Source organism: Microcaecilia unicolor, chromosome 5 (assembly GCF_901765095.1).
Source record: "Microcaecilia unicolor chromosome 5, aMicUni1.1, whole genome shotgun sequence".
Classification (NCBI taxonomy): domain Eukaryota; kingdom Metazoa; phylum Chordata; class Amphibia; order Gymnophiona; family Siphonopidae; genus Microcaecilia; species Microcaecilia unicolor.
The window spans coordinates 148,706,432-148,850,610 of NC_044035.1; the positions used below are offsets into that span (position 1 = coordinate 148,706,432).

General features: G+C 44.2%; 2 protein-coding genes across 4 annotated transcripts in view; both read left to right on the plus strand.

The window, feature by feature from the left end:
• The window catches only part of UNC5B (unc-5 netrin receptor B), a 457,404-nt gene extending 427,247 nt beyond the window's left edge, over positions 1–30,157 (plus strand). For all 3 annotated transcript variants that reach the window (XM_030203413.1, XM_030203415.1, XM_030203414.1), the window contains 4 exons: positions 4,317–4,466; positions 5,943–6,107; positions 17,897–18,075; positions 28,438–30,157. In XM_030203413.1, the coding sequence (XP_030059273.1) occupies positions 4,317–4,466; positions 5,943–6,107; positions 17,897–18,075; positions 28,438–28,603 (660 nt within the window). In that variant the 3' untranslated portion in view covers positions 28,604–30,157. The remainder of the gene's footprint in view (positions 1–4,316; positions 4,467–5,942; positions 6,108–17,896; positions 18,076–28,437) is intronic.
• A 28,376-nt stretch (positions 30,158–58,533) lies between these two features.
• Positions 58,534–116,210, plus strand: SLC29A3 (solute carrier family 29 member 3). The gene is made up of 6 exons (XM_030203416.1): positions 58,534–58,618; positions 66,075–66,371; positions 67,673–67,754; positions 75,234–75,460; positions 86,821–86,983; positions 114,315–116,210. Coding segments are annotated over exons 1-6 (1,434 nt in total). The 5' UTR covers positions 58,534–58,617; the 3' UTR covers positions 114,979–116,210.
• Positions 116,211–144,179: the final 27,969 nt, after the last annotated feature.

Genomic DNA, 144,179 nt, shown 5'->3' on the forward strand with positions numbered 1-144,179 from the left:
TTAGGAAGGGACAGGGCTAGGAAGAGAATGTGAATAGGGGCCATAAATGACTGAGGTACTTTAGCAACTGGGAAGAAGATTAGATGTAAAGAGAAAAAATGCGGCGGCACCTAGAGCGGAGGCCATGAGTGGATCGGAGTGGACCTGGGTGTCACCCCGGAGAAGGCTGTAAGGATATGCAGATGAGCTGCAAGCCTCCGCAGCACCTGAAAGGCAGCTGGTGGTAGAGCTGGGCACTCTCAGCTGAGGAAAGGCTTACCAGGGGTTAGGCCGAAGCCAGCATTCCTCCCCCTGAGGGTCGCCTGATCCTAGCCAAAAAGCACCTGGAAACTCTGTGCACTTGGAGCGAGGGCCCTGGGAAGATCGGGGTGGAACTGGAGTCACCCCGGATACAGCTGTGAGGAAATGCAGAAGGACTGCAAGTCCTCCACAGCAGCTGGTGGGAGCGCTGGGCACCTAGAGCGGAGGCCCTGAGTGGATCGGAGTGGACCTGGGTGTCACCCTGGAGAAGGCTGTAAGGATATGCAGATGAGCTGCAAGTCCTTCGCAGCACCTGAAAGGCAGCTGGTGGTAGAGCTGGGCACCTCTCAGCTTACCAGCATTCCTCCCCCTGAGGGTCACCTGATCCTAGCCAAAAAGCACCTGGAAACTCTGTGCACTTGGAGCGAGGGCCCTGGGAAGATCGGGGTGGAACTGGAGTCACCCCGGATACAGCTGTGAGGAAATGCAGAAGGGCTGCAAGTGCTCCACAGCACCTGGTGGGAGCGCTGGGCACCTAGAGCGGAGGCCCTGAGTGGATCGTAGTGGACCTGGGTGTCACCCCGGAGAAGGCTGTAAGGATATGCAGATATCACACATTCATTTTAATAACAAATTCTAACGCGTGATAATCAATTTTACATTTTACTTTCTAATTTTATGTATATTTAAAATTCAATTTAATGCACAATACAATTTTAAGTCATACAACAAATCAAAGTAACAAATGCAAACCTTTCCATGCCATTCATTCACAAAGAGATACAGCATATTAGCAACAATACAAGGTCCCACATACATTATCATGCCAAAATTCTCTTAATCCTGTTTTGTAGTAACCAGCAAATACCAAACAAAAGAAAAAAAAACACGTGAAGATAGAGGGGCATTTTTGAAACGTCCAAATTCAAAGGTGGGGAGAAGGTCATTTTCGAAAAAAGACGGACGTCCATCTTTGGTTTCGAAAATACCATGGACAACCTTGGATTTGGACGTCTTTGATTTTCGGCGCTTTTAGAAACCAAAGATGTCCAAACCTAAACTGTCCAAATGCAAGCCATTTGGACATGGGAGGAGCCAGCATTTATAGTACATTGGTCCCCGTGACATGCCAGGACAGTAATCGGGCACCCTAGGGGGCACTGCAGTGGACTTCATAAAATGCTCCCAGGTACATAGCTCACTTACCTTGTGTGTTGAGCCCCACAACCCCCCCCCCCCAAAGCCCACTACCCCAACTGTACACCACTACCATAGCCCTTACGGTGAAGGGGGGCACCTATATGTAGGTACAGAGGGTTTCTGGTGGGTTTTGGAGGGCTCACTGTTTCCTCCACAAACATCTGAGTATGACATCTGAGGCTAGCATAGAGGCTGGCAATCAATATTTTTAATCATGTTTTTTGAGGGTGGGAGGGAGTTAGTGACCACTGGGGGAGTAAGGGGAGGTCATCCCTGATTCCCTCCAGTGGTCATCTGGTCATTTGAAGCAACTTTTTGTGCCTTATTCGTAATAAAAAAAGGTCCAGATAAAAACGTCCCAAGTTTTAGTCATGGACTTCTTTGCTTTTTTCCATTATGGCTCAAAGAGGTGCAAGTCTTAGGAACGCCCAAGTCCCGCCTCCGATACGCCCCCTTGAGATTTGGATGTCCTTGTGACAGACTTCTGATAGAGACGTCCAAAATCGGGTTTCGATTTTACCGATTTGGACGTCTCTGAGAGATGGACATCCAAGTGCCGATTTATGTCAAAAGATGGACGTCCATCTCTTTAAAAAATGAGCCTGAATGTAACATAGTAGATGGCGGCAAATAAAGGCCAGTACAGTCCATCCAGTCTGCCCAACAATATAAACTCATTACATATGGTATGAAGTGATACATCATATGCATACCTGTTCTTGATTTATCCTTGCCTTTTTTAGGGCATAGACCATAGAAGTCTGCCCCAGCAAAGGCTTTGTTCTAAAATTTCTGAAGTTGCTGTCAAAGCCACTGAAAGCTCCACTCCAGCCCATCCAAATCTATTCAGCATCAATCAGGGCACAGACTGTAGAAGTCTGTCCAGCACCAGCTTTCTTATCTAATCTCCCCTAAGCTTCTTTGGTTCGATCCTTCTAAACAGGATTCCTTTGTGTTTGTCCCATGCATTTTTGAATTCCATTACAGTTTTCATCTCTACCACTTCCCATGGGAGGGCTTTTCAAGTTTCCACCACCCTCTCAGTGAAAAAATACTTCCTGATATTATTCCTGAGTCGGCCCCCTTTCCAACTTCAATTCATATCCCCTAGTTCTGCCACTTTCCCGTCTCTGGAAAAGATTTGTTTGCAGATTAATACCTTTCAAATATTTGAACATCTGTATCATATCACCCCTGTTTCCCCTTTCCTCCAGGGTATACATGTTTAGGTCAGCAAGTCTTTCCATGTACGTCATGCTACGCAAACCCCCTACCGTTTTTGTCGCTTTTCTCTGAACCACTTCAAGACTTTTACAAAGACTTTTTACTTTGAGTGAGCCAAAGAACTTCCAGCAGTCAAGTGTGGACATCCAAAATTTTATTGATAAATCACCCAAGTAGAAAAGACCTGATATGGGACCATTTTTCAGCAGATGACCGCCTGCCTCGAGGGTCAAAATGCTCTGTCAGCTGCAATTCGAAATGGGAAAAATGGTGCTGAAGCAACGTACAATTCCAATGGTCAAAACCCAAAACTGGATACTGTAAAAGGAGTGTAGCAGCTCCTAGCACTGAAAGTAAGCAGTAAAATGCAGGGAAAACAAATGCAGTGCTGACGCAAAATGCTCCTTAAAGGTCCGAATGGGACCAATTTGCATAAGTTGTGTCCAGTAGAAAAAGAGATGAACGTCGCTGCAAGCATGACCATTAAAAAATGAAATCGCCTGAAAATGATGTGTGTGTTCTGTGTATATTTCTTCCAACTCGTGTTTGAGATTGAGCATTTTGCATTGGCGCACTGTTTGTTTTTACCATTGGATTTCTACTTTGCTTCAGCACCATTTTCCCATTTCAAATTGCAGCTGACAGAGCATTTTGGCCCCTTAGGTAGGTGGTCCTTCGCCAAAACACGACCCTGTGTTTTCTTCTTGGGTGCTTTGTCAATAAAAGTTTGGATATCCACTCTTGGCTGCTGGAAGTTCTGTGGCTCACCCCTACTGTAACCAGCACCAAAGATGAAGGTATATTGCAGCCACCAAACCATACAATGCCAGAATGATGGTGATGATTGTTTGCCAGAATGATGGTGATGGACAGTCTGGGTATCTGCCCACTGGTAAGAGACTTAGGATCCTGTTTACTATGCCGCTCTAGCATTTTTAGCGAGCGCTAAACGCTAGAGTCGCCCATATGTTCCTATGGCCGACTTAGCGTTTAGCGTGTGCTAATCATTAGCACGTGCTTAGTAAACAAGGCACTTATTTATTTATTTGTTTTTAGTCATTTATATGCCGCTTAAGCTGAAGTGGATTACAATAAAAAACCTAAATAAAAATGATAAAAAACAGTCATACAATCTATACTCAGCTGTGAATAAAAACACAATATCCCAAGCTTTATACAGAAAAAGTTTGCAAACAATTGCAAAAAGTAGCGGGTTTTAAGATATTTTTAATCAGAGACTGAGCCCAGCAAATCCACACAAGTGACCTGACCAGATCTCAGCTCTTTGAATTTAAGTGTGTGATTTGTGTGTGTGTGTGTGTGTGTAGGGGGGGAGTTGTTTATTTGTTGTTGTTTTTTTTAAATTAAGTGTGTGTATAAAAGAATTTTAGGTTTCTTTTTTCCAGTAATGAAAAGACGATGTGAAGAGATTCAGTAACTGAAATGATATGACATTTTTCCAGCAGCAAACTGTACAAGATATGTCCCTGGTGAGCTGTCATGCTGCCATTCTTTACCATGGAAGAGGAGCTGGGTGGAACCTTTCAATGATAAATAGAATGCCCCTGCCACCCTGCCGCACCATAGTGTCTGCATACTGGGCATTAGCAAAGACTTTTAACCTCATGACTTGTCTCTTCTAATTTCTGCAGGAAGTGCTGGAGCTGGAGAGGACTCTGGGAGGGTACCTGCTGGAGGAGCCCAAACCTTTGCTCTTTAAAGATAGTTATCACAACTTGCGTCTCTCTATCCATGACATCCCCCATTCACTCTGGAGGAGCAAGCTGCTGGCCAAATACCAGGTTGGTAGCCTTAGAACAGAGGTTCTCAACCAGTCCTCGGGACACACCCAGCCAGTCAGGTTTTCAGGTTATCTACAATGAATATGCATCAATCTACAACACAGGGTTATCACATAAGTACAATGATTATCTTTCAAAATGCACAATACATGAATCATCAAAATAATATTAATAACATATCTGAAATCTCTTTATTATTGCATTAAACACTCTAATAAAACCACATGATAGTACAGTCCTAGCCCCCCTATATTTTGAAGTTAACCATGCTAATAAATTGTCATTGCGTAAAAAAAAACAATATTAGAATTGTAACACAGTCCAGCAAAAAATGAAAAAAAAAAAACCAGTTTATGACGCAGTTTGCAAGCCCTACATCCCAATCATCATAATCACTCGTAGATCCAAAGTTGAATAAATCTTGTGAAATGTTTTCATTTGTTAAAACTCATGTCACCACTTTATCTTCATTGTATTGTACACGCTGGTTTTGTAATCTGTGCTCCAAATGCTTACGATCTGATAAGCAGATTAGTCTCTATACAACTGCATGTTTCGCCTAAAGGCGTCCTCAGGAGACTAAACAATCAGTATAAGAAAACTATCGCTTAGACATTACCAGTCCAGGAATCCAACTCCGTAGGACTTCCAAACCTGGAAGTCAACCAGGTTTTATGCTGGATTGTGTTACAATTCTAATATTGGTTTTTACACAATGACAATTTTTTAGCTTGGTTAACTTCAAAATATAAAGAGGGTAGGACTGTGCTATCATATGGTTTTATTAGTGTTTAATGCGATAACAAAGACATTTCAGATATGTTAATACTATTTCAATGATTCATGTAGTGCCCAATGAATATGCATGAGATAAATTGGCATGCAGTATCTCTGTTGTATGCAAATCTGTCTCATGCATATTCATTGCAGGTATCTTGAAAACCTGACTGGCTGAATGAGTCCTGAGGACTGGGTTACGAACCACTGCCTCAGAATGTCCTGTACTGTAAAGTCCTGAAAAAATTCCTGCAGTGTTCAACCATTCCCAACCTGGTCCTTGGGTTTTCAGGATATCTGCAATGAATATTCATGAGTTAGATTTGCATGCAATTGAGGCAGTGCATACTAAGTCTCATTTCAACTCAAGATATTGTATGCTCCAGTCTCTGGAAACCGTGGCCTTTGTTCCCACTTTTCTTTCTCTTTGAGATACTCCATGGGATCTTTTGAGTTCTCTATTCACGTGGATTCTCTTTGTACAAATCTGTCTCATGCATATTCATTGTGGATATCCTGAAAACCTGATGGGACTAGATGTGCCCCGAGGACTGGGTTAGGAATGGATGATCCAACAGGTACAGTGGAGGACATTGTTAGAGTTTGCACACAACCCAAACTTTACTTTTGGGCCTTCTGTGAGCACTAAACCCTGCTCCGTGGCGGAGTTTCTTAGTCTGAGCTGTTTTGTTACTACAGGAAATTCCCTTTTACCATATTTGGAGTGGCAGCCAGAGGGCACTGCACTGCACATTCAGTCTGGAGAGACATAGTCTGTCCTCGGCAGAGCTGACCTGCAAAATCTGTGTGCGACAGGTGGAGGGAGAGGGACAGATCTTCCAGCTACATACTACGCTTGAAGAGGTAAGCCAGGGATACCAGGAGACAGGACACAACATTTCTTATTCTGAGAGAGTCAATTCAGCTCTTATGACAACACCTCTTCATTTCATTTTGCCACTCAATAGATTATTTGCAACTCAGTACATCATAAAAACTAACGTTTTTTACCATTTAATTTCCCCTGACATCATTTTATCTAACTGTAGTTTAATAATCATGATGTTTAAATAGTGATGTTTGTTTATTTGGATTTAGCTGACCCCTTTTTCAGTAGTAGCTCAAAGTGAGTTACATTCAGGTGCGCTAGGTATTTTCCTGTCCTCAGAAGGCTCAGAATTTAATTAGTAACCAAGGCAAGGGAGAGCTAAGTGACTTGCCTAAGATCACAAGGATTTGAACTAGGCTTTCCTGGTTGTCAGCCTGGTGCCCTAACTACTTGGCTGCACTCATCATATTGTTCCCTTTCATAAAGTCAGGACACCAGGAATGTGCTGTGAGACGTTTCACCCCAGAGGCCCAAACATGCACAGCTGTCTTCAAGATGGCTGCCCCCAAACGGAGATGCCCTCAAGCCCAAACATGGGCTTCCTTCCTGCGGCTGCCCAACACCAAGATGGCCGCCCCAACCTAAAACGCCCACCTCTGAGATGGCCGCCCTCTCCTGGATAGCCCAAATCCAAGATGGCCGCCATCTCCTCAGAATCCCATACCTTGTGCAATCAGGGAACATGACAGTCTGTTTGTACACAAAGGAGCCAGTGCGCTAAAATTCATGCTAAAAATCTTTTTAACTTGCATGTTACATTTGCATTTCATATGCTGCTCACCAAAATAATGTTCTGCAGAGCATGCAATCACTGAAAAAAGTGGGCACAATTTGTAGAATATAGGTTAAAGGTTTAACCTGCACACTAGGAAGGAATTAAGAATTGAGCAATGTTACCAGCTGTGCACTGCAGCCCTTCTTCCATTTTCTCCCTCCTCTCTAAAAATATGCTGAAAGGAGCCTGCATTTTCTCTCAAGTCAACTACAGCCAAATGCTAAGGAGTCATGTAGGGGAATGAGGTGATTGCTGAATCGTTTGGAATGCTGGGTCTTGTGCTTCCTGCTGTCTGTACCCTTCCTATTATTTGTTCCCTGTCTTCCAGTGTGCATATCAGAGTGAGTCTCTCGGTTCCAGCAGTATGTACCCAGTTTAGCTAGTCCGACTATAAGGGTTTGAAAGGGGCATAGGTAATGGAGAGCAGGAACCTTGGAAAGGGCATCGGGCAGTCTGGGTGAATGAGTATGCTAAGTGTAAGGCTGGTGAGAGTGTACTTGGGAGGAGTGAACAGGAAGAGAGAGATTGTGATGTCCAGCCAGATCAGTGGAGCACAGGATTTGCTGGAAGGGGAGGAGCTAGTGCAGCTTATGTATTTCGTTTACATTCTGCCTAATACCTATGCAGATCACAACCTACATAAATAATTAAAACATATTGACAGACATAAAACTTAAACAACTGAAACCGACTTGCAGAGTAGCTGCAATGAAATTAATCTTAACCCTGACAGCCCTTCTCAAAACCATCTGTGTAAAGATAATCCTAAATTAGGCATACTGGCTACAAAGATGTACAACTTGGCATTAATATACCCCCTCAAAACACCTTAGTCACCTTACTTATCATGCTTTTTAAGTGTTAAGTTGAACTTGGGTAATTTTTCCCTCTCCTGGAACCTAGCAAATAAACCAGGAATGCAATAGTTAATTCTTCCACCTCTGGAGGTAGAAACTAACATTAAGATTTAGGCAGAGGGAGAAGAAGAGCAGGGGAGGGGAAGGGATAGGAAGAGGCCCAGCAGCAGCAGCCTGTAATGCAAGAGCAGCATGAGGATGAGAAGGAGGCAGAACAAGCCCCAGCAGTGCAGACCCAAAGGCGCACTAGCAGCTGCTCAAGAAACAGCCAAGAGAAGAACGTCAAGATCCTGGAACACATGCTAGATGACTAATTGCAGCATCCTGTTTGGCAAAGAGACTTACATCAAAGTCCTTGGCTGTGAAGCAGTGCAGAAAGAAAACACTGGTGATATAGGCCAGCAGTTTATGAATATCACCCATCAGATTCAACATCAACATCAGGACTGTGGGTGTCCCATCCGGGAAAAGGCAGCTAGGACGCTGGCATCAGAGCGAGGTAGGGGGTGGCACTGTCTGTTTTTAATTGGTTAAGTAGACTGAGGGAAAGGTCTGTGACATCAAGCCGCAAAGGCTTGGATAATACAACAAACGAGCCTTACAAGACAGCAGGTTGGGACCTTACAATCTCAAAACAAAGTTCATTGGCTGGGGCTGCATCAATCTCTAACCGAGAAACCTAGCTTTGGATGCTCATTGTGCTTGTTGAAAAGTAGGGGAGGATTTGATACTTTGGAATGGGGCAGGTGGGTGTGGACTCACTACCTTGGACAGAGGTGACAGGCGGAATGCATGTTCTTTAACAACTATACTCAGAGCCCCCTTGCCTCTGAGGATTCCATGACCATGAGAGGCTGGCAAAATCCAACCCTTCCCATCAAATTCCTCATTCTTTGTGGAATTGCCATGGGAGAAACTGAAAACTGGCGCAATCTTGGCTTTAGTATGTCTTCAGCATGCTTTGTACCACGTGGCCTGAAATCAGGGGAGATGGAAGAAGCTTCCTGGGGTGCCCCACTGTCGATTGTCTTCTCCTCCTGTGGATAAGAGGGTGAGTGAAGGGTAGAGGGACTGGCACTTGGGGGCAGTCCAAGGGAGAGCTTGTCTTGGCTTGGTGGGTGGGGTATATGGTCCAGGGAGACCTTGTCTGGGAAGTGGGAACCAAGAGAGAGCCTGCTGGGTAGGAAAGCAAAGGAGAGCTAGGCTGGGGCACTAAGAAAGAACTTGGATGGGGCTAGAAATAAATGGCAAAATAGAAGTTTGGAGAGGCTGGAGGAGGCAAGGGAGAGCTTGGCTGATAAATCCACTTTACTGTGGGGTGGTTCATCTTCCTCTGCACCCTTTACTTAGGAATGTGCTTACGTTTCAGGGGGAAGCACTTGGGCATTCAAGAAAGAGAGAGTGAGTGAAGGTTCAGAGAAATCTCAAAGGAGGATCTAGAGATTAAAAGGATCTCTATTTGCTTTTGTTGAAGAGTGCTGTCATATAGGAAATCCACCCATTTTTTTTGTCTGAAAGGATTCAGCAGAAGCTTATCTATAACATGTTCTACAGAAGTATTTCAGTCCTTCTATTTAAAAAAGAGTCTGCATCATGTCATACAGCTACTGATGAGGGTAAGCAGGTATGGGACCCTCTACAAGGAGTGCCTTTGCTAGAGTGATTGTTGAAAAAAATCCCTAGTATATGCAGCTTTCCAGTTACTATTTGCAGACTTACAGATCCCACCATCAGCTAAATAAGATAGCAGTTCCAGGGCATTGCAGAGCTTATGATTTTAGCCAGTTTTTGATAGATTCAGGTAGTTTTCAGCCAAAAACTGGTAAATACAAGGAGTTCACAAAAGTTTTCTGCACTACTTATATATGTATCACTTACGGATGTGCACGGAAGAAAATTTGGTTTCTTTTGAGTCATTTTCAGACTTTCCCCCTGATTTATGCTGTTATTTTGGCTCATGTCAATGACTTTTATTAACAATTTTTATGTGTTAGAACTTTTTCTAACAGATGCAAATTGGCTTTATGCACATGTTAATTTGTAGGTTAATACATGCATGCTCATGAACTAAGTGCACGTTAACTAATACTCATCTATAGTGTCCATACCAAAGCAGAGTTATGAGGTTAGACGGGAGGAGCAAGTCCACCAACAGTTATTAAAGTAGACTGAGCATCAGCAGCATGGAATCTATCTACATTTTGAGGTTACCCTGCCAGGTGCTGAATTGGCCACTATTGTAAACAGGGTACTGGGTTGACCCTTTGGTCTGACCCATTATGGTGGTTCTTACATTATTAAGTTGGTTCCTTCCTGTGGTTTCAGTGCTCTTTTGCATCCTCTGGCCTCAATATCTATTTACATGGTTGCATTTGTTATAGCCGAGCGCTGAGCTGGAAGTGCCCCGAAAAGTGTTGCCGCATCTGTCAGGCTGTTAGCACTTGTTTTTATGTCTGTTAAAGGTTTTTCTCTCCTTGCCTGTCTTTCTGCAAATTGCTTTCCTGCAAAACATTTTCATTATGCATTGTATTTAAATGTTCATTTAAGTCTCGTTAATGATAGTGCTTAACAGACAGACACTATCATAGCATCTTTGGAAAAGGTGAGAATAGCGGTGAATTATTTATTCATGTTTAAGTGACTAAGACAGCTCATTCCAGCAGCCAGCTGTGAAAGTTAAGCATTGTGAACATGTATCCACTGAAAAATGTGCCTTAAAGGTGGACCCAGTTCTATGGAGAGAAGAATTTAACCTTTCTTTTATTTGCCCAGAGGGGGTATTAGAGGAACCTGCTTACTCCAGCCCTCCATACCAGGGTGATCAGGACTCCTGCTTCTCCACTAACTGAAAACAGAAGTTTCAGCTTCATGTATGTTTAATATTTTTTAGTCAGAGAGGAAAATAACAAGGAGAAGAGGTTCTACACAAACGTGAAAGGAGAAAGTAGTTGGGACAGAGAGTGTGCAGTTCTACAGGTTACACCCCAAATCAAAATATAACAAAAGAGCACACACAAAAAAACACTGGAGAGGAAAAGGAAACCTCTTTCCCTTATTGTACGAAGGCAGATACTTTGGTTCTGGCAGATGTCCAGAAACCTAAAAAGGACGAAACAAGCAAACACACTTAGATACATACAGATCAGTATTCAGCCAGGAAGGTCTGTGCTTTTTTTTAAAACTCTTGACTGCCATTGCTGAATTAAATCTAAGGGGGCCGATATTCAGCCAGTGGGAGGCAACCCGCGTAAGTGCTGCGGTCGGCACTGACTCCGGATATTCAATGCCAGGCCATTTCCGGTAACTGGCATTGAATATCTGGTTTCAGTTTTTGGCTGCCGGAGCTTAACCAGTGAGACTGATATTCATCGCTAACTGGTTAAGGGACCCTTTTACCAAGCTGTGGAAAAAGGGCCCTGTGCTGGTGGCGGGGCGTTTTTCCCGCATGTCAGGGCCTTTTTTACTGCAGCGGGTAAAAAGGCCCCCAGCACACATGGCCATGCGGTAAGAGAACTCTTACCGCATGGCCATGCAAAAGGGAGCCCTTATGCAAAAGGGAGCCCTTACCACCACCCACTGAGGTGGTGATATGGGCTTCCACACTAACCCAGCAGTAACCGGGCAGTGCGCGACGATGCCTGATGGCTTAGCCACAGGTGGGCCTGGGTGGGCCAGGGCCCACCCACTTAGGGCTCAGGCCCACCCAACAGTAGCACATATTTAGTGGTAGCTGGTGAGGATCCCAAGCTCTGCCAGCTGAAGGCTTCCCCCTGATGGTAACGAAAACACTACTCTCCACGATACCGGCACCTGCGCATGCTCAGTTTTCAGCGCATGGCTGCTGCAGACTGCCAAGGTGGAAAGAAGCATTTTCCCGTGAGCTGAGATTTATTTTTGGTGGTGGGGGTGGGGGAGAACACTTGGTGCCCACCTAGTTCTTGCCTAGGCCCGCCCAAAATCTGTTTTCTGGCTACGCCCCTGGCCTGATTACCACTGGGTTAGAGCCATGCAAGCCATTTCCACGGGTTTTCTTTTCCCCCCAGAAATGTTGCACGCTCGGGGCGGGACTACCACCGGCAGCCGTGTTGGGCCGGCTGTAGTTCCGAAAGAGCAAGCAATAAGCCCACATTGGGCTTACCACCGCTCTGTAAAAGGGCCTCTAAGTTCTTAGAGGTTAAAGATAGGACTGCTATTTAAGTGTTCCCATTTAACCCAGTGCTGAATATTGGCACACTCTTCTGGAAGGGCACGTGCAAGTGCTATAGTGTGTAAATGAAGGGAGTGTTCACATGGACAGGGCTGCCCCTTACTACAGCTAACCCCTCTGAGGACTAAGAACCATGCTATCCATTGGAACTGGGGAACTGGAAGCAGATCAAAGTTCACAAGCATAAGATCTGCCTTTCCCCTCATTGGAAGGGTCCTTACCAAATGTTGCCAACTACCCCAGGATAGCTGCCAAGTTGCAAGGCTTGAATTCTTAGATCCATTCATCTCACTTTCCACAAGTGCCAGATGTGGAAGAGAGAGCCCTGCAGCTCCTTGTGATCCTGGGCAAGTCACTTTACCCTCTGTTGCCTCGGGTACAAAAACTTAAGACTATGAGCTCACTAGGGACAAAGAAAGTACCTGTATATAATAAATGTAAACTGCTTTGGTTGTACCACAGGAAGGTGGTGTATCAGGAATCTAATAAACATACATGTTGAACTTATAGAATAGTGCAGGCGTTTAATTGTTAGGAGCACTGATGCTGGGTTATGCAAGTATTCTATAGCAGAATAGGCTCTCACCTCAGGGCACCTAAAAGAAAGCGCCTACTTATGGAATTTGCCCCTGTATAGTGTCTAAATGTTTTAAATATGTACCAACCAATGCGAGTTTTACGATATGAAATGGCAAAACAGTTATGTATTCCAGTAATTAAAACATATCGTTTTGTTGAGACTTGTATACGAGCATTTTCAATTGCTGGACCTATTATGTGGAATAAGCTTCCAGGGCATTTGAGACTTTGTGTGAATAGAGAGTAGTTTAAGAAATTTTTGAAAACTCACTGTTTTGTGAAAGCTTTCTTGGAGGGATAACATCAGGCTGAACTCAAGTAATTATTTTGAGAGGTGAATTCAAACTGGTACTAATAATTTTTACTTGAATTAGTGGGTGTGTAGCTGGAGATTGGAGAGGGGAATGATATGGTTTTATCTCTTCTTGTTTATGCATTTTAAATTATGTATGTTTGATTGTTAGCTCCTTTGGTTTAAAGAGAGCTATACATTTAGAATAATAAATAAATAAAGCCAGCTGAAAGGCTGGTGTAAATGAACATAAGAACATAAGAGTAGCCATACTGGATCAGACCAATGGTCCATCTAGCCCAGTATCCAACAGTGGCCAAGTCAGGTCACAGGTACCTGGCAGAAACTCAAATCATGGCAACATTCCATGCTTCAAATCCCAGGGCAAGCAGTTGCTTCCCTATGTCTGTCTCAATGCTTGCACACAGCTACTAGTATGCTCTAACTTGTGCATATAAGTGTTAAGCACAGCCCTGACTCACCCATGCCCTTCCAAGGTCCACAGCTCCTCGCAGTTATGCACTTTGGATTTTGCGTGCACAATTTGTAGCATACTGACTAAGGGCTGCTATGTGTGTAACTGGAAATTAGTGTCAATTAGCTCCAATTAACACAAACTATAGCCAATTATTGGTGGTTAATTTCAATTAGCAGCTAATAAAGGGCCCCTTTTACGAAGCTGCAGAAAAAAGGGGCCTGTGCTGGCGTCAGTGCATGTTTTTGACGCACGCCGAGACCCCTTTTTACTGCAGCAGGTAAAAGGCAGGGTTTTTTTTTCTCAGGAAATGGCTGTGCAGCAAGTGAAACAATTGCTGTGCGGTCATTTCGGGGGGGGGGGGGGGGGGGAGAGCACTTACCGCCACCCATTGAGATGGCAGTAAGGACTCCTACGCTAACCCAGCGGTAACCGGGCAACATGCGGCACTGCCCAGTTCCCGCCGGGTACACACCGGCGCTACAAAAATAAAAAAATTTTGTAGCGCCAGATATGACTTGTGCTGGTGGTGAGAACTAGCCTGGCGGTACTTCCCTTTTAGCAAGTGGTAAGCCCGCGTTGGGCTTACCGCCGCTTTGTAAAAGGACCCTAAGCAATTAAGTTACATGTGTAACTGACACTATTCTTTTTTTTAATTTCAACACTTTTTATTTTAAAACTAGTAAAAATGGCCCGTTTCTGGCGCCGATGAAACGGGCACTAGCGGGCACGGGACTCCCTTCCCCTCCCCTTACGGTACCTGTTCAGTCGGGGCAGGAAAGAAAGAGCTCCCTCTTTCCTGCCTGTAGCGGTGGTGGTACCTTGCATCGTGTGGGAGTCCGGCTCTCGGTGTTTCAAAATGGCTGCTGAGAGTTGAAGTCTCGCGAGGCAGCTTAAAGTCTTGGCGGCCATTTTCAAACGCCGAGAGCCGGACTCCCACACGAAGCAGCAAGGAAGCCACCGCTACGGGAGGAAAGAGGGGGCTCTTTCTTTCCTGGCCCGACCGAACAGGTACCTGTAGACCACCAGGGAGACACGCGTAAGGGGAGGGGAGGTGACAGGGGGGGAGGGAGGTTGGTGAGGTTAAGCGTGTGCTACTGTGGGCGGGGCGGTAAGTTGTAAGGGACGGGGCTATGTGGCGAAAGGGGCCGGGTTCATCTGCACGTAGGCGGCGGCTGGGATTTGTTGGAAGGGGAGGAGTCCCTACTTCTCCCCATGCGTTAATTTGTTTTGGTGTTCTGCCCTCGACTTAATTTGTTTTGGTGTTCCGCCCTCGACGTCATCACGTGTGACGCGAGGGCGGGGCATGAAGATGTTGTGTGGCTTCACCACCATGAAACCACGAACCGGTGTGTGAGTGACTTCAGTGACGTCAGTGTCCTCAGAACGTTGAGGCTGCGTTTTATTATAGTAGATTAACAAATACAAATTCAAAAAGACAATGCTAACAAACAGAATAACAGTAACACCATAGTAATAAGAGCAGTAACATAATCTTAAAACAGAGATGCGACTCTAAATATATAAAAATAATGTTTAAAAAATCCATAAGCCAAAGAAATCCCAAATTCCTTACAATTAATTTTTAAAAATTCCCTGCTATTCTGTGATTTGCACATGCAACTTTGTGCACTCTGCATAAGAATGTGCGCACAAGATTATACAATTAGGGAGATAACTGCTTTTGAATATTAGGATGTGCAGGTTTTGAGTCAGGTAAAAGGAAAGGAGATAAAGTAAAGGGAAAAATCCAGATAGAAAAGCATTAAAAAATAAATCTCAGCAGACCGGATGCTTGGCTAGTATCAATATTATTAGTGCATTTGTTGGTCATTTGTTCAGAGCTCTACATCCTGCCTATCTCAGGGAACCTAGTGGAAAGCTGAGGTGATTGCCTCAATGGGGGAGTTGTAGTAGCCTAGGAGGTGTATTTTCAAAGCATTTAGACTTACAAAGTTCTATAGTAATCTATGAAACTTTGTAAGTCTTAAGTGTTTTGAAAATAAGCCCCAACGTCTACCATCCTTGATACTTTTTATTTAATCTGGTAGTTTCACCTTGCTGCTTTGAACTTACAGATGGACTTGACTCTGCCTAATTTGGGCTTCATTTGCAACTACCTGAATTTTTCCCTTTTCCAAATCAGCTCATTAATATTCCTTACCCTCAGGAATCTGGCTAATGTGAACCATGAGCCTTGCCACTGAGGGGTAATACTATACCATTTAAGCACCTGAGGCCATGCACTGGGAGCTTATTGTGTAATGAAAACTGGGTGCCTGTATTCCTATGGAATACTAGTGTACGTGAGTATCAGTGCACCTAAATGCAGAAGCTGCTCACGTAACTTACATTAGCTGGGACTGTTCCCTCTAAGCTGAGCAGGAGTCCTCCACCTACAGTCCTACCAGTAGGTGGTGTTGTTTCAGTATCATATTTTCAACAATAAGAGACAGGTAAGCTCTGCAGGACTCCTGGGAACTTGCATGTCCTTAGTGATTGAAAACACAATATTGAAACACCACCCCCACCAGCAGCAATGCAGTTGGAGGACTCCTGCACAGCTTAGATGTAACAGTGGTAGCTGGGAGCCCCACCTATATTCTGTCCCTGTGTACACCCCTCCGCCTCTTACATTTTATGCACTATATAAGTTAGGCGTGCCATTACAAAATATCACTTAAGCAAAATATTGACACGTATGCGTGTATATGTGGGTATGCACATATATGTGGATATATACACATCTGTATCAGTATTCTGTATTTTTATGCATGTAGTATACGTGTAAATGTAAGTGTCCTGTTATGGAATTGCCCTTTTAAGTGAGAATTTAGCATCAGCTGAGAAACCCCTCCCTCTGAGCATCCTGAGCCTTTACTGGCCTGTGGGTAGCAACCCAGCTGGAGAATCAAGGTAAAAATGTTCACATGGCAGTGCCTGGCATTTGCAACCAGCCCTCCTTCTCCCCCCCCCCCCCCCCCCCCCCACCCGATAACCCTTTTAATGGCAAAAGAGGGATAGAAGCCCCAGGACAGGCAAGCTTGGTTATGAATAGCGCCAGTCAAACTTTCTGTGGCTCTGACCCCATTCATGCAGCCACAGAAAGCATGAGACCCCCCCCCCCCCCACCCTCTCCGTTGGCATGGCCTGATGATGTCTGTATACAGGGCATGCCCAAGTCGACATTCAAAATGTGGATTTCATATCCCCATCTGGATCACAATTCACAGTTTGGGAAGCCTGGGTTACAAGAGATGAATCCCAAGGAAAAAATCAGTTTTAATACATAACCCCAGTGCGTTTTTTCTAGCAAAATAGGTGCTGGTACTCAAATGCCAGGCCACCCTTCAGAGGTGGGGTGATCACTGAGGGACCCACCCCACAATAGCCAGGCTCCCTGCAACCAGTCACAGAATATAAGGCATAATTAGTGTGTAGAGCCTGAGCTCTTTCATTACAATTTGGGAACCATGGGTCAATTTTAGCAGACAATGGAAAAGGTGCCTGTACTCAGTACCCCCTCAAAAAAAGCCCTGCATAACCCACAACTGTTGTTACCAACCAACAGGAGTCCTTGTACAAAATGAGCATCCAGAGTCCACAGGAATAAATGTATAATCCCTAGTCTCTGCTTTTCTTAGGGAATCGGAGCTACAACTCGACTCCTTAAGTGGGGCTGAACCAGGACTAAAACAGCCTGTTCAGGTTGATCCATTGTAGACTGCCTTGATATATATTCATTGTGAGGTAGTATAGCAAAGGAGAATAAACGTATGTGACCATCTCTGGCCAAAGGTGACTAAAGTTAACAAAAACAAAAGATGAGGTTTTAATGAATTCTGTTAGAGGAAGCAATTTGTAATACAACAGTCCAAAAAAGAAAAAAGTAACAGAAGTGCAAACATAGAACATTTGTAGACTGCTTATGGACCCATGACATGAAAAATCAGCCATCACTTAGTAACATTTTCCCAGAGACGATCACATATCATTAAATTTCTTTTTTTTTTTAACTGCCTTTTACTCGCTGTGGTAAAAGAGAGCCTCAGCGCGCATCAAAAACACGTGTTGACACCAGCACAGGTCCCCTTTTGCCGCAGCTTTGTAAAAGGACCCCTAATTGTATTTATGCTTATTCTTGGTTATTTTACTATTGTTATGCTGTTAACAAAATTGTAAGTTTTATGTTAAACTGTACCTGCTGTACTCCGCCTTGGGTGAATCTCTTCATAAAGGTGGTTAATAAATCCCAATAAATAAATAAATAACCATATTATAGCACTAAAATCCATGATTGTGCATTCCAACATAGCAGAATTTTGGCTAGCCCTGTTAAAATTGTTTATTTTTTAAACATAACTTCAATTTTTCTTAATTGTTACTTTGGGCCCTGTTTACTAAGGTGTGCTAGTGTTTTTAGCACATGCTAAATGCTAGAGACACCCATATATTCTGTGGGTGTCTATAACATTAGCACATGCTAAAAACGCTAGCGTGCCTAAAGCACGGCTTAGTAAACAGGGCCTTTAGCCGATTGAGTATTCTAATTTTTTTGTTGTTATTTTGTTTTTAACAGAATTTCAAACCTTTTGATCCATTTTGTTCACATCCTGGAGGCAGAGTGACAACACAGCTGGGCCCCTACGCCTTTAAGATCCCTTTCTCCATTCGACAAAAGATCTGCAACAGCCTCGATGCCCCCAACTCCAGGGGGAACGACTGGAGGCTGCTCGCACAGAAACTCAGTGTGGACCGGTGAGAAATTCTGTAGCCCTCATTTTTCCCTGGAAGTGGTCTCCTCCCCTTTCTTTTCACTTCTTTATGCCACTGTTCTTCTGTTTCTTTTCTAGCATAATTCCTTTATCCTTTTTATGATAGATTTATGTACAAATGCATAGGCAGATTTAATTAACCTGAAGGATAAGGTAATGTTAAAGCCAGGCTTATCCTTCACGTTAATTCTGATATTCAAAGGATTTATGCTTTGGCCTCTTTGAAAATTACTAAGACTGAGTGCCTACATTTATACTCAAAATACCACTGCATTCCCAAATTTAGGAGGATAGCTGAATACGGGGCACAAGTTTAGGAGCCTAACAAGGGCCTAAAATTAAAAGCTCCGCTGTCTTTAAATATTGGGCTCAGGAATTCCAAATCTTGATATGCCTGGAGATAAGGTGCTCTGCAGAAAGAAGCTGTAAATCTATGTCCCGGGACCTTCTGTGACTCACACTTCAATGTTCTAAACACTCAACTGTTCCTTCTCCCATTTTATCTGTTTCTTTTTTTTTTTTTATGTAGCATATGTTTTATATTGCAAAAATTCAAAGCAATTATCAAAAAGAAAAAGTTACGCTGCACTGCTGCCAAATATAAATGCCCCCAAAACTTAGGAGCCCGTTTACAAAGCAGCAGTAAGCCCAACAAGGGCTTACCATACGCTATCCCGGAACTACCGCTGGCCCAACGTGGCTGTCGATGGTAGTTCCAGCTCCAGCTTGTGCCATTTCTGGCACTAGCCCGGTGGTAATCAGGCATTGCCGCGCACTGCCTGGTTACCACTGGGTTATTGCAGAAGCCCTTACTGCCACCTCAATGAATTGTTTTATCGCATGCCATTTTGGGGGGCGTATTTTACTCACTGTGGTAAAAAGGGCCCTGGCGCGTGGGAAAAATGGCCCCCAATGCTACTGCAGGGCCTTTTTTCCTGCAGCTTAGTAAAAGGACCCCACAATATATAACATAACCCCATAAGACCACCAATGGAAGGAAAGCCAGCTTCAAGAAAGGAAGCAAAAGGAAAATATATAGGAGAATAATCCAATCAGTAACACCCCTGAATACTTTAGTGATTCGGAAAGGAACGGGCATGCATGAAGGAAATCGCATGCAAATGAGCTGCTCGCTGTTAGCTCATTTGCACACGATTTCCTTCCTCATGAGGGGAAGCCAGTGCAGAGCAGCCAAGCATTATGCATGGCTGCTCTGCGCACGCCAAAGACGGCTTCATACATGCAGACAAGCTGCGTGTATAATAGCCGTCTACAACCTTAGAAAAACACAAGTCCAGGTGAAAACGTCCAAGTGCTCGTCAGGGACGTCTTTTTTTTTTTTTTTAGAGTATGGGTGACAGCAGAGGACGTCCAAAATGTGGATGTTTCTATGATGCAAAAAAACTTGCATCAGGCGTGGATGCTGTTTAAAAACACCATCCTGGAGGTTCAGGACAAATATATTCCACGTATTAGAAAAAAGGGAAAAAAGACTAAACGTCAGCCGGCGTGGCTAAACAGTAAGATAAAGGAAATCATTAGAGCCAAAAAACAATCCTTCAGAAAGTGGAGAAGAGAACCAACTGAAAGTAACAGGATAGATCATAAGGAATGCCAAGCCAAATGCAAAGCGGAGATAAGGAGGGCAAAAAAGGACTTTGAGAAGAAATTAGCGTTGGAAGCAAAAATACATAGTAAAAATTTTTTTAGATACATTAAAAGCAGGAAACCGGCCAAAGAGTCGGTTGGGCCGCTGGACGAAAATGGTGTTAAAGGGGCGATCAAGGAGGACAAAGCCGTAGCGGAGAAATTAAATGAATTCTTTGCTTCGGTCTTCACCGAGGAGGATTTGGGGGGGACACCGGTGCCGGAAAGAATATTTGAAGCGGGGGAGTCGGAGAAACTAAAGAAATTCTCTGTAACCTTGGAGGATGTAATGGGTCAGTTCAGCAAGCTGAAGAGTAGTAAATCACCGGGACCTGATGGTATTCATCCCAGAGTATTAATAGAACTAAAAAATGAACTTGCGGAGCTACTGTTAGAAATATGCAATCTGTCCCTAAAATCGAGTGTAGTACCGGAAGACTGGAGGGTAGCCAATGTTACTCCGATTTTTAAGAAGGGTTCCAGAGGAGATCCGGGAAATTATAGACCGGTGAGTCTGACGTCGGTGCCGGGCAAGATGGTGGAGGCTATTATTAAGAATAAAATTGCAGAGCATATACAAAAACATAGACTGATGAGACAAAGTCAGCACGGATTTAGTGAAGGGAAGTCTTGCCTCACCAATCTAATGCATTTTTTTGAGGGGGTAAGCAAACATGTGGACAATGGGGAGCCGGTTGATATTGTATATCTGGATTTTCAGAAGGCGTTTGACAAAGTGCCGCACGAAAGACTCCTGAAGAAATTGCAGAGTCATGGAATCGGAGATAGGGTATTATTATGGATTAAGAACTGGTTGAAAGATAGGAAGCAGAGAGTAGGATTGCGTGGCCAGTATTCTCAGTGGAGGAGGGTAGTTAGTGGGGTCCCGCAGGGGTCTGTGCTGGGTCCGTTGCTTTTTAATGTATTTATAAATGACCTAGAGATGGGAATAACTAGTGAGGTAATTAAATTCGCCGATGACACAAAATTATTCAGGGTCGTCAAGTCGCAGGAGGAATGTGAACGATTACAGGAGGACCTTGCGAGACTGGGAGAATGGGCGTGCAAGTGGCAGATGAAGTTCAATGTTGACAAGTGCAAAGTGATGCATGTGGGTAAGAGGAACCCGAATTATAGCTACGTCTTGCAAGGTTCCGCGTTAGGAGTTACGGATCAAGAAAGGGATCTGGGTGTCGTCGTCGATGATACGCTGAAACCTTCTGCTCAGTGTGCTGCTGCGGCTAGGAAAGCGAATAGAATGTTGGGTGTTATTAGGAAGGGTATGGAGTCCAGGTGTGCGGATGTTATAATGCCGTTGTATCGCTCCATGGTGCGACCGCACCTGGAGTATTGTGTTCAGTACTGGTCTCCGTATCTCAAAAAAGATATAGTAGAATTGGAAAAGGTACAGCGAAGGGCAACGAAAATGATAGTGGGGATGGGACGACTTTCCTATGAAGAGAGGCTGAGAAGGCTAGGGCTTTTCAGCTTGGAGAAGAGACGGCTGAGGGGAGATATGATAGAAGTGTATAAAATAATGAGTGGAATGGATCGGGTGGATGTGAAGCGACTGTTCACGCTATCCAAAAATACTAGGACTAGAGGGCATGAGTTGAAGCTACAGTGTGGTAAATTTAAAACGAATCGGAGAAAATTTTTCTCCACCCAACGTGTAATTAGACTCTGGAATTCGTTGCCGGAGAACGTGGTACGGGCGGTTAGCTTGACGGAGTTTAAAAAGGGGTTAGATAGATTCCTAAAGGACAAGTCCATAGACCGCTATTAAATGGACTTGGAAAAATTCCGCATTTTTAGGTATAACTTGTCTGGAATGTTTTTACGTTTGGGGAGCTTGCCAGGTGCCCTTGACCTGGATTGGCCACTGTCGGTGACAGGATGCTGGGCTAGATGGACCTTTGGTCTTTCCCAGTATGGCACTACTTATGTACTTATGTACAAGGATGTCCATGCCTTTGCTATGCCTTTGACATCCCCTTTATTTGTTGGATTTTGGATCACAAGTAGCAGCAGTGGGTTTTGAACTGACCACCTCTGGATTGCAAGACCAGTGCTCTAACCACTAGGCCACTCCTCCACTCCACTCCATGCCCTTGAAATTTGGCCGTCCCTGTTGGGGGGGGGGCAGTTCAGGACGTCCAAAATGTTTGAAAGAAGGACATCCATGCCTTCGCTATGCCTCTGCTGACACACACATACCCCCCCCCCCCCCCCCCCCCAGGGACCTGCATACTGCTGCAATGGACCTGAGTATGACATTTCAGGCTGGCAAAAAAAGTTTTTAAAGTTGTTTTTTTCAGGGTGGGAGAGGGTTAGTGACCACTGGGGGAGTCAGTTCAAAAGAGGTGGGATCCTCTTCCATATCCTAACTTCCTGAGAACTTAGGAAATGCTTTAGTTGTTGGTAGGCATAAAAACTATTCCCATCTAGCATAAATTGATCGCTTAATGCCCCAAAAGTAAGCAGTTTTATTGTTTATTGTTTTATAAACTTGATATGCTGCTACAGTTGTAAATCAGATCAAAGCCAGTTTACATAAAATAAAGTAGTAAAAACATAAAGACATAAAACACACAAACAAAACTCAAGACAAGTCAACTTTCAGTGTTCACTCTGGCGGTTCCTCTTCAGCTTCCATCCCGCTTTCAGTTGGTGTCCCCCAGGGTTCTGTCCTTGAACCCCTCCTTTTCTCCATCTATACCTCTTCCCTTGGTACCCTCATTTCATCTCATGGCTTTCAATGCCATCTTTATGCAGATGACTCTCAGATCTACATCTCCACCCCTGAAATCTCAATCGTAATCCAGGACAAAATTTCATCCTGCTTGTCTGACATTGCTGCTTGGATGTCTCAACGCCATCTGAAGCTAAACATGATTAAAACTGAACTTCTCATTTTTCCCCCTAAACCCACCTCCCCTCTTCCCCCTTTCTCTATCTCTGTTAATGGCTCTCACATCCTCCCTGTCTCCTCGGCTCGTAACCTTGGAGTCATCTTTGATTTCTCTCTCTTCTTCTCTGCACATATTCAACAAATTGCTAAAACCTGTCATTTCTTTATCTACAACATTAGCAAAATTCGCCCCTTCCTTTCTGAATACACTACCAGAACCCTTATCCAAACCCTTGTCACCTCTCGCTTGGATTATTGCAATTTACTTCTCACTGGTCTTTCTCTCAGCCATCTCTCTCCTCTCCAGTCTGTCCAAAATTCGGTAGCATGACTTATTTTCCGCCAAAATTGTTATACCCACACTAGTCCACTCCTCAAGTCACTTCACTGGCTCCCTGTCCACTTCCGCATACAATTCAAACTTCTCCTACTGACCTTTAAATGCATCCATTCTGCAGCCCCCCATTACCTTTCCACTCTCATCTCTCCCTACATTCCTCCCCGTGAACTCCGCTCGCTGGACAAATCTCTCTTGTCGTCCCTCTTCTCCTCTACTGCTACAGTGGTGGAAATAAGTATTTGATCCCTTGCTGATTTTGTAAGTTTGCCCACTGACAAAGACATGAGCAGCCCATAATTGAAGGGTAGGTTATTGGTAACAGTGAGAGATAGCACATCACAAATTAAATCCGGAAAATCACATTGTGGAAAGTATATGAATTTATTTGCATTCTGCAGAGGGAAATAAGTATTTGATCCCCCACCAACCAGTAAGAGATCTGGCCCCTACAGACCAGGTAGATGCTCCAAATCAACTCGTTACCTGCATGACAGACAGCTGTCGGCAATGGTCACCTGTATGAAAGACACCTGTCCACAGACTCAGTGAATCAGTCAGACTCTAACCTCTACAAAATGGCCAAGAGCAAGGAGCTGTCTAAGGATGTCAGGGACAAGATCATACACCTGCACAAGGCTGGAATGGGCTACAAAACCATCAGTAAGACGCTGGGCGAGAAGGAGACAACTGTTGGTGCCATAGTAAGAAAATGGAAGAAGTACAAAATGACTGTCAATCGACAAAGATCTGGGGCTCCACGCAAAATCTCACCTCGTGGGGTATCCTTGATCATGAGGAAGGTTAGAAATCAGCCTACAACTACTAGGGGGGAACTTGTCAATGATCTCAAGGCAGCTGGGACCACTGTCACCACGAAAACCATTGGTAACACATTACGACATAACGGATTGCAATCCTGCAGTGCCCGCAAGGTCCCCCTGCTCCGGAAGGCACATGTGACGGCCCGTCTGAAGTTTGCCAGTGAACACCTGGATGATGCCGAGAGTGATTGGGAGAAGGTGCTGTGGTCAGATGAGACAAAAATTGAGCTCTTTGGCATGAACTCAACTCGCCGTGTTTGGAGGAAGAGAAATGCTGCCTATGACCCAAAGAACACCGTCCCCACTGTCAAGCATGGAGGTGGAAATGTTATGTTTTGGGGGTGTTTCTCTGCTAAGGGCACAGGACTACTTCACTGCATCAATGGGAGAATGGATGGGGCCATGTACCGTACAATTCTGAGTGACAACCTCCTTCCCTCCGCCAGGGCCTTAAAAATGGGTCGTGGCTGGGTCTTCCAGCACGACAATGACCCAAAACATACAGCCAAGGCAACAAAGGAGTGGCTCAGGAAGGAAGCACATTAGGGTCATGGAGTGGCCTAGCCAGTCACCAGACCTTAATCCCATTGAAAACTTATGGAGGGAGCTGAAGCTGCGAGTTGCCAAGCGACAGCCCAGAACTCTTAATGATTTAGAGATGATCTGCAAAGAGGAGTGGACCAAAATTCCTCCTGACATGTGTGCAAACCTCATCATCAACTACAGAAGACGTCTGACCGCTGTGCTTGCCAACAAGGGTTTTGCCACCAAGTATTAGGTCTTGTTTGCCAGAGGGATTAATTCCCTCTGCAGAATGCAAATAAATTCATATACTTTCCACAATGTGATTTTCCGGATTTAATTTGTGATGTGCTATCTCTCACTGTTACTAATAACCTACCCTTCAATTATGGGCTGCTCATGTCTTTGTCAGTGGGCAAACTTACAAAATCAGCAAGGGATCAAATACTTATTTCCACCACTGTAACTCCAGACTTCGTTCCTTTTCCCTCGCTGCACCTTATGCCTGGAATAGACTTCCTGAGCCTGTACGTCTAGCTCCATCTCTACCTGTTTTCAAATCTATGCTAAAAACCCACCTTTTCACCACTGCTTTTGGCTCCTAGCCACTACTCAATTTGCCCTCCCCTTGTTCCTTCTCACCCAGTATGTCCCTTGTCCTTAATTGTCTTGTCTGTCTGTCTATTATTTTTAGATTGTAAGCTCTATAGAGCAGGGACTGTCTCTCTATGTTGGGTGTTCAGCGCTGCATGCATCTTGTAGCGCTATACAAATGTTAATAATAATAATAATTTATACAAGAGGGTCTTTCAAAATCCATCCATGCATCCATCCATTGCTCTCAATTGGGCCAGACTACTCATCATAATATATCTGACAGTATTCAATAATTATCAAAGGCAAGTTGAAACAAATAGGACTTTAGTAAAGTACAAAAAGTCGTATATGATTTTTCAAGCCTAATATATTGAGGCAAAGAATTCCTTAATGCTGGAACCAGGAAATAGAAGGCGCTATGTCTGTTAGATTCCCATTTTGCGCAGGAAGGGGTGGGCAGAGCGAGTTATCATTCAGAGAATGTAAAGTTTGTGTCAAGGTGTAGTGAATAATCAAAGCATTAAGATATAATGGAACTCCATGATAAAGATTAAGATATAATGGAACTCCCTGAACTTTATGTATCATGACTATGGGCCCTGTTTACCAAGACGCACTAGTGACTTTAGCGCGCGCTAACTCTAGAGACACCCATATATTCCTATAGATGTCTCTAGCATTAACACTAAAAATGCTAGCACACCTACAGCGCGGCTTAGTAAACAGGCTCCTAAGACTTTAAACCATATCCTATATTCTATTGGAAGCCAATGCAACCATTTCAAAAGTAGAGTCACGTGATCTCTGTGCTTTGCCCAACAGAGTAATCTGGCAGCCATATTCTGTAATGTTTGTAGCTTTTTTAGATTTGTTGATATTGATCAAAAAGTTGTCCCACCTATCTAAGTCCCTTGGCCTCTCATCGCACAATACTAGGTCCATCTCTCTTTCCTGGGGGGGAATCCTGAATTAAACTACACTGGAGTTAACCCAGAGCTTTTCTTTCCCTTCAGTAAAAATTGTTCTGACCCTTCCACACTCATAATGTCTGAATGTATGGGTTATTCACCCACCTCTTTCCCTTTCTCTTGCCTATCAGCTCACAGAACCCATGGTTCCACCAATAACAGCAGCTTGCTCTATAAGGACCCTAAGGGCCCACTGTTTGGGCATTTTCTTACCAAAAAGGGGTGGAAATCACTAATACCACAAGTTCACATGTTTTAAGGGCTTGCTGTTAAAATATTCCAAAATATTTATTCACCGGTAATGGATACGGACAAAACCAGACAAGGGCCAAGTCGGGTTTTGCCCGTATCCATTACTGGTGAATAAAGATTTTAGAATATTTTAACAGCAAGCCCTTGAAATTGTGAACATGTGGTATTGGTGATTTCCACCCCTTTTTGCTTTTCCTTGCTGCTTTTTAGTGGAATATATTTAATTCTTCTTTTGCTTGTTTGGGCACTTGCTTACTCCACTTTATCATCATTCCAAGCTGGACAGCCTCATATTATTACCTAAAATGATGTCCCTTATCTTTTTTTTAAATACTGTACTGTACATGACACCCGTTGAGTACAGCTTGCTCCCTTTTTATGCCATTTACCTAGATCCCTCCTGGGAGCAACTTCCAGTGCTGCACTTTGGCTGCATCACAGCCTTAGATCACCGTGCTGCCTAGGGTTGACATTTACTAAAGCTAAATTAATTATTGCATTAGAGGCTAATAGATATTCATAATACAGTTGAGTACATGAATAAAGTCCTATCTGAATGTTTTAATCTTAGGTTCTAGCAGTTTTTTAAATGAGAATTTTTTAAAAATGCAATGGGGGCACTCTTAGACGCTATAATAATAATGCATTAAAAGACTAGAACCATGGGGAAGGCAATTTTAAAACGATTTTACCCAGGTGATTCTATGTAATTCCATACTATGTAAGCCGCACTGAGCCTGCTACCGAGTGGGAAAGAGCGGGGTATAAATGCAACAAATAAATAAATAAAATACTTGGGTAAAATCATTATTGGAAAGTGCTCTGCCCCTCTGAAGGTTATAGAACTCATAGCATGGGTACTTTTACCAACAACAAAAAAAGGAGTGGGCTGGAGAGGATAGAGCCGACAAACAGTGCACTAGACACCACAGATATTCAAGGAAGTCTTGGGACAGTTAAGAGGTGGGAGAGGAAAGCCAAAGGGAGCACTATGGATTTTACAAAAGGGGGCACAGCTTGGGGGAACTATGCTTTCACTCCTTTGGCCTCTGGGGGGGAAGTGGGAGGAAGAGGACCATCACCCTTACCACCTGGAACATTTAAAACTGTGCATTGGGGGTGGGGAGGGGGAAGGAGATGCACTTTTTTATTTGTAGCCCTTTAATTCAAGCCCCAAGGAGCATCAGTTCATATGTTAGCAAACCAATAACCTCAAGAGGAATTTAACAGCACCATCAGAAGTTTTGTTAAATGTCATCAAATAGCATGCCTTACCAATATTACCGCAAGCTGTGTTATATGGTTTGCATAATAACAAGTTGCTTTGCATGCATTTGCATGGAACACACCTCATATCTGTAGCATGAGTTGGTCTGGATTTTGGTTTTTAACTTTAAAATGTTATAATACATGCTATGGCCAGTTAATTCATATTAATTGGTCAATAACTCATGCGTTGATAATGCAGTTTAGTCGATAGGGGCCTGAGTTAGTTATACCACTCTATGTTGTCTATGACTCTAGTGGGGTGTTATACAAAGGCCTATCTTTTTGATACACCTGTGAATCTGACAAAGGAGCAGAGATACAATACAGCCAGAAATAATGGGTGTGGAAGTAAAAGAGTGAAAGAAGAAAAGGCATTTCTCGAGTGGGTTGTTCATAAACTACATTCAGCGGGGGAAGTGCTAACTGATATCTGACTGATTATTCCCTGAAGGACTGCAGTAAGGCCATTTTATGCCCCACATTTTGTGTTTCCTATTAACTAGTTCAGCTAATACAGCAATATCTTTTGGCTGGGTGGGGAGGGTGCCATGATCTAGGGCTCCTTCTAGAACCCCGTAATTGTAGACCCTCAATCTGGCCTATAGTACAATAGCTCAACTTTACTCCTCTCCACTGCCTCCATTAGCATTCTAAGCCCTGTCCAACTTGAGTTGAAATCAAACCTAGGTCCCTCCACAGAGCCATCAGCCTGACCCTCCAAATCCTTTCTAAACTGGCCCACAAGTAATTTTAAGAGGAACCTATGGCATATGCTCCCCTGCTCTCTTTCATTACTTTGTTTTGTTTTCCTTCACTTTGTGCCCTTTCCCTGTGCCCTTTCCCTAAATGTTGAGAGCTTTGGGTTTCCACTGTTTTCAACCTCTGGTAGGCCACTGTACTCCCGGGATCACTTTTAATCCTGGCTACTAATTCTGAATGACTGTATTGTAGAATTCAACATTGAACTGATGCGTGCCTATCTGTCTCTCTTTTTTCTTTCTCTCTGGTTGTATCTCAGGTATCTGAATTATTTTGCCACCAAAGCCAGTCCAACTGGGGTGATTTTGGACTTATGGGAAGCCATGCATCAAGACGATGGTGACCTCAACACACTGGCTAGTGCCTTGGAAGAAATGGGCAAGAGTGAGATGATGGTTGTCATGGCAACAGAAGGGGACTGCTGATAGCTTGCAAGGAAGCTGGGAGACTTCGGTGATGAGGACAGTAGAAAGGGTGGGCGGGCTAGAGAACTGGAAATGCCCTTCGTTTATGAACGATAAAGAGGGAGGCAGTTCTCCTCATAAGCAAATGACTCGCAGAGCTGTAGCTACTCCTGAGAAATGGAGGGGTTTTGTGCCCTCTTGTTTTATAGCCACGACCAGCCTTAGAAATGCCCAGTTTACAAGCCATCCAAATGTCTGATGGGTTTTCGATGCCCTTCACATCCTCCAGCTGGGCTCAAGGAGAAGGCTTCTTTGTTAGCCATGGCAACAGCTGTTGGTGGATCTGATTTGCTCCTTCCCACTGCACTAAGCAATTAGAACATTTAAAAGCATTTGTTTTCTCTTTCTTTCCTTTCCTCCTTCATCTCTTTTAACAGCATCAAACTTGCACAGGTCAAGTACAATTGAAACAGACGGCTTTTATTCTGTCCATGCTGTGGAGCAGCTTTACTAAGGCAAAATGGTTTCTTAGGAAACGCAAATTAATTTTATTATCCAGATCTTTGGATGAGTCCTTGTTTTCTCCTTTATCTTTTTAATGTTTGTGGGTGCGACTGCATACATAACACATCGGTGCACAGGAAAGGTGCACTTTGTGTCAAAACTCCTTTCTACTCAAGAAAAATCATTTAAAGGAAAAAGTAGGTGAATCGATTGCAAGCCCCAGAGCCTCTTGTTTTAACTCTGATGGCTAAGTGTGTGCACTGTATGTCATTAGCTAAAAGGACATTAAATATTTCTGCTTTTTATTTTCTTATATATATTTTTCACAGACTTCATTTTTAAAGCACCCCTATCAGACTCAGGGAAAACTTTCATTTGGACACTGCTGAGGTAATTGAATAGTTTTCTGTCAAATTATTCATAAACAGCCTAGGTGGGTAGGAAAATGCAGAAAATATGTGGGACAGGTGAAAAAGAGGGTAAACTTTCATCCAAACAGGATCTATTTCTAGTACATCAGAAGCATAAATTCAGCCACCTTTTGGGCACTGAATTTCATGGCAGTATCAAAAGGGGAGTGGGGCAAAACAACAGTGTCATTGTTTGTGCCCAGTTGCAGTGGGTGTGAACTGAGATACAAAGACTGGAAATGGAAGAGCAGGGGATCCAACTCCTGATACAGGACATCTTCCGGCTTTCTGGTCTTTGTGGTAATTGGTGAGAATCTCTGTACTGTACTGGTCCAAAAGAGTTACAATGAACTTAGGTTATGGAGAATTCTCTAAATAGCCCTTCTGTGCTCCTCTCAGGTAAGAATGAGCATGTTACAGGACTGTTCAGCACAAGTCCTCTGCAAATGTAAAAGAGGCAGAACCGGAGAAGAGTTTTTTAAAAGGATACATAGGAAAGAAGGTATCTTGGTCAGTAAACCCCTGCACCCTTTGAGGAGACCTGGCAGTGCATTGTTTTACTGCAGCTAGGAAGTTGTGATCTGCTGCAGTGTAATGACTGTATACAGGCCAGGCCTTAACTCGCAGCAGGTTCCGTTCTGTGGGGGGGTCTTTTACAAAGGTGCGGTAGTGTTTTTAGCGTGTGCTAAATGCTTGAGACGCCAATAGGAATAATATATGGGCGTCTCTAGCGTTTAGTGCACACTTATTTTTAGCGCGCGCTAAAAACACTAGCGCGCCTTCATAAAAGGACCCTTGTGTGTTGGAAGAGAGAAGGCGTGGGAACATCTGGATACCTTCCTAAGCAGTAACTTGTGTGGTCTTTGTTCTTTTTATCAATGTTTTATTAGGAAGGGAACCCTAGAATCATTTTTCTCTTGTTGCATCTCAAGTTCTGTCATGGTGCTGGACACTTATAAATAGCTTTGAAAGAAAAATTCACTGTAAAGTATGTCTCTAGCCATGAACAATGTATGTCCTAAATGAGATGGTCGCACTATTTACTCATTCTCTTTTTACAATGAATTCAGTACAATCATCCAGTTGGGATGTAGAGGCAGTTAAAGGCGTAGGCTTTCTCTTAACTGAATATCATGAAATAGAATGTCATGGAGTTTAGCAAATTTGTGCCTATGTGTAATACACAGGTACTGATTTAATTTCAAAAGGAAAAGTTTGTGCCATAATTTGTATTGAGCATATAAACATACATGTTTGAATTCCAAGATTCTTGTATTGACAAACAGTTGGGAGAATATAAGTACAGTGGAAAACAGACATAGGAAGATGCTTTTTAAACTGCTCATTAGGGATGTACATTTGTTAGCACATGTTCTGTTCATTTAGACACCTTAAAAGTATGCATAAAATTGATTTAGCATACATTAACCTACAAATTAACACAGGCACAGTCAGTCTCCATGCAACACAGGTTAACGAACTATGTGTTTTCTACCTCCCAATTTCCCTTTCCAATCGGTTTCCTTCACTAGCACACACACTTTTAATGGGTGGAATCTCTAGGAGGAATTCACAACAGAAAGAATAATCAGATGTATACATAGGAGTGAATTCCATATATGGCGCTGAAAAAAACAATATTCTTTAAGCCATGCTTAAAATTAGGTGCGGTTTATAGAGTATCGCTTACACCCGGGAATTGCGCCTAACTGTGGGTGTGGCCATTTCCACCAACCGAAACGTGGTGCAAATGTACACACTTAAATTAGGTGCATATCCCTCTTTATTCTATAATAATGCGCGTAAATACTAGGAATGCCTCCATTCCACCCCTGGCCCTCCCTTTTCCATGCCCATTTTTTTTTACTCATGTGTAAAATTTAGGTGCATAAACTCCAATTAAATCTAGTTAGTGCCAATAATTGCTTCTTAAAAAGTCAATTATTGGCACTAATTAGCTCATTATTCAATTAAATTGAGCGCCCAAATTTGCGCACGCAATGTTTGGCAACTTTTAAAGAATTAGGGGGATAATGCTTAGCTGCTGTAGGGTATATATAGCTTGTTCCCAACACTAGGATGTTCTAAGAATGAATCACTCTCATTGGAATTCACATGCTGATTTTAAAAAAGAACTATTTTAAATTGATTAATACATCATAATCCAATAGTATACATTTGGAAGATCTCTAGTCAATAATCATATAATTTAATTTCTGCTTTTTGAGGGCAGTTCTGTAAAGGGGCACCTACCTTTAAGTACTATTTGGGTTTCTGCCAGGTACTTGTGACCTGAATTGGCCACTGCTGGAAGCAGGATACTGGGCTATATGGACCACTGGTCTGGCCCAGTATGGCTGTTCCTATGTTCTTATGAACTTACCTATAAAACACCTACTTGTAGCCTATTCTCTAAAGAAAAGGATATGCATGATACCAGCGTAACATGTCAAACGTGCATCTAGAATTTAATCACTTAACGCCAGCCATAGATCCAGAGTAAATGATTGCACCCAAATCGCAAAAGAACATGTGTAGATGACATTATCCTATAATATCACATGTAGATTACAGAATTCTATAATCTAACTGTGGCCCTGCTCAGATTCCACCCATGTGAATGCTCACCATCAAACTTTGCAGCATTGCATTTAAGCACCATTTGATAGAATAGCATGCAGCCAGAATATTGGCCTTTGTGCTCATATGTGCACCCATACACAACTATATGACAGGATGAGACTGGTAGATTTTCATTAGGCACCATGGACTGCATGGGGTCCTATTTTAAAATGGCGTAGTTTTCCAAATTTGTTGATTCATTTTATTGTAAGCTGCCTTGGCCTGGTTTCAGATGTGGTGAGATATCAAATACGTAATAAGCATAACCATAAACATGTTCTAAAGTGTGCATCCTAAGACTGGTGTAACCTGAATGGGCACCACTTCTTTTTAGAGATTATGGGCCTGGTTTAAAAAGGCTTTTTTTTTTTCTAGGGGTGCCTTGTGTTTTTAGCTGTCCACAGTTTTATGGCTTTCTTTTTTACTTTTTCCCATTTCATTCATAGCGTGTACTATTGGCAAGTGGTGTGTGCTATTAGTGAAATCATAAGAAGCCAAATTTTGTTCACAATTTTTTTCATTTCACATTCTAGTGAAACAGCACAACACTGTTGCATATTTCATTTCATCTGAAAACAAATGCACATCCCCATTCTGTGCTTATGGGGAGGGGGAGGGAAGCTTACCTAATCAGGCTCTATCATAGTGGCATTAATACTGATTCATGTTGCGCTTCAGTTCATTCCATATCAGGGTTGAAATCAAGGATGCTGGAAATCTGAATTCTGTTTCTGATTTAGTGGAACAGTGTGTGTCCTGGTCAATGATAGAACAGTGGAGGGTTGAGGAGAGATCATCTGTGATATGCCTTCAGATATTCATGCCTTGTCATTATCCAGCTAAAGGAAGAAGTTATCGAGGGGTATTGTTAAAACATGTTATCTAATAAACCGTTATTAGTAACCAGATCTCTTACATAACATGGAACCTGGGTTAAAATGAGCTAGTGGCATTGTAATACATCTTAATTATAGCCCGCGTTGATTACTGTGCCCCAAAAAGTGGCAACCACACATGTTGGGAGAACTGATAAAGCAATCTGAGGAAGCTTCATAAGGAATAAGAATGTTGACAAACTTCTCATTTCATTCCCAGAGCAATCAGGGTTTAGGTCCATTAGAGCAGGAGAATAAAAATAAAAATCAGATGGGCCAGAATTCAGGCTCTATCTGTTCACTTACATTTGTGTAATCCTATCCTGTTTAACCAAAATGACAAGTCACAGTTTGTAGTTCACAAATCATTTGTTGGGAGGTTTAGTTGGAGTAATTTGAGTAGGGGATCAGGGTGGAGATGGGGATACCATATATTGAATCCTAGGTGATGTTTCTACAATTCAACAAATATAAACCATAATCTGTAATCTATAGATCACTCCTCAAGCATCCCACATAGTGATCTGTGATGCGTTTTCTTTATTTTTATGTTATAATGGGTAGACTATGGTCTGACGAGAGAGTTGAAGTTAATGCAGAGTATCTTGACTCAGGTCTATAAAGAAAAGCTAAGAGGCAGTCAGTGATTGATTCCATTCCCATCTGTGGTGTTAGGCAGAGGAAAAGGCTTCAGGGTTAAGTGCCTACTTAAATCCAAGCTAATTACCGAGCCACAGAACATGCATCTTTATGGGACTTTTCAGATTTTTCCATCTTTAGTCTTTGTAGTTGCCTTTCTCTTATAATAAAGGTCAAAATAAATGCGGTTTTAATTAAGGTGCATTAATGAACAAAGCACCATGGTTCTCTCTGGTTTGTAAGATTTTAATGAGAGGAAAATATTCTGAAGGTTCTTTAAATAGTCATAAAAGTTTCCATTGTAGACATTTTGATGTGAAAGTCATTTATTGTAAGAAGATTGGGCACCAGTATTCACAAACTGATGTTCCTCTTAGGGGCTAATTCTGTAAATTGGGCTCAAACATTTACACACTGATTATGTGTGGAAATATTTACAATAAAGGCCTCTACATATGTATGTGTACATATATATGTAAACGCCAAAAGTCTGCCTAGATAAGGAGTGGGCAACCACGGTCCTCGAGGGGCCACAGCCCAGGTGAGTTTTCAAAATTTCCACAATGAATATACATGAAATTGATTTGCATGTATGACTTCCTTTGTGTGAAAATTGATCTCGTGCATATTCTTTGTGGAAATCTGGAAAACCCAACTGGATTGTGGCCCTCGAGGACCGTGGTTGCCCACACATGGCCTAGGTACTGTTCTGTAAGTAAGCACATATTTTACAGGTAAGTGTACACAGAGGTGGAATCTGTGTAGAGGATGGGAGGGACTCACACATACCTTATAGAATATTATAAATTACGCACATATCTCTGGCATATATATCATCTGTTATGCTAGTATTCTATAAAAGAAAGTAGATGTCTACATTCCCTTATAGAATAAGTGCCCTGCTATAGAATTACCACCTAAAGGGTCCTTCTACTAAGGTGTGCTAACAGATTTATGCATGCTAACAATTAGTGCGTGCTAAATGATGACGTCCATAGTAATATAATGGGTATCTTATCATTTAGTGCACACTAAATCTATTAGAACAACTTAGTAAAAGGACCTCTAAGGATCTAAGCTTAAATCCATTACCCCCTCCTCAGACTGTACTCAGGTTCTTCTCAAGAATTAAAAGTAACCCTCTGTAGACAAAGAAAGTAGTCTAGCTAAGATTTGTCTTTGAAGCTGTATCCTTCAAAGCTGAGTACACATAACCCTGGAACATCGCTTCTTATTTTGTTATATTTTTTTCAGAATATGTTCTAGATGAGCAACTAAGAATCAAGATTAAACTTTCCTGCCTATCCCAACCCAAGTCAGTTAACAGGCTAATGGTAAAAATGATTGAGGAGATGTTCGCAAATTATTCTATTTTAAGGACACAAAGAGGAGCATAATCGAAAGGGGCGCACCCAAGTTTTCCTGAGGATGTCCTCGCAGGATGTCCCGGCGAAGGGGCGGGGAAATCCGTATTATCGAAATAAGATGGGCGTCCATCTTTCGTTTCGATAATACAGTCGGGGACGCCCAAATCGCTAAATTTAGGTCGACCTTAGAGATGGTCGTCCTTAAAGATGGTCGTCTTCGATTTTCGGCAATAATGGAAAGCGAGGACGCCCATCTCATAAACTACCAGATCCAAGCCATTTGGTCGTCGGAGGAGCCAGCAGTCGTAGTGCACTGGTCCCCTTGACATGCCAAGATACCAAGTGGGCACCATAGGAGGCACTGCAGTGGACTTCAGAAATTGCTCCCAGGTGCATAGCTCCCTTACCTTGGATTCTGAACCCCCCAACCCCCCCCAAAAAAATAAACCACTACCCACAACTTTACACCACTACCATAGCCCTAAGGGGTGAAGGGGGCACCTACATGTGGGTAGAGTGGGTTTCTGGTGGGTTTTGAAGGGCTCACATTTACCAGCACAAGTGTAACCGGTAGGGGGAGGTGGGCCTGGGTCCGCCTGCCTGAAGTGCACTGCACCCACTAAAACTGCTCCAGGGACCTGCATACTGCTGTCAGGGAGCTGGATATGACATTTAAGTCTGGCATAGAGGCTGGCAAAAAATATTTTTAAATTTTTTTTTTTGGGGTGGGAGGGGGTTAGTGACCATGGGGGAGTAAGGGGCTGTCATCCCCGATTCCCTCCAGTGGTCATCTGGTCAGTTCAGACACCTTTTTGAGGATTGGTCATAAGAAATAATGGACCAAGTAAAGTCGCCCAAGTACTCGTCAGGGACGCCCTTCTTTTTTCCATTATCGGTCAAGGATGCCCATGTGTTAGGAACGCCCCAGTCCCACCTTTGCTATGCTTCCAACACACCCCCATGAACTTTGGTCGTCCCTGCGACGGAATGCAGTTGAGGACGCCCAAAACTGGCTTTCGATTATGCTGATTTGGGCAACTCTAGGAGAAGGACACCCATCTCCCGATTTGTGTCAAAAGATGGGTGCCCTTCTCTTTCGAAAATAAGCCTGATAGCAGCCTATTTCCATGATTCAACTTTATATCCCCCACTCAATCTAGCCTTCCTCAGGCCACCCTTCATAGTTAAATCCATGGCATTTTATATGCCAGTAACAGTCAGTATTCCTGTAGCTAATGTAGGAGCTGTTATCCTAAAGTTAAAATGCGTTACTGCATTACCATGTATTAACATGCAGCAAGGCGCATTAATGCACGATAATAGGTGTTACTAATGCACTTTAGTAAATAGGCCCCGTTTGCTGTAATGTAAGCTATCTTGAAATCGAACATTCATACATTTTGAAAGCAAGGCTTCATAAGTCAGCCCCTTAGACACCCAGCGATAAAGCAGACATATAGGATTTATACTGATATTAATGAAGCATTTAACCATTTGAAGAGATTCTACCAAAACTATTTGAAATTTTGCTGAAAATAATGCTATCTTTTGGTCTGAGATTAGCAAAATAGTCCAGGTTTCTCTTTTCCTTTATAGAAGGTTCTTAAATTAGCAGCAGTGCTCAGAAAAGACAGGTATTTCTTAACATGATGTGATTGATTGCTGACAGAGGTGCTCTCATGTAATGAAAATGAGGCAATTTGTATATTTTGTACCTTTAAATTATACTTTTAACTATGGAATTGTAGTTGGTCTGCTTCCTTTATGCACTTCAGATGCTTTGACATGTTGAAATGAATTTTAAAGAGGAGGTATTTGAAAAATTAAGCAAAGTATGTTGCTGAGCTTTCCTTACCACACTTTTTTTTTCACTAGTGATAGATGTGTTTTGCACACCTCTAATGGAACTAGTCCGTATGTACCATTTTTGGTGCTGCTTTGTGATATTCACTATTAGAGTTACTAATGTGAAGGAAATCCGTGAACTCAATACTATTTAGGAGGGGGGATTCTGTATAGGTCGTCCAAATTTAGGCACTCAACTTTACACAACGTAATTGGCTAAATTGATGATAACAATAATTGGTGTTAGCAAGAACCTCATTGGCAGTCATTAGGAGTTACACACGGATCTGCTCTATGCCCAATTCTATAACATGTGTGCTAATTTTCATAGCGTGCAACTCCAAAGGGGATGTGGGCATGGGTGGGTTGGGGTGTGCCAAGCAATTAGGCATGCAGTTATAGAATACTGTCATTTCCATGCCTAACTGCCATTAGTTGGGCATAAACAATTACACCCACCTTTGGTAGGCATAAGTGCTCACACCCAAAGTTAGATGCGAGATGTGTGCTAAGCTAGTATTCTATTAAGGCTGCTCTGTGCAGAATGATATTTATAGAATACTGGCTCAGCACGGATCAACCAGGTGCCTAACTTTGAACAACCTATACAGAATTCCTCCATTAAAGTATAGAGAATAATTTGGACATCACAGAAAATGTAGGTTTTTTTTTGTGTACTGAAGTAACCTTTCTCCAGTTCATGCTGCCAGTGTTCTCTCTGAGGTGTGTGGGGACGTATCACCCATGATAGTAGAAATGTGGGCAATGGAATCCCATCACCTTAGAGCAGGGGTTCTCAACCCAGTCCTCGGGACACACCTAGTCAGTCGGGTTTTCACGATATCCCCAATGAATATGCATGAGATAGATTTGCATGCACTACCTCCATTCATGGAACTCTAACTCATGCATATTCATTGGGGATATCCTGAAATCCTGACTAGCTAGGTGTGTCCCAAGGACTGGGTTGAGAACCCCTTCCTTAGAGGGAATGTTGCATGCCACTGAGTATGGGATCCAGGGTGATGGTCTGATCACAATATATTGGAACCTATTTTGTGCCAGTGTTTAAACAAATGAAAGCGAGCAATCTCTGGAAATAGGATAGACCACAGATCTTTACATTTGAAGATCCAAAGATTTCTCCAACTACAAGCAATACAGAAAAAATGCTCGTGCTGAGCTGAGCCAGAAACCGTTATCATGCCTTGTGAGTACAAAGAGGTGAGCATTCCTGCTTTGGAAGACATGATGAAAGTATATATAACACTCATGTGTGTCGGTGTCTGTATGTGGGGGGGGGGGGGGGGGCGACAACCCATATCCATCCTAACAGCAGGAATTCCCATCTGTTTGTAAGTATTCAATACAATTTCACATGATTGATTCTCACCTTGTCTAGCATTCTCCGTGCACTGCCTTCTGTTATTTTGCTTCTGTTGGAAAAGTCTAAAGGGTACAGAGTTCTAGTAGCCAGATGCAGGATGTAATAATGGTCCAGTGAAAAGGATCATGACCTGCAAAGAATGCAAACTCTTAAAAATGCAGGGTATGCATGGGACTTTTTAATTACTTTTATCTAATTCAGTCTTTAAAAGCCAGTGTTAGTTACTATTAAGAGATGTTCCAGGTACAAGAAAGATACATACATTATCACATTTGTGACCATTCACTTTCTGAGGAACTCATTAGCACTCTTATTGAAAGTATTATAAACAACATTTTTCATACATTGCTACCTTACTGCCTATTTTAGGAGTACTGAACAATCTGTGAGCTCATAAGTGGCGTCAGCACGTTTTTTTCCCCCCTGTTGTAGGAAGATGGGCCAATGTCTGTACCCCGGATCAGGTGTAAGCATAAACTCCCCTGTAAGACAATGTTCTAAATTGTAAGACATTGCCCCAGGCCTAGCCTGTCTGTTTCTCTTGGTTACTTGAAATTGGGGAACATGAGGTTTTGAAAGGTACTGAGACTGCCTGGTGCATCTGTTTAGATGCTTTTTGCCAGTTCTTGTCCTGAGCTCTGACCATGGTCCTGAAATAGTGCTAGAACTGGAGCATAAGCCCCGAGGAGTGTCACCATGACAAATTTAGCTAAGACTAGATATATTATTTTTTATGATTATTTGGGAATTGGTTTTATTCAGTAGAATCCACACCATTATTCTTTTTGTGTCTCCAGTGGTTACACTGATGTTTTTGAAAATGAAAGGGAATGCATTTTAAACAAGTGCATGAAGGTATAATGAAAACTGAACAATACAAATGTTGTGAATTTTGGGTCTTGTCACTTCAGTCCCCCTTCATCATAGGTGCTTCCCCCCTCCCTTTAAGCTTTAGCAACAAGGTTTTGTACAGCACAAAATCAAGGGCTCTTTGTTGCCAGTCAAACACCATATCCAAATTAGATATTAATCCAGAACTGGTTTCTAATTCCCATTTCATAGCAGGCTGTGTTTGGAATAAGAATTAGAAAACCATGCCATGGAATTGGGTTGATGGCCCTTTGTGAAGCAATATATTTCAGATTTAGTACATAAATAAAGCATAAAATATGCCACTCATCTGTTCTTAGAAAAAAACACAAGCTGTAGTGTATTACTGTTACAAGAGACTCTCTGAGGAAGAAGGAAGTCCATGTGTCTCTGCTGTAGGACCCAGATCAATAAATATTACAAATAGTCTATCTTGACCACTTTGACCACTTCTCTGAACTTCTCCTCCATTTGCCTTTTTTTTTTTTTTGCTTGTAAACAATCTTTTTTTCTACAAATTATTATCCACATCAAAAAAGTTTTATCAGCTTGATAATGTATATTTTAAAACAGACTCATTCAGAGTGGTCTGTCTTCTGCGAACTGGAACAGACAATTTGGGAGACAGAGACAATCTTATGAGCTCAAGATAGAGTGTGGCATTTCTAGACTTTGAACAGTAAACTCCAGAAATGTTTAGCAAGAAGGGGGCCAGAGCAATGACCACAATTTCCATAATGCTTTCCTGCACGTTTTCGGCTCATAGAAATATTGGTGGACACGAGGCTACAATTTCAAGACAGTACCCAAAATTCAGAATATTCAGGTTCCCAAGGCCAGGAAACAGAGCCAGTGAATCATAACTGAAATAATAATTCTTTACATATAACTTGGAGGGGGGGGGGGGGGGGGGTTGTAGATTACATCAGCAGTGCAGTAAGCTATTAGAACCACTTGGTATTAAAATTCTGCCTTTCTGATTGTTAGTTCATTCTTGAGCAGAAATACGTCTATAAAAGCTCTGCCTGCTTAGCCCCACACAACTACAGGTTATAAGTGGTTCACGGTGCTGCTGTGATGATTGCCATTATAAACCTGTGTGCACACCACTCTTGTGTATCTGAATGAGTGTTTTTTTTAAATTGAGTGTAATCATCTTTTATTTGAAATGCTAAATGCAATATTTTTGCAAAGAAAACCTAAGATTCAGATGATTATGGAAAGGAATAGAGTTCAAAACTGCTAGGCCTATATTTTGAAGATATTAGTAACATTACTACTTTAAGCACAGTATAAAAAATATGGCTTGCAGTACACCGTAACATAAATATCCTTGGAAGTTACTTGCTGTTCAGGTTAAGTGCCTTTAAAATCATTGGGGCTGTTGTAGCATAATGAAAGTCTACAGAAGATGACAAGCAATATTTAGGTCAACAGGCATGGATCTTTCCCAACAGTGAAGTATTAAGAAACTACATATCAAGCAGAAGTTGTAAGAATGGGATAAGCGTTCAAAATCCAATCCCATGATAAACCTCAAGCCACGGGACCTTGAATCTATTATCACCAGGAGTATATTTTGACCCATGAAAGGGTGGAACTTTGCTAGCCTTCACTGATCTGAGCAAGATGACGTTCAGAGTCTTAAAAACCAGTGATTTCCATGCCATCTCCATTTTACATTCGAATGTGAAGCTAGATCTAATGAGCTTTTTCTCCCCATTTGTCTGTGGGAAAGTGCTTCACACATCAGCCCTAGGCTATCGTAACATTTCTATTTTAGTATGCAGTGTTATCTAGATTGCTCACTTGTCTGTGTTTGGCTCTGTTATTTCTTCATATGATTTTATTTTTCAGTTGTCCTGACTTTTTGTCCTAATATGTTTATTTATCATTTTCGACAAACAGGCTTATATCTTTTTTTCATGTCACATATCCCATTTAAAAAAAAATCACCTTCCTCAAATCTATTTCTTGTTTGTTCAAGCCATGTAATGCATGCTTCTCCTGGATCAATATGATGGATGAAAGATATTCTACAGAGAATCAGTTTAGCAACAACTTAATTTCCCTTTTGATTTTTGGGGGGATGAGAGGATGTTCAAGAGGAGCTTTCAAACACTTAGGGAAAAAATAGATATGCTTACTGATTTTGTTTAGCTCTCTAAAAGGTGTTTGGTGGATCTGCCCCAGGATTGAGTTGTAGAAGGTTGCTCACCATGTTCATAGACTTATCTAGAAGTAGTTTGATGATAGAGTTGGTATTTTCTTTCTCCAGAGGTGGTGCATCATAAATTTTCATCCTTTACAGGAACATTTCAGGGTTGAGTAATGTATTGATGCACACTAAAGGGATGTCATTAGGGGTCAGTAGTGTGTCAATGCACTTAAAGACCATGTGATATGGGGGGGAAAGGCTGATTTTATATCCCAGTTGCTGTTGTGCTTCTCCTAACTGAAATCTATGCTCTCCATTGGCTGAGTCCATCCCCCTTAGTTTGGGAATGCTTCAATGTCTACACCATGTGAGGCCACAACTGAAATGAATGTGACAGTCTTAAGCCCAGTTCCAAAAGGTTGCATAGCTGAAACAGAAAATCCTCCCAGTCTGTCATGGTTGTTAGTCTTTTCTTACATGGACAGTGTTTGAGTAATGTGACCTACCGATCAGGACAGAGTGGACTTGTGCAACTGTGTTTGGCCAAAAAATTGAACAGCAAGCAGGGTCATGGGGCAAGATGGATAAACAATGGGAAATTTAGTGTAACTGGTCCAGTGGTACAATAGTATGTGTGTGAGAAATTATTGTTAAACCAATAGTGCCTCCTAGAAGACATATCTTGAAAAGATGTCACAATGTCTGCCCCCATTTTCTAAAGGAGAATACTGTATTTCCTTCCTTTACCAGTTTTTAATTTTACTGTTTCATCTCCAAGTCAGTCCAGCTTGTCTGTGGTGCTTCTATGTTTTTTCCATATCTAGTATCTGTAGGCCTCTCTTTTTATCCTAATCAACCTCTAGGAACATATATTCCATAATTTGAAAAACAGGGTATAACAATGAACTGAAAACATCTGAGACATACAGTGGCAGCCATATTGAAATAGGATTTACAAAAATTATTTTTAAATTTATTTATACCAAGATTGAGAAAAATGAGCTTAAAAAGAAATGGTTAGACAACTGAACCAGAAGGAAAAAGATGACTTTAATCAAATTTGATCTAAATTAGCAACTATTAGACCTGATCCAGTGGCTCAGGCAGTAGCACATAGGAGATTCGAGTTCAGTACCCTATCCATTAGGGGTTGGCCAACTTGGATGTGGTGTCTTGAGGTCCAAAAAAGAGGACAGTCACCACTTCTGATGGCATCTCCTGCCTGTTAAACAGTGGCAGTAAGGTACTCTTAGAGAAGGCACCTATCCAGGCATGCCCAGTGGGGAAGGAACTTTGGAGATGGGAAAAGAGACAACACCACAAAAAATTAGCAGCTCTTGAGGCACTGCTGGTTTGGCAATGGAGGTGAAGGAAGACCAGAGAAGAGTGCTGTAGTTCAGGACTGAAATGCTTTGATGGCATGTGCAAGGTGCCAGTACTGAAAGAGCAGGGAGTACCTAAAGTGATGATTTAAGTGCAGTAACAATTTTGTTGTGGGAGAAAAGACAGGACTCTAAGCGCAAAGAGGTAGAGCAAGACAATTGTGGCATGCATTAGCTTAGCTCAAAGCATAGGACATGAATGATTGGGTGTGGTATATACCAGAATTAAGATTTATTGATAGAAAATAGAGACATAGATGATGCTCAGATAGGGAGACAGGGCTGAAGAGGTTATGGCAGTGCTCTGCAGGGATGCAGTGTCAGAGTAGCTGTCAGTTTTACAAAGAGATATTTTTATAGCAAGAAAAGTAAAATCTAAACTAGTTTTGGAGTTTGCAATCTTTATTAGATGTGGATATCTAGTTATGTTCTGATTTGAAATGGCATTGGTTGTTTTGTCAATACCTCTCTTGTGAACAAAAGCCAATGAACTTTGCTATTGCTTTAAAACTGAATTCACACTTGTATCTTGGTAATAAATAGTATTCCTATGGTAATGCTATGGGTTTAGTACACTGTAGTGCTGCATTATGGTGTTGTACTCCTGTGGTAATGTATTTGGATATGGGACATGCCAGTACTATTTCTATGAAAATAGGGGAAACATGTATGATTATGTCAGTTTATTCATCTCCTGGCGGTCCACTTCCAAATGGCATCTGACTTGGAGCATGCTAAGAGCAGTCTCTCTTCTAGGCTGATCAGCACTCATAACATCTTTCTGTATTTTTGCTGCACGTGATAACTCATGAAGCCATTTGTCCTCTCTGCCTTGAAGGTTTGTTTATAGCTGTGCTTAGAGTTAGCCTGTGTCTCAGTTTGTCTTTGTCTGTTCCCAGAACAAGTTGCTTTGTGTTACAGAGCTTTTTTTATGGGCAGTGGGAACCCATTGCACAAAAAGAACCAGGGGATACCCGATTTCAGTGCCAATGAGAAAAGTGGACCTGGGATCTACCCCCTGAAATACAGATATCTAGGATTAGGACATATATGTAGGGTCTCTAAAGTACATGGGAAAAACTTGCATCCTTACCCCTTTGTGTTTGAAAAGATGGTCTTGAGATGAGATGGCCTAGTACACAGTAATTCTGCAAACTGCTCATTTGTGACTGTCTCTGGGAAAAGGTGACTAAAGTAGCGGATCCAAAATGCTGAGAATGACTGATTTTTCCTGTCATGGGTCTATAAGCAGTCAGCAAAAGTTACATGTACAAACTTCTTTAACTTTTAAAAAATTTTTCACATAAAAGGATAGGGTTTGGACTGTTGTATTACAAATTGTTGTAATAGAATTCATGAAAACCTCATTTTTTGTTTCCGGTAATTTGTCACCCTTTTGCAGAGAGGGTGACATTTGATCTCCTCACTGCATCACACTAGCCCAGGTTACAAAGTATTCTGGCAGTAAAATGACAAGTTGCTCCTAAAATGGGCACTTCAACCATAAAGCATTTCTGGCAGTCCCACATGTGCCCAAGGGAAAGATCTCTTTCACCAAAGGTGGCGCTGTGCTACTCCTAAAGAAAAGAACTACTCTGTTCTGATCTAAGCCTGCTGCTGGGGCACGGTCCATGTTACAGTAGTAAAATTACTCCGTGGACGTTAGACCAGCTTAAAATGTTCAGACACATTTCTGTGCACAGTACCTGGGCAGTTAAAGAACTGTTTGTATGCTGTGGTCAGTGGGTTATCTCTGACCTGAGTTAATCACAAACCATCTTAATTAAACAGATTTAAATGTAGCTGGGACAAACCAGCCATGCTGCTGCTCCTTCAGAGCATAAAACCCTTTTCTGCCTAGCACAGGACTTTGCTGAACTGTCATCAGCGTTTCACTGTGTAATGTGGATGTGCCAAACTGGTCTGTGGAAGGCTTTTCAAGTCTGCTTAATAATGCAGACTGGGGTGATGCTGGAGCTCTTCAGGAGCAAGAAAAGGTTAGAGAACAAATTCCATGCAGTAAAAGCTTGACTCTGTATTGTTCTCTTTCTGATCAGGGAATCAGTCTCCTCCCCATCTGTCATTTCATGGAGCAAGCTATATGTCCTTGTATCCTCTCTGTTTTACCCAATATTGCCCCCTGCTGGGCTGTAACTTCCTGAAGCTTTGCCTTTTCTCTTCTCTTTACATGTGTGGTGGGGAGGGGACTGTCACCATGGCAGCAGGTGACACTGCACCCTTTTCCACCCACTTCCTACATCCCCCTTAAGTGCACCTGTTAATTCTGTAAACTGCAAACTTGTAAATAAAGTTTAGCATTCCTATTGTAACAAATTAATTTTTATGCAATAAATTATATTTCCTAGTCTAATAAAAAAAATTAAAAGTAAGCTTGTGTTTTGGTTTTTGCTTGTATTGACTGGTTTGTGCTCAGGATAGAAAATGTCTTGTGGGGTAAGTCTGGTGGCTCATTAGCAAGTACTGTGCACTACCCAGCAGAAGATCTGTGTAAATTCCCATGTCAGTTGTGTCTGCAGTTCTGCTGAGTTATTGCTCACAAGGCTAAATGCTGAGAAAGAAGATAATCCCAGTCATTGCACAGTGGAGGAATTCCTAGGGGGCAATTATATAACTTGGTGCCTTCATTTAGATGCCACAATGAGGTGCATTTAGGGTCTTATTCTATAAAGGTTATGCTCCTAAATTTATGAGCATAATTTATCCTCCTAAATTTATACTCCTAAATTACGAGCATACTCTATGCTCCAAAAATGCTCATAATTTAGGAGCATAAATTTAGGAGAATAAGTTTTATACAATAAGGCCCTTAGTGCCATTTCTATAATGGAACTTTGGCGTGCCAAAGCTGTTATACAATATTAGCGCAAAGCTGCATTAGTGTGCCAAAATTTAGGCACACCCACTTATGACAGGTCAATGGCCAGTGTAAGTTGAAGTACCTAGGTGCACCATGCAATGTGCACAACTAATAGCATTCTGTAAGTTGTGTATGTCACTTGGTGACATGCCCATGATTTGCCCACATGTACACCCCTTGCAGTTACATACTAACTCCCGGATTCTATATAGGTCACCCAACATTGGGCATGCAAATTTGGGCACCGATCACAGATCGGTGCACAACTTACTTAGCTAATTAGGCACTAACAATTGGAGTTAATTGGCAGGAATTTGGAGTTACATTCGCATCTGCCCTACACATATTCTGTAACATGCACACCTAAAATTTGTAGCATGAAACTCCAAAGGAGGCGTGGCCATGGGAAGGGCATGGGTGGGTCAGGGGTGTTCCCAAAAGTTAGGTACAATGTTAAAGAATACAATCATTGGACGTCAGTATTTACAGCAGCCTTTGGCAGGCATAAATGTTCACGACTGATGTTTGGTTCTGAAATGCGTTTTAAGCTAGTATTCTGTAAAGGTCATTCCATGCAGAGGACACTTTGCAGAATACTAGTTTAGCACCAATCATGTCGGCACCTAACTTTGGATGCCATTTACTGATTTCCTTCATATGTAACGTGGAGGGGCATAATCGAAAGGTCGTCCAAATCTGAATTTGGGCGCTCTCACGATGTCGGCCAAAATCAGGTAGGTATAATCGAAAAATAATATGGGTGCCCTTAGACATTCCATTATCGCAGTTGAAAACGCCCAAATCAGGGATGCCCAAAGTATATGAAAAATACGGCAGTTATGTGAGAAACGTGTCCTTGTTACTGTACTTTATACTTCTCAATGTTCCTTATATTTTCGCCGTACCTGGATGTCCGCAACTACATGCACTGTACGTGCAGAACATGCAGCTATGGGAAATATAAGGAACATACATATTTTATTGTGTATACTAGTAAAAAAGGCCCATTTCTGACACAAATGAAACTGGCGCTAGCAAGGTTTTCCTTGGAGTGTGTATGTTTGAGAGAGTGTATGTGAGAGTGACTGTGTGTGAGAGAGAGAGTGAATGTGCGAGTGTGTGTGTGAGAGAGAGAGAGAGAGTGAGTCTGGGTGCGAGTGTGTCTGTGAGAGAGTGTGTGTGTGAGAATGAAAGTGTGTGCAAGTGCGAATGTGAGACACTGTGAGAGAGAGTGTGTGTTTCACACAGATACAGTGTGTGCGAGAGAGTGTGTGTGAGACACAGACTCTCTGTGAGACTGAGTGTATGAGACCAAGAGAGTGTGTGAGTGACTGTGTGACACATAGAGAGTGAATGTGATACAGTGTGAGACATAGAGTATGTGAGAGACAGTGTGCGAGAGTGAGAGAGAGTGTGTGTGACAGAGATACCTCCCCCCCCCTCTCTGGTGTCAGACCCCCCCTCCCTTCTGGTGTCAGGCCCCCCTCTCTCTGGTGTCTGAGCGTTACGCTGAGCTCTGGCTGTGCTTCAAGGAACTGACCAATCCTATTTAATAGAATGCACCTCCAACATTCTGAAGCCGAGAAACCTTGTGTGGTTGGTCACTTCTGCTTGTGACGAACCCGGAAGTACGTGATGTCAATTCAGGAGATGGATACAGAGAGCAGGAATGCCTCAGCCATGCAGTCAGCTTCAGAATGTTGGAGGTGCGTTTTATTATATAGGATATGAAGTTTGCACACTTGATAATGATCCATATAAGGAAAACTCCGCACGTAGGCCCCGCACGCCTGACGACAGTCCATGAACGTCCATGCGTCACGGCCATCCATGTGTGGAGCCATTATAGATGCCAAGACGTGCACATACTGACCTGTCCATATATGGGATGGTCGTCCATATATGGAGCTGTACATGTAAAGACGTTCATCACGCATGGGCGTCCATATAAGGCGATGCACGCTTTCCAACGGTTATTCACTGAGAAACATGTCTCTCCGCAGGGAGCCCAATTTCAGCGAAGGTGAAATTGTATACTTGGTGCAGCTGTGCATCAAGCACAGACACTTACTGTTCAGGTACCACCACCACCTGCCCCCCAGGACTCTCTCCATTCAAGCCTGGGGTGAGGTAAGGGACAGGTTGGAGAGGTAAGTATTTGCTCACCCCCCCTCCTGGGCTATCAGGGCCCCCTCCTGTAGCTACACATATAAGAGCTCCCTCAGCAATGTAAGCACAAACTGTAGTCTGCATTCAAGGGTAATCAGTGATATGTGCACATGCACATTCATTAATAGAATCTATGTACTAGAAAGCAAAAACATTCCCACATCCCTACAATACTGCACACAAATGGTACTCTCTGTCCTCATGTCCACCTCAGTGACATCATCTGTACCAATGTAATGCCCCCACAGTCAGTGTTGTCAGTCTCTCATATTTGATTTCCAAATGAATTTGTGTGCTGAAGGCAAGAAGGGCCATCCCCTGACTCCTGGTGTACAAACTTATATCTTGCAGAAGATTGGCATTCGGAGGGACCTCGAGTCCCTCCGGCGGAGGTTCCGCCGAACCAAAAGAGAGAGCCCTGACATGATCAGGGCAGTGAGACGGTAACTCAGGGCTCGACATAAGTATTATAAACAGGGCACATGTACTCATTTGTAAATGTATTTAATAATGCAAATGTCCTGTACAATATCAGTTTTCATGTGGCTAATAGGCAACTAGTAAGTCATAACACCTCTGTCCCAGATCAAGGCCTGAGGTTGCAGCTACCCTCCCATGAGTGTGGCTGCAACTTCCAACTAACCTCCTCTGAGTTGAATGAGATGACATGCCTCACTTCTGTATCCCCCTTTCTGGGGTGGATACTGTTTCATGGTATTCCTGCCTGAGGTCCTACTCTTAGTGGAGGTCATTGCCTCATATTAAAGTTATGTGCTTCCCCCGCAAAAAAACAAAACCCCAAAATGGTCAGCCAACCATAGTCACAAATCATAATGCAAACATGCTGCTGAGCAATGAGTGTGGTCTTCCTGTGTACTCTGTGTCAGACCAGCATCCAGGGTTCCCTGTCATGTCATCTCATGCATCTTACACCCCATGGGTATAGCCCAGGGCTCACCACACCTTTCCCCATCCCCCGCCTCAGGCCAGCCAGCTCCTGCACTATGTAAGCCATGTTGGATGTGCTGATCTCAAAGACAATCCTGTTACATACACAGGGCGGCGGCGGCAGGAGGAGGAGGCGGAGGCCGAAGCTGAGGCATGGGAAGATATGCCTCCTCTGGAGGGGAAGGAGCACCCACCAGTCCCAGCAACACCACCAGCTGCACCCACACCAGCAGCTCCACCCACACCAGCAGCTACAGACAACAGTGCTGCAGTACTTTCAACTCCTGCAGCATCTGTGGCGGAGCGGCAGGAGACCCACAGCAGGCTCGTGCTGCTGGTAATTGAGCTGCGGCGACGGCGGCATTTGGAGAGGGAGGGATAGGGGAGGGGAGAATGTTTTTTTTTGGGGGGGAGAATGATTTTGGGGGGGGGGGATGTTTGAGGGAGGGGAGTGTTTGGGGGGGATGGTTGGAGGGGAGAATGTTGGGGGGGGGGGAAATTGTAAACAGTTTTTTTTTGTATATAGTTACAATACAATGTTACACTTTTGGCACTGACCAGGGTCTGTGTGTACTTTGTGCACTACATATGTGTTATTATCAAATGCTGGGGTTGATGTGAGAGGAGGCAGCAATTTGGGTTGCATGACAGGTGACCTGTGACAGAGAAACTTTGGTATACACGTATGATAAGTTTGGCCATACAGAAGGCCACCTGTTCTTTCCAAACTACATGGCTGTATGGTAAGGGGAAGGAGGCTGGGTGGGCATTTCTGTTGAGAAACACAAATGCCCATCCAGCCTCTCCCCCCTTACCATACAGCCCCACAGCACAGATTTGTGTAAATAATAGGTATGTTGTCTAGCGCTAGTGATCTGCCAAGTAGAAACTTGGAGATAACCATAGGTAGCGCATAGACAATGTTTGCTCTCTGATCACCAGACACTCTTACCCACAACCAAACCACATTGGTGAGGGCCAGGAAGGAGCTACAAACAGCTGGGTCATCTTTTCACAATGAAGGTATGAGCAATGGTATATAGTGCTGAGGAGAAAAGGGAAAACAACGGTACAAGCATTAGATGGATGTTTACTTCATCACAATTGCAATATAATACATCAGGTACAGAAAGGCACAGGCTAGGGGCATTATATAAGGCACCAGGCTGTAGCCACCTGCAGGTAATTTTGAATAGGAACTGTAACCAGAACCCTCTCCCTCAACATGACTTAAGGGCTCAAGGCCGTGGTAGGCACGCACCTGTGGCCACCTTGAAAATAGTTTGCAGGACAGAATTTAGAAATGTTGTTCCAGAACTATGGAGGACTGTAGGACTGTGTTGAATAATGTGGAAAAGACATTCAGGGCATATATGTTTCCCCCCTCCCCACCTCCAACAACCTTGAGATTGGGTGGGCACTTCATAAAAGGGGACTGGGGTTCACCACATAAAGAAGGATGGAACCTAGTGTTATGGTATAAGCCAATTGTCAGAATTATTTTATCAATATAAAAAGGCAGCTTTTAAAATATGTACCTTCTTTCCCCTTTTCCTTGGGAATTTCTGGTAGTAGGACTAGTTAATTACAAAGACATTTAAGAGACAAAAGGGTACTGTGCTTCAAAGAGAAATAAAACTCTCTCTGCCCTCCCACCTAAAAAGACTGAACAAAAGCATGACTAAGGTGGATACTTGAAGAATCACATAGACATCTCCACCAGCAGACAGATAGTCTGGAGAAGGCAAAACTCCAGCTATTGATAACAAAGACTTCAGAGGGGAAACCATAAACAAGACATTTGCTTGTCAAAGGTATACCTGCCCCTCCCATCAGCTTTCAGACATGTGCTGAAAGGAAGGACTTGTAATGTGTACCTGCTCCAGAGACTGAGCAGGAAGCCTTTTTACATCAAAAGACCATTTGTCAGCAAAATCCAGACAGCAAGTCTCGTGATGTCATAAGACATGAGACCCAGGGCTCGTGTGCAAACATGAGACCAGGACTCAGGGGTCATGTGCAAAAAACCAGGAAGCCAGCAACCAGATGCACATGGCCTGCTTCCCTGCAAAATAAGAGTATAAAAGGACAAGCTGTTTCCCCAAGAAGGAGACTCTCTTCTCTCTTCAAGACTCTCCCTCCAGGAGATTCTCTCTTCAGCACCAATCCAGATGCCTTGCTCCTAATCTGCAGTCCACCTGCCTCATGGCTCTTCAATGGACCACAAAATGCTTTGCAACAGACTGCTTTGTAAGTTATAACTTTTGATCTAGCCCTGCTACTCTACTTTACCTTACTTAAGCACAGATTATCTGTAAAGATCTTTTAAAACCTACCTCTCGTGTGCAATTGTATATTAAATCAACCTTTTTGAAGCTAAAAATACGGTCTCTTTGTGTTCTGAGTATATGGTATCTTTTATATATACTTCATTTATTTCATTTATTGCAATTATCACCTTTGGTGATAGGTGGAGAAATTAATATCCTAAAACTTATAAATACAGCACCTACTCTTAAATTATAAACAGTAGCGAGTGCTCTAGAGCTCTTTTCCCCTAGTAAATCATTTCTTGTAACACTAGCAGGGGTACACATGAGGTGCAAAGTTGGAGAAAAACTACCAGCTATGGATACCCATGAACCTGGGGATAATAGAGGTAAGATTTGAATGCAGAGAACATACAGAGAATGGGGAATCCTTGACCATGAGGGATGCACACATCCATTCTCAGGGCCTCTTCCCCTCCCCCACCCCACAGGCAGCCACAACTGAGTGAGTGTGTCCAATAGAGAACAAGACATCTGTACAATGAATTGGGTAGAAACAATCATGGCTCTCAGAGTCCAGTGTATTACAGTCCACTACTGTCTCTTGCAATCCTCTTGACCAGCTGTCCTGCAAGATGCAAGAAGTGTTTGTTTAGCACCTACATAGCAGAAAGGAAACAGGTGGCTGAGAGGTATGAGCTTACCTTGAACTTGTGGTTCAATGGCACCAAAGCAAGCACCCACCCGCAAGGGTAATTTCACCGACCCTGAAATTGAACAGCTGGTTCAAGAAACACAGAGGAGGCACATGCATCTGTTTGCTCCCATGGGCCAGAGGCTAGCTGCTACAACGAAGCAGTGAGAATGGGAAGCAGTAAGAGACCAGCTCAACACGGTCTTCCACTGTGGCAGGGATGTGGAAGACTGCAAACGAAAGTGGCGCCGGCTGAGGCAAGATATCAGGAGGAAGGCTGGTGCCAACCCCTCAGTAGATGACACCACTAACCACCCCCACTGCGCGCATCATTCATGGGCTCTTGCCCCAGGAGGGGATCCATGGCATTGGGTCCCTTGACACATCAGCACAGCCTGACTCAGGTAGGTTCACCATTAGGAAGTTGGGGTATCTGTTGTGCTGCACTACACTCTGTTTTACACAAGTGGAGGACAGTGTGGTGCTCCTCAGTAGGGAAAGGGGGGAGAACACCACATGCAATGCAAATCACTATGCATTACAGACCATGACACAGGGAGTAGCAGGGGGGAGGGGGAAGGGGGAGAATGGAGGGGGGAGGGTTTCCAGCAATGTATATAATATATGTAAATAATATATTTAAAATATGAAATATAAATAAAATAATTAAACTGTGTGTGTAGGTTAGCACTGTTTCACAGCTTTGGGGGCCTTCCCCATCACCAAACTCTGCATATCTCCTTCCCACACCTCTGTGCTGGTGCAACTGTGTCCTCTGCATTCCTTCCACAGTTCTGTGTCTACCCACCTGCCTGTGTGTATGTTGCATGGAAGGGGGGGGGGGAGAGAGATCAAAGATGTTGGATGGGGACAGAACAAGGGGAGACTGGATGAAAGGAGGGAGGAGATGAATGAAAGAAGGGAGACACTAGACAGAATGTGGAGAGTGAGGAGAGATAGATGGAAGGGAGAGAGAGAGAGAGAGAAAGGGGACATGCTGGAAGGAGGTGAGAGGGTTGAAGCTGGATGGAAAGAGAAGAGTGGGGATGCTGACTAGAAGAGGGGTACAGAAAGAGAGAGATGAATGGAAAGATGGTGGGAGAAAAAGGGGACATGGAAAAGGGCAGGGGAGAGACAAGCTGTTGGGGAGAAGGAAGGGGGACCCTAGCTGGTTAGATGGAAAGAGAAAGAGGAGAAATGCTGGATGAAAGGAGGGAGAGAAAGAAGAGAAATGCTAGAAGTAGGGGACAGAAAGAGAGAAGACGCTGGATGGAAGAGTAGGAGAGAATTAGGGAAGGTGCTGGATGGAAGGATAGGGAGAGAAAGAGGAGACGCTGGATGGAAGGATGCAGAGAGAAAGAGGTGGGGAGACACTGGAAGGATGGGAAGAGAAAGAGGGGAGATGCTGGATGGAAAGGGGGAGAGGATAGAGTTAGTGAAAGACTGGAGAATAATTGTAAGGGGCATGGGGAGAACAAAAGTGAAGAAAAGATGAAAAGCCATAGATAGATAAAGTAAAATGAGGGAAATTAAAGAATGGATAATACAAATGAATTAAATCTGGACAGAGAGGCAGAAAAATAAATTGAAGAAAACAAAGGAAAAGGAGAGAAAAATGACACATGGACAGGAAACCCTGGCAAGACAGTTAAGAGAAGATGAAGGAAAGCAGAATCAAGAGACTGGGACCAACACAATTAGAAATAGTACATGGCCAGACAACAAAGGTATAGAAAATTATTTTATTTTTAATTTAGGATAAAGTAATGTGGTAGTTGTGTTAGTTAAGGATAATAAATGCAAATAAAACACAAAACAGAAAATAAGGTGATACCTTCACTGATTTTAAAACATTTTTGATTAGTCTTCAGAGACCAGTACTTTCTTCCTCAGGTCAGGAGAGGATACCATAACAGCATTCTACTGTCCTGACCTGACCTGAGGTAGGAGGTTTTGGCCTCTGAAAGCTAATTGAAAAGGGTATTAGGCTATTAAATAAAATGTTTTCTGAAATGACTGTGGGATTGAGGTGTGTCGGGGCGGAGCCATGTAGAGTGGGTGGAGCCAAGGCAGAGTGGGGCCGGGCTGGGGGCGTGTACTAAAATCTCCCTCTCAAAAATTGGGACCCCTTGGCAGCTCTGCTACTGCCTCTGAGAAGTGGACTCAGAATATAAGACTAGAAATGATGCTTACAAGGAGTAGGAATGGGAAAGAGGCCAAGCTCCCCAGCTCACTTTTTCCTATACCAGTAGCCCACTTCCAGGCCAATGTAATCCCATGCCATGGCCTTCTCCTCTGCCCAGGCACCCAGTAGCCAGTGGCTGCCACTCAATCCTATGGGGATAATAGAAGTTAGGAAGTTTACACCCCTTCCCCTTGGGGAGAGGCAACATCATTTGGTTAGTGTCACCTTCTTGGGAATTTGGGCCAGGACTTCCCTCTTACCTTTCTCCTGGTATACTGACTCCTCTTCTTCAGAATTCTTCCTCCTCTCCACAGACCTCCTTTGCTCCTTCTAGAGGCTTTCTTAGGAACAGACAATCCAGAATGTTCCTCGGTATTGACAAAGTATACAGAGCTTCATTACACACAATATGTGAAGTACCACAAACCTATCACTAGATGGCGCCATTACTCTTCCCCAAAATGTTTTAAAATTATTTATTTATTTTTACTTTTTTCATTTTAAATAAGAAAATTCTCTTCATGTAGTAAAGTGAAAGTTGCATAGCTCAGATCCCCTCTTCTCTGAAGCAGATCGGTGATTCATTGATAAGAAGATAAGTAATCCCCTTCACAGATTACAGAACTACATCTCTTTTACCTCTGCCACATTTGAAGGGCATTGCACTCTTTAATGTAGGGAGCAACACTTAGGGCCCTGTTTACTAAGGCGTGTTAGCATTTTTAAAGCACCTACAATTAGTGCATGCGCCAACTGTGTAGGCGCCTATAGGAATATTGTAGGCACGTACATGGTTAACGCGTGTTAAAAATGTTAACGAGCCTATAACATAGCTTAGTTATAGGTTGCTTACAGAATACTCCCCCCACCCCACCCCCAAATATTCGGCACTATTTAACCGGCCAGGAACAGCCAGCTAAATGCTAATATTCAGCAGAGAATAGCCTATTTTCTAATTTCTATTTTCTACCATGTGGGACTAACTGGGTGGTAATCGGCAGTTAATGCGTGCTGACGATTACCACCCGGTTAACGCATGAGACCTGACCGTTAAGTCAATGGGTGGCGGTAAGGTCTCAGGCCCAAAATGGACACATGCTAATTTTAATTTTGCCATACGACCATTTTTGGCAAAAAAAGGTCTTTTTTGCAGGCATTCTTAAAATGGACCTGCATGCATCCAATACACGCGTCTACACCAGCACAGGCCGTTTTTCAGCGCACCTTAGTAAACTGGCCCCTAAATTTTCTTATAATTCTGCTTGTTAGATAATTAGCCTTAGCCTACTGTTAGTTGCTTACTATGATAGTCTATATTCTTTTATTAGTTTCTTTATATCTGAGTTATTCTTTCATTTTGGTAATGCTGTTTCATCACACCTCTTCTTAAGTGGTTCAATTTTACTGGATAAAATTTATTGTTAGCAAGAGGCAATTTTTAAAAAGTTTTATCCAGGTAACTCAGACAAACAGACCTTTGGTAGTTGACCTGCCCCCCCCCCCCCCCCGCCCGCCTACTCTATACCTGGGAACATTAAAAAAAATCCTACCACTGCTTTGTTAGCTTGCTATATTTTTCTTCTCATTAATTTTTATGTAATGGTAGTGTTCCATTTAATTCACCTTTGTTGTCTCTCCCTTTCTTACTCCCTCTGCCATTGTAGTCACACATATGCATTTTCAAGCTTAAACTAAGGTTCCTCTATCCCACTCCATATCTTCACTTTCTTATCTCCTCTCTGCTCTCTTTTTTCTCTTGTGCTTTCATAATGGTGTATGCTGCTGTGGCTTTTTTTTTTAATGTTTGGAGTTTGGGTAAGTTTCACGGGATTGGAGAAGAACAGATGTGGTCCCTTTTCACAAAAGTGGAGACAGAGAAGTGAGAAACTATAGGCTGGTAAGCCTTACTTCAGTGGTTGGAACGGTAACAGAGGCGCTGCTCAAGGAAAGGATAGTGAGTTTCCTGGAATCTAATGGGTTTCAAGATCCAAGGCAACATGGTTTCCCCAAAAGGAAAATTATGCCAAATGAATCAGATCCATTTCTTTGACTGGGTGACCAGAGAACTTGATAGTGGACATGTACTGGATGTACTCTACTTGGACTTCAGTAAGGTTTTTGACACAGAGAAGGTTCATAAATAAACTCAGCAGGCTAAAGTTAGGACATAAAGTAGTGAACTAGATTTGGACCTGGTTGACTGAGAGATGGCAGAGGTGGTGGTAAATGGAGTCTACTCAGAGGATAGAAATGTAAGGAGTGGAGTGAATCAGGGATTAGTACTGGGGCCAATTCTATGCAACACATTTGTGAGCAACATTGCTGAAGGGTTAGAAGGAAAAGTTTGTCTTTTTGTGGATGATGCCAAGATTTGCAACAGAGTAGTCGGAGAGAGTGGACAACATGAGAAAAGATCTACAAAAATTAGAAGAATGGTCAAATTTTTGGCAGTTAAAATTTAATGTGAAGAAGTGCAAAGTGAAGCACTTAAGCACCACAGATGCATTTGGGATGTAGAAATCCAAAAGAGCAGTATATGGTGGGGGGGGGGGGGGGGGGGTGAGAGAATAACATACATGCATCAGGAGAAAGACCTTGGGGTGACGGTGTCTGAGAATTTCAAGGTGGCGAAACAATGTGACAAGATGGCGGCCATAGCCAGAAGGATGCTAGGCTGCATAGAGAGAAGAATAACCAGCAGAAGAAAGGAGGTGTTGATGTCACTGTACAAGTCGTTGGTGAGGTCCTACTTGGAGTATTGTATCCAGTTTTGGAGGCCATATCTCTTCAAGGACATAAAAAGACTTGAGGCAGTTCAGAGGAAGGTGACGAAAATGATACAGGGTTTGTGCCATAAGATATAAGAGAAGAGACTGGAGGACTTTGAATATGGGTACGCTAGAGATAAGGAGAGAGACACATGATATGATACAGACATTTAAGTACTTGAAAGGTAGTAATATTCCGCATTGGGCCTTGCATAGGGCCTCGCGCTCAAGGAGGCCCCGCATAGGGCCTCGTGCTCAAGGAGGCCCCGCGCGGCGCGCCTGAAGTTGCCCCGCCCTGACCGCCCAAGCTCCAGTCCCCCCCGTCCTCTGAATTTTAAGTTACCTCGTCATCGGCGTCGGAGTGGCCGGCAGGTAGCAGCAGCAGTGAAAAGCATGCGAGCTGCTGGGCGGCGCTTTGGGAGTCTTCCTTTCCCTCGTTCCCTCCCGAAGCGCCGCCCAGCAGCTCACACGCTTTTCACTGCTGCTGCTACCTGCTGGCCGCTCCGACGTCGATGACAAGGTAACTTTTAAAATCAGAGGGAGGGGGGCCTTGGAGCTGGTGGGTGGGTGGGTGGGAGGGAGGGAGAGAGAGAGAGAGAGACCGGCCTTGGAGCTGGGTGGGAGGCCGGGAGGCCTTGGAGCTGGGAGGGAGGGAGGGAGCTAGGGAGCCCTGGGGATGGCCCGGGAGCTTGGAGGGCGGGGTGGCCGCCCTGGAGCGCAAATGGAGGGGTGGCTGGCCCTGGAGCTAGGATGGGGCCCCATCAGATTGGTCTGCATAGGGCCCCGCACTTGCTAAGACCGGCCCTGAATATTCAAACAAACCTCTTCCAGAGATGCAGGGGCGTAGAACTAGAGGCAATGAATGCAGGTTGCAGGGATGTAGACATCATGAACTACTTTTTCACAGAGAGAGTAGTAACCTGGGATACCCTTCCAGAAGAGGTAGTAAAGTCAAAAACAGTGAGCAAATTAAAAAATATGTAGGATAGACACAGGGGATGCCTAAATAGAAAGAGGATGGAAACACAGCATGGATGTTGAGGTGTTATCTTTAGAAAGAGTAGTGGGAACTGAGGCCAATGCCGCTCAGATTTCTCTGGTCTGTGTCCCACCAATGGCAAATGACTGAAAGAAGATACAGCAACTCCAGCATTGGGGGAACGGAGGCGAATGCCAGGCAGACTTCTATGGTCTGTGTGCCACAAATGGCAAAAGACAGGTGAAACTTCACAACTCCAATGTTGTAGATCACTTTATATTTATCACCTGCTACAAGTGAGGGTGCTGGGCAGCTGAGGGTGGGGAAGACATCTTGACTGTAAGTTGAATACTTCAGTAATACTTGGTGGACCTATTTAATTTTCACTTATCGATGTGTTTTCTTTTAAAAAGAAAACATCTGGTTAATGATACACGTCCTGATTTTTACTTCCGTCATCTGGAAGTAATTGTACTGTCATATAGGGATAGGAATCCTGTAAGATGATAAACAACGAACTGAAAAGCAAGATTTTCAGGCGCTCCCACTCCATCCCACGTTAGGGGAAATAAAAACTCACAGACGGAGGTGGGGAGGAAGAATGAAGCCAGTCGGAAAGCTCCACCCCTGATGAGGGGGCGTATGTGCTAGCACTGTGCGGGTTTAGGTGTTTGACTGAGCATCCCTAGTATTCAGCAAACTCCTTAATTTTGTTCAGGGAGGGATGATTTTATTGTGTTTAGAACCGCCCATCATTTGGGGAAGAAAAGAGCTCCTCTGGGAGCAGCTCCCTAAATCCCAGACGCGGAACTCAAAAAGCCACCCATTCACTCTCCCTAGAATAGGAGCGGAGGGCAGCAGGGCACACTGAGAACAACTCGCTCTGCCCCGCCCCCTCGGCGTGTCTAGTTGTATCTGTGCACCGGCCGTCCGCGCGCTGTATTGTTATTGGTTGTCGCCGTACGTGTAGCTCTTCCGGGGGGCGGTGCCAGACTCGGCCTGCCTCGAGCCGGTCGCAGCGCGGAGAGGACCGGCAGCTTTCTGAGACTGTTTTCCCTGTGGCGGCTGCTCCCCCGGTCCGGAAAAGTAAGTAGTGAGGCGTCGGGAGGGGGTGCGGCATCTGCGCTTGTTATGCTATTTGTAATATAGTAGTAAGGACTCCGACAGTCTCTTCCCGGAACAGTGTATGAACTCTGCAGCCCCGGAGCAGATTACCCGGAGGAAGAAGGGCTGAAATGGTAAACAGAAGAATTTAGTAGAAGGACCTGTAAGCAGATGCCAAACGTGGGCTGCCCAAAAAAAGAGTGGCATTAAAGGCCAAGGAGTGAGATTTTCTAGGCTTAATTTAGTTTGCTTATGTGTTCCAAGTTATTATTTACAGGAATTGTGCTTTATCCTTTGTCGTATTGTGTAGACTGAGATAGCAGAAGCACGTGATAATTTAGTGGTTTCTTTTAAGTGTAATCCTCCATTATAATGGGTAGGGATTATTACTTCCCTAGACTAGAGTCACTGGGTGGCGAGAACTGGTTGGAAAGGGAGAGTGAGAAGTAGAGAATGACAAGGGGACCATAGGAGCCAACTTTACAGAATTATTGGGGGTGCTAAGCCCAATGGAAATGACCCCACCCTGGACAAACACAAGGAATTTTCTCAATATTGGGGGTGCTCATGCACCCACAGAGTCGGCTCCAATGACGGGGACAAAGTTTGTCTCCGTCCCCACCCCATCCCCGCTGGCTCTGTCTCCGTCCGGCTGTGTCTCCGTCCCCGCAGGTTCCGTCTCCGTGGGCTCTGTTGTGTATAAATTACAAATAGAGAACAATAATAACAATGAGCAGCTATAGTAACCCTCCTTCCCACCACCACCCTCTACCCTTCCAACCCCAACAATAGGTGATTTCTACAACACCAAGGAATCCTAATTCACACTGTTAAAATGTCCAGGGGTATAAAATACAACCCGTTCTACATGCCCTCTAGGGGAAAAATATGCCCTATAAAGCACTGTTATGTTTTTTAAATCTGTGGATAAATAATAATTCATCAACAATCTCTTGTTTTCCACAGTCCTTCCTGGAATAGAAGTTGTTTTCTTAGAAGATGTGCTGGTAGCAGGATGTACAGGATCTCCCATGCAAATTTTGCTAGTTGTGGACAGTATGTTTGCTTGTTTTTCCAAAAAATCAAAATATCTTTGTAGGCATCACTTAAACATATATAACTGTCCAGTTCATTAACAGGCTTCAAAGTAGAAAATGACATGGGGACAAAGTTTGTCCCCTGACCTCATCCCTGTGGGATCTGTCTCCGCCCCGTCCATGCGAGCTCTGTCACCATCCCTGTGGTTAATGCGGTTCCCTGTCCCCATGTCATTCTCTAGTGAGAAGCCCAGCCCTAAGGGGAGCATTTGGGGGAAAGGGAAATGTTTCTGGTCATTGAATGACAGTAGGAGAGGAGTTGAGTAGGTAAATATTGTTGTTGGTGATAGCAGGAAGTCTTTGGTTGCTTCTACCCCCTCCGGGACCCTTGTGGAGAGGGAGTGGCCAGGATGGGTTCAAGAAACTAAGGCTGAAGTAAGGATTTTGCCCTTAACAGTGAAGTGGAGGAGTGCTTCAGGTGGGTGAGAGAGAAACCCAGCTAAGGAACAAGAACAGGAAAGAGCCTGTTGGAGCCCAAGGGAGGTACACCTTTGGGGACAGAGTGGATAGATGGATCTGATCCACAGTAGATTGCTTGCTGCAATAGTACTACAGACACAGCCTTAGATTTTTTCACCCATCATGACAGGAGGCGCTGTAAATATACTGTAGGATTTACAAAATTTGGACTGGAGGGTTTACACCATATCCCTGAGTTTGGCTCTGACTTACTTGTACCAGTTATCACGTTAGATTGCTGATTAACTGGTTTTACCCAGAGAGGATTTGAACTGTCAGTTGCAGAAGTAAAGTTCCTGTTGATTTTTCATAAAAACATGGACTGAAGTCTTTCTGTGTGTGACAGTGAAACTTGCTTACTCCTGTACAACCAAAGAAAAGAGAATAAAGAGTAAAAGCCCTGGCTGAACACCTTCTGGCTTTCTGGAGTAAGTCATGCCCTGGCCTGCACCGAGCTCAGTGAAGTGACTACAAGACTCATTTTTGGTATTTTGTGGCCCTGGTCTCTGGTGCTGACCCGAGAAGAAATAGCAGGTGCCTGGACTGTGTGTGATGAGACCAGGGTTACATAAGTATTCCCTCTTTTTTTTTTTTTTTTTCACTTGTGATTTATTCCATTTCCTTGTCTCTCCATACCACTCCAGATGCTTGAGTTATACACTGCTGCCAGCAGATGGAGACTGAGGGGCCAATGCAGAAAACTTTGCTGTAAATTTGCAGTTGTACCTTGAAATTAGCTCTTCTTAATTATTACTGCTGTGTTAAAATCACAGCGGTAATTTACAGCTCGTTCTGAAATGTCACCCTTCCTGTCAGTGCCTGCCTGAGCTGTGATTGGCTCAGGCACTGACAGGAAGAGCGACATTTAAAAAAAAAACCATAAGCTGCCACCCTATCCCCCTTCTCTCCTGCCTTGCCTGACCTGACCCCACTCCCCTCCTCCCACCCTCAACATGACTGGTACTGATTTTAAAATTGCTCTGGTGACTAGAACACCAGCTCCGACTCCTCCCTCCCATCAGACTAAAAAAAATTTCTTGGTGTCTAGTGGCATCCCTGAATGCAGTGCATGGGACGGTGCCTCCGTTTTGAGGATGATGGTGCCGGAGGCAGGAGCAAGTGGGCATCGCTCTTCCTTATTTAAAGGTACAGGGTCTGGAGGTCTTGAAGTCGTGTCGGGCCGTGAGGGTAGGAGGAAAGGGTACGGTGCCACTAGAAATCAGTGAATTTGTTATTTGAGTCGGGAGTAATGGAATTTTTTTTTTTTCAATCAGGAGTCAGTTGGGTCTAGTAAGGGTGCCACTACAGAAAGTTAACCGTCAGGGAGGCCAGTTTGGGCTATGGTAGCCCTGGACCTGGTGAAAACATTTACACTTTAGCTGTGCTTTAAGGGCCATGTTTTTGTTTTGTGCATTAGCTTGGCATACTTACGACCTCATACACATTCATTTGAATGCAATGTGCGACCATGTATGCCGCGCTGAGGTAAACCCACGCTCAGTCCCTTTGGTCACCGTATACCTCACAGTGTCCGTGCGGCTGAGCTTTCTACTTCAGGGCCTGCAAACTAATGAGCTGTTATGTCATCCCTTAAGAATCCTGTGAAGCACCCTGGGGTGGTAGATCTGATTTCTTGTGGAGCAGGTTGTTGTCTGGGAGGACATTTATTCCTTGGTCAGTTAAAAAAAAAAAAAAAAAGAGCAAAGTGAGAAAAGATGCTGTTTAATGGAGAGAGGTTAGTATTGGTGTTGTCATAATTATAGCTTTGGGTATTAAATCTGGGGGTCCCAGCACCTCCTTATTCCTGACCACCCCTAAACTTCCACCGTTATAAAATTGTTTTAGGGATAGGTTTGTTCTTCAGATTTTTTCCTTATGTAGGAAATCCTTGAGTGCCTGGAGTCAATTTCTTCTTACAGAGTTAAAAAAAAAAAAAATAAGAGGAGAATAAGAAGACACATTACAGTTTCCTTTTAAGCACTTAGATTTTTCTCTCTATTCTTTTGTCTGTTCAATTCTTTTGTATCTTTCGGGATATCGCTTGTGCTGCGTAAGATTTTTTAATTTAGGGGGTCTTTTACAAAGGCGCACTAGCGTTTTTAGCACACAGTGACTAGTTTATCTGAGGCGGTGGTTGACCCAGTTTTGACTGGAACCCACTGCTGTATTTGATGCACCTTCAGCAGTCTTTCAATGGGGAACCACAGTTCCTCTCTATGGAACTTCTGTTTGGATGTAGCCCATACCATTAAGTCTCAGAGCTTGAGCTTTGGGCATAATTTCTCATTGGAGTTTGTACTTTAATTGCATAGGGCATTTTGTATGGGCAAGGCTTTCTGACAGTCCTCAGTGTTCCCAGTGCTGCTGTGCAACTTTCTAGCAAATGATCTAGATTTGATCCATGAGGAAGGAACATCAGTGGTTTCTTCTCTGTCAAAGAAAGCTGTAGGTAAATCCTTTGAACTTCAGTATTACTTAAAAGAGCAGTTCTTTCTGAGGAAAGAGGTGTGGTAGCCGTGTTAGTCCACTTTTAAAGGTAACCAATAGAAATCAAACAAAATAAAACATGGAAAAGAAAATAAGATGATACCTTTTGGACATAACTTAATACATTTCTTGATTAGCTTTCGAAGGTTGCCCTTCTTCATCAGATTGTGAATAAGCAAATGTGGTAGATCACAGTATATATAAGTGAAACATCCAAGCATTTAATTGACAGTCTAACAGGGTGGGGGTGGGTAGGAAGTATGCTTGAGAACATCAAAGCATTTCAGTGAGAGGAGGTTGATAAACAGAGCAAGAAGGTGATGTCTAGCCTAGGGGAGGATATGTTGGTGGCATGTCTTTTTTGCAAAGATGATCTGGCAGCGTTAATTTCATAGTTGGTCACTTTGAAGATTTCTGCAGATCATCATTCTCTATTGGTCAAGATCAAGAAATCCTCAAAATCTTTTCCTATTCTTGAGATAGTAGATGATATTGCACAGAATGGGATGTTCCAGATGCATGTGGAAAAAGTCTAGCCATTGATCATTTGACCCTGAAAAACCAGCATGTAAGAAGATGGACAAGTTAAAGTTTTCTAAAGTGGATGCAGTTGACTTGGCAGTGATTAAGAAGACCATGATTTCAGTTGAAGGTAGAGCAGCTTTGATGGATACTCAGGACCTTAGAATGGAGTCTTTGATGAAGCAGCCTTTTGAAGTTTTGGCTGTGGTGATGTGGCAGAATGTGGAGTTTATAATTCAGCTGTCTATGCAGTCTTCTAAGGATAATCCCAGTGCTTCTTTGTTGTAAATGGGTACAATTTATTTAGCTTATGCTCTCTTTCATTTAAGAAGAGCTTCTTATTAGAACATGGCACTAGTTGTGGCTCTTTATGGCTTATAAATTGATCTGCAGATGTTCTCTCAGACTAATCTTGGGAAGTTGCCTTTTAAGTGAGGTCTAATGTTTGGAGAAGCTGGAAAAGAGTGTTTCAGAGTGCGAGGTTCCTAGGCTTCTGGAGGACCGGCTGAAGTCTTATTGATAAGTGGTTATTCTCTAGAGAGGTTGTTTCAGAGATCCCAGAAGATGATAATTCGGGTAGAGTAAGTACCCTCTCAGCATAGTAAATTTCACTTGAGGTCAGTTGTTGAGGTGCACAACATTTCTCTGCAGAAGCATCACATACTTTCAAGAGTTAACAGTGAAGGTATGTGGGCCCAGATAGCCATAGATACATAACTGTAGTAGAAACAGGCTTGCTGTGTAGAAAAGTCCCACGTTACCACATGCTAAGCCTGTATTCCACCACAGCTTTGTAAACTAATTTTTTTTCCATTTATTGTTGGCTTAACCATGTATGGATTCAAGGTGGCTTACAAATCCTTTTAGATAAAATAGTAAAAACTACAAACTGCTCAAAACACTGCCACACGTCTCATATTCAGACTACCACGTTTCGCCAAAGCAGCCCCCGTTCTGTATGATTTGCATTGGTTGCCAATAAAAGATAGGATATAATTCAAGCTATGTACCTTTATTCACAAAATTTTGTATGGTTCGGCCCCAATATACATGAACAACCTTATTGATTACCCTCATGTAATACCTCTAAATCATGTAAAGAATATCTTACCCTGCATTTCCTGAATTATATAAATAACCTATAAAACAATCCATACTGGTAACTTTTCATGTCAAGGCACTCCTTACCTAAAACCATCAAATGCACCAATGATTATTTGTTATTCCAAAGTCTATTGAAAACTCACTTCTTCAGTCTAGCCTTTAAGGAAATAAGCACTCTTCTCAAATAAATTAATCGCATTAATTTTTACCTTACCCCACCTCCCACTACTCCTGACTATCCCAGCAAATCCTAGCCCTTACCCTTTTCTTCAATTTTTCTGTTATCTAGCTTAAGTCACTAAGGGCTTCTTTTACAAAGCCACGCTAGTGATTCCCATATGGCAAATGAGAGGAAGCCCATAGGAATTAAATGGGCTTTCTCTCATTTGCTGCACTGAGAATCAGAAGGATGACTTTGTAAAAGAAGCCCTAGTATTTAATTACATCTGCTCCTAACTCAAATTTTAATACAATCGTTACTAAAAAATTAAAGTCCAAATAAATATTTCACTATTTATACCTCAGAGACGGTGTCTGTAGAGTGTAATTCTAAAAATAAAAATTGTTTTGCAAATTTGTTTTTAAATCTAAAATAATTATTTTTCTTTGGTGCCTCTGAAAAGATAAAGACAGAGTGAAGCAACAGGAGATAGTTTTCAGCCCAGAGCATTTACTCAAATTATTGCTTAGTAACTTGGGCAAGTTTTTTTGAAAACTGCCTTCCACACAGTGTTAAATTACACACGTAGGTATTGGAGCCCTATTCCAGATGCGCACAGCAGGAAAGACGAGAAGGAGTCATGGTGGCAGCCTGTGTGATACAAGGAAATGCAGTGCATGTATCCACACAGCATATAGGAAACGGTTTTTATACCACCTCTTGCTGTTTGTGGAAGGCTGCTTTTTTTTAGAAGACTTTGAAATATCATTCAATAAGAACTATAACTATGATCTTTTTTTCCTTATTTTGATGTATATTTTAGGGTTGCCAGGTATCCATTGCAGATCAAACTGATTGGTAGGTCGTAGTGTGGCATTTGCCATATGGGTGAGGCTTTACCAGCATGCAGTGTGTTCTGCCTCATTTCATTGAAGATTGGCCCTGTTTTATAAACCATTTTGGGGATGGGCATAAGGTATACTGTAGCTTGGGTTGATTCGTGAACTTTGACTTTGGGAGCTGTTTGCTGAATATTTTGATCTTAAATCGATTAGCATTTAATGGAGGTGGGGAGTGCTTGAAAGATTATTTATAAAAGTAGCTTGTATTTATAGGATGGGGGAGGGGGGCACTGTTAAAACCTATGTCATCCAGGGTGGCTGTAGTTCAATTAAAATAAAAATAAACAACTCAATTCCGTTCACATGCAGTATTGTACTTGGCTCAGATTTGAGCAATCCCACCCAGATATTTCTCCCTACATGTGGGGTACATATTCCACTTTTTAAGGGATCTCATCTTTTTACGGTGACATTCCTGCAAAGGAATCACTTGATCATTCTGGTGTCTTTTGCTTTGTTGTGTTGTTTGCTTTTGCTGCTGCTACCTTGAGTAGATATTAGCATCAACTCCTTTCTAGAGCTGGTTGCCATCCTGATCTACTTGGTGTGCTTGGCTTGTATTCCTGTCTGCTTTGTGCTTCATAGTTGGAAGAGCACTTGTTTATTATACTGAGTTTTTGTTTTTGCTCTAATTCCCCAATATTAGACTCCAACCACCCTTAACTCTTCAAATCCTTCATTTTATAATTCATCTCTCTTCCTTCCAGTGGCCGTTGAACCAGAAGAATTCCTTCAGGGCAGTACAAATTGTATTTACAAATCAAGTGACTCTGAGAGAGAAGATCAAGAACTTATACCAGGAAGGCACCCACAAAATCATTTCTTTTTGTATAGACCAGAGGATCGTTTCAACAGTACCTACATCATATTCTTCCTCCTGGGAGTTGGCTCCAGCCTGCCTTGGAGTTTTTTTTCCACAGCAAAACAATACTGGATGTATAAGCTTAGGAATTGTTCTAATGATCTGCCATCACAGAATCTAGAAACCTCTGACCTCAGTGTAAGTACAGATACTTGTTTTAAATAACTGTTTTGTGCACACATTTACACCTGTTCCTGAGCAGACATAATGGCCAGGCTTTCAATATAGGTGCTATTTCTATAGGATTTGTGCTGGTATTTGATAAAAACACCTAGGCTTCTATGTGCTGCCATAAAATGGGCAAAAAATAGGCACTTTCTGATCTATTAATCCAGAGTGTCCAGTGATAAAAAAAGCCCTCTAGAAGGAGGCCCTGAGCTGAGACAACTAGGTTTGTCACTAGTATTATTTATTTGGATTTAGCTCACACCTTTTTCAGTTATAGTTCAGGTTGAGTTACTTTCAGGTACACTAGGGTATTTCCCTGTCCCCAGAACGCTTGCAATCTGTTTGTAACTGAAGCAATGGAGAGTTAAGTGACTTGTCCAAGATCACAGGGAGCACAGCAGGGGGATTTGAAGCAGGCTAGCCACTAGTTTGGTCCTCCATACAGAAATATTAGTTTATGCAAATTAAAGCTAAGGTTGCATGGTTTTAGATTCTTAGGGGCCCTTTTACTAAAGGGTTGGCAAGCAGCAACAGGCTTGCCGTGCACCAATCTGGAACTACCACCAGGCTACTGCCAGGAGCCCAGCGATAGTCCCCCCCCCCCCCCCCCCCCCCCGGCACTACAAAAAATATTTTGGATTTTTTGTAGCGTTGGAACTTAACTGACAGTAATTGGGCAGTGCTGTACACTGCCCGGTTACCACAGGAGCCCTTACTACCACCTCAATGGGTGGCCGTAAGTGCTCCCCCCCCCTAAAATGACCGCACGGTAAGTGGTTCACTTACCGCACAGCCATTTCTTAAAAAAAAAAAGGCAGCATTTTACCCACTGTTGTAAAAGGGAGTTTAGCGAGTGTCAAAAATACGTGCAGACGCTGGCGCAGGCCCCCTTTAACCGCAGCTTAGTTAAAGGACCCTTTAGTTCTTGCTTTCTTTTGGGGAAAAAAGATTTGTTATGTTTAGTTAATTGTTTCCAAATTGGTTACAGTTAGCTTCCAGGGGAAGGGAGTGCAACCAGTTGGGTTAGAGTTCACTTGTGTCATGCTCTTGAGAGAACTATAATCGTTGCTGCCTTATCAGATGGTGACCCCTGAATAGTAAATCAAATTGAATAAAACAAGAAAAGGTACAGTACTTATTCCTGCTACTTTACATGGTTAAAGTTCTGTTTCTCTGCTCTTGATCCAGCGTTCTTATTACTGTATCTATATTAGGAGGGGTTGCCTCATTGCTTTCTTTTAAAAGTAACAGCCCTAATGTGTGTTCTTTCCACAGAATATTTTGAAAGTTACCTTTCCATTGCCTCCACGATTCCCTCTGTAGTATGCCTGCTAGCCAGCTTCCTGCTTGTCAACAAGTACGTATCATGTATTTCCCCTGTATTCTACTTGTCCCCATCCTTACTTGTAGCAAAATTTAAATTTTGAAAATGAGGTAAAAAGAGGTGACATTAAATATATGATGCAGCGCCGTGAAATGGATGACAACAGGACATTTAAAATGAACAAAGCAAAAATCTCATGGTGCAGCAGTTGAGCAGCATCAAAGCTCTCATGAGCAAATAGCAAAGTCAACAAACATGGTGGGGGGGGGGGGGGGGGGTGGTGACAGGTTGACTAGCATATAGAGCTGTTCTGAATATTCGTATTTCATTCAGCCCCGAATCATTTAAATTCGAATACGAATATCCGGGCAGTACTGCTAAATCCTACTGAAATAAATACTTGATCTCTGATTTCATGTTGCTTTTATTATTTGTTATGTTAAAGCTCAGTGCCTATTATTTGGCTGAATTTCAAAATATGCTATTCGGTACAACTGTACTAGAAAAGGCACTAGGATGCTAATCTAAAAATGGCCTGTCCCTTAGTAATGCCCGGACCAGGCCCCAGAATATAAATACATTTCTAGTGAGAAACAATATGCTATGCAAATGAAACAGGCAGGAGCACAGTCATCAGGGTGCAGGAGTTGCTTGACCATGGCTCAGCTCCATGCACTGTGTGATCTTTTCCTATTATGCCTATACTAATAGAGGGTCAAATGTTTTTATATATCTAAATGAAAACCCAGTATCCCTTTCTGCCCTCCCATTTCTTTGCTTCCTTCTTCTTTTTCGTATTCTTACCACCATCTTGTGAATCTGTCCAGGCACGCTTGAATTCAGTCGTGGTCTTGTTGACTATCACCTTTGCAGGAAGGCTTTGTCTCTACAGGCAGAGAGAATCTCCCTCGCATCACTTTTAAGTCAGGAGAACATTGTCCTTGCTCGCTTGGGGTTTTTGACTCTCTGGGGGACAGTTCTTTTGCTGAGATAGGCATTCTCTTGTTTTCGTGGGGCAGCATTTGGGGTCTTTGGATCTTACAGATGCCTTGTGTTCTCTCACCCTGCTGAGGACTGCTTTGCTACATCCCACAAGTTTCTGGATTTATCTGCTGTTGACAACAAGGAAGGAGAAATTATGCCTTGCCTGATAATTTTCTTTCCTTTAGTCACAGCAGATGAATCCAGGATCCCGCTCAATTTCACTTATGTCTGTCTTAGGTTTTGGGCCTACAAAGGTCATGGTCAGATGGCTATTCCCTGGCTCTGAGGAGAAGTACTGTTTGTCTCATGGGTTGCATGGATGATCCTTTTGCTTTGTTTTGAGAAATACTGGCTGGCCAAGGAGCTACCAGCCCTATATGATAGAGCTCAATTTAATGCTTTCTATCTCCACCTGCTGGTAGAAGGTCATAACCCACAAGTCTCTGGATTCACCTGCTGTGCCTAAAAGAAAATTATCGAATAAGGCATAATGTCTCCTTATAATAGAGAGGTGATCCTTAGCCTCTATAATCGGTTGCATGCCCAGCTTCAGGCAAAGCTGGCAGAGGTTAGCAACGCTCATTTCACCAGTGACATCGACTAGATGCCCCACCCCCACCCCGACAGCACACAGTTGGTATATGGGTGAGGCAGGGACAGGCTGTAGGTTGTAAAGGGGTCCCGCTTCCTCCGCTCTGGGTTGGGGCCAGCAGCCCTATTAGGTTCACAGGTTTCCAGCAAAGAACTAGACTGCCATATGGACTTAAGACCAAAGAGCTTTATTCTCAATTCAGTTCCACTCTCAAAATTGAAACGCAGTTCACAAACATGGTTCAGTCCGGGTGCAAAACTCCAGCCAACATTCAGTTCCTTAACAGTTCAGGCCCATTTGCACTACCTCCCCTCTCCCTCAGAAGGGCTCAGTCAAAGTTCAGCCTGCTGTTCTGTATATCCCAATAATTCAACCCTTTCACAAACAGTCTCTTCAAAGGAAACCACTACTTAATGCCCCTATCCTCTTCACAGCACCCAGGAGGACCCTGTACCAAACAGGGCTGGCAGATTTCCTCCTACCTCACAGCACCACACCCCTGTGGCCTCTCACACTGCCTTCATGTGCTGGACAGGGCTACCTTTACATTCTTGCACTCCGTGGCAGGTCCTTTCCGTCCTCCACCTACTCCCTGGCAGCTTCTCTCTCAATCAGTTTCCTCTCCCTCCTGGTGGCTGGGAGCCACCCAGAAATCTCTCCCCCTCTCACAGCTGGAGGGAATTATATACCGACAATGCAGCTAAGGGACTGAGCTTCACCTCCCCTTCTCCCTCTAGTGGGGAAGGGAGTAACTGGCTCCCCTAGCCCTGAGCCACTGCTCCCCCTGCTGCGGTTGGAAATCCATTCCACCCTTTTGGTGCTACCCTCCTCTCTCCTGCTTGCAAGGGCTTCTGGGAACTGTAGTTCAGGGATTAGCTGCTTCTCTGTGGGGCCCCGAGTGCTAGCTTTGTCACAGGGTATAAGAAGGATGCACTAGGAGGAGTGTTTCTTTTGGGCTGTCCTTCACACCTAGGTAATGAATGATGGCCTTAACTGGACCCATATCTTAACAGAAATAAGGGAAGTGCTGCAGGACTGGAAGACAGGCTAGAGACGGAAAACTGTGTTTCCTGTTTTGTAACAGATGGTAGGAAGTACATGGTTAAGAGGGGCAATTCATAGTATTGGATGTTTTGCACACTTGCTTCAACTAGTGATTAGAATTCATTAGACCTGGGGAGCAAGGGAACTGGTAGTCTGGTCCTGAAGCTAATGATCAAGAGATGTGTGAAAAAATAGCAGGGTATTTTCACCATGGTGTAAAGTGTGGGCATGAGCTGTATGAGAAGCAGGTGGGAGCAAGGGTATCAGCATATTCAGGTTGTTGGCACCAGGTGGAATTGTACTTATCAGGTGCTAGAGATGTTAGTGGAACAATGGATAGCCCTGCATGACATGTCATTGCAATTCAAGATCAGTATTAAAAGCCCCCATGGCGTCAGGATTGGACAAATATGGCTCAGTCCTGAAGCCCTTCAAATATGCCACTGAGCTCCAGAAGGGCTACCTTAAGCCGTCTCATCCCAATAATGAATATTCTACTGGTGAAGATGAGGGTTTTCAGCAACAATAGATCAGAGCAGATGTTTTTGTGCTACTGGATTTCATGTTAAAATGTAAAAAAAAAAGGTTGAAATGCCTCATGAAGGAAGATGCATATAAGCTAGCTGTTCCCACACGTATGAAGGGAACTATTTTATTCTGCAGCTCAACATGCTGTCTTACTGAAAGGAGAAGCTAGTGATTGAGATGGAGGAAAGGGAGTTCCAGTGACAGAGGTGTGATAGTGATGCATCATTTAAAAAGAGTAGGCATACCAGTAAGCAGAAGGAGACAGAGCAGGCCTCTTAGCTGCCATTGTAAACTACCTCCCCCCAACCCCTTCTCTCCTTGAGCCAGTACCCTGTGAGCCCAATCATAGGAAAATCTTTGGTTGCAGAAACCCTAGCTACAATGATAAGCAGCAGAGATAAGTCTGCTGCAAGTTAGGCTCTAGCATAAATTTCAGTGACATCTTACCTTGGAAAGCTCAAGGAGGCTATGGCCACATATCCCTTAGCATACTGGGCTCACAAGTCGGCAGTCTGACTTGACCTGGCCAAGGTTTGTCCATTTTCTGTTCTGCCCTCTAACCAGTTTGCCCAGTAAGCATATATTCTTCATAACAAGGAGATATTGTAAATCCCCCATCATTCACGGCTAACACAGAGCTGGTAGAAATAGTTGTTCCCACTGCTTGGTTTCCTTCAGTTTTCATGCGGTGGTGAGGATGAACAAGGGTAGAGCTCCACTAAAGTGCAGTTGTCCATACTCAATAACGCTTTTTTGTTTTGCTGTGTTTTTCCCATTTCCACTGTTTCCAGTGAGTGTCTTTAGCCCCACATACCAAAACTTAAAAGAAAATCTCCTTTTCCCATGCATCTCTCTGTGGCTGCTTTGCTTTGGAGTCTTCATCCAACTGTTGCTGTGCCCTTTGCCCCTCTTCTGATATTTTTTTTTTAATATATTTGCTTATTTGGATTTCGCTCACACCTTGTTCAGTAGTAGCTCAAGGTGAGTTACATGCATGCACACTGGGTGATTTATACCCCCCTTCTGTGTTCTGCTTAGCCCGTTGTGGTTTGGAGGAGTTGTTTTTTTTTTTTTTTGTTTTGTTTTTTCCTTTCTGTGTGCCTTTCATTCTACTCCTTTTATCCTCTTGTTTGTGGTCCTGCTTCTCACTGCATTACTCTGCAGTCATTATCTTAGGTTGATACAGATGTCTTTTTTTGTTTGTTTGTTACATTTGTACCCCGCGCTTTCCCACTCATGGCAGGCTCAATGCGGCTTACATGGGGCAATGGAGGGTTAAGTGACTTGCCCAGAGTCACAAGGAGCTGCCTGTGCCTGAAGTGGGAATTGAACTCACTTCCTCAGTTCCCCAGGACCAAAGTCCACCGCCCTAACCACTAGGCCACTCCTCCACTTCTATTTAGAGTCTTAAGTGCATGGTTGTTTTTGCTGCTTTAACCCTTCTGCATGGGCCAGATTGTTCTTCAACCATTGCTGCAGCTTCCCCCATTACTACAGTATTTTTTCCCTTCATCATTAAAAAAAAAAAAACCAGGGCATTCCTGTTCAGGTGGTAAAACCTGACAGCCTGTCTTGCTGATGTGATGGTTCTTTTTTGGGGCCTTCCAGCTGTCTTGCCACTGTGTTGACTGTATTTGTCTAAAGTCTCCTGCCACTAGAATTTGCCTTTCATTTTAGGGCTTATCTGGTAGGGATGTGCAAATAGATCCAGTCTGTCTTTCTGCTGTGTTGGCTCTGTTCTGGGTGCTTTCGTCCAGTGCTTCAGGCCTGTCCACCCATTCCCATTGCTTTTTGGGACTTCGTCAGAGGGTATCCTCTTCTCGCTACCTATATTCCACAGAATTTCATACCATGCAGTCTGTGAACTCTCTCCTGGTTCAGGAGGTTCTTCATCACAGGTTCTCAAGCTCAGACCAAAGTCCGCAGTGCCAGGACTCTAACTGCAGGCACACAACCTAGTTGGTCTCCATGTCTTGCTCCTGTGTAGGAACTCTTCAGGTGTTTAGGGCCTTGCAGTTGATCTAGGTTCTATATTGACCACCTTGTGATTATGATGGGCCCTCCATCCAAGGTTAGTGCTGATTTAACCCACTCTTGCTGCCATGGGCTCATTTAGACATTGTTGCCAGTTGACTCCTTTGCCCAAGCCCTAGTCTTCCTGCCAATGTTAATGCCTTTTTACCCCTTTCAAGGTGTCTTGATGTTTTCTTGCCAATTTTGGTGCTGCTGTACCATTCTGATGGTGGTTTCTTGCATTATTCCTGCCATTATAAGCACCCTTTCCTCTACTCCGGTGCTGTGGGGTGTTTTTGACACTCTTGATGGCTTGTAGTGCTGTTGCCTGTTACAGATGCCAACCAGCAAATTTGAAGCAGGTATGATCGAAAATGGCAAGCCCAGCTGTTGGCGTTGTAAATCAGCTTGCTCCATAGATTTGAATGGAGATGAGCAAGACGAATACACAAATACTTTGGTATTTTGGTTTACAAAAAACTAACCGAAACGGATCTGAGAAGAAGAATAAGATGTGAATTTTTTTTTTTTTTTTGCCTTGCACATCCCTGGTAAATAGGGTCCAGTATTCTATTTGATTCTTGGGGCTGCAATGTCATTTTCTCTGACAGTGTATCTATAATTGTTCAGTGGCTAATCAAGTTGGACTGATAGATGTCTGGGCAGTTGCATCCTCATTTCTACTTTTAAGACTCAAAACAAACAGAGAGGGTATACAGCATACATAGAAAGTATACAAACAGAAAAAGCAACACTGGGCCTTCAAGACTGAGACAACAGGAGTATTTTATTGTCAATCAAATACTCCTGTTGTCTCAGTCTTGAAAGCCCAGTGTTACTTTTAAGGCTCAAAATTTTGTTGGCTGTCTTCCAAATCCCCTGGTACCTTCCATGTTTGTAAAGATAAGTGCAGGAGGTCTGTGAGAAGTACAGTCAATGCTTCTTTCAGCACTCTCAATATTTGGGTGTTTATTCTGTTAGGTCTCATTACTTTTATCAATTTTGTATTCATAGTACTTCATATATGTAATATGGGGGGAGGGACATAAAACACACTAGAAAAAAAAAAGAAATGTATTTTATAGCAAACAGACAGGGGCAGTTAAGCAAGCTACCTCAAAGGTAGAAAGTATGATATGGTATGTATGGGGCAAGAGAAAAGCTAGGATGGGTTATTGAATGGGATGTGGGAAGTTGATTAATGTAGTGTGTTTATATTTTGATTTTAATGTTGTAATCTGCTTTATTAGCCTTTGTATATAAAGTGTTTTAAATAAATTAAAAATATATCCTCTAGAATCAGGTATGCAGTTGTAGCTGAAAAATAACTGGTTGTATATAATACTATGCAAGAATATTTGGTTAACTACCCTAGTTATTATAAGGTTTATTCTTTACAAACTTCTGAGCAGTCTGGCATTTGTTTAATGTACTGGAGAAGATCCTTTGCTTATCCAGGTATGTTCTGATTTTCTGATGTTTGAAAGGTATGTCCATAAGTGTGGTGGTCAGTGTACAAGATGAATTGCTTAGAAGCTGCTTCCCCCTCAAAAATGTATGTTTAAGTTTGATCACAAATTTACGTGACATTGTGTGGGGTAGAAATGATTAATAGAGGAAGGACTAGAATTTTTTTCATTTGTTCTTGAGAGAGTCAAAGCTACTAAGCTGAGGTCCTTTTACTAGTGCTTCCATATGATGGGAAGAAGAATGGGGACCCCCCTCCCCAGTTTTTCCAGCTTTGTGAATTCCAACCCTTTGCTTATTAACTTACTATTCTTGTATCCTATTTCCATTTTTCTGCCTTCATTGCCAGCTAGCCTTGTAGGTATGTTGATGAGAAATCCAAATAACCTTCCTGCATAAAGAACTCGCTGTCATGCAGTGATGACAACCATGGATCCTCTCATATCAGCATTTTGGCATCTATATTTTACGTACAGCACCAGTTACAGCTATTATTGTTTTGGGAGTAAATATGACCTAAAGGGCCTTGTGATGTTTCATAGCTTACATATGTCATGTACTGTGTCCAAGGATTAGCCTTTTGCTACTGCTGTCTTACTGCAGGTTGATATCCTTTGCTAGCTTTGAGAAAATGTAGGCTGTGTCATTTGGAAAGGGGTAGAGAGAAGTTTAAGTAGTGTGCCTGTCAGTGCTAAGGTTTTAGAGACACTAAAGCAAAAAAATCACTAAACATGTGGTTGTGGTTACTTCCTTATTACCTCTCACAATCAGAGAGCATTTGTCCTTCTCCCAGTATTAATCCGGCTGCCTGTCTCGCACCTATTTACTATTTTCATTTCATAGTGAGCATTTTTTCTGACCACTTGTACTGTTTACTTCTCAAGGGTGACCTCTAGCGTCCGTGTACTGTCTTCACTGGCTGTTATGCTGGCTATCTTCCTGGTGACCACCGTGCTGGTAAAAGTAGATACTTCATCATGGACACATGAGTTCTTTGCTTTGACCATGGTTTGTGTTGCTATCATCAGTGGAGCATCCAACATCTTCACTGGCAGTGTCTTTGGCCTCACAGGGAACTTCCCTATGAAGTATTCCCAGGCTTTGATATCGGGTAAGTCTGAACTTCTCCAGCTGTGAATTGTGTCATGTGTAAATTTGACTGGTTTGTCTATAACAGAAGAAGGGCAGCTGAGTCTGAATGAAATCTTTGCTAGGTGCTGGCCTGGTAGTTTCTCTTAGGGGCATACTTATCAATGTGGGCAACCATTAAGATGTGTTATTTTACTACTGACTAATGCTAGTTTAACACAGGTTCCATTTTATGCAATGAGACCTAGTTACTGTTAACTGGGGTTAACAGTAAAATAACATATCTTAATGGTAACCGATGTCGATAACTCCCCCACCTTAGTTAGAACCAATGTTTCCCTGCATCACGGACCTTCATTTGCAGCCATTTGGAAAAATGTTTCTCTCTTTTAATAGAGCCTCCTATATGACCTTTGCAGCAGTGGTCCTGAAGTCGGGAGCCATGCACCGACGTACTTCCTAGAATTCTGTGTCATGAACCCTAAATCTGTCCATTAGTTGTTACCCTTGGTTGATTAAATCCCTTTCTTCACTGTGCACACTCTCTGCAGCATCTACTGAACTAGCATCCCAGTACCAATCCAAGGTTATGAAGACCAAATTTGGGAATCAAACCAGGAGCCTTTGACATGAGTGCACTGCACTTTTCCGCTAACCAAGCCTGACATGTCTACCTTTGACAGACTTTGCTGTGTGTAATATTTTCTGGCTCCACCAACCCATCAAGTCATGATTCACACGCCAAAAAATGAAATTCTCTTAACATATTCATTTATTAATTAGAATTTTACTGCCTTTTTGAAGAAATTCACTCAAGACAGTATACAGCAAACATAAGCCAAACGTAGGTAATAGACAACTATAGCAGCAAGCATATTGAAATATCAATACACATAGCATAGTATGCTTCATAGTGTCAACACAATACATATTAAAACATCTTAATAGACAGTATAGAGTGTAAGCAGAGGTGGAACATATAGACAGATAAGAGTTAGATAGAAAAAAGGTGATTAAGTTAAGGAAACATTGCGCATTAAGTCAGGAAAGGTGCAGGAAAATAATTTCACCTAGAGTAGATGTAATTAAGCAAGATAAAAGCAAGAGCATCATATAGAACTATATTAATAATCCTTAGGTGAACCCTGAGTGCTCTAAAACTTCTTTCTGACATAGGTTTCAAGTTAGTCTGAATGCAAAAGTGGTAAAAGTGAATGTCAGCAGCTTACAGTGGTGGAAATAAGTATTTGATCCCTTGCTGATTTTGTAAGTTTGCCCACTGACAAAGACATGAGCAGCCCATAATTGAAGGGTAGGTTATTGGTAACAGTGAGAGATAGCACATCACAAATTAAATCCGGAAAATCACATTGTGGAAAGTATATGAATTTATTTGCATTCTGCAGAGGGAAATAAGTATTTGATCCCCCACCAACCAGTAAGAGATCTGGCCCCTACAGACCAGGTAGATGCTCCAAATCAACTCGTTACCTGCATGACAGACAGCTGTCGGCAATGGTCACCTGTATGAAAGACACCTGTCCACAGACTCAGTGAATCAGTCAGACTCTAACCTCTACAAAATGGCCAAGAGCAAGGAGCTGTCTAAGGATGTCAGGGACAAGATCATACACCTACACAAGGCTGGAATGGGCTACAAAACCCATCAGTAAGACGCTGGGCGAGAAGGAGACAACTGTTGGTGCCATAGTAAGAAAATGGAAGAAGTACAAAATGACTGTCAATCGACAAAGATCTGGGGCTCCACGCAAAATCTCACCTCGTGGGGTATCCTTGATCATGAGGAAGGTTAGAAATCAGCCTACAACTACAAGGGGGGAACTTGTCAATGATCTCAAGGCAGCTGGGACCACTGTCACCACGAAAACCATTGGTAACACATTACGACATAACGGATTGCAATCCTGCAGTGCCCGCAAGGTCCCCCTGCTCCGGAAGGCACATGTGACGGCCCGTCTGAAGTTTGCCAGTGAACACCTGGATGATGCCGAGAGTGATTGGGAGAAGGTGCTGTGGTCAGATGAGACAAAAATTGAGCTCTTTGGCATGAACTCAACTCGCCGTGTTTGGAGGAAGAGAAATGCTGCCTATGACCCAAAGAACACCGTCCCCACTGTCAAGCATGGAGGTGGAAATGTTATGTTTTGGGGGTGTTTCTCTGCTAAGGGCACAGGACTACTTCACCGCATCAATGGGAGAATGGATGGGGCCATGTACCGTACAATTCTGAGTGACAACCTCCTTCCCTCCGCCAGGGCCTTAAAAATGGGTCGTGGCTGGGTCTTCCAGCACGACAATGACCCAAAACATACAGCCAAGGCAACAAAGGAGTGGCTCAGGAAGAAGCACATTAGGGTCATGGAGTGGCCTAGCCAGTCACCAGACCTTAATCCCATTGAAAACTTATGGAGGGAGCTGAAGCTGCGAGTTGCCAAGCGACAGCCCAGAACTCTTAATGATTTAGAGATGATCTGCAAAGAGGAGTGGACCAAAATTCCTCCTGACATGTGTGCAAACCTCATCATCAACTACAGAAGACGTCTGACCGCTGTGCTTGCCAACAAGGGTTTTGCCACCAAGTATTAGGTCTTGTTTGCCAGAGGGATTAAATACTTATTTCCCTCTGCAGAATGCAAATAAATTCATATACTTTCCACAATGTGATTTTCCGGATTTAATTTGTGATGTGCTATCTCTCACTGTTACCAATAACCTACCCTTCAATTATGGGCTGCTCATGTCTTTGTCAGTGGGCAAACTTACAAAATCAGCAAGGGATCAAATACTTATTTCCACCACTGTATATTACACAAGACCTGGATTAGATCCTCTAGAAGGTACAAAAATCTTCTATTTAATTATATATCATAAATAGCATTTCTCTGGTGCAGTGTAGTGTTCATTGAAGGCACCATACAGACAGCGCTGGAAGTAAAAGTTGTTCTTTTTATTCTCAGAACAGGTACTGCACAGGAGGATGCAGTACAGTGCTTGGCTCATATGCCTCCAGCCTGCTCTGGAGGGGCCACCTTTGAGTGAGAGGGTGATGTAGTCTTCATACTTGTACAGTTTTGGGCCATCTTGCTGAGACCATCAACAATCATGCTACTGTGTGTTAAATTCTGACTTTGGGATTTTGTGATATGCGAGCCTACACTCTGGGAACTTGACGGAGACCATCGACTTGTCATAGGCCAAGAAAAAGTTTTGTTCAGTGGCAATGGCTCTTGCAATACGAGCTGGATTTGAAACTGTGACCTAGAGGTGAAAGACACAGATATTTGCTTGCACATACAGTGGAAGCAATAAGTTGAATTTAAAAAAAAAAGCATCCAAGCTTGTAAATTAGCATTGCTGCAGCCAGGAGTATTGCAGGTTCCTATCTACAGTAAAGAAGATAACAGACCCCAAGTCAAGTCCACAGTCTCAACAGGGACCCATAGTAGGATCAAGGCACTCCTCCCTGAATGCTTCCCCCCTTACTGGGGCATTCTCTGTCTAGTGGAGAGCAGGAGTGCTCCTTTTCAGTTTCAAAATTGCACCTTTGATTTCCCTCCCCCTGGCAGTAGTCTTATGGTACTACAACTAGGGATCAAGCTGCCAAATAAGGGGTACACACCCTTTTTTGGGAAGGTTTGAAGAATTTTGTTTTAGGGAATCTGCAGAGGTGCTAATTTCCTAGCTCATCCTCATTACTTTGTTGTTATTGGGCTCACCTGCCTCCCTAGCCTGAACTGCACCTTCACTGCATGCAAGGCTCCCTCCCCACTCCCATCCACCATGGCTTTGCAGCACAGTCTTGCTCTCTCCTGTGCACCTCTGCTGGGCTCACGCTAATGAAGTACCATGGGAGACACATGGAACCTAGCTCTCTGCATTGCTGCTAGTGCTTTTTGCAGCAAGCCTGCCTCCTCTGATTATAAACCTCCGGGACTGCCACAGGATATACTAGCGGCACTGCAGAGAGCCAGGTCCCATGTATTCCCCATGGTAGTTTATTAGCATGGACCCTGGGGGGGTGGGGGAGGGCAGACAGGGCTGCAGTGGATGGGAGGGGACAGAAATTAGGCAAGACTGGATGGATGGGTGAGTGGAGAGAGAGAGAGAGAATGACAGATGGGGCAATACTGGATAAAAGAAGGGGAAAGACAGAGCCTATAGGCTGGGGGAGAGAAATTGGGCAGACTGGATAGGTGGGGAGGGAGAGAGAAACGAGGTAAGACTGGATGAGAGGAGGGAGAGAGAGAGTGACAGAGAGATGGGGAGAGACAAAGGCTATCGGCTGGGGAAAGTGAGAGAAATTGGGCAAGATTGGATTGGTGGAGACATAGGAGTCAACTTTTCAAAATGATTGGGGATGCTAAACCCAATAGAAATTACCCCTCCCTGGACACAGTCAAAGGGTTTGCTCAATATTGGGGATGCTCAAGCACCCTCAGCACTCACAGTTCTGGAACAGATCAGTGTTAGAGTTGGTTATAGTGGAAGAGGTGAAGAAGACAAGAAGAGAAAAAAATGACACATGGACAGGAGACCATTGGAAGGAGAGTTAAAATAAGAAAGGAAAGCAGTAACCAGAAACTGGGACCAACATTTAGAAAAATTAAATGTCCAGACAGGAAAGGTAGAAAATAGGATTTTATGTTTAATTTAGGATGAAGTAATGTGGTAGCCGTACTACTAATCATTTTTATAGTGCTACTAGATGTTTGCAGTGCTGTACACATTACTGTCACCCTAGAGGGCTTACAATCTAACCAACCTCCCCTCCCCCCTCCCAATTACAAAGCTGTGCTAGCAGCTGCCATTGTAGCGGCAATTCTGACACAGCCCATTCAAAGTGAATGGGCTGTGTCGGCATTGCTGCTCGGCTTTGTAAAAGGAGAGGGGTAAGGTGTGTGTGTGTGTTTTTTTTTTAACCTGGGGCAATGGAGGGTTAAGTGACTTGCCTAAGGTCACAAGGAGCTATAGTGGGAATTGAGCCCAGGTTACCAGGATCAAAAAAGCCCATCGCACTAACCATTAGACTACTGCTCCATGCTGTGTTAGTCCACTTTAAAAGTTAATAAAAATAAAAATAAAGTGACACCTTTATATTAGGCTTTATACATTTTTTGACTAACTTTCAGAGACTGAAATCTACTTCAGGTTGGGACAGTATATTGCCTCTAATAGTATATTTGTCCTGACTCAAGGAAGGAGGTTTTTACTCTAAAACTAGTCAAAAAATGTAATAGGTTAGGCCAATAAAAATGTATCACCTTATTTTCTGGTTTTGTTTTATTTGTTAATTTTTACTTTAGCAATTGGAATATGTAAGTTTTTGAAATTTATATCTGCTCTCTTCATATTTTGTACAGTACAAAGGGGCATATCATGGTTTGTTCCCTTGGTTTTACACTGTATACAGAGTATGGCTTCTTGGGGGTTCAGTTAAATTTTTGTCTGCATTTTTCTATTTTTAGTTTGTTTACTTATTCTATACTTCATGAGGGGCTACCTCTGTTCATGTGTGAAAAAGGCCAGGTGTTCTGTAATCATCAATTGTCTGTGTAGGACTGATCTATATTAATCCAGCTTGTTTTGTTTTCCAATCAGTGCATTAGTGTTCTTCTGCCCACTGCAATGCTCAGAGTGGGGGGGGGGGGGGGGGGGGGGGGTCTAGGAAGAACCTAGTGTGACCTCCTGAAAGTTAGCTTCTAAACATACTAGCTTCTGTGGTCCAACTTGTTAAGAATACTTTTTACTTTGTAGTAAAAACAAGTAGTTTTAAGAGCTGTACTTTATTACTTTTACTTGAGTATTTTTTTGGATAAGACTTTCTACTTTTACTTCACTACTTTTGAAGCCAGTACTTTTACTTTTTACTTAAGTACTTTTAAAAAGTAACGGACCCATTTCTGGAAGTTAGATTCTCGGGAATCTGAAATAAAGCATATTTGTATTTCAGACGTACTGATTTTGATGGGGGAATACCCAAAGAAGGAGCTGTTGGCGTGGGAAGGTGCAGGAGATGTGCAAAAACAGTGGTCCAAGCTAATGGCTGCTCTAAATATGGCGACTGATCTTTTTGTGAGGAAAGTAAACAAAAACAAGAGAAGCAGGAAGCCTATATGGTTCTCCAAACAAGTAGCTGAAAAAATAAGAACGAAAGAGGCTTTGTTCAAGAAATACAAAAGAACGCAACGAGAGGATCACTGAAAAGATTATCGGATTAAACTGAAAGAAGCGAAGAGGGAAATACGGCTAGGGAAAGCACGAGCGGAAGGAAAAATGGCTAAAGTTGTAAAGAGAGGTGACAAGACCTTTTTCAGATATATTAGAGAAAGGAGAAGAAATAGGAATGGAATTGTGAGACTGAAAGATATTGAGAATGGCTATGTGGAGAGTGATGAAGATAAAGCGAAAGTGCTAAACAATTATTTCACGGAGGAAAATCCTGGAGAAGGACCACATTCGGCTGCCAAGGGAACGTCTTGGAATGGAGTGGATACTGCGCCGTTTATGGAAGAAAGAGTTTATAAACAGCTTGAGAATCTGAAGGTGGACAAAGCTATGGGGCCGGATGGGATACATCCTAGGATATTGAAGGAGCTCAGAGAGGTCCTGGTGGAACCTCTTAAAGATTTGTTTAGTAGATCTTTACAGACGGGAGAGGTTCCGCGGGATTGGAAATGAGTGGATGTGGTCCCTCTTCACAAAAGTGGAGACAGGGAAGGAGTGGGAAACTACAGACCGGTAAGTCTCATGTCGGTGGTAGGAAAAATAATGGAGTCGCTGCTGAATCTTATTGACTTATTTGACTGGGTGACCAAAGAACGGGATGAAGGATGTGCGCTAGATGTAATCTACTTGGACTTCAGCAAAGCCTTTGATACGGTCCCCCACAGAAGACTCGTGAATAAGCTTGAAAGGGTTGAACTTAGGACCGAAAGTGGTGAACTGGATAAGAAACTGGTTGACCGACAGGTGGCAGAGGGTGGTGGTAAATGGAATCCGCTCAGAGGAAAGGAAGGTGAGCAGTGGAGTTCCTCAGGGGTCGGTGCTGGGGCCTATTCTGTTTAATATATTTGTGGGAGATATTGCTGAAGGGTTGGAAGGAAAGGTGTGCCTTTTTGCGGATGACACGAAAATAGCCAGAGAGTAGAAATGGTGAGAAGGGATCTCCGAACCTTAGAAAAATGGTCGAGGGTCTGGCAGTTAAAATTTAATCTTCAGATTACTAGGTTTCCTATAAAAGTTGGTTTCTTGTAACTCAGCTGATGAACAATTAAAGAAACCAGAAAATTAATCACCAAATTAATAGCAAAACAAAAGAAAGCAAAAAAACAACTTCAAAAGTTTTTTTTGTAAAGAATTTTTTATGCAGTGTATAATATACTGTGCTCAGTTTTTTTTTGGTGTATTACAATGACCCAAAGACTCGAGATGTGTAAAGACACCATCCTGCCATCATCGCACACCCTACCTCCAACCTAATCCTAGCACTGGTGCAAAAATATAGAAAAATTATAAGAAAAATATCAGCTACTTAGCTTAGGTAGAGTTTGAAAAGGTGGAGAGATCTTCTTCTTGACAGTATAGGCAGATATTTCAATTCAGGAAATGATGCAAGTCCCCAGTCACTGTAGTACTTTTATAAATCCAAATCTGTATGTGACTTCACCATTGGTGTGTTCAAAACTCAATGTTCAATGTTGGGAAGTATTTTTTCGTGGCGGACATGTGGAATGCCCTCCCGCAGGAGGTGGTGGAGATGAAAACGGTAATAGAATTCAAACATGCTTGGGATAAAAACAAAGAAATCGTGTTTAGAAGGAATGGTTCCACGGAATCTTAGCAGAGGTTGGGTGGCGACGCCAGAAATTGGGAAACAAATTGGGAGCTGGCCAGACTTCTACAGTCTGTGCCCTGATCGTGACTGAATAGATAGGGCTGGGCTGGAGTGTAAATTTTAAGGGGCTTCGAAGTTAGCTTCAGAACTTAGTACAAGAACAGTGCTGGACAGACTTCTACGGTCTGTGCCCTGAGAAAGGCAAGGACAAATCGAACTCTGGTATACATATAAAGTACAACATACCATGTAAATGAATTTATCTTGTTGGGCAGACTGGATGGACTGTACAGATCTGTCGTCATTTGCTATGTTACTATGTATGTGGCACCTTTTTTGGAACTCCTTACCCAAAGCAACCCGCTGAGCCAATGATCTTTTGTTTTTTGGAACATTAGTTAAAACCTGAATTTTTGAGAAGGCCTTTTCTTAGCAAAGTCTTTTGGTATAATGAATCTTAAAACCCAGACTACAAACTTATGGCTAAAAAGTGTGATACAATAGTCTTAAGTTCCTGTTTACTAAGATGTGTTACTTGTTTAACACAGGATTTAATGCATGTTAACAGTTAGTATTGTGCATTAAACATTCAACTGGAATTTCAGGTTAGAGGTGGGGTGTATATCTTGCAGTTTAATATAGGTGTCACAGATACATGTTTGACAACACAGCATATTGTGAACTGGTTATGTGCATCTCCAGAGGTGTATTTAACTGTATTCCATATGTGTGACCACACTGTTAATCAATGGTAATGACCAGTGTTAGTGAAACAGCTGCCTTCCCCCAAGAGCCAAGAATTCCCTCAACTTACTGTAGAGGTTTTGCAGCTAGCATGGGTTAACATTGGCTGTTCTCACATGTTAATGTGATATAGTACATAGGGGCCTTAGAGGCATATTTTCAAAGCACTTAGCCTTCCAAAGTTCCATAGGTTTCTATGGAACTTTGGAAGGCTAAGTGCTTTGAAAATATGCCTCTTAGTCACTTAATTGGGGTAAAATTATTTATTTCATTTTTATTTTGACAATATGCTGGTTTCTTGGGTTATCATCGTTTTGTTCTTTGTTTTTTAATTTTAAACTTTCTTTTTTATGATGTATGTTATCCTTGTCTCGCTGTGGTTTGCATTTATTGCATTTATTGTTTGTGCAGCACTGCGTATGCCTTGTAGTGCTCTAGAAATGCTAAATAGTAGTAGTAGTTATTGTGCTCATCTCCTTGGTTTTTTTATGTTATGCCTAAGATTTGTTGTGTGAAATGCCTTTTAAAAAATTTTGTATCCAAAAATGTTCTTGTTCCTTTTTCCTGCATGTATGCTATGCTACCTCAAGTGATAAATTGTGAAGAGGCTTTTAAAACATTGTTTAAGGCTATGCTTAGCCCGCAGATTAGGTGCGTAGCCCAAAATCCACAATTTTAAAGAAACTCTTACAGCATAAGGCTTCTAATAACTTCATAAATGAGATTCACTTGCTACTGAAAAATGTCTGCTTTAAAAAAATGCCTCACATTGCAGTGACTAGAAGCTTAAAAAAATAAAAGAAGAAATTTTTCAGTTGTGTGCTGCCCAATAATGCTTTTGAAGCCAAATGCATAGGAGTGTAACCATTTTAGTTGGTTAGTATTTGTTAGATTTTTTGTGTAGCACTGGATATGTCAGTGCCAAAATGACCCTAGAAGATTTTAATAGCTATTAATTGTAGCTGCACAGATTGGCTTCCTGCATGACAGGCTAGCTTCCTCTTTTTACCTCATCACTGGTTGGACAATGCCTACAAAAAGAGGAACCTAATATGCTGGGTGAAAGGCTGGACCCAGCGAGGTTGTGGTTGATAGTTGCTGAAACAGTCTTTTAGTGTCTATGCATTAACTGAGTCTCTTGAACTAGCAACTTAAAGCATGACTTGAAAAGATTTTTGTTCCATATCGACCACACTGAGTTGCACAATGTCTAAATATGTGTTTATTTTTCTTTTTGCCTTCCTTTGTAAGAGTTGTGTAATCCTCCTCTGCTTTTTTTTTTTTTGTCAAACCTTGAATACCTGTACAAGATGCTGATATTAATGCAAATGCATTTACAAGTGAGTCAAGAGAAAAATAGTTATCTGTAATTTCCTTCTGAGCTATATCATATACAATTAAAACTTAAACAGAGAAAATGATGACAGATAAAGACCATATGGTTTATCCAGTCTGCCCATCCCTACTGTCTCCTAATCTCTACTGTGCCTATCTCTCTTATTGATCCTCTGTGCTTATTCCATACTTTCTTGAATTTAGTTAGTCTTCATTCCACCACCTTCACTGGGAGGCTGTTCCAACATATCCACCACTCTTTCTATAAAGAAGTATTTCCTTGGATTACTCTCGAGTCTATCCCATTTTACTTTCCTCTTACACCCACTCATTCCAGAGCTTTCTTTCAATTGAAAAACGCCCACCTCTTCTGCGTATATGCTATGGAGGTATTTTAGTCTATCCCATTTTACTTTCCTCTTATACCCCCTCATTCCAGAGCTTTCTTTCAGTTGAAAAACACCCACCTCTTCTGCGTATATGCTATGGCGGTATTTTAAATGTCTTCATCCTATCTCCCTTTCACACCTTTCAGTATATATTGAGATCTGTCCCCATATGCTTTATAGCAAATATGTGCTATATAAGATATGCACGTAAATGCCAAAATTCCACATATATACCATAGTTCTGAACATTCACAGAGAGGGGACAAAGTCCAAAGCAGCAGAAAAAAGAGCACTAAGCCTTCAAAATGGGGACACAGATCTTTTTAAATAATGTAGCTTAAACACCAGTCTTGTATCAATGACCCAGCTCGGGCCGTGTTTCGCGTTGGGTGTCAATGATTATCAATGACCCGACACAGGCCGTTATTTGGTGTCAGGGGTCAATGAGTTATTCTTGAACAATTCTGATTGTAAAGATATGATGCACAAAACGGAGATACCTCCCCCTACGCTACACACTAAATTCTATTCTCTACTTCTCACAGTCTGATGCGCATCAATCCTCCATGGACCAGAAATGTTCCTGTGAGAAGTAGAGAATAGAATTCAGTGTGTATTGTGCGGGGAGGTATCTCTGTTCAAGATAAACTCATTGACCCGTGTTGCAGGCGCAGCGTGCTCGGGTCATTGATACAAGATTGGTGTTTTAAGCTACATTATTAGAAAAGATCTGTGTCCCCATTTTGAAGGCTCTTAGTCTTTTGTTTTCTGCTGATAGTTCTAAACATTTACATGCATAATCAGTGCTTAAATGTTAGCCCCTGTTATAGAATTACCCCTTTCTTCTCAATTTTTGTGATGTTACTTGTTATTGTACTTGTAACCTAGACTGCCCTTGATATGGCCCAGTAGGGCAACTCTTTTTTATGTTCTTACTGCATGGAACCTGCAGTCCAGGTCTGTTGTTTTTTCCTAATACAGTGAAAGAGAATGAAGCAGAGTACAATGTCTTAATCCATTATTGTGGAGAACTGTGAAATCTTGTTTGTTTTTGTGCAGGTCAGGCCATGGGAGGCACCGTCAGTGCAGTGGCATTGGTGATTGATATATCGGTGGCAGTAGATGTGACAGATAGTGCCCTTGCCTTTTTTCTGACAGCTGACGTCTTCATTGTGGTCTGCATCATTCTTTATCTGATTCTTCCCAGGTTAGAGTATTCCAGGTAATATCTTCTGAGAATTATTCTCTGGTTACTTCCCTATTGCCATTGCCTGTCTGATTTAAAGAAACCCTGGATGAATGTGGACACTTAAATTGAGTTAGAGGCCCCTTTTTCTCTAAAACGTTCCTTTGACTTAACAGTTTTCCTCTGCTGCTTCATTCATGGCTGCTTGGGTATTTTTCTTTTTGATCTCCCCCTCCCTCTAGCTCCCAGTATACGTAGTCTGCTCATTGCAGTGACAGTCCTCAGCCAAAGGCCATTGACTAGAACATCCAAAGTCCTAAGTATGGAGAAACCTTTTGGGTGGTTACATTCTATGACTGACAGCTGGGATACACCGTTAAGTATGTGAACAGGATAACTGGGCAAGACGGATGGGGTTATTTGATCACTTTCTGCCATCAATTATTTTATTACTAGGTATGTTGTATGTTATGCCTCATGTTTGTCTCAGCAGTTTCTTTTTATTCCTTTGGGCTCCCCAGGACTAGAATCTTGGTGCGTTGAGCCTCTGTCACCATACTGAAATCCACCCCCCCCCCCCCCAGCATACATAGTCTTGACATTGTATTGACAGCCCTCATTTAGGATCCATGCATTAGGACTCCTTACAGAACCTGCAGCTAGGGACAATGCATATGGACAGCTAAGTAGTACATAAGTATTACCATACTGGGACAGACCAAAGGTCCATCAAACCCAGCATCCTGTTTCCCACAGTGGCCAATCCAGGTCACAAATACCTGGCAAGATCCCCAAAAAGTTCAATACAATTTATATGGCTTATCCCAGAAATATTTTCCCCAAGTCCAATTTAATAATGGTCTATGGACTTTTCCTTTAGGAAGCCGTCCAAACCTTTTTAAAACTCTGCTAAGCTAACCGCCTTTACCATATTCTCCGGCAACGAATTCCAGAGTTTAATTACACGTTGAGTGAAGAAACATTTTCTCTTTGTTTTATATTTACTACTTTGTAGCTTCATCGCATGCCTCCTAGTCCTAGTATTTTTGGAAAGTGTGAACAGACGCTTCACATCTACCCGTTCAACTCCACTCATTATTTTATAGACCTCTATCATATCTCCCTTCAGCCGCCTTTTCTCCAAGCTGAAGAGCCCTAGCCACTTTAACCTTTCCTCATAGGGAAGTCGTCCCATCCCCTTTATAATTTTCATCACTCTTCTCTGCACCTTTTCTAATTCCACTATATCTTTTTTGAGATGCGGCAACCACAGTCCTACTAATCCACTTCACTAACCCACCCAACTATGAAAGTCCACCTCTACACTTACCCGCTTAATACTTTCCTTCTTTCTTCCCTTACTTAATCTTTGCATATTATTAATTGTATCTGACACCCTGGAATAACAATGTCATAACAAAACTATGTAAGCCACATTGAGCCTGCAAATAGGTGGGAAAATGTGGGATACAAATGCAAATAAATAAATAAAATAAATAAATATTCGAGGTGCGGTCGCACCATGGAGCGATACAAAGGCATTATAACATCCTCATTTTTGTTTTCCATTCCTTTTCTAATAATACCTAACATTCTATTTGCTTTCTTAGCCGCAGCAGCACACTGAGCAGAAGGTTTCAACGTATCATCGACGACGACACCTAGATCCCTTTCTTGGTCCGTGACTCCTAACGTGGAACCTTGCATGACGTAGCTATAATTCGGGTTCCTCTTTCCCACATGCATTACTTTGCACTTGCTCACATTAAACGTCATCTGCCATTTAGACGCCCAGTCTCCCAGTCTCGTAAGGTCCTCTTGTCATTTTTCACAATCCTCCCGCGATTCAACGACTTTGAATAACTTTGTGTCATCAGCAAATTTAATTGCCTCACTAGTTACTCCCATCTCTAGGTCATTTACAAATATGTTAAAAAGCAGCAGTCCCAGCACAGACCCCTAGGGAACCCCACTAACTACCCTTCTCCATTGAGAATACTGACCATTTAACCCTACTCTCTTGTTTTCTATCTTTTAACAAGCTTTTAATCCACAATAGAACACTACCTCCTATCTCATGACTCTCCAATTTCCTCTGGAGTCTTTCATATGAGGTACTTTGTCAAACGCCTTCTGAAAATCCAGATACACAATATCAACCGGCTCACCTTTATCCACATGTTTGCTCACCCCTTCAAAGAAATGTAGTAGATTGGTGAGGCAAGATTTCCCTTCACTAAATCCATGTTGACTTTGTCTCATTAATATGTTCTGTAATTTTGTTCTAATACCATTTTGCCCGGCACCGACGTCAGAATCACCGGTCTATAATTTCTCGGATCTCCTCTGGAACCTTTTTTTAAAAATCAGCGTTACATTGGCCATCCTCCAATCTTCTGGTACCATGCTCGATTTTAAGGATAAATTACATATTACTAACAATAGCTCCACAAGTTCATTTTTCAGTTCTATCAGTACTCTGGGATGAATACCATCCGGTCCAGGAGATTTGCTACTCTTCAGTACACAGAGTGAAACTGTGTACTTTGCGTACTGTGTACTTTGAATTGATGATCATAAATCCCTCCCTCCCTTTGCTAACCAGTGGAGTGGAAAATCTGGCTCAGGAACCAAATGCATTGATAGTATAGCTGTTAGTGTAGGCTGTTTAATATCATTTTATGTCATTGTCATTATAGATTCATAGGATCCAAAGTGAGTAATTTTAATTATGATAAACTATATGCCCATATTGTTGCAACTAGAATAAAAGTAGAATCATAAAGGATCGATTTTTAAAAGCAAAGTAAAACTCCAGTGCTTTGGTATAAAAAATTATCAATACGTTTTACTAGTATTTGTTTTTGTTATAATCAAGAGTTGATTCAGCTGCAGTACTCTGCAGTGTCATGCAGAAGGCCCTGGCTTGATCCCCCTGGGTCAGCCAGGGCTGGGGATAGGCTAAAGACCCATGATTGCAGGATTCCAGGAGTGTTGGTGCTTGGAGTGGACTAAAATAAGTTGGAATGCATTTAAAATAAGGGAAAAAAAATTTCCATGTAGTTGTACATGATGGCTCATAGTGTCTGGTTCCTAGCCCTTGTTCCAACTGAGTTGCAGGTCCAAAAGAGCAGAAACCATCTGCTAGGTAAAAACAGTCTGTGCAGAATAGTTCAGAAAAGCTATTACTTGTCTATAGCACAATATATTTCCTGCTGTAATCTTGCAGTGATCCATTCTGTTCCCTTTCTTGGTTTCTTTCTCATCCACAGCTGAACTGCTGTGTGAAAGAAACCACAGAGTGAAACTGTGGATCTCACAAGCTGTTGCCGAGTTTCAGGTGAAAGCAGATTTTAAAGGCAGTACAACCACAAAATTTGAAGTGCTGTGCATAACGGGATGACTGGCACTTAATCAGCAGAAATAATGATTTCCTATATTTCTACGAAATGGAGGCAATGAGTTCCATAAACACACCCTCTTTCTCTTCCCTCTGAACTCTGTTTCTATATGCTACATATTTTCTGCGCTGTGAAATAGTAAAAAAGCATATTTCCTCTAACTTACCAGCCAATGTATTTTCTTCCTTTCTTCTCTTTATTTTTTTTATATATTTATAAATTTGAAACCAGCTTTGCAAATCTTGTTTTCAGAAACACAGGTCACTACTTACAACAGCATATACTTGAAATGAGACAACAGATCAGCAGAAATAATAGCAGTGTGACCTTATCAGACCACAGGAATATAGGAGACGGGGGGAGAAAAAGGCACAGCTGTAAACCAAGTGCGCAACCCATTCAGTCTGTGTCAGTACCACCACCTGCTTCTGCCCCAGCGGCTTTTGCTCCACTATAAATATCTCAGTTGTTCAGGAAGGAGTAAAGAAAAATGAACTTGAACCAGTTAACTTAGACTTTTTACAAGGATGTTGCAGGAAAAAACAGTCCCTAATTCTCAGGCTTCATGATGCATAACCAGAAAGGCCTTACAGCTCTCCTGGGTATCCTTTGCAAGGTCAGGAAAAATCCACACTAAACCCCCTATAAACAGCTTTTACTTCTTTTTTGATGTAAAGATGCATTTTGAAGTTTAAATCTTGCTCAGATACCAGAGAGGTGAATAGCAAAATCTTTTCCAATTATTAAAGCACACTCTTCCAATAAAACTGAAATATCTACTTGTTGAGCTGTGGCCCCACCAGACTCAACTCCAAGAAAAGGTTCTCTCCTTGGACTCTGTAGGCAAAGTAACTTGTGTACTGGTGGCACGGAGTCAGAAGTTAGTCCAAGAATTGCCACCATATATGTCTTAAATAGCTCTATTGAGGTTAACCACATTAGGAAAATTGATGAGTCAAAAATTAAGATGCTTCGATAAGTTCTCTAAATGATCCATCTTCCTAAGGATCTTATCTTGAATATGAGAGTTAACATTTTTCACTAAATGCAGATCTTGCTGTATTGAGAGAATCTTGTCAGAATTTTCTTTAAATTGCACTTCTCAGCTCTCACTCGGGCCCCAATTCTGAAAGCAAACGGGCCTTGCAGTGTTTCATTTAGACTGATCAGTTTAAATGAAATGTTATTTTGCAAGAGGCTTTCGGCCACTGCTTTACCATGCATAAAAGCAGTGACCAAAAGTCCCATTCTAATGAGCTTTTTAGCAATTCCATGCAACGCACAGAGAAACCAGTGCATGGAAAACCCCTGCCTTAACAACTAGAAACTACAGTACCAACAGCTTATGAGCAGTCAGTAGTGTCCCGTGTCAACTTTTCCTGTCAGTGCCTGAGTGCTGATTTTGGCTCGGGCACTGACAGGAAAGTCACGCTGCGACCCCACCACCACAAAAAAATCCCTGGAAGTCCAGTGGACCCCCTCCTTGCTCCCCCCCCCCCCAAAAAAAAAATCCTGGTGATCCACTGGGCTCACTGACCCGGTAGGCCCTGGGCTGAGGTGGGCCGACCCCAAACCCCCCTCCCCCATGCATACCTTTTATCAGAGACAGGAGGAACTCCTGTTCCTTTCTGCCTATAGGCCTGCCATTGTCAAAATAGCGGTGAGCGGGCCCAAAGGCAGGAGGGCGTAGGCGTTCCTTCTGCATCTGACAAAGGTATGTGGAGGGGTTGGCTGCCATTGTCAAAATGGCGGCGCCTAGCCCCTTCCTGGTGCATCTAGGCCTCTCCCAGTGCATCCCAGGATGCACCGGGCAGGGGCTGGCCACAGCCATTTTGAAGAGATCAGGCCCAAAGGCAGGAGGGAGTAGGCATTCCTTCTGCATCTGACAAAGGTATGTGGAGGGGATGGGGGAGAGATTTTACTAGACCGCCGAGGCCAGTGTTCACTAGGGGTTTGGGCTCGACCCAGACTGGGACCTGTCAGGTCGGGTAAGTGGGCCTGCTGGACCACCAGGATCTTTTGCATTGACGGGGGGGAGGGGGGATATTTGGGAAGGGGTCCACTGGACATCCGGGGCTTTTTTTTTTCTTGGGGGGTGTCAAGAGGGGTCCACTCATTGGACATACGCACAACAGCTGTGCCTACCGCAAAGCTCTTGTAGGCATGTGCCAGGAATGCTCAGACCCCTTTAACGACCAATGTTCAACACTAACAACATGCATATAATTTGCATGCTGTTAGTTTGAGAATTGGTTGGTTATTCTGAGTCGGTCTTTCATCCTGTCTTTTTCCTACAGCGCTGGAGTTCTGTGCATCTAGCCCTTGGCTCTTTCATGTCTCATGACAAAAGTTATGTGTCAGTCATAATTTTAGCTATTGAAGAATCAAGTCTCTCCAAAGCTCCTGATAGCATCTAGGGTCACAGTATTGGGCTTTTGTAGCAAGGGGATTCTCTTAACCACTTGTATTTTTCATTTGTACCGCTATTCCTACAGCTTGGCTACCTTAAGCACTTCCTGCCATGTGCTTACCTTGCATGGTAGTTCCCAGAACGATTTACTGGGTGCACATTCCTCTTGAGAGTCAATATGAAAGGCACACTGCTTTACACTTGTCCAGAAACTACGACCTGTAGCTGCACTTCTCGCCAAAATGGCGTCCAGGACTGGGACGGCTGTCCCTCTTAACTGCAGTGACAGGGACTCAGAAGGGCTTAAAGATGGACCTTCTCCCAGCTGCATGTGCCTTCACTCAGCACTCACAGGAACAGCGCCACTCTGAAAGTTAGGCTCAGAAAATGCAGCAAGCTCAGAGAGCTTCCTGTGACTACCCCTAAACATAATAAAATAGGTTTTTGTTTTCCTTATATGCTTCACCTGTATATTGTAGAAAATTAATGCAGAAACAGTTCAGTAAGAGCAACAAGAAAGCAGACTTGACACAACGCTACTATGGTGCCATCTTGACTCCTCCCCTCAGAAGATTTAAAAAGAAAAAAAGTCAGTCTGTTAGCATAATTTGCAATATAACTCCCAGAAACAATTTTTCTACTTGCTCTTTACTATCAGTTAATGCATGAAAGAAAACAGAAACCGAGATCTGCATCATTTGTGGAACTATCATCTTTTACTGGTGTAGTACAGTTATCTAATTTGCTGCCCTGGCTTTTCTGCTAATTGGGTTTCCATTACCACTGGAGTCCTGAATAGTCACAGAAACAGAAAATGGAGGGCAGATAAAGTCCATATGGCCTATCCAGTTCGCCTATTCATACCATCTACTATACCATCTTCTCCCTTAAAGACCCTATGTACTTGTCCCAAGCTTTCTTGAATTCAAATATGGTTGTCATCTCCAGTACCTTCACTAGGAGGTCATTTCACGAATTCATCAGTCTGTCCCCTTTCATCTTCATCCTATGCCCCTTCATTCCAGAGCTTCCTTGCAGTTGAGAGACTTGCCTCCTGTGCATTTATGCCACATACATATTTAAATGGGAAACTGCGCTTTGATAGAGCAAGTCTGTTACTGCAAACATTGCATTGGCTCCCAATCAAAACGTGTATTGCTTTTAAGTTATATTCTTTGGTATACCAAATAATGTATTGGCCTTGCCCCATGATATATGTTTGATCTACCGTTATGAAATGCAGCAATGGGAATTCAGAATTACCTCATTCTCCACTACTCCAGCTGCCAAATTTGCTGTGTAAGTCAAGATAGTCTGCAGGATTTACTTACCAATGTACAAATTGATGGAATTCTGTGCCTAAAGATCTAAGATGTATTAGTTTCCACAAACATCTAAAAGCCGCCTTTTTTAGAAAACTTTTCATGACAGTAAATAAGGCTTAAACTAGTTTTAGATTAGAAATTGCCTTCTGCTCCTTTGCTTATCTTGATGTAATAGAGATTCTCCGAGGACAAGCAGGCTGCTTGTTCTCACTGATGGTGACGTCCACGGCAGCCCCTCCAATCGGAAACTTCTCTAGCAAAGTCCTTTGCTAGTCCTCGCGCCCGCGCGCACCGCGCATGCGCGGCCGTCTTCCCGCCCGAAACCGGCTCGAGCCGGCCAGTCTTCTTTTGTCCGCACTCGGTACGGTCGTGTTTTCGCCGTGTCGAGCCCTGGAAAGTCGACCTCGCGCGTCCAAATTTATTTTGACGTATTTTTTCTTCGGAAAAGTCTTTCAAGTGTCGGGAAGTGCTCCGGAACCCCCCCCCCGGGTTTCGTGTTAATCCTCCCCGTACTTCCAGCTTTTTGCCCCGATAAGTTTTCTTTCGTCGTCGGGGGTAGGCCTCTTTTCGGCCTCGGTCGAGATTTTCTCCCTTACAAATTTTTTGGTGCTCTTTTTCCGTCATTTCGGACTTTGATTTCGCCGGCGCGATTTTTCCGCCCATGACATCGAAGCCTTCCAGCGGCTTCAAGAAGTGCACCCAGTGCGCCCGGGTTATCTCGCTCACTGATCGACACTCGTCGTGTCTTCAGTGTCTGGGGGCCGAGCACCGCCCTCAGAACTGCAGTCTGTGTTCCCTGCTTCAAAGGCGGACTCAGGTAGCGAGACTAGCCCAGTGGAACGTGTTGTTCTCGGGCTCTTCGTCGGCATCGGCACCGGGATCTTCGAGTGCATCGACGTCGTCAGCGTCCAGACCATCTTCCTCGGCCGCCCCTGCATCGGGCCTCTGCATCGGCGCCGAGACATCGGATAGCTGCATCGACGTCGGTGGTACCGGGACCTCGTCTGCTGATGTCGTCGGACGGTGGTGCATCGTCAGGAGTGCAGGTGAGGGCTGTCCATTCCCCTGCTGGTGGCGGTGAGCCTTCGGGTGGGTCTCCTCCTACCCTGAGGGCTCCTGCGGTACAGCCCCCCCGAGACCGACCTCCTTTGGCCTCGGCCCCGAGGAAGCGATGGCTGGATTCTACGTCCTCCTCGTCGGTGCCGGGGAGCTCCGGTGACATGCTTCGGAAGAAATCGAAGAAGCATCGACACCGGTCGCCTCCCCGCGTCGGCACCGAGAGCTCTGGGTCGCCGAGGGAGTCGGCACCCAGCAGGCATCGGCACTGAGAGGACCGCTCACCCTCTGTTCAAGAGGTGTCGATGCGCTCCACTCTGGACAGCCCGGAACAGCCTCCTCGCCCGGAACAGGTTCTGACGTCGACGCCTGCATCGACCTCTTTGCCTTTCTCTGCAGCCGCTCTGAACGAGAGCCTCCGGGCCGTTCTCCCAGAGATTCTGGGAGAGCTGTTGCGCCCTACCCCTCCGGTACCGGCGGTGCTTGCGCCTCCGGTACCGTCGAGTGTGGCGCCGGCTGGCCCATCGCCCGGGGTGAGGTCCCCGACGTCGGTACCGCGTGCGGTGCCGACTGCGGCCACCTCCCAGGAGGGCTCCCCGACTACGTCGGCGGAGGGAGCTTCGCCGATGCGGGCCAGGGAGTCTACCTCTCGACGCCCCCATCGTGGACGTGGCTCCACTGAGTCGAGCCGGGCGAGGTTGCAGACACAGGTTCGTGAACTTGTGTCTGACACCGAGGGTGAGGCCTCGTGGGAGGAAGAAGAAGACCCCAGATATTTCTCTGACGAGGAGTCTGAGGGTCTTCCTTCTGATCCCACTCCCTCTCCTGAAAGACAGCTTTCTCCTCCTGAGAGTCTGTCTTTCGCTTCCTTTGTCCGGGAGATGTCTACGGCCATCCCCTTCCCGGTGGTTGTGGAGGACGAGCCCAGGGCTGAAATGTTTGAGCTCCTGGACTATCCTTCTCCACCTAAGGAAGCGTCCACTGTTCCCTTGCACCATGTCCTAAAAAAGACATTGCTTGCGAACTGGACAAAACCTCTAACTAATCCCCACATCCCCAAGAAGAACGAGTCCCAGTACCGGATCCATGGGGACCCAGATCTGATGCGCACCCAGTTGCCTCATGATTCTGGAGTTGTGGATCTGGCCCTAAAGAAGGCTAAGAGTTCTAGGGAGCATGCTTCGGCGCCCCCGGGCAAGGACTCTAGAACCTTAGACTCCTTTGGGAGGAAGGCCTACCATTCCTCTATGCTCGTGGCCAAAATCCAGTCTTACCAGCTCTACACGAGCATACACATGCGGAACAATGTGCGGCAGTTGGCGGGCTTGGTTGATGCTCTTCCCCCTGAGCAAGCCAAGCCTTTTCAGGTGGTGGTCAGGCAGCTGAAGGCGTGCAGAAAATTCCTGGCCAGAGGGGTGTATGACACCTTTGATGTTGCGTCCAGGGCCGCTGCTCAAGGTGTGGTGATGCGCAGGCTCTCATGGCTGCGTGCCACCGACCTGGAGAATAGACTCCAGCAGCGGATTGCGGACTCGCCTTGCCGTGCGGACAACATTTTTGGAGAGAAAGTCGAGCAGGTGGTAGAGTCTCTCCACCAGCGGGACACCGCATTCGACAAGTTCTCCCGCCGGCAGCCTTCAGCATCTACCTCTACAGGTAGAAGATTTTTTGGGGGAAGGAAGACTGTTCCCTATGCTTCTGGTAAGCGTAGGTACAATCCTCCTTCTCGACAGCCTGCGGCCCAGGCTAAGCCCCAGCGCGCTCGCTCTCGTCAGCAGCGTGCGCCTCAGCAGGGCCCCGCGGCTCCCCAGCAAAAGCAAGGGGCGAGCTTTTGATTGGCTCCAGCAGAGCATAGCCGACATCCAAGTGTCAGTGCCGGGCGACCTGCCGGTCGGGGGGAGGTTGAAAGCTTTTCACCAAAGGTGGCCTCTCATAACCTCCGATCAGTGGGTTCTGCAAATAGTCCGGCAAGGATACACTCTCAATTTGGCCTCAAAACCTCCAAATTGTCCACCGGGAGCTCAATCCTACAGCTTCCAGCACAAGCAGGTACTTGCAGAGGAACTCTCCGCCCTTCTCAGCGCCAATGCGGTCGAGCCCGTGCCATCCGGGCAAGAAGGGCTGGGATTCTATTCCAGGTACTTCCTTGTGGAAAAGAAAACAGGGGGGATGCGTCCCATCCTAGACCTAAGGGCCCTGAACAAATATCTCGTAAAAGAAAAGTTCAGGATGCTTTCCCTGGGCACCCTTCTCCCCATGATTCAGCAAAACGATTGGCTATGCTCTCTGGACTTGAAGGATGCCTACACACACATCCCGATACTGCCAGCTCACAGACAGTATCTGCGATTTCAGTTGGGCACACGCCGCTTCCAGTACTGTGTGCTACCCTTTGGGCTCGCCTCTGCGCCCAGGGTGTTCACAAAGTGCCTAGCTGTGGTAGCAGCGGCACTTCGCAGGCTGGGGGTGCACGTGTTCCCATATCTCGACGATTGGCTGGTGAAGAACACATCCGAGGCAGGAGCCCTGCAGTCCATGCAGATGACTATTCGCCTCCTGGAGCTACTGGGGTTTGTGATAAATTATCCAAAGTCCCATCTTCTCCCAGTGCAGAAACTCGAATTCATAGGAGCTCTGCTGGATTCTCGGACGGCTCGCGCCTATCTCCCAGAGACGAGGGCCAACAACTTGTTGTCCCTCGTCTCGCGGGTGCGAGCGTCCCAGCAGATCACAGCTCGGCAGATGTTGAGATTGCTGGGCCACATGGCCTCCACAGTTCATGTGACTCCCATGGCCCGTCTTCACATGAGATCTGCTCAATGGACCCTAGCCTCCCAGTGGTATCAGGCTGCTGGGGGTCTAGAAGACGTGATCCACCTGTCCACGAGTTTTCTCGAATCCCTGTATTGGTGGACAATCTGGTCCAATTTGACTCTGGGACGTCCTTTCCAAATTCCTCAGCCACAAAAAGTGCTGACAACGGATGCGTCTCTCCTGGGATGGGGAGCTCATGTCGATGGGCTTCACACCCAAGGAAGCTGGTCCCTCCAGGAACGCGGTCTACAGATCAATCTCCTGGAGTTGCGAGCGATCTGGAACGCTCTGAAGGCTTTCAGAGATCGGCTGTCCCATCAAATTATCCAAATTCAGACAGACAACCAGGTTGCCATGTACTATGTCAACAAGCAGGGGGGCACCGGATCTCGCCCCCTGTGTCAGGAAGCCGTCAGCATGTGGCTCTGGGCTCGCCGTCTCGGCACGGTGCTCCAAGCCACATATCTGGCAGGCGTAAACAACAGTCTGGCCGACAGACTGAGCCGGATTATGCAACCTCACGAGTGGTCGCTCAACTCCAGAGTGGTGCGCCAGATCTTCCAAGCGTGGGGCACCCCCTTGGTGGATCTCTTCGCATCTCGAGTGAACCACAAAGTCCCTCAGTTCTGTTCCAGGCTTCAGGCCCCCGGCAGACTGGCATCGGATGCCTTCCTCCTGGATTGGGGGGAGGGCCTGCTGTATGCTTATCCTCCCATTCCTCTGGTGGGGAAGACTTTGTTGAAACTCAAGCAAGACCGAGGCACCATGATTCTGATTGCTCCTTTTTGGCCGCGTCAGATCTGGTTCCCTCTTCTTCTGGAGTTATCCTCAGAAGAACCGTGGAGATTGGAGTGTTTTCCGACCCTCATCACGCAGGACGAAGGGGCTCTTCTACATCCCAGCCTCCGGTCCCTGGCTCTCACGGCCTGGATGTTGAGAGCGTAGACTTTGCCTCTTTGGGTCTGTCAGAGGGTGTCTCCCGCGTCTTGCTTGCTTCCAGGAAAGATTCCACTAAGAGGAGTTACTTCTTTCTGTGGAGGAGGTTTGCCGTCTGGTGTGACAGCAAGGCCCTAGCTCCTCGCTCTTGTCCTACACAGACCCTGCTTGAATACCTTCTGCACTTGTCTGAGTCTGGTCTCAAGACCAACTCTGTAAGAGTTCACCTTAGCGCAATCAGTGCATACCATTACCATGTGGAAGGTAAGCCGATCTCGGGACAGCCTTTAGTTGTTCGCTTCATGAGAGGTTTGCTTTTGTCAAAGCCCCCTGTCAAGCCTCCTACAGTGTCATGGGATCTCAATGTCGTTCTCACCCAGCTGATGAAACCTCCTTTTGAGCCACTGAATTCCTGCCATCTGAAGTACTTGACCTGGAAGGTCATTTTCTTGGTGGCAGTTACTTCAGCTCGTAGAGTCAGTGAGCTTCAGGCCCTGGTAGCCCAGGCCCCTTACACCAAATTTCATCATAACAGAGTAGTCCTCCGCACTCACCCTAAGTTCTTGCCAAAGGTCGTGTCGGAGTTCCATCTGAACCAGTCAATTGTCTTGCCAACATTCTTTCCCCGTCCTCATTCCTGCCCTGCTGAACGTCAGCTGCACACATTGGACTGCAAGAGAGCATTGGCCTTCTACCTGGAGCGGACACAGCCCCACAGACAGTCCGCCCAATTGTTTGTTTCTTTTGATCCCAATAGGAGGGGAGTGGCTGTAGGGAAACGCACCATATCCAATTGGCTAGCAGATTGCATTTCCTTCACTTACGCCCAGGCGGGGCTGGCTCTTGAGGGTCATGTCACTCACTCATAATGTTAGAGCCATGGCTGCGTCGGTAGCCCACTTGAAGTCAGCCTCCATTGAAGAAATTTGCAAAGCTGCGACGTGGTCATCTGTCCACACATTCACATCTCATTACTGCCTGCAGCAGGATACCCGACGCGACAGTCGGTTCGGGCAGTCAGTTCTTCAGAACCTGTTTGGGCTTTAGGATCCAACTCCACCCCCCGAGGGCCCTGTTTGTTCTGTTCCAGGCTCCACTCTCAGTTAGTTGGTAAATTTTTAGGTCAATCTCAGTTATGTCCTCGCCGTTGCGAGGCTCAATTGACCAATGTTGTTGTTTTGAGTGAGCCTGGGGGCTAGGGATACCCCATCAGTGAGAACAAGCAGCCTGCTTGTCCTCGGAGAAAGCGAATGCTACATACCTGTAGAAGGTATTCTCCGAGGACAGCAGGCTGATTGTTCTCACAAACCCGCCCGCCTCCCCATTGGAGTTGTGTCTTCCCTTGAAGTGTATTGTCTTGCTACATACTGGACTGGCCGGCTCGAGCCGGTTTCGGGCGGGAAGACGGCCGCGCATGCGCGGTGCGCGCGAGGACTAGCAAAGGACTTTGCTAGAGAAGTTTCCGATTGGAGGGGCTGCTGTGGACGTCACCATCAGTGAGAACAATCAGCCTGCTGTCCTCGGACAATACCTTCTACAGGTATGTAGCATTCGCTTTAATTTGTTAGTATTTTTGTTTATGATTATTATTGTAAGCTGCATTGAACTAAATTAATTTTGGAAAATGTGGGATATAAATGCTGAAATAGACATTTATTTTATTTATCATATCTCCCCTCTCCCTCCTTTTTTCCAAAGCATACAAATTGAGATCTTTTAAGTATGACCCCATACGCTTTATGACAAAGACCACTGACCATTTTAGTAGCCACCCTCTGGACTGATTTCATCCTGTTATATCTTTTTGAAGGTGCAGTTCATAAAACTGTACACGTACTCTAAATAAGGCATTATCGCTTCCTTTTTCTTGCCGGTCATGCCTCTTTCTATGAATCCAAGTATCCTGGCTTTTGCTTTTACCTTTCTATCTGTCTGGCCACCTTAAGATAATTATCATGCACAGAAGTACTTCACCCCCCCTATACTGTACCACTCCCTCGGATTTTTGTAGCCCATATGCACGACCCTGCATTTTTTAAACATTAAATAGCTGCTAAATTCTGGATCATTCTTCAAGCATTGCTAGCACCCTCCTTATGATATCCACACTGTCAGGGATTTTGGTATCATCTGCAAAGATGCAGACCTTACCAGATAGCCCTTTTTGCAGTGTTTCTTACAAAAAATGTTAAAAAGAACCGGACTCTGAACAGATTCTTGTGGCACACCATCTGTTAGGAAACAAGCACAGTGGGCCTCATGAAACTTGTACTCATTTATTTATTTATGGCATTTGTGCCTGACATTATCCCAAACAAGTTCGGGTTCAATGTGGCTTACATCAAACTTTTAAAGCAAATTACAATAAGAGAACTATAACGAAATACAAAACAATAATAAATTAAAATATCCAAGCAGTAAGATGAATCATTTTGAAATAACAAGTTAAGGGCCCTGTTTACTAAGCCGTGCTAACCCATATGTTCCTATGGGCGACTTAGCATTTAGCAGGTGCTAATTAGCATGCACTAAAAACACTAATGCGCCCTTAGCGCTGCTTAGTAAACAGGGCCCTCACTAAAAGAATAAGTCACCAACATTGGCAAGGAAGTCACTAAATAAGAATGCTTTCAACAATTTATATCCGCAGTATAAGGTTTGTTTGTTTGTTTGTTTTAGTTTATTTTTGTCATATTATAGATATGAGTGTACTTGAAAACAGTACCAGAATTCAAAAATGTGTGGGAGAAACACAAAGGAATCCTGTTTAGAAGGAATGGATCCACATAAGCTTAGTGAAGATTGGGTGGCAATACTGGTAATTGGGAAGCAAAGCCAGTGCTGGGCAGACTTCTACAGTCTGTACCCTGAAAATGGCAAGGACAAACCATGGACAGGGTATACCTATCACATACAATGAGTTTATTTTGTTGAGCAAACTGGATAGATCATACAGGTCTTTATCTGCTGTCATCTACTATGTTACTATATCTTTTAGTTGTTTTTGATGGTTTTTATTGTAGACCCCTGACATAGGCAAATTGCTGAAACATGGCCCATGACTGATCTGTTAATAAATTCTACCAGTTCTTAAGACCCATTGTGCTTTTTTTCTGTAGTAGTTCATTCATTTCACTTTTTATTCCCCCGCCTCTGAATTCACCAGTGGTGTAGCTATGTGGGGGCCTGGGCCCCCCCCCCAATTTTGTCCAGGCCTCTGGTTTTGCTGGAGGAGGTTCCCAACCCCCGCCAGCTGAAGCCTTGTTTGGCGCCGCCGCGTTGCTTGCCCTTCTCCCTCTTCCTCCTCACATCCTTCATGCTCAGTTTCACTTAAGGACATGAGGAAGAGACAGCAGGACATGGAACGCGGCGGCACCGGAAACCCACGCTGGAGAAGGCTTCAGCTGGCGGGGTTGGGAACCCCCACCAGCAAAGTTATTTGCTGCTGTGGGGTGCGGTAGGGCGGGGGGGGGGAGCGGCGAGGCGACCGTGGGGGCGGCGGCAGACTAAAATGTGCCCCCATCCCCACCTTGGGCTCTGGCCCCTTCCCACTGCGAGGTCTGGCTACACCCCTGGAATTCACTGCGCTTTTTATCCCCTCTGCTCTGTGGCACACCACTTTTTAACATCTCTTTCTTCAGAGTGAGCTCCATTTACCATTGCCCTTTGCCATCTTCCACTTAACCAGTTCCTAACCTAGGGGGTCTCTTACAAAGGTGTGCTAGCATTTTTAGCATGCTCTTAGCTATGTAGACGCATATAATGTTCCTGTGGGCATCTACGTGGTTAGCGCATGCTAAAAATGCTAGTGCATCTTTGTAAAAGGGGCCCTTAGTTAGTTAGTTTAGGGCACATAACTTGTAAGTACACTGAGTGCCCTTGCTATCAAGAAGAACTGTGTCAAAGACTTTGTATAAGTATACCACAGCTAATGTTTTCCCTCAATCCAACTCCCTGATCACCCAGTCAAATTAATCAGATGTCTCTATCCTTTGGTTTATTGTCTATATTTGGTTCTCATCAAGGGCTACGGACTGGTCTAATAATAACCTTGGCCTGAACACAGACCTCTTTGAATAAATACCGGAGGTGAGAAGCCCTTGTTCTACAGCACAGTATTCCCAATGAGTAGCCTTCATTTCGAAACAAAATGACCCATTCCAGAAAAACACAATGTTATGTGCTTTGAGTCCGAGGTTTGCACTTGTGAATTTTCTTGGATATGACATGAACAGGTTCAAGACAGAGCTGTTTCCTAGAGCTTTGTATACTTGATTTATGGATGGCAGAATTTTTAAAACAGCATATGCATAGTATCTTTCATCATTTTTTCTATTTATGTATGTCATGTGTGGATACATATTCATTGTACAAATCTTGCCCTTAATCTCCCAGAAGGTAGTTGTATTACAGTGGCAGTTTTTTATTAATAACCCATCTGTCTATCACAAGGGTGTTCTACATATGTATGGTTAAATGTAGTAATGACATGTATTGCTCCTGGAAGTAGGTTTAAAGGTAAAATTGTAGTCCATATATTTGTCTGGGTTAGTGATGGGGAGATAACTTCATATTTCAGTGAGGGTAAATATACCTGCAAGGATTGCACTTTTAGCCCTCAAGTGAAACTAGCTAGCATTACAATCCTTGCAGGTTTATTTGCTGAAACTACTTTAATTTGTGATTAACAGTGTGTTTGATAGCTTTTTCATACAAACTCAAGAAAGGCATGTGTGCTATTTCAGGAGATTAATTTTACAAATTAGGTATAATTTACATACATCATCATTGCTGAATAGCTTTGGTGCTTCAGTAAGAGATCCCAACCTACAAACTATTTGATTTTTTGTGTGTGTGTGTATTTGGTGCAAATTATATTTTGGTAGGTAGATGGTGTGCTTCGGCCTACAGTTTAGAGTGTATATTGCATAGATCTGGAGAAATTCTAGGGTAGGAATGTAAATTCTAGTCATGTCACCAACTTTGGATCACCATAACACAGGCACATTCTTTAGAGGCTTATGACTTTTACGGGATCTGTTGAGAGAGATGCTGTGAGTTACCAAATATGATACGGTTTGTGGAGATCACAGTATTAAGAGTCATTAATTTTGAGGTAATATCTACAAGTTGAACTTGAACCTACAAAATGGTTAAACTTTATTAAAATGTTGTTAAAACTGAGGCTTAACTGTCTGAGACATTCTTAAGCCAGAAACTACCAATTTGACATATCTGGAGCTTTTGATACAGGGAATTTTTGGAAAAGTATATGAGTGGATTGGGGGGTTTCTTCAATGCAGGAAATACTGTGTTTAAAAGAACAATGCTTTCTATAGTTGTTGGAGCTCAGTGTATGGGGTTCCACAGGGTTCACCACTATTGCCAATTTTTAAAATATTTTTATGAGCACACTGGGACCTCTGCTAGAAACTTCTAAATGCCATTTATTTTCTTTTGCAGATGATATTATTTTAGTTCCATTATATTTGAACACTGAGGTCTCTCAACACCCTGAGTTTGGAATGTATTGAGAAAGTTCAGGCTTGGGCTACTAGTAACTTATTGCTCAATAGTGAAAAAAACTAGTTTATTATATATCAGTAATTCCCTGTTAGAGGTTCCTAAATACTTAAAGTTGAAATCTGGTGAACAAATTGATTCTCCGAGAACAAGCAGGCTAATATTCTCACAATTGGGTAAAGTGACGCTGCGTTGCCCGGTCTGGAGCTTGTATCAAGCTTTTCACAGAGCTTTTTTGGAGTGCAAGATATGTGAGTGCCTTCCCGCCCATCGCACAAACACAAGACCAACAGTCTTTTTACCGTGGTAAGGAGAGGACGCGGTTTTTAACCTCTCCCCTCACAGCTGCCGGTTCGGTTCTTATGCCTTTATGTCCTTTTTAAATTTTCTTCACTTATGTGCCCTGTTGGATTCTTTCTTTTTCTTAAAATTTTCCCTCTTTTACCATGGCTCTGTAGGCCTTGTTTAGGCCTCAGTTCTGGTGGGGTTTTTCCCTTCATTTTTCTCTGGTGTTTCATTATTTCAGCACCATCGAGCCTCACCTTTTTCCGTCGGGAGCCATTTTTGGTATGACCACATACCTCTTCTAACTGTTCTGTGTCTTCAAATTCAAGCCAGAATCCAGTTACTCAAAGTGGCTCGCAGGGAACTCTCTTTTTGGCGCCATCTGAGGCCGCGGCATCAGCATCTACATCTATGGTGTCAGTGTCAACGTTGGTGGTTGCATCGCTACCTGCCCCGTCGTCGGCCACTATGTGAGTCCCTGGGCCTGACAGTTTTCGGCACCAACTTGGGGAATAAGGCTTCACTTTCTTTGTCGGTGTCCAGGACTCGATACGGATACCATGCACTGCCGTCGGTGCCAAGGAAAGTCAATATGGATCATCATGTTGATATTGAGGACCATAGGTACAGAGGATTGTCGGCATCAAGGATTGATGTTGGTACCAAAGATCTTTGGTCATATGGTCTTCGAGGATCTGGCATCTATCTCCTTTGTGCCTCCAAGGCACTGCAGCATTGGTGAAGTGTCTCAATCCCAGGAGACCTTCCATTTACTACCGCTGCAGGAGCCTTGGAGCACCAGATCTGCTCCTTGAAGACTGGCCACCGAGTACATCAGCATCAATGGTGCTTGTGCCAGACATGCTTCTCCACTAAGCCTGTGTGATCACTGCTTCAGCCTGCGGTTCCAAGCTGTTTTGCTTTTTTCAAGAGGCATTGACGTTGAAGGTGCTTGCACCTGCCATACCCCTTGACATCCAAGCCTCGATCCCAGGGCATTGGCATCGAAGGTGCTTGCACCTGCTATGCCATTTGTATCTGTTCCACTCTCTTCTAGAGTATCTGTGTCGAAGGTGCTTGCGCCTGACACGCCTCTTGACATATGAACCTCGATTCCGGGACATAGGTGTTGAAGGTGCCACGCCATTTGCATCTGCTCCACTCTCTTCCAGAGCATCGGCTCCACTCTCTTCCAGAGCATCGGCGTCGATGATGCTTGCGCCTGACACACATCTTGAGAGCCTTGATCCACATTGGTGTCAAGGGTGCTTGTGCCTGCTGCAATTTTTGTATCTGGCCCTGCATGGTCCTCAGCCTGTGATGTGGCCTCTGCCACCGGTGTCGCCTACGGCACTGGGGTCAATTGATGCTTGTGCAAGCAGTTTAATGCAAATCGAGTCTGGAGCCCTATCCTCGATGCCCCTTTCGGGGTCCTGCCTCTTCTCGGGCGAAGAGGACTTGGTCTCAGCCCACCCAGGGCTTCCTCTCCAGGTGCCCAGTGCTTCCACCGGCAGCGTTCCAGGTGCTGTGGAGGACTTGCAGCTCAACTGCATATCCTCACAGCCTTCTCCGGGGTGATTCCCAGGTCCACCCTGATCCATGTAGGGCCTTCGCTTCAGGTGCCCAGCACTTCCACCAGTTCCTTCCAGGTGCTGTGAAGGACTTGCAGCCCATCTGCATATCCTCACAGCCTTCTCCAGGGTGACTCCCAGGTCCACCCCGATCCATCAAGGACCTTCGCTTCAGGTGCCCAGCACTTCCACCGGTTCCTTCCAGGTGCTGTGAAAGACTTGCAGCCCATCTGCATATCCTCTCAGCCTTCTCCAGGGTGACTCCCAGGTCCACCCCGATCCATCCAGAGCTTCCGCTCCAGATGCCCAGCGCTTCCACCGGCTGCCTTACAGGTGCTGTGGAGAACTTGCTACCCATGTGCATATCCTCACAGCCTTCATACACCCTGATCCATCCAGGGCTTCCTTTCCAGGTGCCCAACGCTTCCATTGGCTGCCTTCCAGGTGCTGTGGAGGACTTGCAGCCCATCTGCATATTCTCACAATCTTCTCCGGGGTAATTCCCAGGTCTACCCCAACCCATCCAGGGCTTTCACTTCAGGTGCCCAAGGCTTTCGCTTCAGGTGCCCAGCGCTTCCACTGGCTGCCTTCCAGGTGCTGTGGAGGACTTGCAGCCCATCTGCATATCCTCACAGTCTTCTCCTGGGCAACTCGAAAATCCACCCCAATCCATCCAGGGCTTGTGCTCCAGGTGCCCAGTGCTTCCACCGGCTGCCTTCTAGGTGCTGTGGAGGATTCGCAGCCCATCTGCATATCCTCGCAGCCTTCTCCAAGGTGACTCCCAAGTCCACCCCGATCCATCCAGGGCTTCCTCTCAATGTGCCCAGCGCTTCCACCAGCTGCCTTCCAGGTGCTGTGGAGGACTTGCAACCTATCTGCATATCCTCACAGTCTTCTCCTGGGCAACTCCAAAATCCACCCCAATCCATCCAGGGTTTGTGCTCCAGGTGCCCAGTGCTTCCACCGGCTGCCTTCCAGGTGCTGTGGGGGACTCGCAGCCCATCTGCATATCCTCACAGCTTTCTCCAGGGTGACTCCCAGGTCCACCCTGATCCATGTAGGGCCTTCGCTTCAGGTGCCCAGCACTTCCACCAGTTCCTTCCAGGTGCTGTGAAGGACTTGCAGCCCATCTGCATATCCTCACAGCCTTCTCCAGGGTGACTCCCAGGTCCACCCCGATCCATCAAGGACCTTCGCTTCAGGTGCCCAGCACTTCCACCGGTTCCTTCCAGGTGCTGTGAAAGACTTGCAGCCCATCTGCATATCCTCTCAGCCTTCTCCAGGGTGACTCCCAGGTCCACCCCGATCCATCCAGAGCTTCCGCTCCAGATGCCCAGCGCTTCCACCGGCTGCCTTACAGGTGCTGTGGAGAACTTGCTACCCATGTGCATATCCTCACAGCCTTCATACACCCTGATCCATCCAGGGCTTCCTTTCCAGGTGCCCAACGCTTCCATTGGCTGCCTTCCAGGTGCTGTGGAGGACTTGCAGCCCATCTGCATATTCTCACAATCTTCTCCAGGGTAATTCCCAGGTCTACCCCAACCCATCCAGGGCTTTCACTTCAGGTGCCCAAGGCTTTCGCTTCAGGTGCCCAGCGCTTCCGCTGGCTGCCTTCCAGGTGCTGTGGAGGACTTGCAGCCCATCTGCATATCCTCACAGTCTTCTCCTGGGCAACTCGAAAATCCACCCCAATCCATCCAGGGCTTGTGCTCCAGGTGCCCAGTGCTTCCACCGGCTGCCTTCTAGGTGCTGTGGAGGATTCGCAGCCCATCTGCATATCCTCGCAGCCTTCTCCAAGGTGACTCCCAAGTCCACCCCGATCCATCCAGGGCTTCCTCTCAATGTGCCCAGCGCTTCCACCAGCTGCCTTCCAGGTGCTGTGGAGGACTTGCAACCTATCTGCATATCCTCACAGTCTTCTCCTGGGCAACTCCAAAATCCACCCCAATCCATCCAGGGTTTGTGCTCCAGGTGCCCAGTGCTTCCACCGGCTGCCTTCCAGGTGCTGTGGGGGACTCGCAGCCCATCTGCATATCCTCACAGCTTTCTCCAGGGTGACTCCCAGGTCCACCCTGATACATCCAGGGCTTCCTTTCCCAGGTCCACCCCGATCCTCTCGGCCTTTGCTCCAGGTGCATTTTCTCTATACACTTTGTATTTTCTCTCAGTTACTTCTTATGGTTCCAGTACACTTTCTGTTCTTGGTTCTGTCCCTTCCCAATCTCTTTCTCCATCTGAAACCACTGTATACTGCAGGAACACATTGCCCACCTTGTGCTTTCATCATTGCACCATCTCTTTTGTCTTCTCCCTTCTCCTTAGCTCAACCTTCAACATTTCCTTCCTTCCTTCCATTCAGTCATCTCCATTCTGTTTGAGTACATCTCACCTTTGTCGTTGCCATCATGCCTCTCCTACTCTTCTCCTGCTCTCTGCTGGGGATATCAATCCCAATCCTGGGTCTCCGCATCAGCTCTCATCCTATTTGTGCAGGTCACACCATGATGTCTCCAATATAATTTCTGTTCCTGTCCTCTTCCCTTCTTCTTTGCTTTTCTCATGTGCTCTGTGGAATACCCGCTCTGTCTGCAACAAACGTTCCTAAATCCATGACCTTTTTATCTCTCATACTCTCCATCTGGTTTCCCTGACTGAGACTTGGCTTTGCCCTGAAGAGACTGCTTCAGCTGCGGCCCTGTGTCATGAAGGTTACTTTTTCTCCCATACTCCTCGCCCTGTCAGCCGTGGAGGTGGTGTCAGGCTACTACTCTCACCCTCTTGTTGATTTCAACCTCTTCTTCCACCTCAGTCTTACTGCTTTTTCTTCCATCGAAGTTCACGCCATTCGTTTATTCACTCCTTTACCTCTCCGAGTAGCAGTCATTTATCGACCCCCCCCCCCCCCCCCCCCGATAAGTCCCTTTCTAACTTTCTCACTGACTTTGACACCTGGCTTTCCTTTTTTCTTGAACCTTCATCTCTTTCCCTCATTCTTGGGGATTTTAACATCCAGTCTAATGTTCCCTCGGACTCTCATGCTTCTCAGTTTCTCGCTCTAACATCCTCTTTCAATCTTCAACTGTACTCCATTACCCTTACTTATCAGAATGGCCACTGTCTTGATCTTATCTTCTTCTCTGACTTCTCACTCTCCAGTTTCTGTGCCTCAGCTTTTCTCCTCTGACCATCATCTGATAACTTTCCCACTTAAACACTCTCCACCCCTGTCCCGTCCAATCTCCACCAATACATTTAGGAATCTTCAGGCTTATGACTCTTCTACTATGTCCTCCAGTGTTTCAAACCTCTTCTTAACCACTATGTTTATCCAAATCTGTCAGTGAGGATGTCTCTTCCTATAATACTATTCTCTCCTCTGCTCTGGATACTCTCACTCCTCCCATTCCCCATTCTGTAAGCTGTGGCAAAACCCCACCTCTATAATCTGCTACCTACATTCCTGTGCCCAATATGCCGAACGCCTTTGGCTGAAGTCCTGTGCTCATGCTGACTTCATACATTTCAAATTCTTGCTGACCACCTTCCCGTCTGCTCTTTCACTTGACAAACAGAACTACTACATCCAGTTGACACTTGGCGCAAACCCTCAACGCCTCTTTGCCACACTGAACCCAATCCTCAAAGTGCCTACACCTCGAACTACCCCTTCATTTTCTACCCAGACTCTGGCTGAATACTTTCATGATATGATTCACAAGATTAACCTTAAATTCTCAGCCAAGTCACCTCCACCGCTCCTTTCCTCAGTCCATTCTCTCAACCCTTCTTTAACCCCTTCCTCTTTTCCTTCCTTTTCTGAAATAACTGAAGAGGAAACTGGACATTTTCTTTTCTCCTTGAAACTAACCACCTGTTCCTCTGATCCTATTCCCACCCATCTACTTCTACTGTCAGCCCTTCTGTCATATCCTGTAGCTTTCACTTTCCACTGCATCTGCTCCTGATTCTTTCAAACATACTGTAGTTACACCACTCCTCAAAAAACATTCACTGTATCCTACCTGTTCTTCCAGCTATCGCCCCATCTCCCTCCTCCCTTTCCTATCCAAGATACTTGAATGTACTGTTCACCACTGTTGTATTGACTTTCTTTCAACTTAAGATATTCTTATCCACTTCAATCCACTTCGCCCTCTTCATTCAACCAAAGCAGCACTTGCTAAAGTCTCCAATGACCTGTTCCTGGCCAGATTCAAAGATCTATCCTCATCCTTCTTGATCTATTTGCTTCTTTTGATACTGTTGATCACCACCTACTCCTTGATATGCTGTCCTCACTATCTCTGTCATTGCACTTTTAGTGTATACTCTGGTGGATCCTCCTCCACTTCTGTCCCACTATCATTTGGTGTACCTCAGGGTTCTGTCTTGGGATCTCTTCTTTTCGCCATCTATACTTCTTCCCTTGGTGCTCTGATCTCATCCCATGGTTTTCAGTATCTCCTTTATGCTGATGACTCCCAGATCTACCTCTCCACACCAGAAATTTCAGCAGCAATCCAGTCCCAAGATTAGCCTTCCTTTCTGACATTGCTGGCTGGATGTCTCACTGCCACCTGAAACTAAACATGACCAAAACTGAGCTTCTTATCTTCCCCCTAAACCCATCTCTCCTCTTCCCCTATTCTCTGTCTCTCTGGATAACACTCTCATCCTTCCTGTCTCTTCAGCTTGTAACCTTGGGCTCATCTTTGACTCCTTTCTCTCTCTTTCTCTGCACATAGCCAACAGACTGCTAAAACCTGTTTCTTTCTCTATATTATCACCAACATTCGTCCTTTTCTTTCTGAGCACACTACCAAAATCCTTATCCACACTCTTATCACCTCTCGCTTAGACTACTCAGCTTGCTTCTCACAGGTCTCTCGCTAATCCGTCTCTCTCCCCTTAATCTGTTCAAAATTGTTCTGCATGACTTATATTCTTCCAGTGTTGGTATGCTCATATTAGCCCTCTCCTCAAGTCATTTCATTTGCTCTCTATCCGTTTTCGCATACAGTTCAAACTCCTCTTACTGACTTACAAGTGCATTCACTCTGCAGTTCCTCAGTACCTCTCCACCCTTATCTCTCCTTACACTCCTCCCCGGGAACTCCGTTCTTTGGGCAAATCTCTCTTATCTGTACTCTTCTCCTCCACTGTCAACACCAGACTCCGTTCCTTTTATCTTGTTGCGCCATATGCCAGGAATAGACTTCCCAAGCCAGTACGTCAAGCTCCTTCTCTGGCCATCTTCAAATCTAGGCTAAAAGCCCACCTTTTTGATGCTACTTTAACTCCTAACCCCTATTGACTTGTTCAGTACCCATGTCTGTTGTTATTCCCACCTTAGTATTTCCCGTATCCCTTATTTGTCCTGTTTGTCTTTCCTGATTAGATTTTAAGCTCTTTCAAGCAGGGACTGCCTCTTCATGTTCAAGTGTACAGTGCTGCGTACATCTGGTAGCGCTATAAAAATGATTAGTAGTAATAGTGGTGGTATATCACCAGTACTGGGTCAGATGCCATGTCTTGGCTGCAGCTTCCAACAGTAGTACCTCTACTGTGGCCATGTGATCCTTGGTGACTGTGTTTCTCTGCTTTTGTGTGTTCAGCGGAGGCGGGTGGCTGCCAAGTGCCAGAGAGAGAACCCTTTTAGAACACAGTTAGAAGGGCTCACTGCCCACATCACGGACTGCACGGCCGCCGTTGCATTCCCTTGTATCGAGGGGAGCAGGTCTCTTCTGCATCCCATCTTCCAGTCTCTGGCCCTCATGACCTGGATAATCGAGGTTTTGCATTAGCTTCCTGGCATTTTTCTGAAAGTGTCTCCACAGTCTGTCTTGATTTTCAGAAAGTTCACCTGGGAAGTGGTTTCTCTTTCCAGTGGGATAGGTTTGCCGTCTGGTAGGCATACCTTCTACATCTTTCTGAGTTTAGTCTACGTCGACTTGGTGGAGATTTGCCTCAGTTCCTTAGTGCTCTCATCTTTGTATAAAGGCTTCTGAGACCTCAACATTGGTATCCCCATTTCTTAAGCGCTTCCTTACGCTGCTTGTTTTCCTGTCGAGGGGAATTCTCGACCTCAACATGTGTGTTTCTGATGGCTTTGGCCCTGTCAGCAGTTTCATCTTTCATTGCATTGAAGTGGTTCTCTGCATGTACACTAGGTTCCTTCCTCAGGTTGTATCGGGGTTCGATCTACATTACTTGCTTCTCTTGCCTCCATCCTTCACTCAGTCTCATGCATGGGAAACATGTATTCCACTCATTGCACTGTAAGCGGACATTGGCCTATCCTTGATGCGGCCTCGGCCCCACAGGTTTTCTCCTTAGCCTTTAGTTACCTTCCTGCAGGAGGTGGCTTGCCATCGGGGATTGTAAAATGTCTGTTTAGCTACCTCATTTTTTCTTTTCTTTCCGCCAAGGCCAGGCTACCCAGAATAATCCTCTTCAGACTTGCTGTGTCGACACCATGACTGTATTGTTCACTTCTGTTAGGAAGTGTGTATGGGCTGTTGTGTTTTCTTCATTCCACACATTTACATCTTGTTCCTGCACTGGGTAGCATGCCTATGACAGCATTCCCATCACGAATTTGATGGAATATTAATGCACTTTGGATTCTAGAATTCGACTCCACCCGCCTAGACCTTTTTTATTCTTTCCCAGGCTTTACTTCCAACGGTTTGCTTAGTGGCTTCTCTGTGTTCTAAGCTCGCAAGGTGCAAGTAATCATTGGTGGTTGTTCCTAGTGAGCCTGGTAACTAGGGATTCCCCAATTGTAAGAATATTAGCCTGCTTGTCCTCAGAGAAAGCAAAAATACTTACCTGTAGCAGGTATTCTCTGAGGACAGCAGGCTATATATTGTCACATACCCTCCTACCTCCCCTTGGAGTCGCCTTCTATGCTATAGTATTGTACTGTTGGTCTCGCGTTCATGCGGCAGGTGGGAAGGCACTCGCACATGTGCAGTGGAGCATGTCTCGTGCTCCAGAAGAGCTCTGTGAAAAGCTTCAGACAAGCTCCGGACCAGGTAACGTGGCGTCGCATTACCCAATTGTGAAAATATGTAGCCTGCTGTCCTGGGAGAATAACTGCTATTAACTTTACTTTATGTGGCATCAGCTAAAGTATTAGGGGTCATTTTGGACACTGTTAACCGTGGAAAATCAGAATAACCGTAATAAAAGCATTTTTTTTACAATCCGCCAATTAAGATCTATAAGATCTTTTTTTTACCCAGAGCATTTTCGCCTGTTCAAGCTGTATTATTGTCCCAGGTGGACTATTGTAACGTGGGTACTGCTCACATGATTAGAAATAGGATTCAGTTCTGGCAGAATACAGCTGCAAGAATGATTTTTGGTTGTAAAAAAAATTTGACCATGTGATCCCGCTATTGAGGGATTTGCATTGGCTGCCAATAGATTCTTATATTGAATTTAAGGTGGTATGTTGGGTATTCAAAATAATTGGTTGCTGCCCTCAAACTCTTGTTCAGTTAATTACTTTTCCTAGTCATTCTGCCTCTCGCTTTGGATCATTAAAGTCCTTCTGTAACCCAAGTTTGTTTTAAACGCATTCATGAAAATTCGTTTAACTTTCAGTGTAGCACGATTTGGAATTCTATTCCAGTTCAGGTATAGACACTTCCTATTTATATGATGTTTAGAAAAACATTGAAAACCTACTTATTTAGCAAATATATGGAAAATTTGTAGTATATGTTTGATGCCATATTAGTTTTATCTGGATATAACCCGCTTCCAGGTTGTTTTAGTCAGGTTATAAAAACAGGAATAGCAGAGAACTAGGCAATTTTAAATTCCTATATTCATATTTCTGCTTTGCTACAGATTCTGTGACCTTGAGCAAGCCACTTCATTTGCTTGTTTTTGAGTTTATTAAATTACCAAGTTATTTATCCCACAAGTAGTTGTATGTATGTTCCTTAAACATAAGTAATGTAAAGCATTTTGGGATACTGTTCACATGGAAGGTGCTATATGGAAATAGAAATGTACTCTCTCTCCTTTTAGATACTACATGCGAAGTCTAGAGGAGAGAGCCTGCTTGTCTTCATCATTACCAACTAATTCCTTGGAAGAAAGGGCTGCATCTCAAAATTCTTCAGAGAACAGCCCAGATGACCACAGTATCCCACCACTTCGCCCCATTCTGAAGAAGAATGCTGTCTTGGGATTTTGTGTCTTCTATGTTTTCTTCATCTCAATCATTATTTTCCCAGCTATTTCCTCTAGTATTGACTCCGTCAACAAAGACTCTGGGAGTGTGTGGACCAATAAATATTTCACCCCACTCACATGCTTTCTTGTGTACAATTTTGCTGACTGGTGTGGTAGGCAGGTAACTGCTTGGATCCAGATTCCTGGCCCAAACAGCAAAGCGCTACCAACTCTAGTCCTGCTGAGAAGTCTCTTCATCCCCTTATTTATATTATGCAATTTTCAACCTCGAACCCATTTTGACAGAGTGCTTTTTCTGTTTGATGCCTATCCTGTAGTCTTCATCTCACTGTTGGGGTTAAGCAATGGTTATCTTGGCTCTCTGTCAATGATATATGGACCAAAGGTGGTGCCCAGGGAGCTGGCAGAGGCATCAGGGTTGATGATGTCTTTTTTTCTTAACTTGGGTTTGGCTCTGGGATCAGCCTTCTCTGTTCTGGTAGTTCATCTGATCTAGAAGGTGATACATATTGGAGAGCAATGCTTATGTTAATGACCACTTAACCCAACTACTTGTCAAAACCTCAGAGCAAGTGTGGATGGAACTGCTTCTCTTGATGGATACGGTGGCTGACAGGTGTGGTTAGTTACATGGTGCCAAGCCATTTTGACTCCTGGTAGAGGAAAGCTTCTGCATGCCTGTGCATCGGAACTAAACTAGCCTACTTTCCTAAGGAAAAAAGTTTTAAGATCACTGTCTGCCCTTGATTAACTTTTGTTTGCTGTTACTATCCACACACGATTTTCAGGTCATGTCAAAGGTGACATGAGGACTTTGACCATGTTCTAGTTCTTTCCTGGATTTATCTATATACATGGACCACAGATGCACATGTGTGAGCTTCCCAGGAAGTATGCTCTTAATTCTTGGTAGAACTTGTTACATTCTTTTTAATGCTCTTGTTTTGTTGTAAAGATGTGAAATTCTTTCATAGACAGCAATAGTTTCTACATAACTTGCATAAGTATTCTGAGAATCTGGTATATTTCTATTGACATGACTTTTATTCATGTGATGTTCTTCTCTTTTCCAAGAATGTAATCTACAAAGAATCTTTTGTCTATATAAGAAATGTCATGTAATTAGAGATAATCTAGTTTACCACAGATGTTTTTAAAAAGAAAAATTAGGCTTAGATGTATTTGGTAAAGTTTTGATCACAATCTGTTATGTGCTACGCATTTACTGAGACAACCACAGGACAGTGGTGGGGTCTATCATAAGAGAAGCATACAAAAACCACTCCATTGTTATACACTGCACTTCACTGAGTACCTGAATTTTAGTATCACTCTAAAGCAGCACTGCCTGGTTATATACCGTTGAATATCGGTGGCCGGCCCACTCAGCGTGGTTTAAATGGACCGGAGTCTCTCCTGATATTGGTCCCGAGTGTCAACAATATGGCCCCAAAAGTGACTTGACTAGGTTAGAGTGGGAGGTGACAAAGAGTAATGCTGAATGGAGTTCAGTCCAAGGAAAGGGTCATTACTAGTTGTGTGCCAATCTCATTCCTTTCAACATTTTTGTAAGTGACATTGTTGAAGGGCTGTCAGGAAATATTTGCCTTTTGTGGATGATGCCAAAATCTATGATACGGCAGACATCCTGGAAAGTGAATAAAATATGAGAGATCTAGTCAGGGCTTTTTTGAGGGTGTACTTGGGGGTACTGAGTACAGGCACCTTTTCCTTTGTCTGCTAAAATTGACTCATGGTCCTCATATTTTAATGAAAGAGCTCAGGCTTTACATTCAAATTCTGCCTTGTCATAGATTCTGTGACTGTTTGCAGGGGGCCTGGCTATTGTGGGGTGAGTCCCTCAATGATCATCCCACCCCTGAAGGGTGCCCTGGCATTTGAGTACCGGCACCTTTTTCGCTAGAAAAAACGCACTGGATCTAGTGAAGTTTTAGGAATGGTTTAGAGTTTTGGCAGCTAAGATTTAATGCTAATAAAAATGCTGGGTCATGCATTTGGGTTAGAAAAGAACCCAAGGGAGTCGTTCTGTGCACAAAACAGTGGGTTCTGGAGTTGGTCTTATCTGATTATTGTAGGATAGTCATATAGGTAGATGAGATGACATCAAACACCAGAGGGATGCTTGGATTCATAGGGAGAGGAATGAGTAGTAGGAAGGAGGTAGGATTACCTCTTGTGAGACTTCAGTTGGAGTGTTGTGTTCATGCTAAGTGCTCTTTCAAAAGGATATAAACTTGATGGAGTTGGGCCAAAGGGCAGCTACTAAAATGGCCAGTGATCTTTGTCATAAATGTTGGGAGAAAAGATGGCGAGACTCATTTAATGGAAAGGAAACTCTGGAACATGGGATCATAGGATGAGTTGAAAGGGAGATAAAGGTATGGAAAGCCTCCCAGCACAGGAGGTGGACATAAGAACAGTATCTGAATTCAAGAAAGCATTGGAATATCTCTTGAGAGAAGGATTGTAGAGCTGAGCATTTGGTGTGGGTAGACAGACTGAATAGGGCAAACAATCTTTCTGTTGTCATGTTATCTCTTTCTGTGTATTGGACTGTCTTGGGTCAATATTGAGCTGATGGCAGTCATTTTTATAAATATTGACTGCCGCTAGCTAATGTATTCCGAGATATTCATTGCTGGGCCATATCTGAATATTGGTACAGAACTTCTGGTTACCGTTGGTGACCAGGATTTTATGTGGGTATGGCTCAACTGAATGCTGAGTGAAAAGATATTTTATTATTTGTTTTTAATGTGCCATTATGTAACTTCATGGATTGTCCTCTAGTCTTTTTGTACTTTTTTGAAAGAGTAAGCCATTGATTCACATTCTCTTTACTAACTTTAGTCCATTGGCTTCCTGTTAAAGCACAAGTAATGTTCAAATTAGTTTGTTTTGTTCATAACATTTTCAGTGGTTTTGTCCCAGAAAGTATATCCCAACTAATAACATTTCCTATAACTAGAGATATCAACATGTAAGAATCTCTTGATCTGGAGAAATTTCCATCCTTTTAAGGACTTTTGATATAAAAAACATCCTGGAATCATTACATTTTCCAAGGACAAGGAGGCTTCTATATTCTCACAAGTGGGTGATGCCAATCCGCGTCACCCAGTCCAGCATTTGCCATAGCTAAAAAGAGAGCTTTGTGGAGCGCGACCTGCACTCCACTGTGTATACACGAATGCCTTCCTGCTGGTCAGCATGAACATAGTCTCCTCTGTTCTCTTTTTTCCGCATGAGGAGACGGTGCTGTTTTTTGTCCTTTCCTCACTCACCCAGTTTTTGAGAGCTATTTTGTGCCTTTCAGCTATTTTTCTACCATCCTCTCTTTGGCTCCTTTTATTGGAACCTGTTTTTACCCTTTAATTTCTTTAAAATCATTTTGCCCGGTTTTAAGTTTTATTATTTTTTCCATCATCATCAGGCCGCTTTTAGGCCCTGACTTCTCTGTGGCTTGCCCCTTTTCAAGGCCCCATCGAGTCATTTAATTTATCCAGCGAGGGTTTTTCCGTCCATGTCCATGAAGATTCCCAGTGGCCTCAAGCGCTGTATCCGGTGCAATCAGACTATCTTGGGGAAAGACACCCATTCTTGGTGTCTGCGGTGTCTTGGACCTGACCATAGTCCTGCTAACTGGTTTCCCAAGAGGCTCAATGAGAGAGGATTTTTGGAGCCAAGTCCGGTTCCTCAACGTTGGCATCGACATCTAGCTTCACACCGGTATTGGGAGCGTCGGTAAGCATGGCTGCTTCTAGACCCTTAGACACTGGGAGCAGTGAAGCATTGAGTGGGTCACCACTTGTCTTGCGGCCTCCTACTATACAGGCCCCCCGGGGACCGTCCATTGTCGGACCGAACCTCGAGGTGACGTGAGGATTCGACGTCATCCTTGGCACCGAGGAGCCTTGGTGACACACTTCGGGCGAAGGCAAAGAAGCATCATCACCTGTCACTCTCAAGCCATGGTTCTGGGAGCTCCGGGGCGTTTAAGGATTTGGCACCCAAGAAGCATCAGCACCAGGAGGATCACTCCCCTTCCATACAGAAGGTGCTGATGCGCCTGTTTCCAAGCAGCCAAGATCCTGCTTCCGCATTGACCCCAGCGGTTCTGCAACCTGCACATCAGCTGGCACCCCAGCTTTTCCTGGTATCTGCCCTCAATGAGCACATCCGGGCCTTGCTCCCTGGGCTGCTGGATGGCCTTATGCAATAGTGTGCATCAGTATCGGGAGTGCTTGCACCTACCCTACCTCCATTTGCGGCCCCGTGTGGCCCTCAGCCTGCAGTGCGGCCTCTGACTCCAACGCCACTTGTGGTCCTTGTGTCGACTGCCACCCAAGCCAGTACCCGCTCGACGTCTGTGGAGAAAGCTTCACTGGAGTCCAGGCGGGAGTTGACTTCTCGACGCTGCTCTCGAGGACATGGTTCCTCGGTACCAAGGCAGGTTCGGTCTCGGCAGTCCCACAGGAAGATACTTTCCGACACCAAAGAGGAGCACTCATGGGATCAGAGGGGGATCCCTTCAGATGAGTCTTATGGGATTCCCTCTGAACCCTTCCCTCCACCTTAAAGGAGATGGTCTCCTCCGGAGAGCCTTTTGTTTCCATCTTTTGTAAAGGAAATGGCTGAGGCCATTCCATTTCCTTTTGAAATGAAAGATGAGCCCAGGGCCAAGATGCTCATGGTTCTGGACTATACGTCTCCTCTTAATGAAGCAGTTACTGCACCTCTCCACAAGGTACTTAAGGAAGTCCTCAACAGGAACTGAGAGTCCTCTCTGTCGGCCCCTATTATGCCCAAGAAGATTGACACCCAGTATCGGATCCACAGGTACGTCTGGTTTTGATAGGCCTCAGTTGCCTCACAATTTCATGGTGGTGGAATCCGCTCTCAAAAGAGCCAGGAGTTCCAGAGACTGTGCCTCAGCACCCCCAGGCAGAGAAGCTAGAACCCTGGATTCTTGTGGGAGAAAGATGTACCAGGTTTCAATGCTCATCTCCTGCATAAAAATCCTACCAGCTCTTTACGAGTGACTACTTGTGAAACTCAGTGCGACAGCTGTCAGACTTGGTTGACACGCTCCCTCCGGAGCAGGCTGTGCGTTTTCACCAGTTGTTCAAGCAGCAGAAGGCGTGTCAAAAGTTCTTGGCCAGGGGCACTTAAGATACTTTTGATGTGGCATCCAGGATCTCTGCTCAAAGTATAGCAATGCACAGACTCTCATCACTGCGTGTTTCTGACTTGGAACACTCTGTTCGGGGGGGGGGGGGGGGGGGGGATAACCTTTCTGGAGAGAAGGTTGAGGAGGTTGCAGACCAAATCAAGAAACACACTAATACAATCTCTCTCGCTGAGTGCCTTCTGCATCAACCTCCTCAGCTGGGAGGACTTTTGACAAGCCAAGGAGGAGTACCTATTACTATTGTAGGTGTAGGTACAACCCTTTGGCTTGCCAGCCTACTCAGGCTCAGCCCCAGCGTGCTCGTTCACATCAACAGCATGTACCTAAGGCCCCTGCCACTCCCCAGGCAAAGCAAGGGACAAGCTTTTGACTGGTTCCAGCAGAGCATAGCTGCAGTAAAAGTGTCCATCCCAGACGACTTGCTGGTAAGGGGAGGCTAAACATTTTCACCAAAGGAGGCCTCTTATAATTTCCGACTGGTGGGTTCTTCAAGTAGCCTATCTCGGATACACCCTCAATTGGCAGCTCAAATCTCCAAATTGCCCACCAAGATCTCATTACTTCAGCTCTCAGCACAAGCAGGTAATTGCAGAGGAACTCTCTGCCCTTCTAATTGTCCATGCGGTCGAACCTGTTCCACCAGGGGAAGTAGGGCAGGGATTCTGTTCCAGGTACTTCCTTGTGCAGAAAAAGACAGGGAGGATGCATCCCATTCTAAAACTAAGGGCCCTGAACAAATTCCTAGTCTGAGAAAAGTTCAGGATGATTTCCCTGGGCACCCTTCTTCCAATGATTCAGAAAAACGATTGGTTATGCTCTCTGGACTTAAATGATGCATATACTTACATCCCGATAATTCCAGCCCACTGGAAGAATCTTTGATTTCAGCTGGGAACACATCACTTCCAGTACCATGTGTTGCCTTTTGACCTTGCGTCAGCTCCCAGGGTATTCACCAAGTATCTAGCGGTAGTTGCAGCATTGCTATGCAGACTGGGAGTCCATGTGTTCCCCTATCTTGACAATTGGCTGATGAAGAGCACCTCAGAGGACAGTGCTCAGGAGTCCATGTGGATGAGTGGGTGCTGAAGCTACTAGGGTTCTTTTTTAACTGCTCCAAGTCCCATCTCCACCCTGTCCAGCAATTGGAGTTCATAGGAGCCCTGCTCGACACCCAGAGGGTTCAAGCCTACCCGGAAACAAGAGCAGACAATCTTGACTTGCTTGCTTCCAAGGTTAGCTTGGCAGATGTTGGTATTGTTGGGCTACATGGCCTCCACAGTATACGTTACACCCATGACATGTCTTCACATGAGACCAGCTCAATGGATCCTGGCTTCTCAGTGGTGGCGAGCCACAGGGGGTCTAGAAGTGTCCCCAGAGCTTGTATGTGCTCTTCAATTACAATATTAGTAATAGGGCTCAAATTATGAGCATTTCTGATTGTTTTCAATTTAATAGACCTTGCCCAGGATTGCAAGCAATCCATCTCTTGTTTAATCTTAGATGTTATAAGTGAAATATCTCTATATAGAGAGATGTGTGTTACCGTCTCCATAGATAAAAGGATGCATCCCCAGTGCCTCCAACCAGTGTCCTAAGAAGGCTATCAAGATGTTAAATAAAGTTGGAGACCGTGCAGAGCCTTGTGGAATACCACATACTGGTGCCTATTCCTGGGAAAATTCTTCCCTCATCTTTTTCTTATAGAGCCATTGAAATTTGGAATGATATTCCTTTATATGTGAAGATGCCATTCTATTACAATTCTTTTCACAAATGCCTTAAGACCTATTTATTTCAAAAATTCATGATTAACTGTTAGTATATACAGTATTATGAGTGTAGTTTTTCATATTGTACACTGCTCTGGACCTTTGAGGAATACAGTGGTCTGTAAGTACAGGAGTAGATTAGATTCATATTTATCCATTATCACTCCATTCAGGACTTTAGAGACCAAAATTGTATCTCCCCTGAGTCATCTCTTATCCAAGCTGAAAAGCCCTAACTTTAGCCTTTCCATTTGTACCCTTCTCTGCCCAGATTCCTCCCTGGACCATCCCGGTGCTGCCCATACAGTGCCATGGTGGTCAGAGGGGATATTCTGCTGCACTGCCCAGTTTAGTGCCACTGAATATCCCCTCCGCACCTGTTCAGCGTGATTTAACTGCGCAGGAACATCCACCTGGTTAATTTGTTTTGAATATGAGGCCTTCTGTGTTATAAAACTCTGGATGCACAGGCGTTAAAAGTGGCCAGTAGCAAGCTGTTACTGTCCAAAAGTGCAGACTGAGAATATTAGACACTTTTTTTTAAAATTGTTTTGGAACTGATAGCTCCATGTTTCCTATTTATGTTCTTATCATGCTAAGCGCATTCATAATCAGATCCCCCTATAACAATGTATCTTCTCTGTTTGTCTACTTCCTCCTCAGCTGCTATGAGTACTCCCATTTTGTTTTTAATATATTGTCATTGAGATCTTTCTCGCATAATTACTCCATATATTTGGCCTTTTTTATGCTTTACAAATCTGAGGTGTAACACTTTAATTAAAAAAATATATAACAATTTTACTAAAGACATTAGTGCCAAACATCATTTGTGAAGCAAGTAGGCTGAGGAGCAATGAGAAGTAAACATGTCCTTATTGTGGGAGTGTTTTTGTTTTATTATTCTGTTCAATGCCCGAAGAATCTGCAAGTAGGAATTCAGTTCAGCAGCAGCAGCCTGGGTTGTGTTGTGTATTCTGTTTATGCTTCAGAAGAAGCTACTTCAGAAGCTCCTAAGGTGGAGTTCTAACAGCCATATTGCTGATAGGGATGAAAAAAATAAATCTGGTTGCAATGTCTTTTTTGAAGCAGAATAAAGAGTTATTTGCACAGGATGATATGTGAGCTAACGAGATCTTGTATACTGCTTTGTCAAATGGGACTTACAAGAATATCTTTGAATAATTGTTAGCATGGTATCTTGATTAGAATTGGCTGGCTACTTAAAATGACCTGGACTGATTATTGCCAGTAACAGGATGCTGGGTTCTGTGGACCATTGGTCTGAGCTAGCTTGATCCTTATTGAGTTCTTAAATTGGTCCAATAAAAGGTAGTAACACACCCATGATAGGTATGTAATAGTGGCTTTTTTATATATATACAAAATTAAGCCTAAGGGTAGGTTGCAGCAGTCTGAGAACCTGGAAAACTGGGTTCGATTCCCACTGCATCTCCTTGTGACTCTGGGCAAGTCTCGTAACCCTCCACTGCCCCAGGTACAAAATAAATACCTCTGTATAATATGTAAACTGCTTTAATTGTAACCACAGAAAGTCAGTATATCAAATCCAGTCCTGCCCCCCCCCCCCCCCCAAATCCCTCTTTTCCTTTTATGTTATCTTGGGCCCTTCCCTAACCTGTGCTCAAATGGAATCTTTGTAGCTCCATTTTTGAGAGATAGCATCTAAGACTTGTTTAATTTAGCATCTCTATCAACGTTGCACTTGATCAATTTAGCATGTTCTGCAGTGCAAAGCAAAAAGTAGGGTTTACTTTAATTTGATGATAACTGTATGGCTTGAGGACAGAGAGAACACATGCAGGTTACCTGCCTAGTGTGGTTAAAGATGGCTGTGTGGAATGTTGAATAAAAACTACAGTTTGCCTGGTTCGCAGACCATATTGAATTACAATCTAATCAGGTCCTAAGCCATGTGGCATTAAGCTATGTTTGCTCCCATCATCTGATCGTATTTTATATGCTACAAGAGTAAGTGACTCAGATGAAGGGCCAGGGCATCTATATGTACATGCCACATACATATGCAAAATTAAAGAATACTAGCACTTCTCCAGATAACTGTATACTAAATGCTATTAGGGGCACGTATAAGTGGCATAGAAGGATTCTATATATGGCGTCTAAAAATTCTGCGTGGAAAACATTTCTGCCTAAGAGTATTCTAGAAGCAGCTCCTAGATTGAGGCGCAGTATATAGAATACGCTTAGTAACCCTAGCGTCTAAATCTATGCGCATCCATTTATACCAATGAAAACATGGCGTAAATTCCAGCAATTATATTTAGGCATGGAGGACTGCATTCTATAATGGTCCCTTTTTGCCTGTGTGTATTTAAAATTTATGTGCTGTGTATTACAGAATACACTTAATGATTTGCCTGTGTAAATTTTAATTATTGTCAGTGCTCATTATTGCTTAACTGCTGTTAACGCTGATTGGCTTGTTAAGCCAATTAAGTTACGAGTGTTGTTACAGAATACACTTGGATTTCGGCATGGAACACTAGGCACCTATGTAGAATCTGCAGGATAGTAGTTAAATGCAAGGGGCCATACACATGCTTGGGGCTCCCAGTTATGAGCATAATTTACAGAATACTATTCCTTTGCTGCAATTACATGACATGCTGTGGTTATGTATATCAGTGCCAGTTTACGTTACTGTTGTGTAACAGACTCCAGTTACCCCAGATGCCATTACAGAATAAGCACTCGCTTTGGGTGTCTGAATGGAGGCACCTTAAGCTATACATTTTTTGAGAAAATAGGATTGAAGAATAGATGCAGCTTGTAAATTTTATTGGACTATAGAACAATACATAGAGTAAAAACCTGATTCTGATGTTATCTGTGCCCTGCATAGTCAAAATTAGCTATGGGGAGGTCTGGGTCTGAGAGTGAATGGCCTATGCTATAGGATATTTGGGAGGGTATGTTCTTGTTTTATACATGCGAGGCATTCTAGCCCCTTTGGGTTTGGGGTATGATTGTTAGGGCTGTTAAAAATGCCATAACTATTTGTTATTGAGCTGTATTGTATTACTGTAATTTATATTTTATATATCATTTTACCAGTTATTGAGGTATATTTTATTACTGTAACTGATTTTGGAGATCTATTTTTTTTGCTTTGAATAGCTTGGGTCAACCACTGAATTTCTAGAACAAAAATTTCTAAAACTGTCGATAATCTGCCTTACACTGAAACCAGCATGGAAAGTGGGTACAATAAAGTACATAAACCTCAGAAATAAAGCAAAAACCTTGTAAAAACATAAGAAAGCATGGTCTTATGCCCCATCCCTGAAATCTAGCAAATTGATACATTTTAATTATTTTTCTAAAGAAGTTGGTATTTTAAGCATGATAGTGGAGAAGTAGCCTAGTGATTAGAGCACCAGGCTGGCAATGAGGCATTCTGGTTCAAATCTTGCTGCTGGTCCTTCTGATCTTGGGCAAGCCACTTTCCCCTCCATTGCCTCAGGTACAGACTTAGGGCCCCTTTTACAAAGGTACAGTGAAGAATGGCCTTCGCTAGTATAGACGGGTGTTTTGGGTGTGCATGGAATTATTCTTTAGTGCACCTGTAAAAAATGCCTTTTTTATTTTTGCTGAAAATGGATGTGCGGCAAAATGAAAATTGCTACGCATCCATTTTGGGTCTAAGACATTACTGCCATCCATTGACTTAGCGGTAAGGTCTCACACGGTAACCAGGCAGTAATGGTCTATGCGTGCACGTAAAATGCCGATTACTGCCCACGCACCAGAAAATAAAAATATTTTCCGGCGCGTGTATCGGATGCGCAGCAAAAATGAAATTACCTCAAGGGCCATGCAGTAGCCAAGTGGTAACTCAAAATTGACGCACGTTGGGCACGCATAGAGGGGCATAATCAAAAGGGACGCCCAAGTTTTCCTGAGGACGTCCTCGCAGGCTGTCCCGCCGAAGGGGCGGGGAAACCTGTATTATCGAAACAAGATGGGCGTCCATCTTTCATTTCGATAATATGGTCAGGGACACCCAAATCTCGAAATTTAGGTCAACCTTGGAGATGAACGTCCTTAGAGATGGTCGTTGCCGATTTTCGGCGATTAATGGAAACCGAGGACGCCTATCTCAGAAACTACCAAATCCAAGCCATTTGGTCATGGGAGGACCCAGCATTCGTAGTGCACTGGTCCCCCTGACATGCCAGGACACCAACCGGGCACCCTAGGGGGCATTGCAATGGACTTCACAAATTGCTCCCAGATGCATAGCTCCCTTACCTTGTGTGCTGAGCCCCCAAAACCCACTCCCCACAACTGTACACCACTACCGTAGCCCTAAGGGGTGAAGGGGGGCACCTACACATGGGCACAGTGGGTTTTGAAGGGCTCACATTTACCACCACAAGTATAACAGGTGGGGGGGGGTGGGCCTGGGTCCGCCTGCCTGAAGTGCACTGCAGTACCCACTAAAACTGCTCCAGGCACCTGCATACTGCTGTCATGGAGCAGGGTATGATATTTGAGGCTGGCATAGAGGCTGTAAAAAATAATAAAAAATTTTTATGGTGGGAGGGGGTAAGTGACCACTGGGGGGGAGTAGGGGGAGGTCATCCCTGATTCCCTCCGGTGGTCATCTGGTCAGTTTGGGCACCTTTTTGATGCTTGGTCGTGAAAAAAAATGGACCTACTACTGAAAAAGGTGTGAGCAAAATCTTAAATAAATAATTGACAGTGGTAATACATAAATATTTGGATCAGATTAATTTTGTCTTGCAGCGAAGTGTTAGGAGACATTTGGTTGGTTGTTTTTTTCCATCAATAAGGAATTTTTGCTTCTTGGTGGTTTTTAAGTATTAATTGTTAATAATTTTATAATAAGCCATCTAACTTGTGTGGCAGAGATACTCCAAAATTACTTTATTCTCTTAAGGGAAAATAACACAAATACTTTTCCCTTATGGAAAGCACAAGCATTTATTATATATGCAGAACTTTCTTGCTTTATTTTATATATGTATGAACCCTAATCCCTTCCCAACCTGCCCCAGAGAACTTTTCTACTTGGGTCAGATAAAACATATGGCTGTGTGTACATACTTTTATTTGCATATGCTCTGGGCAATATTATAAAAAGCTATTTATTTTACCCACCAAAATGCCAAGTACTAAACATCATGTAAATAGGAACAACAAACATACTTTGAAATGTCTATATGTGAATGCCAGGAACCTAAGAAATAAGATGGGGGAGTTAGAATATATTGCACTAAATGAAAAATTAGATAAAATAGGCATTTCTATCTAATTTTTCATTTAGTGCAATATATTCTAACTCTCCCATCTTATTTCTTAGGCTCCTGGCATTTGCATATAGACATTTCAAAGGATGTTTGTTGTTCCTATTTACATGATGTTTAGTACTTTATTAATTTGCAATCTTTTGTCTGATTTTTATTTTTATGTAAGGACACCTGATCTACTACGGTTTCTTTTGCAACCTCACTATCAGGATACCCTATCTTCCCTGTTTTGGTGATATCTTTGAAAGATACCTTATCCCGAACCATGCGCTTTTCAGCGACTGTCGGGAGGATTGTGAAAAATTACAAGAGGACCTTACAAGACTCGGAGACTGGGCATCTAAATGGCAGATGACGTTTAATGTGAGAGAGTGCAAAGTGATGCATGTGGGAAAGAGGAACCCGAATTATAGCTACGTCATGCAAGGTTCCACGTTAGGAGTCACGGACCAAGAAAGGGATCTAGGTGTCGTCGTTGATGATACTTTGAAACCTTCTGCTCAGTGTGCTGCTGCGGCTAAGAAAGCAAATAGAATATTAGGTATTATTAGGAAAGGCATGGAAAACAAAAATGAGGATGTTATAATGCCTTTGTATCGTTCCATGGTGCGACCGCACCTCAAATATTGTGTTCAATTCTGGTTGTAGCATCTCAAAAAAGATATAGTGGAATTAGAAAAGGTGAAGAGAAGGGCAACAAAAATGATAAAGGGGATGGGACAACTTCCCTATGAGGAAAGGCTAAAGTGGCTAGGGCTCTTCAGCTTGGAGAAAAGGCATCTGAGGGAAGATATGATAGAGGTCTATAAAATAATGAGTGGAGTTGAACAGGTAGATGTGAAGCATCTGTTTACGCTTTCCAAAAATACTAGGAATAAGGGGACATGCGATGAAGCTACAATGTAGTAAATTTAAAACGAATTGTAGAAAATTTTTCTTCACTCAATGTGTAATTAAACTCTGGAATTCGTTGCCAGATAATGTGGTAAAGGCAGTTAGTTTAGCGGAGTTTAAAAAAGGTTTGGACGGCTTCCTAAAGGAAAAGTCCATAGACCGTTATTAAATGGACTTGGGGAAAATCCACTATTTCTGGGATAAGCAGTATAAAATGTTTTGTACTTTTTGGGGATCTTGCCAGGTATTTGTGACCTGGATTGGCCACTGTTGGAAACAGGATGCTGGGCTTGATGGACCTTTGGTCTTTTGCAGTATGGCAATACTTATGTACTTATGTAAAACCAATTGTGATTCTAATGGTGGTGTTTATGGCCATTCAGTGCCCTATCAATTATGGAATAGTGGAGAAACTAAACGGAAGATAAAATTCAGAATAGCTCAGCATCTGAGCAACATACGATTACAGCATATAGAGACTCCTTTAGTTCACCACTGGGTAAACTATCGACACTGTTTAGAAGGTTTGCAATTTGTAGTTCTGATTCAAATTAAGAACAATCGAGGGGGAGGTGTGGAGAGAAGCAAATAATATTGAAGGGACAGAAATTGATTTATAATTGGAATACGGTTGAGCCTAATGGGTTAAATAAAGAAATTGATTGAATGATGTTAATGGCTTTTTAAACAGGGTGGGGAGGTAGCTATCCCACAGATCTATGTCAGCATTACAGGTGTACGTGTTGCTGATGAGTACCATGGGGTAATGTCTAACCAAAGTAAGAGGCTAAGCAAGGTATCAAATTTAAAGTTTATACAGTTGTATATGTTTGATTGTAATGCTGTTTATTACTTCTTGTAGTATGGTCTCCTGAAGAAGTATTAATGAAACACGGCCAGTGTTGAGACCTAAAGAGATTTAAGAGACCTGAACAACTTTAAAAGTTTTGTGTCAGTTGTGGTGTGAATGAAGATTTTGTGTGGCACTCGATGATCTCCATGCGGCGTAAGGTTCTTCTGGGCTGTATACTGGACTGCAAGTTTCAAGTTTCAGCTTTGAATGCAGTGGCTCTTTTATTTTGATGGTCTGGATTTTGGAAAATTCGGAGTAATTTGAACTTTGGAATGCCTTTTAAGAACTTTTCTGGTATCTATGAATAATATGTTGAAACAGAACCACATCAATAGATGGACAATTTGTATAAATATAATTGCTGTGGGAGGGGGTGCAGTTTTAAACTGTTTGGGATTATATTGTGCAATAAAGATTGTGTTTTTAAACAGTGGAAGCTGACTTGTGAATGCATTATCATATATTGTTAAATTACTGTATTAGTCATATAGGATTTTGTATTTAATAATTTTTTGACTACATATTGAATATTCAGCCCTGTTAGTATACTTAATGAATAGGCATGAGAGAAATTTGCATGCTTACTCCTTCGATTGTATGCAGATTTCTCTTTAATATATTCATTAGGGGTATCTTGAAAATCTGACTTGTTGGCAGCCCTCAAGGACTGGAAGTGAAGAGCAAGTCCCCAAACAGAAGGCATAGAGGGTAACCTACACAGAGCAATTTCAACCCTGATCTTACTGGACAACCCTGAACACCCGCATGGGTCAATTTAGTTTTTGCCATCATTTACTATGATACACTAATTTATAGAATTTTTACCTGCATAAATTCCTGGCTTCAAAGGCAAGCATAGCTTTGCTTTCACCTGTGAACATGATCAGTAGAAATAATATCCCTTTTCATATTTTGCTCTGATTAATGAACATGGAGGATTATTGCACCATTTGCCATTGAGTAAGGATATGCCAGTGCTAACAAACAAACAAAACAAAACTGGAGCTTCTCTAAGCATTACAAAAAAATGCCTGGTCAATGTCTGTTAACCCATATCCTTGATCATTTTAGCAAAGGGTCATAGATTTGATATACTGTCTTTACTGTCTGTCTCCTTTTTGCCATTTCTCCTAGAAATAAATATTTTGCTTGTAGATGTTCTTCTCTGAGACAGTCAAAGAAGTACTAGAGCTTCTTTATTATTGGTTGTCAGAAATGAGCATTTACAACAGGTGGCAGCAAATCTTAAAAATGTCTCAAGTCTGAACCATTCTAGGTTCTCAGCTTCTTTCCTTCATGCAAAACCCAAACCAGTCTCTAGATGGCAGTTTTGCACAGTGGCTGAGTTTACTTCTTGCAGAATGTGAAAAATAGTTACATCTTGCACTTTTTTTCTTCCTGATATTTTATCTATGCATTTTAAATTGCATTTGCCAAGCAATACCAATGTGTATGGAAATATGCTAATGGCCCAGGCTGAAACAACTGAAGAATTTATAAAATAGGAAACAAAATTCAAAAGAAAATCAAGCTCTTCAGCTGAAGGAGCCAACATATACAGGACTCAAAGGAAATTATCTCAGCAGAATCTAAGCATAATAAGACAGCCGTATTGACCTTCCATTGAGATACTAAAAAATAAAGCAGACTAAGATTTTAAACAGGGTGGGCAGCTGCAGTGTCTAGGACCTCTTTATTGTTCATAATGTCAATAGAATTCCTATAAACCTCCGTTTCCCCAATATAGGTTCAGAGTGGTGTACAATTAACAGCATAAGAAAATCTAATACAAAAAATGTAGCAGAATACATAATGTACAGCCAAGTTTTGACCTTTTTTTTTTCCAAAATTTCCAATAGCTTTGCTCCAGTCTTAGATGAAGAAGAAAAGCCATTCCAAAGAGACACACACACTGATAGAAAAAAGTCTTAGCCAGACTGTAAAAGCAAACATTTTTAAGGGAAGAAGAACCATGACTCAATTTATCTCGTAACTAAGATGAATATCTATTTAAACAGACAAGAGCTAAGATGACGAGTAATTCAGAAGCGGTACCGTAAAAGTTGCCAACTCAGGTATTTAAAACAATTATATATTTTATCAACTAATATTTATTTATCTGTTTACATGGATATTTTAAGGAGGACAATGCTCCTAATTGTAATATGCCCAGGTGGAAAAAGAGGAGTTGTCTTCTCCTTTTGTATCCCTGGTCACATCTGGGAAAATCGTAACCACATTTTCTCCGAGGACAAGCAGGCTGCTTGTTCTCACGACTGGGTTGACGTCCACGGCAGCCCCCACCAACCGGAACAAAACTTCGTGGGTGGTCCCGCACGCAGGGCATGCCCACCGCGCATGCGCGGCCGTCTTCCCGCCCGTGCGCGACCGTTCCCGCTCAGTCTTTTCTTTTCCGCGCTGGAGAGAGCCGTGTTCGTCTCTCTCTCTCTGTCAGCCCCGGAAACTGGATCGTGCCTTAGCCGCAAATTTTTTCTTCTTCGTTTGTTTTCTTTTTATTCTGTTTTCTTTTCAAAAAAAAAAAAGAAAAAACTTTGTTTCCCCCCCTCGTAAATGTCTAGCGGGGGGCGCCTCGTTGCGGCCTTGTGGCCGCGCGGTGATTTCTTTTCGGGTGTGCTTTTTACCGCCACCATCGACGACTTTGACTTCGCCGACGCGATTTTTCTGTCGATGTCCTCGAAGGTCCCGAGTGGATTTAAGAAGTGTGGTCGGTGCGGCCGGCATATCTCGCAGGCCGACACTCACGCTTGGTGCCTCCAGTGCCTCGGGCCGGAGCACGATACCAAGACGTGCACCTTGTGTCTCGGTTTACGGAAATGGACACAGGTGGCGAGGCAAGTTCTGCGGGACCGTCTTTTTGGAACTTGCGCCGGCCCCTCGACGTCGACTTCGACAGCATCGGTGTCGATGGCCGGATCTTCGGTACCGGTACCGATGTCCATGAAATCGGCACCGACCTCAGGAGCACAGGTTCCGTTGGCCCGCCGGTCTTCCGGAGATGGCAGGGGTGAGTGGCCGCGCGGGCATTCGGCCCCGGTCACTCCCTCTACCCAGGGCCATTGGGACCGAACCCTGTCGGACCCGATCCCTCGAGGCCGAGGGGGATCTACCTCCTCCTCTTCGGTACCGCCGAGCGCCGATGATGGGCACCGGAAGAAGGCTAAAAAGCACCGTCATCGGTCGCCTACGGCGCATGTGGCTACCAGCTCCGGCTCCAGAGATGACTCGACGCCGAGGAAGCGGCAGCGCCGGGAGGAGCGGTCCCCCTCGGTGGTAGAGGTATCGCTGTGTCAGGGCACGGGCACTTCGGTGCCGTCTCCTGGACCCGAGCAGATTCTGGCACCGGCCCCTCCACTGGCCCCCTCGCCTTTCCCGACAGCGAGCCTTGACGAGTGCCTCCGAGCCATCCTTCCGGGGATCCTGGAAGGGCTGATGTGCACGCGCCCCCGGCGCTGTTGATGGAGGCGCCGGTGTGCTCTAGCCTGGTGCTGAGGCCTTCAACGCCACTTGTGGCGCCGGTCTCGACCGCCACGCAGGTGGAGTCCCCGTCGACGTCGATGGAGGGAGCTTCATCCCCGCCGGCGCGGGAGTCCACCGCTCGACGACGCCACCGAGGACTCGGTGCCTCGAAGTCGAGCCGGGCCCGGTTGAGGTCTGAGCTACAGGAGCTCATGTCCAACACCGAGGAAGAGGCCTCGTGGGGGGAGGAGGAGGACCCCAGATATTTCTCTTCAGAGGAGTCTGTGGGCCTTCCCTCCGACCCCACTCCTTCACCGGAGAGGAAGCTCTCGCCACCTGAGAGCCTCTCCTTTGCTTCCTTTGTTAGGGATATGTCTATCTGCATTCCCTTTCCCGTGGTCTCTGTGGATGAGCCGAGGGCCGAGATGCTCGAGGTCCTCGACTATCCATCACCACCTAGAGAGTCCTCCACGGTGTCGTTGCACAATGTCCTCAAAGAGACACTGCTTCGGAACTGGTTGAGACCTTTATCTAATCCCACCATCCCCAAGAAAGCGGAGTCCCAATACAGGATCCACTCAGACCCAGAGTTAATGCGGCCCCAATTGCCCCATGACTCGGCGGTCGTGGACTCTGCTCTCAAGAGGGCATGGAGTTCGAGGGATACCGCTTCGGCACCCCCGGGGCGGGAGTCTCGCACTCTGGACTCGTTTGGGAGGAAGGCCTACCAATCTTCAATGCTCGTGACCCACATCCAATCCTACCAGCTCTACACGAGCATACACATGCGGAATAATGTGAAGCAACTGGCGGACCTGGTCGACAAGCTCCCCCCGGAGCAGTCCAGGCCTTTTCAGGAGGTGGTCAGGCAGCTGAAGGCGTGCAGAAAATTCCTGTCCAGGGGTATTTGACACCTGTGATGTGGCATCTCGAGCTGCGGCCCAAGGTATAGTGATGCGCAGACTCTCATGGCTGCGTGCCTCTGACCTGGACAACCACACCCAGCAGCGGCTGGCTGATGTCCCTTGCCGGGGGGATAATATTTTCGGCGAGAAGGTCGAGCAGTTGGTGGACCAACTACATCAGCGGGAAACCGCCCTCGACAAGCTCTCCCACCAGGCGCCTTCAGCATCCACCTCTGCAGGTGGTCGTTTTTCCCGGGCCTGGCAGGCTGCGCCCTACGCCTACAACAAGCGTAGGTACACCCAGCCGGCCCGAAGGCCTCATCAGGCACAGGGACAGTCCCAGCGCGCTCGTTCCCGTCAACAGCGTGCGCCTAAGCAGCCCCCTGCGCCTCCACAGCAAAAACCGGGGACTGGTTTTTGACTGGATCCATGGGAACATAGCCGCCATCAAAGTGTCCGTACCAGACGACCTGCCGGTCGGGGGGAGGTTGAAAGTTTTTCACCAAAGGTGGCCTCTGATAACCTCCGACCAGTGGGTTCTCCAAATAGTGCGGTGCGGATACGCCCTGAATTTGGCCTCCACTCCACCAAATTTTCCTCCGGGAGCCCAATCCTTCAGCTCCCATCACAAGCAGGTATTTGCAGAGGAACTCTCCGCCCTTCTCAGCGCCAATGCGGTCGAGCCCGTGCCACCCGGGCAGGAAGGGCAGGGATTCTATTCCAGGTACTTCCTTGTGGAAAAGAAAACAGGGGGGATGCGCCCCATCCTAGACCTGAGAGGCCTGAACAAATACCTGGTCAAAGAGAAGTTCAGGATGCTTTCCTTGGGCACCCTTCTACCAATGATTCAGAAAGACGATTGGCTATGTTCCCTGGATTTAAAGGATGCATACACTCACATCCCGATACTGCCAGCTCACAGACAGTATCTCAGATTCTGTTTGGGAACACGGCACTTTCAGTACTGTGTGCTGCCCTTTGGGCTCGCCTCTGCGCCTCGAGTGTTCACGAAGTGCCTCGAGGTGGTGGCGGCGTACTTGTGCAAGCTGGGAGTGCACGTGTTCCCGTACCTCGACGATTGGCTGGTCAAGAACACCTCAGAGGCAGGAGCCCTTCAGTCCATGCAGTACACTATCCACCTTCTGGAGCTGCTGGGGTTTGTGCTAAATTACCTGAAGTCCCATCTCCAGCCGGTCCAATCTCTGGAATTCATAGGAGCGCTGCTGAATTCTCAGATGGCTCAGGCCTTTCTTCCCGAAGCAAGGGCGCAGAACCTTCTGTCCCTTGCTTCCCAGACCAGAGCGTCTCAGCAGGTCACGGCTCGGCAGATGTTGAGACTCCTGGGTCACATGGCCTCCACAGTTCATGTGACTCCTATGGCTCGCCTTCACATGAGACCTGCTCAATGGACCCTAGCTTCCCAGTGGTGTCAAGCCACCGGGAATCTAGAAGATGTCGTCCGTCTCTCCATCAGTTGCCGCAATTCACTGCACTGGTGGACCATTCGGACCAATTTGACCCTGGGACGTCCATTCCAAATTCCGCAGCCCACGAAAGTGCTGACGATGGACGCATCTCGCCTGAGGTGGGGAGCTCATGTCGATGGGCTTCACACCCAGGGACTGTGATCCCTCCAGGAACAGGATCTTCAGATCAACCTCCTGGAGCTCCGAGCGGTCTGGAACGCACTAAAGGCCTTCAGAGATCGGCTGTCCTATCAAATCATTCAAATTCGGACAGACAATCAGGTTGCAATGTATTACATCAACAAGCAGGGGGGCACCGGATCTCGCCCCCTGTGTCAGGAAGCCGTCGGGATGTGGCGTTGGGCCTGCCAGTTCGGCATGCTTCTTCAAGCCACATACCTGGCAGGCGTAAACAACAGTCTGGCCGACAGACTGAGCAGAGTCATGCAACTGCATGAGTGGTCGCTCCATTCCAGAGTGGTACGCAAGATCTTCCGAGAGTGGGGCACTCCCTCGGTGGACCTTTTCACCTCTCAGACCAACCACAAGCTGCCTCTGTTCTGTTCCAGACTACAGGCAGACGGCAGACTAGCGTCGGATGCCTTTCTCCTCCATTGGGGGACCGGCCTCCTGTATGCTTATCCTCCCATACCTTTGGTGGGGAAGACCTTACTGAAGCTCAAGCAAGACCACGACACCATGATTCTGATAGCGCCTTTTTGGCCCCGTCAGATCTGGTTCCCTCTACTTCTGGAGTTGTCCTCCGAAGAACCGTGGAGATTGGAATGTTTTCCGACTCTCATTTCGCAGAACGACGGAGCGCTTCTGCACCCCAACCTTCAGTCTCTGGCTCTCACTGCCTGGATGTTGAGGGCGTAGACTTTGCTTCGTTGGGTCTGTCGGAGGGTGTCTCCCGCGTCTTGCTTGCCTCTAGGAAGGATTCCACTAAAAAGAGTTACTTTTTCAAGTGGAGGAGGTTTGTTGTTTGGTGTGAGAGCAAGGCCCTAGAACCTCGTTCTTGTCCTACACAGAACCTGCTTGAATACCTTCTGCACTTATCAGAGTCTGGCCTCAAGACCAACTCAGTAAGGAATCACCTTAGTGCGATTAGTGCTTACCATCATCGTGTAGAGGGTAAAGCCATCTCTGGAGAGCCTTTAGTCGTCCGATTTATGAGAGGCTTGCTCTTGTCAAGGCCCTCTGTCAAGCCTCCTGCAGTGTCATGGGATCTCAACGTAGTCCTCACCCAGCTGATGAAACCTCCTTTTGAGCCACTGAATTCCTGCCATCTGAAGTACTTGACCTGGAAGGTCATTTTCTTGGTGGCAGTTACTTCAGCTCGTAGAGTCAGTGAGCTTCAAGCCCTGGTAGCTCATGCTCCTTATACAAAATTTCATCATAATAGGGTAGTACTCCGCACTCACCCCAAGTTTCTGCCAAAGGTGGTGTCGGAGTTCCATCTTAACCAGTCAATTGTCTTGCCAACATTCTTTCCCAGACCGCATACCCGCCCTGCTGAACGTCAGTTGCACACATTGGACTGCAAGCGAGCTTTGGCCTTCTATCTGGAGCGGACACAGCCCCACAGACAGTCCGCCCAATTGTTTATTTCCTTCGACCCCAATAGGAAAGGGGTTGCTGTTGGGAAACGCACCATCTCCAATTGGCTAGCAGATTGCATTTCCTTCACTTACGCCCAGGCTGGGCTGACTTGAGGGTCATGTCACGGCTCATAGTGTCAGAGCCATGGCAGCGTCAGTGGCCCACTTGAAGTCAGCCACTATTGAAGAGATTTGCAAAGCTGCGACGTGGTCATCTGTCCACACATTCACATCTCATTACTGCCTCCAGCAGGATACCCGACGCGACAGTCGGTTCGGGCAGTCGGTGCTGCAGAATCTGTTTGGGGTTTAAATCCAACTCCACCCTCCAGGACCCGAATTTATTCTGGTCAGGCTGCACTCTCAGTTAGTTGTTCTTCGTAGGTCAATTTCTGTTATACCCTCGCCGTTGCGAGGTTCAATTGACCTGGGTTCTTGTTTTGAGTGAGCCTGAGAGCTAGGGATACCCCAGTCGTGAGAACAAGCAGCCTGCTTGTCCTCGGAGAAAGTGAATGTTCTCCGAGGACAGCAGGCTGATTGTTCTCACCTACCCTCCCTCCTTCCCTTTGGAGTTGCGTTTTACTCATTAATTTGCTTGTCATTCAACTGAGCGGGAACAGTTGCACACGGGTGGGAAGACGGCCGCGCATGCGCGGTGGGCGTGCCCTGCGTGCGGGACCGCCCGCGAAGTTTTGTTCCGGTTGGTGGGGGCTGCCGTAGACGTCAACCCAGTCGTGAGAACAATCAGCCTGCTGTCCTCGGAGAACACCTGCTTACAGGTATGTATCATTCGCTATTTATGAAAAGAACAAAATGGCATCTAAAAAAGTAGGGTGATTTGGAGGTATGTTAAATACACCGGGTTCTTAAGGGAGGTGTTCATTTTGTTTAACTCTTGTACTTAGTGTTGGAGAAGGAGAGTTTTTATATCATTCGTTTTTCTCATGTAGTTATGAGTTTTTGCGTTTGGTTTTTTTTCTCTTTCTGTCTCCACACAGGAAACAGTGATATTATTTTACTCTTCTTAATAATAGTGGAGTAAGCAAATGTTGCACTGTATTCCCTATGAAGAGATTTGAGGTTCCTTGTTGATTTATCAAAAACGATCCTGATTGCGGGTTTTAGGAGTTACAAAGTGATACTCCTCCAAAACCATTATTTCAAACCTATTTGGTAGTTTAGAATTTAAGTTAAGAGGGTTTGGAATTCCCAGTTTTTTCTAGAATATTATCTAAAAAAAACAACCATAGGAACCAATGCCTTTGAATTCAAAACTACTATTACAAAGTTCACCTGGTACAGATGTCTCTACTACTGTGGTTACATTACATGTAACCAAAGTCTAGCCCAGATCTTCACTTACCTCTTTAAAGGGTCCTTTTACTAAGCTGCGGTAAACAAGGGCCTGCGCTAGCATCAGCATGTGCTTTTGATGCACTGAGGCCCCCTTTTACTGCAGCGGGTAAAAGGCTGTCCATTTTTGGGAAAAAGAAATGGTTGTGCGATAAGTGAACTACTTAGCACATGGCCATTTCGGTGAGGAGCCCTTACCACCTCCCATTGAGATGCCGGTAAGAGCTCCCGCGCTATTCTGGCGGTAACCGAGCAGCATGCGGTGGTGTCCGATTACTGTCAGATAAGTTCCAGCTGGAAATGGCATACCAGTGGGCTTACCTCTAAATTTCTTCATGATAAGTTTCAGGTTTTATTACAGTTTGATATACTGCGTATGGGTAACCCTCTAAGAGGTTCACAATTAAAATTGTAAAAAGTTTGAAAAGAACTACACAAATAGACAACAGCCATAATAAAATACAAAGCACTGAAGGAAGGAGATGTTATAGGAATATGAATTAAATAAATAAGGCTAAAAAAGGGGAGGGGGAACAGCACATTCCAAGCTACTGTGTATTATTCCATATCAAAATGTATGGTATCAATGAACAGTAAATTCTAGAAATTGGGGGCTGGGAAGACTCAAGTACTTTTCAATACTTGCATCAATTACTTTTAAATATGGTTCTTCTCATGCAGGTAACATAGCTACCCTAAGAAAATTGATTTTAAGTACCACTACTTATTTCTCCAGTACTACTAGACATATATAGCACTGTACACATTATATGCAGGTACTTTCTCTGTCCCTAGAGGGCTCACAATCAAGTTTTGTACCTGGGGCAATGGAGGGTTGAGTGACTTGCGAAAGGTCACAAGGAGTTGCAGTGGGAATCAAACCCAGGTCGCCAGGATCAAAAGCCTGCTGCACTAACCATTAGCCTACTCCTGGAAATGTTTCCAAAACTTCAATTTTATTGCTTAATGAAACCTTATCATATAGTAAATGTACCATTTAAATTGAGCATGTTTAATTTCCAAATCCTCCCAAAAAATTATATCTGCTGCTTCCTTTTCTTCCAAGTTATTAAATTTCAGGACATGTTCCTGGACTGTTGGTGAAAGAACTTTTAGATTGAAGGAAATAAGAGCCTGTCCCAAATCTGCTATGGTTTGCTAGATTGTCTCTGAAGAAAAAAAAAAATCTTTGGACGTGCCAGTGTAAATTCAGAGTGAATGGTTATTTATTTATTAGGATTTATTTACCAACTTTTTGAAGGAATTCACTCAAGGCGGTGTAGAATAAGAATAAATCAAACATGAGCAAAAAACAATTACAGCAGTAAAAATATTAAAATAATACAAAGTATGGCATGGTATACTACTTACAATGTCAACACAATACATAATAGAACATTTTAATTGACATGTAGGGTATAAGCAAAGATGGAATCTATAGATAGAGAGTAAAAGGAGTTAGAAAGTAAGGTGACTAATTTAAAGAAAGTTGCACATGAGGTCAGAGAGATGGTTAGCATATAGATATGTAAGAAAACTTAGAAAATAAGGCAACTAATTTAAAGAAAGGAGGTAATGACCGCCAAATGCCCCAGAATTATAGCCGAAGAGTCCAGTTGGTTTGCATTAAAGAAACTGCTGAAATTTGGGCCTTCCATAATTTGCCACCATTTCCAAACATCATTCAAGCATGATTGCTGGTAGTTTTTTTTTTTTTAAAGAAATAAGTTGTTGGAGCTACCCCAGCATACATACCCCTGTGACTCCTAGCACTGCTGCATTATCATCTGGTGATGCTGCTGGCTGAGAATCTGCTGAAATAGTCTGCAGAAGAGGAGGCCAACATTCAAGGCTAAGTGATTGTGCCTAGCCTGTAACTCAATGCCAGTCCTCTTGGACCCAGCATCGATGCAGCCAGGCTGACTCCTGCCATCTTGAGAAAGCGACCTGTTCACAAACATTGATGGAGGTTGCAAGGGTCCAGAGGGAAAAGCCCAAGGCCGACCTTTCCTTTTGACCATAATTCATCAAAAAGTTAATACAGTTAGTGAGCAGGAGAGGTGGTAGCTGCCATCTTGGCTCCCCACAGTCCTGCAGTTCTACAGTTCTTCAAACGTAAAATACATTTCAAATTCAGTAAATTTCAATATGAAATGAAAAAGAACAGGAGCGTTTGAACAAAACAGCTAATGTCTTTCTACTCAGAGGGCCAGATGCACTAAACTTAATGAGCCAGCAATGTGGTTTTTAAGCTAGTTCTAGCCAGTTTAGCACGTGAGTAGTAAACCGGGACATGCACAAAAGGGTTCTCCGAGCCATTTTCCTGTCGTGGTAGCAGCTAACAAAAACGGAATGCAAAGCTATTATAAATGAGCAAATTATTATTATAACTAGTGGAACCAATCCCGTTTCGTCAACAATGAAATGGGCCCTAGCAAGGTTTTCGTGTAAGTGTTTTTTTCTCTCTCCCCTGCCCTCCCCTCCATGTCCAGCGATTCTTCCCTCCCCTCCAAGTCCAGCGATTCTCCTCTTCCCTGCCCTCCCATCCGTGTCCCGCGATTCTCTCCTCCCATCCCATCCATCAATATGTTCTGTTTCTGTGTGAGAGGCAGTTTCTGGGGAGAGAGGCATGGTATTAGGCTGTATTTTGAATATGAGAGGATGGGGGTGGGTGCAGTGGTGTGCTGGTAATGTTTAACAACAGACTCTCTCCCTGGTCCCCCTCTGCGCCCCCCCCCCCAAATTGCAGAGCTGGCTAGGGCCGGGGAGAGAGCCTGGGGGGGGGGGGGGGGGTGGCAATGCATTTCTCCAGCAAAAAAAATTAAATGATCCCAGATTCCAATCTAATTCATGTTTAATGTGCAATAAAATGCCGTAAATATAAACTTTTAATGTTGCGCACCTGATTCTCAAAGTGAACATATTCCAAACACTATAATGAAAATAACATGATTTTTTTTTTCTACCTTTGTTGTCTGGTGACTTTGTTTTTCTGATCATGCTGGCCCAGTATCCGATTCTGCTGCTATCTGTCCTCTTAACTCCGTTTCCAGGGCTTCCTTTCCATTTATTTCTTTCCTTCCTCCTTTCTTCTTCATTTCTGGTCCTCAGCTTCTGCCTATTTTCTTCATCCATGTGCAGTATTTTCTCCTCTCTTCCTTTTCCCTCATCTAATCTCCTTCCTCACTCTTCTCTCCCCTCCATCCATGTCCAGCATTTCTTCTCTCTCCCCTGCCCTGCATGCACCCATGTCCAGCAGTGACCCTCCTTTCCCCTGTCCTCCAGGCTCCATCCACCCATGTCCAGCAGTGACCCTCCCCTGCCCTGCATGCACCCATGTCCAGCAGTGACCCTCCTCTCCCCTGCATGCACCCATACCCAGCGACCCCCTCCATCCACCCAGGCCCAGCAGTGACTCCCTTTTCCCTCCTGCCACCCCCTCCCGAGTTGTTTGGCGAATTCTCCTCCCTTCCTCTCGATCCGGTCCCTCACCGACCGCTTGTTCTTTGAATTCTTCGGGGTAGGCAGTCTTGCCTGCCTGCTTCCAGCGCTGACTCTCCCCCGCTGCCAATTTGCGCTTCAAAATGGCTGGAAGTCTCGGCGGCCATTTTTAAAGCACAAACCAGCAGCAGGGGACAGTCAGCGCTGGAAGCGGGCAGGCAAGATTGCCTGCCCCGAAGAATTCAAAGAACAAGCGGTCGGTGAGGCGGATCCGGAGGGAGGGAGGAGAGCCGGCTCGCTATTTTCAACAACCGACTTGCAAGCCGGAAGGAAATTTAACAACCGGCTCTTGCGAGCCGGTGCAAGCCGGCTCCAGCACACCACTGGGTGGGTGTGTGTGTTTGTGTTGGGGGGGGGGGGGTTATGTTTTGTGCTATCCCTGTGAGCAAAGGTGACCACTCCAGTCCCTCTACTTTGGGAGCTGCATTTGAAAAACTGGCAGTATGCTTGCATTATGTACTACAGCAGCTCTGATTGGAGATATGTATCACAGCAGGCCTGTGATAAAGGTCATTTAGAAAAAAAGGCTATAGCTGAAATTTTTCTAAAACAAATCATGTCGTGGAAATTCCAAGTGAAGAGAGAAATGTACAGCAGCTGGTCAGATGAGAGGGAAGACATTTAGGTTTCAAAACGCACACACACAGCCTGACAGCTTCGCTAGTATTACTGAAAGTGAAAGATGATGTTTGCGGTGCTGCTCCCCTCCCCTCGATGTTCTGCGATTCTCTCCTCCCCTCCATGTCTAGCGATTTGTACCTGAAAGTTCTCTGGCTGGCTGACTTCCATAATGTTCCGTTCGTAACATCTCCTAACGTCAGCCAGCCTCCAGCATTCCCTTCCCTCTCACTGTTCCGCCCTCCTCTTACATCATTACGTTTTGACGCGAGGGTGGGACAGTGAGAGTGAATGGAACGCTGGAGGCTGGCTGATGTCAGGAGATGTTACGAACCCAGCCAGCCATGGAACGTTGGAGGTACAAATTATTATATAGGATGTGCATGCAATGTGATGCACTACCGTTTCCGTTCCCATGCACAAAAGCAGTCCCTACCTTTACCATGGAAATTTTAACGGGAGGTCATGGTCCCTCCGGTTCTTCATTATCGCAAGTAGGAGAAGGGGAGAAACAAGGCAGGGGAGATGGAGCACAAAAAAAAAGTATACCAGCTTACATGCAGCTTCTTTGCGTGTATGAAAGCTGTGCCATGTTTCTTTTTCAAATGACATTTTACTGGCAAGAAATGGGGGGGGGGGGGGGGGCAGTACCGAAATGTAAAGCATAAAAGTAATGGTGACTTACCAAAAATGTAAGGAAGACAAGAAACAGCGTCTGTGGGAAACACTCAGGGCTTGGTTCCACCCCCAGCTGTTCCTGCTGCTTCCTTCTATTGGCCTGCTGACATCCTAGAACGTCCATCTCCGTGAAGATGGACTCTGATTGTCTGGCTGTTGTCCCAACTCCTCCTCCCTGCAGGGCTTCCCTGATGACATCACTTTAGAGCTGTGAACTGATTAGATCCGAACTTCCTCTCTATCATATCTCCCCTCTCCTGCCTTTCTTCCAAAGTATACATATTGAGATCTTTGTCTGTCCCCATATGCTTTATCGCAAAGACCACTGACCATTTTAGTAGCTGCCCTCTCAACCAGCTCCATCCTGTTTGTATCTTTTCTGAAGGCACAGCCTCCAGAATTGTACACAATATTCTAAATGAGGTCTCACCAGAGTCGTATGCATCATTACCTCTTTTTTTCCTGCTGACCATTCCTCTCCCTATTCACCCAAGCATCCTAGCTGTTTTAAGATCATCACATATCATCACACCCAAGTCCTACCTCTCTTTTGTGCACAAAAGTGTTTCACCTCTGCGAGGGACTGACTGGTACAAAAGTAGATTTCCTTAGGAAAACTCCCTCACAGATTCTGGGGCGGGGCTCAGGCAGGGAGGAAGTTAAATGCTCTGATTTTTTTCCTATTTCTTCCAGATGTTCCCTTACAGCTAACAATTCCTTGAGGTAATCCCCCATCTGAATAAATTTAGAGGTTGATATTCAAAGTTAAGTTAAGCAGGCAGGAGCCTCTCCTGCCCACTTCAGTAGCTTCCGGTGCCTAACCGAGGATATTCAGCGGCACTTAACTGGACAGTGCCGCTAAATATCCCCTGAGACCGCCCAAACAAAAAGTGGGCTGGTCAGAGGCGGCGCCCCAGGTTATGCAGGTGCCAGCAATATTCAGTGCCAGCATCCGCATAGCTAAGCAGCTTCAATTAGTAAATAAGGCCACTTAGCTATGTGGGTGCTGGCTCTAAATATCAGGCTGGCACCCATGTTATTTTTTGTTCAGTGTTAAAACAAAAAGCCTCCAAACCCCCTCCCAATGTCCCCATTCCTTTCCTTTCCTTCTTTCCCTCCCCCTGCACATTAAGGCCTCCCCCCAATGGTAAAGGTAACCCCCCTCCGGGCTTACTTACATCCCTGGTGGTCTAGCGGGGTCGTAGAGGACAGAAGCACAGCTCCCTCGCTCCTGCCCCTTGCGGTGCCTAGGGAAAATGGCTGCCACAACCTCTTGCGGTAGCTCACAGTATTTGTGTAGTACTGGTATGGGGGGGCTTACCTTCACCATTGGGGAGAGGCAGGGGAGTGGAGGGTCTTATGGGGGGAGAAGGAAGGAAATAGGGGGCATTGGGACAGGAGGGGGTTCAGGGGCTTTTATTTTTTGAAAAAAAAACAAACAAAACTAACTTTATGCGGGCTGGAGAAGCCCGATATTCAGCTGGGACCACATAACTCTTATGTGGCCCAGGCTGAATAACAGCCCGGCCCGCATAACCTCCGGCAGCCTGCCTGCCCGCCCCAAATTATCCCCCGATATTCAGTGCCAGTGCCTGGACATGATCTGACACTGAATATCGGGGGATAATTTAGCCGACATAGTAACATAGTAAATGACGGCAGATAAAGACCTGAACAGTCCATCTAGTCTGCCCAACAAGATAAACTCATTTTACATGGTATGTAATACTTTATATGTATATCCGAGTTTGATTTGTCCCTGCCTTTCTCAGGGCACAGACTGTAGAAGTTCACCCTGCACCGGTTTTATTCTCCAAATACCGGCGTCGCCACCCAATGTCCGCTAAGATTCCATAGATCCATTCCCTCTAAACAGGATTCCTTTGTGTTTATCCCACGCATGTTTGAATTCCATTACCGTTTTCATCTCCACCACCTCCTGCGGGAGGGCATTCCATATATCCACCACCCTCTCTGTGAAAAAATACTTCCTGACATTACTCCTGAGTCTGCCCCCCTTCAACCTCGTCATGTCCTCTAGTTCTA

What these genes read in the sequence shown, in the direction of transcription:
- SLC29A3 (XM_030203416.1), top strand. An exon ending in AACCTCTGACCTCAGTGTAA is followed by an intron (nt 66,372 to 67,672) that starts GTACAGATACTT and finishes TTCTTTCCACAG; the next exon opens with AATATTTTGAAAGTTACCTT. An exon ending in CCCAGGTTAGAGTATTCCAG is followed by an intron (nt 86,984 to 114,314) that starts GTAATATCTTCT and finishes CTCTCCTTTTAG; the next exon opens with ATACTACATGCGAAGTCTAG.